At 40.8% G+C, this 128,963-nt stretch overlaps 4 protein-coding genes and 3 long non-coding RNA genes across 11 annotated transcripts; 1 reads left to right on the top strand and 6 right to left on the bottom strand.

The window, feature by feature from the left end:
* Window positions 1–47,780: 47,780 nt before the first annotated feature.
* Window positions 47,781–57,439, bottom strand: LOC131218927 (uncharacterized). The gene is made up of 3 exons (XR_009157927.1): window positions 57,341–57,439; window positions 57,182–57,253; window positions 47,781–47,917 (listed from the first exon to the last, which is right to left on the bottom strand). It is a non-coding gene; the product is annotated as an uncharacterized LOC131218927 (long non-coding RNA).
* On the bottom strand, window positions 48,448–50,274 carry LOC131218923 (glycerol-3-phosphate acyltransferase ATS11, chloroplastic-like). Of its 5 annotated transcripts, none has more exons than XR_009157922.1 (4): window positions 50,015–50,274; window positions 49,854–49,915; window positions 48,874–49,746; window positions 48,448–48,677 (listed from the first exon to the last, which is right to left on the bottom strand). XR_009157922.1 is itself a non-coding variant. In XM_058213806.1 (3 exons), the coding sequence occupies exons 1-3, from the start codon at window positions 50,066–50,068 to the stop codon at window positions 49,557–49,559; spliced, it is 306 nt and encodes a 101-aa protein (XP_058069789.1). In that variant the 5' UTR covers window positions 50,069–50,274; the 3' UTR covers window positions 48,738–49,556. The 5 variants fall into 5 exon arrangements, 1 of the variants encoding a protein (XP_058069789.1); XR_009157921.1 differs by having other exon boundaries at window positions 48,971–49,746; XR_009157923.1 differs by having other exon boundaries at window positions 48,448–48,653; window positions 48,971–49,746.
* Window positions 54,820–55,802, bottom strand: LOC131218926 (uncharacterized). The gene is made up of 2 exons (XR_009157926.1): window positions 55,467–55,802; window positions 54,820–55,355 (listed from the first exon to the last, which is right to left on the bottom strand). It is a non-coding gene; the product is annotated as an uncharacterized LOC131218926 (long non-coding RNA).
* A 23,918-nt stretch (window positions 57,440–81,357) lies between the features above and the next one.
* Window positions 81,358–94,039, top strand: LOC131218920 (uncharacterized). Its single transcript, XM_058213801.1, has 2 exons — window positions 81,358–83,023; window positions 93,529–94,039. Exon 1 carries the CDS (start codon window positions 81,535–81,537, stop codon window positions 82,996–82,998), a length of 1,464 nt encoding a protein of 487 aa, XP_058069784.1. The 5' UTR covers window positions 81,358–81,534; the 3' UTR covers window positions 82,999–83,023; window positions 93,529–94,039.
* Window positions 94,040–114,553: 20,514 nt separating this feature from the next.
* Window positions 114,554–115,502, bottom strand: LOC131218922 (DNA topoisomerase 2-like). The gene is made up of 3 exons (XM_058213805.1): window positions 115,295–115,502; window positions 115,001–115,065; window positions 114,554–114,907 (listed from the first exon to the last, which is right to left on the bottom strand). Exons 1-3 carry the CDS (start codon window positions 115,485–115,487, stop codon window positions 114,797–114,799), a joined length of 369 nt encoding a protein of 122 aa, XP_058069788.1. The 5' UTR covers window positions 115,488–115,502; the 3' UTR covers window positions 114,554–114,796.
* Window positions 115,503–116,446: 944 nt separating this feature from the next.
* On the bottom strand, window positions 116,447–118,811 carry LOC131218925 (uncharacterized). Its single transcript, XR_009157925.1, has 3 exons — window positions 118,543–118,811; window positions 117,687–118,067; window positions 116,447–116,531 (listed from the first exon to the last, which is right to left on the bottom strand). It is a non-coding gene; the product is annotated as an uncharacterized LOC131218925 (long non-coding RNA).
* Window positions 118,812–119,201: 390 nt separating this feature from the next.
* LOC131218924 (guanosine nucleotide diphosphate dissociation inhibitor At5g09550-like) lies at window positions 119,202–120,376 on the bottom strand. Its single transcript, XM_058213807.1, has 2 exons — window positions 120,088–120,376; window positions 119,202–119,390 (listed from the first exon to the last, which is right to left on the bottom strand). The coding sequence occupies exons 1-2, from the start codon at window positions 120,234–120,236 to the stop codon at window positions 119,240–119,242; spliced, it is 300 nt and encodes a 99-aa protein (XP_058069790.1). The 5' UTR covers window positions 120,237–120,376; the 3' UTR covers window positions 119,202–119,239.
* Between the last annotated feature and the right edge of the window lie 8,587 nt (window positions 120,377–128,963).

Below are 128,963 nucleotides of genomic sequence, written 5' to 3'. Positions count from 1 at the left end.
GGCTGGGAATGTGCATCTGGGCACTTCTAGTCCATCTTGTCCTAGCCAAGGGATTACTGGAAGTCCAGCAGAGGGAAAAAGAAGAGAAAGAGATGAAAAAAGAGAGAGAGAGAAACTGAGTTGTGGGTCAGATTTCTGGGCAGACCGAGTCAGGTTCTAACTGCGTTCGCCCTAGCTGAATAGGCACTCTGGCCATGGAGTTGGGGCAGGTTTGCTATGTTGGGCAAGCTGAATCACACATGCATAGTGTTGATGGGTTTCAACAGGGAATGAGAAGAATAAATAAGGATAGAGAGGCTAGGGGTGGCGCAGCTGCAACATTGCAGACCTACTGCCGAGTTGCTGGCGCATTCGAACTCGGTTCAGGCCTGTCCGAGTTAGTCAACTCACTGGCCATCCTCTGATTCATTCAAAAGCTAGTCTGAGAGTCTAGCAATGAAAAAAATGGGGGGAAGAAAGAAGTAAAGAAAGAAAGAAAGAGAGAATGAAAAGATGGGAGATGAAACAGGGGAAGAAAGGAGAGAGTTGGTGGCGGTTAGGCTGACTTGGGTGAAACCGAGTTTGACTCGGTCAGGTCGGGTTGGGTCTGGTTTGACCCGACCAGTTTGCTGGACCTTAGGTTTTCAAAGAAAAATAGGAAGAAGAAAGAAAAGAAAGGAAGAGGAGGAAAAGGGAGAGATGGGTGCTTAGCCGAGTCAACAAGATAAGTCCGCCTTCTCCTTCCAGATTTAAATGATCTCAATTACAATTATCATCATTAAATAGTAGTGTTTTATTTTACCATTATTAAGTATTACCATTGTTAGGATCAGTAATAGCACATATGATTAACCATTAGTAAAATGCCTATATCGGTTAATACATACAGATTTCCATGATTAGATAAGAGTGTCTTGCTCTTCATTCTTAATTATTATCATCAATGGTAGAATGTATTACTCCCATTACAATGACTAATAGTGTCACTTTAATTAATATTAATTATATCATTAATGTGAATAGTTATACCATGGTCACTAGTATTAGTTGTATCATTAACGTTAAAATGTAACTAATAATATTATTACATCGAGGAAGCTACACATGTATTACAGTTTAACTCCTGGGACCAAACCCTTGGGCGAAACCCTAAAACTTAGGAAATCCCAGCCCTATGTTAAGACCCTAACTATAAAAGGCGTATAAGGCTTGGGTCTAACTATATAACCTTATAATTCATAATAGGGTTCAATTCTAAGGCGCAAATGCTTAGCGACACTGGAAGGTGATTCGTTTCATTAGGTGATGACTTTTCCATTGAGCTTTCCATTTTCTCATTAGCTTAATCTATAGTTTTTATTTTAAACTCGATTGATAATTGATATCTTTATTTTATAAATCACATGTGTTAATTGTTAAATTGGATTACATGCTTATTATTTATCCTGCATATTTATCTCATGCTTATGGATTACTTGTGGATTGTTGTGGGACTTAAACTGGTACATTAGTAGGAAATCTCGACTTATAAGTGTACACCCATACTTGGGATGTAACCTGACTGGTTGTGATTGTAATGGACCTTCGACCTAATGGTTATTGAACGGTGGTTTAAATTGACTATTGATGTGGGCCTGCTATTCAGGGGTTATTGTATTTAAGTGGTTTTTAAGGATGGTCTTTATCGCATATTTGATATTGCCCTATGTGGCATAGTTATTGATATTCGCCCTATGTGCCTTTGTTGGGTATTTTCCCTATATGGGTTCGATGTTTTATACTATATAACCATACGATAGTAAGCCCCATATACTATAATATGATTGGCCACTAGTCGATAGGTTTTCATTAAACATCCTAAGATGGCAGCCTCATGGGCCGGGGTGTTGGTGACGGGACACTATGCCTGAGCTGTCGGCTTATGCTGGGCCATGCGCTCCCCTTAGTGACCGTGAGTTTATTTAAATTGGCTGATTGTAATTAGACTAATAATGGGTTGGCTAGTCATGCATACATGACATATTACGATGGCTTGGATCATTATGCCCATGCGATTATGCTGAATATTATGCTAATGACCAGTCGTTCGATTTATGAAGATGACTTGGATCATCATGCCCATGCGATTATACTGAGTGTTACGCTGATTACCAGTCATATACCCATTCGAATGTTTTACTTGGGGCACAGACTGTCTAGATGTTTTACCCGGGTCGATGATTGCATTGGTGACGACCCCAATGTCCGTCTGGATGTTTTACTTGGGACAATGAACGCATTCACGCATCCATGCATATAATAAGACTGCATTTACTCTGTTTTGATTGTCTGGATGTTTTATACTATTTCTTACCTAATGCAGCAATGGGTAATCATGAGGGGAATTCACACTGAGTTGGCTACTCATCCATCAAATATATAACCGTACAGGTAGTACAAGTGGCTTAAGTGATATACATGTTCAGACTTAATGAGGAGCATGATATGATCGCTAGGGATGCACGACTGTATCTGCCTAGAGGAGTTGCGTGATCTTGCGGCTTATATTTATATGTTTTTTGTTATTCTTCATGTATTAAATCATGTAAATCTTATACTTGTTTAAATTCAGAGACATTGGTTTGTATAAGTCATTTTGAGTAGCTTCTTGTATATTTGAATGATAATGAAAATTTCCTTTTTGTTGATTTGTTTATCCTACACTCATTTGTTAACTCTGACAAAAAAAATATATATTATCTATTGAATTTGACCATCCTTTAAGGTTAACACTCTGATTTTTGGAAAACGGGTCGTGTACTCGGGTCCTAAAAAGTCAAGGCGTTACATAGAACCATCCTCTTTTCGACCCAGCACCACGAGTATCCGAGCTTTTGATAACTTCCGAAGGCAGGTAGAAGCAGAAATAGACATTGAATTACAAATTGGACCAGACATAACTCTAGTCACATTCCACATTATTGAAATTCCTACCTTTCAACCTTCTATTGGGACGGCCATGGCTCCATATTGTCGGAGCCATCCCATCCACTCTCCATCAAAGGGTTAAATTCCCGTCAGGAAATCAAATCATCTCGGTGCTGGCTGAGCCAGAAGTTATCCTACCAGTGGCAGCTAATACCTTAGAAACTGACATTCTAGTGATTGACATCCAACATGCAGATGGTGACATATCATATCATAGTTTCGAGTTCGAAATTGTACCCCATTTCTAACCCCAACCCACTTACAGTCGAATATGTCATCCCTCGTGTTGAACGTCTAAACCTGAACTACCGTACCGAGTTCCATGGGAAAGTTATGGTAGTAAAACCAGCCCGGATCAACATACAAAGACAGGGACTGGGGTATCAACCGACACTGGAAGATCAGGCCGCAAGGTCTAAGAAGAGGCAACCATTCAAGTGCACACCCATCAAGTTCATCAGGGCTGGAATAATCTGTGGGGACACGATGATCTCCCTTGAGAGTACCTCCAGCAGCTCAAACCAACAGAACATTCCAGCCAGGATTCCATTTGGCCACCAATAAGGTGGGACAAGATCCTCAGAGCACCAAAAGCACATCCAATGCTAGGGGCAGAACCTCCAAACCCATCACATGAGGCTAGGGGCATGGGAGCAAGGCCACCCACAGAGGACCCAGGACCAGAGGTGCCCATTACAAAGGACACAAGTAAGAAGGGGGCGGTACCCATCCCCACCAACAGTCAAGGGAAAATACCCCCATCAACAACTCAGTAATATAAGGGGCAGAAGAAGCCTATTCATTAGATCTAGAAAGGGAAGTAGACTTCCCTTGATTGGACAGACATCAGGATCCCACCACAATGTAGACCTGAGGAGCCCGAAGAGCTCCAACTCTTGAGCGAGGAGATCGAATCGGACTCTGACTCCGAGCCCAGCCTAGCAGACATCATGGTCATAGGATGGATGACCCACAAGCAAAGCAGAACAGTAGGATTGAAAGGGGGAAAGAACCAGGATGGACAACCATCCCCCTGACGATCGAATCAGTCGGTAAACCACCTATGGATGCCGGCTTAAAAAAAGGCCAATGTAAATAGCAGTTGGTACCCCGAACCAGGACATGATCAATCATGGTTTGCAACGCTATCCTGTTTGGGACCCCTTGGCGACAAAAAAAATCAGAAAACCTTCAAAACACAAAAACATCACATATTCCAAAAAACACGAAAACATCAAATATTCCTCAAAATCACAAAACATCAGAAAATCCTCAAAATACAAAAATAATAGAAACACTTTCAAAAATCACCGTGCCAAACACTTCACACGCAGCGCTAGAGTTCGAGGTCGATTCATATGATTTTAATCTAGAGTTGGACTTTGAACTCATGGGTTTGAATGAAGTCCTGGATGAGGGAAATGATGATACAACTCTTGAACTCAAGGACTCTCTTGAAAGGTTTGAAACAAAGGCCAACATTGTGGCGAACGACTTTGAAGTTGTGAACTTGGGATCACCGGAAGTCCTTAGAGAAGTGCGCATCGGTAGATCATTGTCCCCAGAGTACAAGCAAAAGATGATAGAATTCCTAAGACCGAGGTTATCCAGCTTTACTTTCTCTTATGAAGACATGGCAGGGCTCGACGAAGATTTGGTGGTACACCACTAACCAACAAAGCCAGACATGAAGCCTATCAAGTAGAAACTATGGAGAATGAAGCTAGAATGGGCGCTAAAGGTCTGTGATGAAGTCATCAAACAATACAATGTGAGGTTCCTGGTAGTCTCTAATTATCCGGAATGGATCGCAAGCATCGTACCAGTTCCAAAGAAGGACGACAAAGTCAGGATGTGCATTAACTTCAGGGATCTCAACAAAGTAAGTCCTAAAGACGATTTCCCTCTGCCTCACATTGACACGCTGGTAGATAACATTGCAGGACACAAGATCTTATCTTTCATGGACGACTTCTATGGCTACAATTAGATGAAGATGGCCATTGAAGATCGTGAGAAGACCTCCTTCATCACACCATGAAGGACTTTCTGCTATCAGGTTATGCCCTTCGGGTTGAAGAACGCAAGGGCCACATATCAGCAAGCCGTGACTGCCTTGTTCCATGACATGATAAACAAGGAAATGGAAGTCTATGTAGATGATATGATCGTCAAATCTCGCACAATTGAAGGACATTTTGAAGACCTCAAGAAGCTCTTCGATAGGTTGGACAAATTCAAGCTCTGCTTCAACTAGCAAAAATGTGTCTTCGGTGCAACCAGAGGAAAGCTGTTAGGCTTCATCGTCAGTGAAGATGGTATCCGGGTGGACGAGACAAAGACTAAGGCAATCATCAAAATGCCACCGCCTAGGATTGAAAAGGAAATTCGGGGCTTCCTCGGATAGATCCCGTACATTAGCACACGCCCATATGTGAGCTCATATTCAAGCTTCTCAGGAAGAATTCGACAAAGGAGTGGAACGACGACTGTTAAGTGGCCTTCGACAGGATCAAGAAGTACCTACTAAACCCTCCAGTGCTCATGCCACGTACCCCAGGTAGGCCACTACTGCTATATATCTTCGTCGCAGCAGAAGCAATCGGATGCATCCTCGGCTAACACGACAACACAGGAAGAAAGGAGCAATCAATCTACTACCTAAGCCGACGATTCACTAGCTACAAAGCCAAATACTCCAGCTTAGAGAAAACGTGCCTTGCACTGGTCTGGGCAACACAACGGTTATGATAGTACATGGTCTCTCACCTAATCCTCCTACTCGCTCGCATGGACCCGTTGAAGTACTTATTCGAAAAATCAACACTAACGGGCAGGATCGCAAAATGCCAACTACTGTTTTTCGAGTTCGATATCACCTATGTCACTCATAAGGCAATCAAGGGACAAGCATTGGCCAACCACCTAGCAGTACACTCTCTGCCTAATTACCAACTATTAAATACCTTCTTTCCTAATGAGGACATCCTCCTGATTGAGGAAGAAGAAGAAAGAAAGGCAGGAGAGTGGACACTCTTCTTCGATGGAGCCGCAAACTCAAAAGGGAGTGGAGTAGGTGCCATACTCTACTCTCCCGATGACGTCCCAATTCCCATATCCAGGCGATTGGCATTCTAATGCACCAATAATGTAGCTGAATATGAAGCATGTATTGCTGGTTTGAGAGAAGCCATCATCATCAACTTGAAGAAGTTGCGAGTCTTCGGAGATTCATAGCTCATCATCAACCAGACAAATGGCGACTGGAAGACAAAGGATGAAAAGTTGATCCCTTATCATGTCTATCTAGAGAATCTAACTGAGGAATTCGAAGAGATCACATTCTCTTACATGCCCCGAGCTAAGAACCAGTTTGCTGACGCTCTGTCTACCCTCGCCTCAATGCTGGAGATCCCAAAAGGAGTTACTGAATGGGAGCTCACTATCGAGCTCCAAGAGGAACCCGCGTTCTGCCTACCAATAGATGAAGCTGAAACCTCCTCGAATGATCAGCCATGGTATGCATACATCAAGGAATATCTTGAGCATCAGAAGTACCCGGAAGGAGTAACATCAGCCAGTCGTCGCACCATCTAACGGCTAGCAGCCTAGTTCACGATCACCAAGGCCATCCTCTATAAGCGATCCTTCAACCAAGTCCTTCTCTACTGTGTGGATAAAACAGAAGCAGTGCAGATCATGTCAAAAATCCATGAAGGACTATGTGGCCCACACATGAATGGACATATGATGGCAAAGAAGATCTTACGGCTCAGATACTATTGTCTAACGATAGAGACAAACTGCTGCAAACATGTCAGGAAATGCTTCAAGTGTCAGGAACGTGCGAACCAAATCCATGCGCCTACTTCTGAACTATATAATCTGACGACACCATGGCCCTTCTTTATATGGGGACTTGACATCACCGGCCAAGTCATCCCTAAAGCTTCAAACGGGCATGAATACATCCTTGTGGCAGTGGACTACTTCACCAAATGGATAGAGGCAGCATCTTATACCACCATCGCAGCATCTCACGTGGTCAAGTTTATGAAGAACAATATCATCAGTCGATATGGGATCCCTCAGGCCATTATTACAGACAATGGAACTCCGTTTGTTAATAAAAGGATGGACGACTTTCTCGACAAGTTTAAAGATTCAGCGTCATCGGTCAAGCCCCTATTGCCCTCAAATGAATGGTGGGGCCGAAGCCGCAAACAAGACTATCATCCGCATACTAAAGAAAATGGTGAAGATATAGTCGGAAATGCTCCCATACGCACTTTGGGCTTATCGGACGTCTATACGGTCTGCTACAGGCGCAACTCCATATGAACTTGTATATAGAATGGAAGCAGTACTACCAGTTGAAATTGAAATCCCATCACTCCGAGTATTGCTAGAGAGCGAAGTTGAGGAAGGCGAGTGGCAACAAGCAAGATACGATCAACTACATCTGGTAGATGAAAAGTGCATGCGTGCGTTGAGTCACTCACAATGCTACCAAAGAAGGATCACACGGGCCTACAATAAGAGAGTCCAAAAAAGAAGTTTCAAAATTGACAACATGGTCATGAAGCGTATCCTACCGCTGCACTTGCTAGATCCCAGAGGAAAATTCAAACCCTCATGAGACAGACCGCTGATCATTCAGGAAGCACTCCCGGGAGGTGTACTTCGGCTCACCAGTTTGAGAGGAGAGGATCTTCCTGAGCCCACCAACGCCGACAAAGTGAAAATCTATCACGGGTAACTATACCCAACCTTGTCAATGAGTACAATTGCAATGCTGTATCCACCACCTCAACTAGAAAAATCCCATCACTCCTCCCACCCATAAGATATCCATCCTTCCTCTCGCCAAGTACTAAAACAACAAAAAGAAGAATACCTATCATTTCTCCCATCAAAGAAGAGGTTAGTACCCACCAAAAAATAATAAAAAAAGGAGAAACAACACCATAAAAAAAAGAGAAAGAAAAAAGAAGAAAGAGATAGAAAACCTCGAAAGGAAGACCGAGAAGGAGAAGAAAATAAGACCATCCCACATCCCCAAATAATCCAACCAAAAACAGCTTACAGTTGTGATGAAAGACAAGGACAGGAAGGTAACCAGTTGGCCGGCTATGAAGGAAGTCTCTCCGTCTCTCCCAGCGCTCTAAAATAAAACACAACAAAAAAGAGAAAAGCATGTCTCAGCAAAAAGGGCGAGGTGAAAACCCGAAAGGGCGCCTCGAATAAAAACAACGGACATGAAACGAACTTGGTGAAAACCTGAAAAGGCGCCAAGGGTAAAAACAACACAGTTGCCAAGGGATAGGCAAGTTTAAAAACCCGAGACGTAGTGAAAATTTGAACGGACACTAAGTGCAAAAATGACGGGAAGAGCTGGACATAGTGAAAACCTGAAAGGGCGCTACGGGCAAAAATGGTTGAAAAATAAAAGAATAAAAATACAGGTACAGAAGAGGCCAAGGCAACAAGTACAACGAAGGGATACAAGGGAAGATCAACTTCGGATCAATACTCTATCAAACTCTGCTTAAATCCAAAGGACACGATCCTAGACACCCTCTCAAGGAACCAAGATCCCAAGTACACAATCCAGACTACTGCACACAACGTGGGCTAAGTCCAACATTCTGATCCCAATCATCTAAAGCATAAATCTAAACACAAGCAAGCATTGACAAATTTGGCAGAAACAAAATTTTTCATTCCTTTAAAATGTTTTGCAAATACATTACTTTCTTTATTTATAAAAAAATAAAAATCAAAAACAAAAAATCCATACATACAGGACAAGCAGATGGTCAAAGTCAGGAACTCCATGTAAGCCCCTATCACTCGTGCATCGATAGCCTCTGCCTGAGCCTCTCTATCTTCATGCGCAGGTAAAAGACCTCGTCCCTCTCCAGGCGATGTGTGGCAAGCATGCTCTCATCATACCGCCTCCCCACGGCCAGCCGGCAGGCCATATCCTCACAAGAATGGCGAAGAACGACAATTTCAAAGATAAGGTGGCCATGTATCGCAAGAAGAAAAGACGGATCAACGAATGGTCGCTCTTCGAATGCATCCAGTGAATCGTAAACACACGAGGAAGACGAAGCGGTATCACCGATCATATCTCGATCAGCAGCCTCATCTGCCAAGTGCCAACCTGGAACCTAACGATAAAGCGATTGCTTTGCCACCCATCGCTGATCTGGCACTGTCGCTAAAGGTAAAACCCAGGACTCGAACTCCAGAACCGTCGCATCCAAAGAGCCCTGCTAGGAAGTCCAGACTCGTCGATATAAAGTAATCAAGTAAGAAGGAAGAGGAGCATGTCCAAATCCAGAAAAAGCGAAATTCGAGATATCCTGTCAGAAGCCAAACTGCCGAAGGAAACGAGTAGGATGATAAGAGCAGTATCCTCAGAGGCCCAGCAATAGTAGAGGAGTATGAGTCACGCTGCAGATCAAGGGAGTACGATAGAGCCACGGAGCCTCCCAGCTAATCTCCCACCCTCGAAGCTGAGAAAGCATATGATGATATAACGACTCGGTGGCCTCAACACCCGAAGGAAGGCTATCGAGTAACAGAGACAGCACATCGTCATGACGAGAGTCAGGCCACAGAAGCAGAGGGGTCATATAAAGGTGCTCTCATAGCCACACCTAGAGGAAGGCGCAAGTTGAGCTCAAATTGCAAATGGATAACAAAGCAAAGGAAGGGAAAAAGGATAAGAGTGAAAATACCTGGAGGAATGTGCAACAACCCCTGAGAATACGAGTTCGACCAAGAGAACACTCAGTTAGCCCCAAAAAGAGCTCCACTAATACCATCGAAACAATACTCCTATGACCCAGGACTTGACGAAATACATCCAGTAAGGCTGTTAATGAAGACAGCCGCCAACCGGAGAAGAGCAGCTCTGCCAAAACACAAAATATCAATGCATTCAAATACTGAAGCTGGCGATCTAACCCAGGACCTCCTCGGGCGGTAGAAAAATAATCGTATAGGAGCTCAAGTAAAAGATCACCGGCCCTACCCTTTACAGTAGGAAAAATAGCTAGAAACCCAAACCAGGAGGTCAGATCAGCGGGATGAACCAGCTCGGACAAAGGAACATAAGGCTCTCGGGAAAGAGGAAGACCAGATAGAAGCGCAAGCTCCTCCAATGATGGACCCAACTCCAGATCATTGAAGGAAAATAGGTTCAACGTCGGAACCCAATCATACAAAGTTGCACTCAACAATCGCCAATCCAGGCAAACTTGGTGAAAGTGAAGAACCTCCCGAAAGCCCAAAGAGCCCAGCTCAAAGATCTCAGACTCGATCAAGCTCTCAATCCAGATATGCAGTTGCTCAGAACAGGTGCCACGTGGCTACAATCGGCAAGTCCGAACAGGCACACCCTCTACAATTTGGACCCCCGAATCAACAAGAGAATCATCAAAGATGGGTATCCCCTCGTCTAATAAATCTATCTCATGATGACGAAAGAAACCGAACTCACCCAGCGTATCCCACAGAATACCTTGAGAAGTTACAACAGGTAGGCCCGAGCCGCCAATGATCGCCAAATCAGGAGCAATCTTGAATGCACATGCCCCAGGAGCTACAATGCCTAAAGTATCCCAGTAACTGACTGGATTGATATCCTGATCCTCGATAACAGCTGCCTATCCCATCATTGCCTCGAAGTCTATACCAAATATCTGACTTAGGCCATCTGTAAGGGGTCCATCACCTACCAGATCCAAACCAGTTGAACCACCAAGGTGAGGCCTGCCACCCACCGGGACCCGATCCACCCCATCCGCACCATCCACTACCATCAACATATCATCTCCAATACCTAAAAGTGGCCCACTGAAATTCGGACCACCCATTATCCCTCCAACACCATCTGTCACACCCCAAACTCGAAAACAGGCTCCCAAAATTCCATATCGCCAAATTCGGTACCGACAACCTCTGTAGTACGCCATTCTTAGCTCCAGCATCCATACGCCAGATTCTGATGCTGGGATCATACAAGGAGAATTTTCAAATGTACATTCATTTCATAAGAAGCATAACCACAAGTATACCCAAATCACAAAGGCAACATCATCATCACATATCCACTAATATAAACATTTGAATACAATACAGAAAGGGAAATACATATGTCAAAATCAAAGCTCCAGGAGACCGCTGCCCACTCCATGCTCAACGCTACTGCAACCTAATGCCACTTGAACGCATCTATCATGCATAAGCTTATAGAAAGCTTAGAGGGTGGTGAAAGTGTGTGCACAAGGTAAGTGCCAAGTATTCAATACAATGCCATAGCCATATAATGTCAAAAATACTGGCAAGATCATGAGTCATATGATATTAGAATAAGTGAAAATACCGACCAGTCCATGAGTCATATAATATCGGAGTACGCAATACATATCGGCATGCAAATGAGGAGTCATAAGGAGCCAAATATCAGATACCGAGGATGTAATGTAATATACAATTCCTGATGAGTTCACGAATACCGTCAGCAGTATCTAGACCGTATAAATACAGAAACACAGTAACCCAAAATGCCATATGCCGCTAATGTAATACAATATACGATGCGAATGGAATGATCATGCTGGAGTGTGAAGTCGGGATGATAGTACGTAGTATCGCAGGCTATGGGGTCCATCACAAGGGACTTCTATCCAAACCAATCCCATACCTAATTTGGATAGTCAGACTTAATGTGGTAAACTCCTAATCTTAGGTTAGTCGCACGCCCCAACTGAAATCTTGGCCATTGCGAAGGTACACATAACAAATAGTTATGCACCACCAACCTGAGTGGATAGTGAATGAATGAATGAGTATGGAACTCTCGCTCAATAAGTCCACATATCAGTACAGTTCATCTCTGGGATCATTACTGGGGTCTAGTACACTCTACATGCAAATTACCTCCCACTGACGCGCGACCATGCAAGTGGAAGAGACCTCACTATCCGCCTGGCTAGTAATCAACCAATATCTACTCAGCACATCAATAGCAGACCCATTCACGAGCTGGTCAAACTCAGCCTAGCTATGCCCCCTTCTCTCTGGCGGGTAAGGCCACACCCCCTCCCAACCTACCACGACACAGTGGGAGACGCGGCCTTCTGGTATTCGGTACTCGGTACTCGGGTGCTCATGTATCCACTCGGTCTTGACGTTGGGGTGTCTCCTGGGCTCGGAGGTTTAAAGATTTTCACCTAGGGCCATTTATGGTAGTCGAATGCTAATAACAAATTTTTGGTGTCCCATCTGGCCATCCACGATGTGCCTGTGGAGGATATGGCCCTGATGTCGCTAAGGCGTACAGTAATCACAACACCCAATATAAAATGCATGAGTCATACAATCCAGTCATGCAGCAATCCTACGCATACCGTATGCTCATGTGAGATAACCTTCGCCTATCAAGGAGTCTCATAACAATCTACCCAATGACATATATAATAGTCAACCACATCTCATAACAAATATGCAGATGATGCGTATGGGCATGTATCATGATGCTATACAGTCACATATTCATAATCGGTACAAAATAACTGGCATCGACAATCGACCCCTACAATGTGGACATTTAACAAATATTGCCCCCAAGGAATGACCCACATAGAGCCTAACATATAGTAGACTCATGACCTCACACAAGGGACAAATATACAGCACCATAAGCCTCACTCAAGAGCTTAATACACATCACGATGGGCCTTTCACATGGGCCTAACATACATAACAATGGGCTTCATCGCCTGGCCCTCAAATGCATCACAATGGGCCTCATCACATAGGCCTCATATATATCACATTGGGCCTTAAACACGGGCTGAATACACATCACAATGGGCCTCAAATACCTAAAGATAACATCACATATCAGGCCTCGATATCTGGCATCGATAATTGGCCTCGACAATTAGAATCAGAATCAGCTTCAACAATTGGCCTCGACAATCGGAATTGGTATCGACAATCGGAATCGTCCTCGACAATCAGAATCGGAATCGGCCTCAACAATCGGCCTCGACAATCGAAATCGGCCTCGATGATCGGTCGATCAAGGCCTAAGGGAAGGTCACAATGTGGACATTAAACCATCATTACCCATTAATGTGGACATTCAACTAACATTACTCCCAAGGAGTGGCCCACATAGGGCCAAATATATAGTGGGCCCCTGGCCTCTTATAAGGGCCTCATATACAACATAATGGGCCTCATCGTATGGGCCGAAAATATATCACAATGGGCCATGAATACATCAAGTCGGGCTTCATTTAAGGGTCAGAATATATGGTCTTCAAATACACAACAGGTGGGCCCTGCACATGGGCCATAAATATATCACATCGGGCCTTGCCCATGGGCCGGAAATACATCACAATGGGCCACGACCCATGAGCCTTAATACACAATGGGTGGGCCCTACACATGAGCCTAATATACATCACAGGTGGGCCCTACACACGGGCCTCATATACATAACAGGTGGGCCCTGCACATGGGCCTCAAATACATAACATGTGGGCCCTATGCATGGGTCTCATACGCATCAAATGGGCTACGCCAACGGGTCTAATACATATCACAATGGGCCGCACAATATGGGCTTAATACACATCATTATGGGCCTCGCTTATGGGGCATATACGCATCACATTGGGCCTCACTCATGGGCCAATATATATATAACATCGGGTCGTATCAAATGGGCCGAATCAAATGGGCCAGGCCGATCAAATGGGTCGATCAAATGGGCCGATTCAAATGGGCCGGAACCAACCACACCATTCACCTACTACTAAAGATAATTTTAGAGCATTATTTTAAAAAAATGAATAATATCCAAGGATCATCTGGACCATACCACAAATGGCAGTGATGATAATGATTTCCACAGCTATATTTCCAGTGGGCCCACCATAATATTTATTTTCTATCCAATCTGTGCATGAGGTCACAAAGACCTAGTTATAGAGGAAAAACAAATATCGTATAGGTCCAAGACCCTGTAATCCCAAGGGGTTTTTAATGGTGGACGTTCATCCCACTGTTCTCTACAATGTGGTCCACTTGATATTGGATCTGCTTTATTTTTAATCTCAAGCTTGGAGACAGGCTCGCCAAATGGATAGATGGTCAGTTTCAACACATGCATCAAAGGGTGGGACCCACCGTCCAACCACATGGATGGTGCGGCCAAAACCCATACATCACGGTGATCCTCATGGGGTGGAAATACGTGCATCATGGTGGGGCCGTACCCTGCACGCTAAGTAGATGGACGGTAGGGATACAACACATGCATCATGGTCGGGCCGGTCACTAAATGGATGGACGGTAGGGATGCAGCACATGCATCATGGTGGGGCCGGTCACCAAATGAATGGGTGGTCTGAATATCATGCCTGCTACACCGTCTAGCAACTGGATGGTGCAGATGTAACCATACATCATGGTGTGGTCCACATAGTGGCCCACCAATATAATGATATTAATATATTATATAATATAATATTATATATTACATATACTTGCACGGTGGCAGCACTACCCATACTCATCGTTCAGACCCATATGGATGGTGCAGATCTCATAAAAAGAGGTGAGTCCCACAAAATTTGGATGGACGGCGTGGATAGCACAATACATCAAGGTGGGGGCCAGTTTGGATCCATCAGCGTGGGGCCCACAAGAGCGAGGACACCAGCCACTCTGCTTGTCAGGTGGGTCCCAGGTGCGTGGGCCGCCCCACTTCCCTCACTCTCTCTCTTATATATATGTGTGTGTGTGTGTGTGTGTGTGTGTGTAATATACACGTGCATGTATATATATAATATAATATAATATAGTATAATGTATAACAAAACATATAATAATATAATACATATATTCATAACTTAAAGTACCTACTGTCCAGACTCTCTGGATGTTCTGGACGGTAGGGATTCATTGCATATATGATGGTGGGTCCACACATGTGGCCCACCTCAACGTGCTATGATATATGTATATATTATATACTATTTAAATATTAACTCCTCTTCTTCTTCTTTTTTTGAAAGCTGCTAGAGTGTTTTCCCTTACACAGTCCACCAACAGAGACTACTGGATGTCTAAGGTATGGATGCAATACCTTCATCAAGGTGCCATCTACGTACTCGTGGCCCACCAACCACACACACACACACACATATATAGAGAGAGAGGTGGCCCCACTTATACATGGTCCTTAGGTCCATACATCCCAAAACAGATGGTATTCATATAATATATACGTCATAAGCGAGCCACTCTCATCATCATCATCACCAAAAGAAAAGGAGAAAGAGAGAGAGGGAGAGAGATCGGTGTAATGGAGGGACCCCGTCACTATGGGCCCCTCATATGATTACAACACATAAATCAAATTGGGTCCCATCATAAGTGGGCCATTAAATTAAAAATCAACGGTGGATCACCCACTTATCGGCCTCCTTCTTTAGCTCCTTAGACTCCTATGCTCCTTGCCTTTAATTTTGATGGAGGTTGATGATGAATGAATGGTTGAGATGGGAGATGAGAGAGTGAAAAAGTGGGCCACACTTGAATTTGGGAGAGAGCTTGGACGTAGGAACTTTGTTGCTTGGGAGATTATTTTGAGAAATGAGGGAGAGAGAGAAGTGATGGGATGATAAGGGATGGAGTGATGGGTGATGGGTGGAGAGAGAGAGAGAGAGAGAGAGAGAGAGAGAGAGTTAACTTTGGGAATGGGAATGGGATGGGTTGCTTGTACTTGTGGTATGGTGTGTACTTGACTTGATTAATTGATTGATTGATTGGTTGATTTATAAGACATGTTGTAGAGATTCTCTCGGAATTCGCAACGCATGGCGTTTTTCCTTGAAATGAACGTGGGCCCACATCTCTTGTGCCAGGTATCGCCTTGGCGCACGAGACATGACATCGGAACCGCGGCGACGACGCGGTCGTAAGGGTACAAGTCTTGGGTCGAGCCGACTCTGATATACGAGATACGACTCAGGATTGCGAGCAAACGCCGATAATAGATCGCTGGTCACCGGAATTCGACCGGGAGGACCGCGGAGGCATAAGGAATGGTACAGGGTAGGATACGGGTCTTACACCATCCATACCCTCTGATGGTCTCACAATCCCAACACTCGGTGGCCCACTAGGCAGGGAAGCATCAAAACCATCCACACCATCAAAACCAATCAAACCATCAAAACCATCCAATACACCCATCCATCTTCCATCTCCACCATTAATGATGATAGGAACAAGATCATCAATAACATTAACATCTATCAAAGGGCCCATTACTCCACTGCCAACCACCATCAATCCATCCATAAATGGATCCTCTCCACCATTTATGGACCCACCAATCCTCTCATCATGGCCAACCATAATAACTCCAAAAAAGGAGAAAGAAAGGGACAGAAGAGGAAGAAGACAAGGAAGAAGAGGCAAAAGAGAAGAAGGAAGGGACAAAGGGAATGATCAAAGGACGTGGACAGACGAGAATGTCTAGAAAGGGAATGAGAGAATAAACATAGAAGAAGAGGACTTACTCAAAGAAAAGATGGACGGAGGCGGTAATCCGATTACCGCCAGTGGTACTCCAAATACCGCCATCAGACCTGACATCTCCGCATCGCTGCAGCACTGACAACACAAAACGGCAGAAAAAAAAAGTCAGCGGCATAGTCGGACTACTGCCTGGGCCCACAATTGCACACGGTCAACGACGGGGTCCAATTCATCTCCGAATAACTATCAGGGCTGTTAACAACAACATTTCAAGGACCAAGGGTAGAAGAGGCAGGCGAGAAAAGTTTTATATATATATATATATATATATATATATATATATGTATCTAAGAAAGGATTGTACAGAGCAAGCATACAAGATCACATGATACAATAGAAACAAGTCATCCTTGTCAGGTATGTATTCATCTCTACCCTTTCAGTGAACATGCAAACACAGGAGACCTCCACCGATGAAGTGCGCACCATCACCGGGAGCATAAGCAGGCTACAGTATGGGGCTGATACCATATTGCTTGAACTAGGAGCTGTACTCCCTCGCTAGGTCGACAAAGGCGCTAGCATCAAAGCCCTCCAAAGCAGGAGACAACTTTCACTTAGGTACTGCTCTCCAATCAGATGGAACAGATGGTAGACTGAATGGGATGAGTGGACTCCCATCCAATTGCCAGAAGAGCCTCTCGCCAAGGTACCATTTCGTCACTTAAGGGTCCTCCACGATCCGATGCCGCTTCGAGGCCTGGAAAGCCTCCTGGGCAGCAGGAGCGAGGGCCGCATTTGATCGAAGATAAGACCGAGTGTGAAACTGCAAAAACAGAGGGCACACATAAAGTATAGTGTAAAACAACACAGGGCAACACAGAACAAGGCAATTACTTACATCATGAAGAACCAGGGCGTCTATGTTCGACCTCTAAGCAAGATTAGAAAACATACATGTGCGGCTACGGTTATCCTTATATCCCAACATCATGCGAGGAAAAGGAGGCGAATGATCGATCAAAGTGGGCGCCAAGTGAGGGAAATGGTCGAAAAAGCACACTGCATGCAATCATAGTCAGCGGCTGACTCCAATCATCCCAAAAGCTGAAAATGTGAGGAGACAGATCCGGGGAATACCTCAACGACCAGATAAAAGCCAGTCAGAGACTTGCTGACGCAGCAGCTGGCCTTGTCCAGTCCTTTGTACAAATGGACAAGGAGAGCTGCATTCCAATTGTATGGTGCGGGGAAGGTGATATCTGCCACCAACGTCAACAGACGGGAACTCACCAGCTCGTTCCCATGGCAGAAGATCATTGCACCCATAGTGTACAATATTAGGGTGCGGGCCTTCACGATGGTTACGGCCTTAGTCTTAGGAACACGATGAGCAAAGTTCGACGGCAGCCAGAGGAACCTGAACCGATGGCCGAAAAAATCTGAAGTATCCAGCATCATCCCCAGTAGACTCATCCAATCATCGTCAAAAGGTACCGGGAGATCATCCTCAAAAGAGACGGATCCCTCGTCATACCTAAGGCCCAGCTATATATAGATATCATATGGGATGATCCCCCACTCTCTAAAGGGCAGACGAAAGGTATGAGTCCTAGCATGCCATCACTCCGCCAAAGCCGATAGAAGGGACATGTTCATCTTGCTCAGACGAATCTGGAACAAACTAGCAAATGGAGTGTGCTCCAGTACATCGAAGAACAGGGGTTGCGGATCATGAAACCAATCCAACCAATGTGTCCTAACCCCATGTCCCCTCAAGATCGTAGGTGCGCCACCTTCCCGAGCCACGTCAGATAAATGGCGACCGTCAGGAGGCACAAAACAAGGGTCGGCTGACTGACGGGAAGAGCCAGCATCACTCCTACCACGACGAGGCATGCTGCACAGGCAAAACTCACAGGTAAGCACCTTCGTACTATCAAAGCTTAAAGACAGAGCCCTACTCAAAGCCTAAGTCAAATAGTCAACAGTTAAAGGTCCAAGTCAATGGTCAGGAATCTCAAGGCCCAAGGCCCATGTCCCAAGGCCCATTTCCTAAGGTCCACTTCAAAGTTCATTCCCAAGGCCCATTTCAAAGCCCATCCCCAAGGCCCATGTCCCAAGGCCCACTTCAAAGCCCAGTCTAAAGGCCCATTTCAAAGCCCATCCCCAAGGCCTAGTCCAAAGGCTCATTCTTGAGGCCCATTTTAAGGCCCCTTTCAAAGCTCATTTTCAAAGCCCATTTCAAAGTCCATTCCACAAGGCCCACCAAAAACCCAAGTAATTAAGGCCCATATTCAAGAGCCTAAGACCCATCCTCCTGGCCCACATCTCCATAATTCAGGCCCACTTTCACAAGTTCATCTCTGAGACCACATATCCACATTCAAATACATTTGACCACATCAAGATCATGATGTGGGGCCCACTTAAAAAATCCCATCCGTACATCATCGACAAGATGACCCACCATCAAGGTTTATGCCATCAAAGCACTCAAGTGGGCCCCAAATCATCCATCTTAAAGTCCAGGTCATGCAAAAAAATAACAAATATATAAAAAAAAAGACAAAATTCTAAAAGGTGAGGTTCCTTTCTTATCACACCCCACTCTAACAAAATAATAATAATAATAATAATAATAATAATAATAATAATAAACAAAAATAGGAAAATCCAACCAATTATTTGGCCTAAAACAGAAAGATCCAGCAAGATCCAACGATTGAGATCAGGTCAAGACGATTCAACAGTCCCGATCATGGTTCTCCTAGGCCCAAAAGCAAGATCCAAGCCTATCAATTGGTCCTCTAAAGCATTCCATTAATAAGGTTGAGCAAAACTCTAGCAAGCACAAAACACCCATCAAGGCACATGAGAAAATGGAGGAAGAAATGGAGCAAAGTGGGGACCATAGAGGAGGTAAGATCACAACTCAAAAACCTTCTAGGAAGCTACAATGGTATCCCTGGAACGGATTTGGAATAAGGAGATATAAGGGAAGAGATCACACCCATTGGATCAACGTCCACCAAAAACCAGTGACAAATCGGGCGACCGGCGGTAATCGAACTGCCTGTGGCGGCAGTCCAACTGCCGCCCCTGCCCAGACTCCCATGGGACAGCAGGCCGGTCCCCTATGACATGATGCGTTGATTGATCCTCTCCTGGATCCGCTGGATAAAGCCCAAAGGATAGAGAGAAAAAGATTCTCCCTCAAAAAGTAAATTCCATCTCAAAATCTCGCGAGAAAATGAGAATCTCAATAAAACATATCTCGAAAATTGCTGGAAAATACAAAAGAAAAAATTAAAAATTTAAAAAAAGGAAAAGAGGAAAAGAAAATGCAAATGCCCCATTAGTTTATTAGTGGAGGCCATCTGTCAATTCATAAAACCCAGACGATCTCGACCATCCATGAGATCAGACAGATCTTTCAATCTAAAAATATTTTCAAAAGCCCCATTAACTTTTTAATGGAGGCTATCTGACTTTTACAAATAAAAAATGAACGACAACGCCCACCCACAAAATCGAATGGATCTTTTTAAAAAATTCTAAAAAATATATATTTGCAAATAAAATCCCCAGGGAGTCTAGCCCCGAAGAGGATAATTTTTTGAAATGCACGCGGCACGCAGTACACTGAGGAATCTTCCATATTCTCCAGTTGCGGTCAGTGCAAGCAGCTAAATAAGGTTCGATCTCTTCCGATTTCTCCAAAAAATGATCAAATTCTTACATGATACATGTACGATTGGCCTGATTTCTATATCTAGACAGTCGTACGGATGCTAGTAAAAATGATAGGATCTATCTCTGGAAAGAATACTCAAACTCAAAATGATAACTATTCGTTGTAACCAAAGTATTAAAATCAGCAGACTACATGACAAAAGATTACCTGCACATACCTGGTCCAAGATGTTCAAAAATTTTGATCGAGTCCAAGTCGGCGTAGTGAGTTCCCCGTAAGGCCGCACCAACGCGCAGGGTAGCTAACCACTTTGACGATCAAACAGACCAAATATTCCTAGGGTGATTACATAGCAAAGGAAATGACAGACCAAACAGTATGGGAATCCTCGTAAAGCCGCGACAAATGCGCAGAGGCCCTTATTTTTCAGACTTATTCTCCGATGCTATTAACAATCTGATGTTAAAGGGTTGTGATTGGTGACCCGTAAAGCCACAATGAATGCGCAGCGGATAATCACAATATTTTCCTCAATCCTCGTGATATGTGTAAGTCATCTCTTTTCCAAACAATCAGCTGATAATGATACAATGGCAGATGACAGATTCGAGTTGCTACTACTTTTTGACTAGAAAGGTGGGGTGTCCACTTGCTTTGGCTCTCGGTTGCTTACAACCTTTGCCAAAGAGGGGCATTTGTAGACACCCCACCCAGGATGACAACTTGAAGAGGCTAAGACAGTTCAAGAACTATGATTGTATCTACACCCGAAATCCTGATCCAAACCTCAAACCCCCAATCCGCAACCCGAAGCCCTAATCCAAACCATTCAATCCACAAACAGTCCTCACCTACACCCTAGATCCTGACTTGACCCATTACCTAAACCCCAAACCCACCTATCTAAACTTCGAAAGTTTAAAAAGGGGACTGTCGGATGAACCAGTGCACTAAACAAACACACACGCTTGAGCCTGGCCCGAGCCCATACCGGACAATAGTCCAACTACCGCCGGCGGTACTTAGAGTGTCGTCGCTCGTGGCCCATGTGTGATCTTTTGGGGATAGCTGTTCCAGCATCCGAAAGTCAACTTTCTCCAGGAATTACCCCTCTATCCGACCTTATTTACTATTTTACTAATCCCAATAGCCAATGGAAGTGCGCCACGTGGCATTCCTTTCCTCTCAACCACTCATAACTTGCCACATCAGCTTTTACCCCTCCTAAACCCCACATTTATCATAAGACCATTAGAGAAGGCTATAAATAGCCCTCTCCTCTTCATATTTTGACAACAACCACTTCTCATTTCCAAGCTTAAGTGAGAAGGAGAGGGAGAGAGAGAGAGGAAGAGAGTGAGGGTGAGGAGGAGCTCCCAAGCCTCCAAGTCCAGATTTTTCAACTATCCCCTTAGCCTACTCCCTACCTTCCCAACCATCCCTAATCCCCAAGTCTAGCCCGGATTGATCAGGGATCAGTCCATGACTTAACCAACTCAAGAATCAAGTCAAAGATCCATTCATTTTACATACAAGCATTCATCATGAGATCTATTCCCTTCTCAACCCCCCTGCTCCTCTAGATCTCTAGTGAACATATGTAGTGTGACTTGTCGTACATTGGATCTTGTCACATTAGAAACTCTTATTGATCTAGTCCACTTTTCCTTACCCTTTTACATAAGCATCATCGCATCCACCTTCTAGACACGTTGTTGGACGTATGATCTGTGACTTTCGAAAATCTCGGATCTTGCCGCATCAGAAATCCACGTGTGCTTAGTCCTACTTTGACTATATCATTTATCCCTTGAGATTTTCGTACTACACCAAGTAGAGACCATACATTTGTACAGGCAGAGAGGGTGCCTAACACTTTTTCTCTTTGTAACCAAGGTCCCTTACCCGGAATCTTGGATTGTGGACCAGGAGTCAATCTAAGGTAGGAGAGTCTTTGGATTTCTCCAACCTTATATATTTCGCGGGTTCTAGCCGACTGCGAGATTCTGAGATTAATTGGCTAGTGGCGACTCCAACACTCGCAAATCAGCCTACTAACCCTCTCCTTTCAAACAAAAAAGATACAAAACCAACGTGGGCACCAATTTTCAGTGTCTACAGTTAATTAACGAGTAATCTTTAGTTGTTAGTCTTTCGTGAATTTGCTAAGTCATGCCTAGTGTAGACAATGTTTGCTTCCATGCTAAATTAAGCCAAAACTATTGAACAACTGCCCATGATCTATTCTATTTTCTGTCATATGTGTTGAGTGTCAAATATTGCATATTTTTCACCATCTATATCTTGGTTTTATGAACATTATACTTCTTACTGTTTTATTTTACTCATGTTTGTGTTATAAGGTGAACTTGAGAGCATAGAGTGAAAATAATGTTAAAAGCATGGATTTAATGCTCAAGAATCACCAAGGCAAATATTGCATATTTTCTCCCACCTATATCTTGGTTTTATGAATATTATACTGCTTACTATTATGTTTTACTCATGCTTGTATTGCAAGGTGAACTTGAGAGCTTAGAGTGAAAACAATGTTAAAAGCATGGATTTGATGCTCAAGAATCACTAAGGCAAAGAATGAACATTTGGAAACCAAGATTGAAGATTTCAAGACCCCAAGAGTCAAGAAAATCAAGTGGAAAAGGAAGTGCATAAATTTGCAGGATCTGAGCTTAGATGACATCGAAGCCAGTCTTCGATGACATCGAAGGAGTCTTAGATGACATTGAAGAATTATAGAAAAATCAAGTTTGGTTGCTGGACAAATTGGATGCAGTCTTTGATGACATCGAAGCCAGTCTTAAATGTCATCGAAAGTAGTTCGATGTCATCGAAGGGTTTATGCGGAGCCTACACAGAGTAGAAAATTTGAGACGGTTTTCAGATTTTTTTCAAATCAGTTTGAAGGAGGGAGTTTCCCACTTATAAATAGGGCTTCCCATGACATTCCTAAGCATCAATTCAGAGTATTCAAGGGCAAGATCTAGGATTTTTAGATTATTACATGTTCTTTTTAGATGTTTATTTATTTATTTTATTGCTTTCTTGTTGCATTTCCATTTTGTAATTTATTTATGTTTTTTTAGTTCCCTCTAGCCCAAGCTAGAAGGGAAGCACATTGGTTTAATGATATTATAATTTATGATGATTAATTATTTTTAATGATTAGATGAATGGTATATATATGTTATCAATTATCTAGGTTTAGGTTTTTTATCCTCATGTGAGATCTATATGTTTCCATCATGTGAGATCCATATTGATGGATAAGCTTAACCTAGATCAATTAGATTTCCTAGATGGGAGACGTTTTAAACCTGCTATATTTTTTTGATTCATTATCTGATGGATATTGAATGCTTAAAATCATTAGCGCTTGAGAATATAAATTAATGGTACTAATCCATGCTTCTCTAATCTTTTATATCATTTATTAAAATATTTAAATTGTTTTATTTTCTGATTAGGCTGACAATAGTGCTTGGATCCTAGTCGTGTTATCAAAGTCATCATCATTTATTGATCATTAACCTATGTGTGGAACTTTGAAGCTTGGGTGTTGTTTTAATTCTGTTAAATTCCATATCTTCAAAACCTTCGAAATCATTTCATGTATTTAATTTCCATTACTTGGTTAATTTTGCATTTGATTTTCTCATTCTCATAATTCATCTCCCTGTGGGATCAACTCTGTATTCACAAGATACTACTTACGATCCTTTGCACTTGGAGGCTAGGAATCAAGTTTTTGGCACCGTTGCCGGGTAGAGACGAAGATAGATTAGATCTGTGCAAGGTAGCTAAGGTAAGTTCTTTTCTAAAAGCTCAAAATTTCTATAGATTTTCTATTTTACTTTGAAAGTAAATTCAGTTGGGTCTTTCAAGCACTAACTGTGACAAAAGGTTGCTCCTACTTGGGATTTCATCACCCAAGTGCTATGGTTGTCCTACAGTTGTTGTTTGATCACAAAGATCATCCATTGAATATATTTTCTAGATTAGCGTAATTTAATTTTTTGCATTGGTTTTATTTTCTTTTTATTTATTTTGCTTTGTGGTTTGAACCCTTATGGTCGACTTTTCCACTTGGGTTGTTAATTTATTTTGCTTTGTGGTTTAAACCCTTATAGTTGGCTTTGCCACCTAGGTTGTTGATTTCTTTTGCTTTGTGGTTTGAACCCTCATGGTCGGCTCTGTCGCCTAGGTTGTTGGATAAGTTTTTATTTTTACTCTAAGTATCATACTTGCTATTTTGTGGGTTTTGTTGTATGGTGTGGATGATTTATGTCCCGTTGGAGTAGGGATCAAAATAATCGACTCTCTTCCAAAGGTGGACTAGTCTCAGGCCTTGATCATTCATTTAGGAAAGGTAGACAACACCACTTGAATTCCATGGCAGACCCAGTTGATAATGCAAATCCAAATCTGCCAGATCCAACTCCAATCCAAAATAGAGAAAATCAACGTAATCATCTTCTTGAGGATAAGAATGAAGTTCATATGAATGTGTTACACCAATCACGAACTTTACATGAACATTTACACCCTGAGAGATCAACTTTACCATCTTGCATTGTGTTCCATGCTCATACATGGAACATTGATTTTAAACCAGGTGTAATCCAATTGATTCCTAAATTTCATGACTCATATTCTAAAAGCCCCTACTTGCACCTCAAGGACTTTAAGGAAGTGATTAAAACATTATAAGTAAACAATGGAAATAGGGATGCACTCAAACTTAGGTTATTCTCATTTTCTTTAAGGGATCGGGCTAAAGCATGGCTCAACTCTCTAATACCTCATACCATCACTACATGGCAAGCCTTAAATAGAGAGTTTTTGAAAAAATTCTTTCCCGAGCACAAAACAAATGCACTTAAAATAGGAAATCATATCGTTCTCCCAAAAAGGGGAATGGACTATTTTTCCAAGCTTGGTAACATTTCAAAGACCTTTGACTCACTTGCCCACATCATGGTTATGAACCATGACACTTGATTGATGCGTTTCGAAAGGGGCTCACCATGGATACCTGTCAGTTCATAGAGATGATGTGTGGTGAAACCTTTCTGGATAAGATCATAATGAGGCTTGGGATTTTCTATACATGTTAGCAGAGAATACTTAGACATGGAATGTATTTACTAAACCAGACCAAACTAGACCTATTCCTAGAGAGAAAGTGGGATTTATATCCTAAGAGAAGAAGACAACCTTAATGCAAAATTCACTACATTGGCTAGAAAGGTCGAAGGCTTGAAAATTAGGAAGGTTGATATGATTAAAGAAAACAACTCCTTAGGTAATTTTTGTAGCATTTGTGGTGGTTCCGACCATGACATAAAGGATTGTCCAACAATCCCAATTGTAAAAGATATCATGCATGAGCATGGGCTAGCAAATGTTATAAATAACTATCAAAGGCCAGTTGTGCAACCAATGGGAAACATGTACAATCCAAATAGGCGTAACCATCCTAATGTTAGTTGGAGGGGTGAACCATAAATTAATGCGCCCAATGCACCTCAAGTGTCTCCACAAAATAACTTCTTTGGGGCATCTAACAATGCACCCTATATGCCCCACCAAAGCGAGCATCTGCAGAGGATGCATTAACCATATTCATGAACTCTCAAACTCAAATAAATCAGTCTCTAATCCAATCAAATCAGGAATTAAAGACGGCTGTGGCTAAGATTGAGACTCAACTAAATGCTAGGGAAAAAGGCATCCTTCCTTCTCAACCTGTGCCAAACCCTAGAAATACACGTTTCATTGGAGACTCGAATCTAAGTGAGTTACATCATGAACAAGCTAAAGCCATCATTACCTTGAGAAGTGGAAAAGAGGTCAATAATAAGATAATGCAACCGGCAGAAATACCGGAGGATAAGCCACTATCTTAAAAGAATGATGAACTGGCTCTGATTCAAGAGCCGCAACAACAAAAGGATAAAAAGACTAAGTCACATAAGCCTCCAGTTCCGTTCCCATCTGCACTTCAGAACCCGACTGTCCCCATGAAATATCAAGAGGTATTAGATGTGCTCCAAAAGGTTACTGTCAATATTCCTCTGCTTGATGACATTAGACAAATTTCATCATATGTTAAATATCTTAAGGACATGTGCATTATGAAGAGGAAATTAAACATGCATAAAAAGGCCTTCCTCACTGAGAAAGTGAGCGCTATCATTCAGAAAAGGGTCGTACCCAAATACAAAGAGCCGGGAAGTTTCACTGTTCCTTATTATTGAAAATTTTTAAATTGAACATGCTTTGCTAGATTTGGGAACAAGTGTTAACTTAGTACCTTATTCGGTTTACCAACAAATGGGTTAGGCAAGCTTAAACGAACCATGATTATACTCCAACTCATTGACCACTCCATTAAGGTACCAAGGGAAATATTAGAGGATGTGGTAGTCCAAGTGGAGCAATTCTACTTCCCCATGGATTTTATTGTACTAGACGTTAAACCATGTGTAAATGCTAGTGCTCAAGTTTCCATTATTTTGGGCCGCCCATTCCTAGCAACTTCAAATGCAATCATCAATTGTAGGAATGGAATGTTGAAGTTGACTTTTGGTAACATGACCTTAGAGCTAAATATTTTCAATCTATGTAAGTAGCCCATAGACAATAATGAACTCCATGAGTTAAATTTTATGGACTGCTTGATAGAGGTAGAGGAATTGGAACCTAGCCTATCTAAGGAATTGATTAAAGTCTTTGGGGACTTGAAAAATTCTGATTTCGAAAAAGTACTTGTTGAAATTTGTGATGATAATGAGAGCACTACCACCCAAGACATTGGTATATACTGATGGAGACCGCACTCTCAAATCCTTTCTATCGAGGACTTGCGACCTCTGCCATCACTAGCCAATGCTCTAAAACTTAATATAAAATTACTACTAAATAAGCTTAAGTATGTATACTTGGGTGAAAATGAAACTTATCCTTTGGTGATCTCTTCATTTTTAGACGAGGATCAAGAGATTAAATTGTTGAATATTCTAAGAGATCACAGAGGAGTCTTAGGCTAGACCATTTCTGACATTAAGGGTATAAGTCCTTCCATATGCACTCATCAGATCCACCTCGATGAGGATGCCAAACCAATTAGACAACCTCAAAGGCATCTTAATCCAAACATGATGGAAGTTGTAAAAAATGAGGTGATCAAATTGTTGGATATGGGAATCATCTACCCAATATCTGATAGTGTTTGGGTGAGTCCAACCTAAGTAGTTCCAAAGAAATCCAAAATAACTATCGTGCAAAATTCTAATAATGAACTTATACCAACATGTGTCACCACTGGTTGGTATATTTGCATTTACTATAGAAAATTGAATATGGTCACAAAAAATGACCATTTCCCTCTACCATTCATTGATCAAGTTTTAGAGAAGGTAGCATGTTACTCCTTTTATAGTTTCGTTGATGGATATTCTGAATATAACCAAATAGAGATAGCCCTGGAAGAGCCAGAGAAAACCATGTTCACTTGTCCATTTAGCACGTTTGCTTTTAAACAGATGCCATTTGGATTATGCAACGCCCCAATAACTTTCCAATGGTATATGTTAAGTATTTTTTCAAATATGGTTGGGAAGTTTCTTAAGGGTTTCATGGATGATTTCTCTGTACTTATGAGTAGTTTTGAGGAATGTCTCAACAATTTATCTCGTCTTATCTAGGTGTGAAGAGAGGCACCTTGTCTAAATTAGGAGAAATGTCATTTTATGGTTCAAAAGGGAATTGTTTTGGGCCATGTTATCTCTAAAAATGGAATCGAGGTATATTGCTCAAAACCGGACATTATTGTTAATCTACTTATTCCCCGAATAGTTAGAGATATTAGATCACTTATAGGGCACGCCGGTTTCTATAGAAGATTCATCAAAGACTTTAGTGTTATTACTAGACCCTTGAAAAATTTTCTCCAAAAAGATGTCCCACTTAAATGGATAGATGAGTGTGCAAGTGCATTTAATAAAATTAAATCATCCCTTACTACTGCACCTATCATGCATTCACCAAATTGGACACTTCCTTTTGAACTAATGTACGATGCAAGTGATTATGCCATATGGGCTATTTTAGGCCAAAGGAAAGATAAACGACCCTACGTTATTCACTATGCAAGTAGAACTCTAAACTCGACCCAAGTGAACTACTCAACAACTAAAAAGGAATTATTTGCAGTAGTTTTTACTCTGGATAAGTTTAGGTCCTACTTGCTGGGATCTAAAGTGGTCATTTTCATAGACTACTTGGCTTTAAAATATTTACCATCTAAGAAGGATGTAAAGCCAAAACTTTTGACATAGATCCTCATACTCCAAAAATTTGACTTAGAAATAAAAGATAAGAAAGGAGTAGAGCACGTAGTGGCTGATTACCTTTTCATATTGGTTTTAAATGATTCCACTGAGGAGATGCATATCCAGGACAATTTCCTTGATGAACAATTATTTACAATCTCTAAATTGCCTTTGTATGCGGATATAGTGAACTATCTTGTGACGGAAAAAATGTCATATCATTGGAAGTCACAAGATAGGAAGTGTTTTGAAACCGATGTTAGGAACTTCTTCTGGGATGACCCGTATTTATATAAATATAGGACTGATCAAATTTTTAGACATTGAGTCCCACAGAATGAAATTCAAAGTGTTATTTCCTTTTACTACATCGAAGCATGTAGTAGCCATTTTTCTGCTAAGAAAACCACTGCAAAAATTTTACAGTGTAGATTTTACTGACCCACCATGTTTAAAGATATCCATGCTTTCTGTGTTGCTTATGATAGATGTCAAAGATTGAGAAGAGTGTCCCGGCACAACACGATGCCTTTATCCTCTATTTTACCATTGGAAATCTTTTATTGTTGGGGTATTAATTTTATGGGTCCATTTTCATCTTCTTTTGGATTTCTTTATATATTAGTTGGTGTGGACTATGTTTCTAAGTGGATTAATACAGTTCCAAGTGGGACCAATGACAACAAAGTGGTCGTACGATTTCTTAAGAAAAATATTTTTTTCTAGATTTGGAACTCTAAAGGCCATCATTAATGATGGCGGGTCTCACTTTCGTAATATGACATTTGAGGTTTTGATGAAGAAATATGACATCAAGTATAAAATGAGAACTCCATACCACCCACAACTGAGTGGGCAAGCTAAGATTTCTAATCGGTAAATCAAACACATTTTGGAGAAAACTATAAGGCTAGATAGGAAGGATTGGTCCCTTAGACTATTTGACGTTTTATGGGCTTATAGGACTGCTTATAAGACCCCGATTGGATTGTCCCCATACAGATTGGTGTATAGGAAGGTTTGTCACTTGCCTGTAGAATTAGAACATAGAGAATACTAGGCAATAAAGAAGTTAAACTTTGATATGGACCAAATAAGAGAACAAATGAACTTAGAGTTAAATGAATTAGAGGAGCTAAGGAGAGACTCCTATGAAAATTTTAAAATCTACATAGAGATGACCAAAGCTTTTCATGACAAAAATATCCTGAGGAAGAATTTTGAACCTCGGCAAAATGTCCTATTTACAATTCCCATCTCCAGTTCTTTCTAGGAAAGTTAAGATCAAGATGTACAGGCCCCTTCATTGCGAAGAATGTTTATACTCATGGGGCTGTTGAAATTGAGAATCCACGTAATGACAATGTATACAAGGTAAATGGTCAAAGATTAAAGCCTTATATGAAAAACTTTCATTTGGGAGATGAGTCCATCTCTCTTTATGAGCTAAAATATTCGGATTGATGCTCTTAGTCTGATGGAGCATTTGTGTAGGATTTGTATAATATTTATTTTTTTAGTGTCACCTTGCAGGTGAGTTCTTCATGGTAGGTACTATCCATCATTTCTTTTATTTTTATTATTCTCATATTTTCTGCATTACATATATCATTACATTGGGGATGATGTAGATTTTAGGTTGGGGGATGTGGATATTCATCCATGTAAGTTTATATTTTAGGACTAGTATTGTCTACATTTTTGGTTTATGGGAAATTTTTTCAAAATTTTCAAAATATAATTTTTTATATACAAGAATATGAACATGAAATTATGCGAATTCTAAAGGCAAAGTTAATACTTACTGTAGGTTGATAGTAGTCCGAATCTGATAACTGAAAATTATAGACATGAGTTCCATTATCTAATCACTAGCTTAGAGTGAGTTATAATTTGATGTACTGAATTCACAATACACCCTAACTAACCTAGTGAGGAATATGATATGTGAACTAGAATAACAATTTTTTATTCAAACAAGGTTGAATGGACTAGTACCATTGACATATGCTTTAAATAGAGAATAGAAAAAAAAAGTGATGGAAAAATGAAAATTTATGAATGTAATAACCATAACAATCATGTCAGTAATCCAAAGTAAGGATACCTAAGTATCCATTGCTATTACTGTTACAATTACGATACTTTAGGTTATGAAGCAAATAAGGTGGGAATCTTTATCTAAGGGTGGTTTATAATAATGAGGATATGATGATAAAAGAAGAAAGGGCATGAAGGAAATGAGATAACTAAAGATTTCATATTCTTAAGATGATTGAAAGGAATTAGGATAAGGAACATGCATATTTTTCAAAGTTATACTAGTGTCACTGAGCACCTAAGTATATTAGATCATAACTATTTTAAATTTTGATTAGATCTCTGAACTCAAGGATGTAATGGATTAGGAAATTGAGATTCTAACTAACTTCAAACTTAGGATAAGTGTTGCTTTGTTTTGAAATTTATATGATGAATGGAGGCATAATTGTATAAATTTCTAAGTTTTGAACTATTTTCCATGTTTTTAATGTTTGTGGGTAACATTTCTGGAAACCCTCACGAGACTATAACTCGTCTACTAGGGGAACCTATGGGTTTAAAGGCTTGTTGCATATGCTAAATGTAATCGAGATTACCTGTGAAAGTGGTGTAATTAAAATTTTTGTTTTCGTTTTAATTTTATTTTTAGAATTAGTTTTTATTCTTATTTTTATTTGAAATTTTTCTTTACTTATTTTGCTCGAGACTAGCAAAATGCTAGTTGGGGGGTATGTCGAGTGTCAAATATTGCATATTTTCCCCCATCTATATCTTGGTTTTATGAACATTATACTGTTTACTATTATGTTTTACTCATATTTGTGTTACAAGGTGAACTTGAGAGCTTAGAGTGAAAACAATGTTAAAAGCATGGATTTAATGCTCAAGAATCACCAAGGCAAAGAATGGACATTTGGATATCAAGATTGAAGATTTCAAGACCCCAAGAGTCAAGAAAACCAAGTGGAAAGGGGAGGAAGTGTAGAAATTCGAATGATCTTAAGCTTAGATGACATCAAACTAACTTCGATAACATCGAAGCCAGTATTTGATGACATCGAAGGAGTCTTAGATGACATCGAAGAATTACAGAAAAATTAAATTTAGTTGCTAGACAAATTGGATGCAGTCTTCGATCACATCGAAACCAGTCTTAGATGACATCGAAAGCAGTTCACTGTTATCGAAGGGTTTACACGGAGCCTACACAGAGTAAGAAAATTTGAGGTGGTTTTCGGATTTTTTCAAATCAGTTTAAAGGAGGGAGTTCCCCACTTATAAATAGGGTTTCCTAGAGCATTCCTAAGCATCAATTCAGAGCATTGAAGAGAAAGATCCCGAGTTTTTTTTAGGATTTTTAGATCTTTACTGTCACGTCCCAAACTCAAAAACTGGGCTTACAAAATTCTCGATCTCCGAATCCGGTGTCGACCGCCTCCGTACCACCCCATTCTCGGCTCCTAGCGTTCATACGCCAGATTCTGATCTTGCGATCTTATAAGGAGAATTTTTCAATGTACATTTAACTCATAATAAGCATAACCACAAGTTTACCCAAGTCACAAAGACAACATCATCATCACATATCCACTAATATAAACAGTTGAATACAGTGCTGAAAGGGAAATACATATGTCAAAAATTAAAGCTCCATAAGTCTGTTGCACGATCCAAGCTCAATATTGTTGCAACCTGACGCCACCTGCACGCATCTATCGTGCATAAGCTTATAGAAAGCTTAGTGAGTGGTGAAAGTGTGTGCACAAGGTAAGTGCCAAGTAAGTAATATCAGAGTATGCGCAGTACTGATAAGTCCATGAGTCATACAATATCAGGGTACACAATGCAAATCAGTTATGCAAATGATGAGTCAAAGCGAGCCAAATATTAGATGTCGAGGATACAATGCCATAAATCATACAATATCGAAATAAGCAAAAATATAGTGATAAGTCTATGAGTGTCATCAGCCGTACCAAGGCTATGCGATGCAAGACATGAGACTAATGGCCATATCAATGCAGAAACATAGCAACCCAAAATGTTAAGTATTGTAGATGCAATGTAATGTGCGGTGCGAATGAAATGACCAAGCTGGAGTGAAGTCGGGATGATAGTACGTAGTATCGCAGGCTATGGGGTCCATCACAAGGGACTTCTATCCAAACTAGTCCTATACCTAAATTTGGATAGTCAGACTCAATGTGGTAAACTCCTGATCTCAGGTTATTCACGCGTCCAACCGAAATCCTGGCCATGCGAAGGTACACAACAATTAATTGTGCACCACTAGCCCGAGTAGGTAATGAATGAAATGAATGCATGAGTATGCAACTCCTACTCAATAAGTCCACATATCAGTATGGTTCCTTTCTGGGATCATCACCGGGGTGTAGTACACTTCACGCCACCTGTCGCCCCATCAAGCGCACAACTAGGTAAGTGGAAGAGACCTCACTATTTGTCTGGCCAGTAATCTGCCAATACCTACCCGGCTCGTTGATAGCGGACTCATTCTTCGAGCTGGTCAAACTCATCCTAGCTATGCCTACTCCCTCAGGCGGGTAAAGCCACATCCCCTCCCAACCGACCATGACACAGTGGGAGACGCGGTCTCCTAGTATTTGGTACTCGGGCGCTCATGTACATCCACTCGGTCTTGACGTTGGGGCGTCCTCTGCTACCAAGAGGGTTTTAAAAATTTTCACCTAGGGCCATTTATGGCAGCCCGATGCTCGAACCAAATATTTTCGATGTCCCATCTGGCTATCCACGATATGCTTGTAGAGGCTACGGCCCTAATGTCGTTAGGGCGTATAGTAATCACAACACATAATGCAAGATGCATGAGTCATACAATCCAGTCATGCACCAATCCTGCATATATCGTGTGCTTATGTGAGATAACCTCCGCCTATCAAAGAGTCTCATAACAACCTACCCAATGACATATGCAATGGTCAACCACATCTCATAACAAACATGCAAATGATGCGTATGGGCATGTATCATGATGCTATGCGATCACATACTCATAATCGGTATCAATAACCGACATCGACAATCAACCTCGACAATGTGGACATTTAACCAACATTGCCCCCAAGGCATGGCCCATATAGAGCCTAACATATAGTGGACTCATGGCCTCACACTAAGGCCAAATATACAACACCATGGGCCTCACTCAAGAGCTTAATACACATCGCGATGGGCCTCACTCATGGGCCACATATACATTAAGTGGGTCGCATCTCACGGGTCTAATATACATCGCAATGGGCCGCTCCCACGGGCCTAATATACATCAAGTTGGGCCTCACCATATGAGCTGAAAATATATCACAGTGGACCACGTCCCATGGGCCTCGAATACATCATAATGGGCCTCAACAATTGGAATCGACCTCAACAATTGGAATCAACACTTAGAATCGGCCTCAATACTCAACCTCGACAATCGAAATCGGCAAATCAGTTACCACAATCGAAATCGATCGATAATCAGAATCGGCAAATCGGTCACATCAATTGAAAATCGACAATCGGTCACGATAATCGGCCTCGATCACTAATCGGCAATCGGCCACGACAATCGAAATCGATCGATAATCGGAATCGACAAATCAGTCACGTCAATTAGTCATGGTAAACAGCCTCAATCACTAATCGGCAATCAGCCACGACAATCGGAATCAATCGATAATTGGAATCGACAAATTAGTCACGACAATCGGCACCAATAATCAACATCGATAATATGCAGCGGTAATCAGGGTCGATAATCGGCACCGATAATCAGGGTCGATAATCAGTGTCCGCCTCGATAATCGGCACCGATAATCAGCAAATAAACAAAGCGGGGTCCATAGATGATCAGCTGATCAACCATAGTATAAAGATCGGGACTCAGCCGTGGTTATATCAAATCCGCTAGCATAGAGTCATCCGTCTACGGTGAATGGGGCCCACTTATTTGGGTTAACCCACGAAGAGAATGGGCCTAACAAGGCCTAAGGGAAGGTCACAATGAGGACGTCTAACCATCATTGCCCCTCAATGTGGACATCTAACTAACATTGCTCCCAAGGAGTGACCTACATAAGGGATTTATACGTAACACGGTGGCTACACATGCATCACATTGGGCCTCACATACATCGCATTGGGCTTCATACAAGGGCCTCAAGTGTATCACAATGGGCCACGCCCATGGGCCTTGAATACATCACATTGGGCCTCGTCCATGGGCCTCACATACATCACATCGGGCTGATTGAATGGGCTAATTTGAATGGGCCAACTCAGATGGGCCGAATCAAATGGGCCGATTCAAATGGGCCTTACCAATGGGCTTCATGTATGTCAATCGGGCCTGCTCTTATGCATTTTTTTGAGACCCGACCTATTCATAAGTTAACATAGGGATAGATAAAGTGAAGACCAAATATCAGTTTGAGTGGGAACCACTGTGGTCCTTAGAATTTCCAACGGTGGACATCGCTGTCTACTATTTAAATGGTGGGCTCCACTTGAGCTTTAGATCTTACCCATTCTTTTAATAATGCCCGAAAATGATCTCACAAATGGTTGGACGATTTGTATATGACACAAGCATCATGGTGGGTCCCATAAATAGACGGCGTGGATGGAAGAGGTGGGGCCCACGGAGCTTGCTGCCATGTACAGTAGCAGGTCACAGGGCAGCTATATATCTGTGGTACATGTAACTAAGGTTGCTTTAAAGGACAGTAGAGGTGGGTCCCACATAGGGCCCACCCTTATGTATGCAAATAATATATATATATATATATATATATATATATATATATATATATATACGGATATAGCTGCTGCTGTGTAACTTTTATGTATCTACATATAAAATATATATTATATATTATATAAATATCACAGCTACATATATAGGATTTTATATATATATATACACACACACACACACACACACACACACACACTATATATATATATATATATATATATATATATATATATATATATATATATATATATATATATATTATCTTATATATATTATATTATATAATAAATCAACGTCCAGGCCATCCACGGCCTGGACAGTCATGTGCATCAAGGAGGGCCCCACACGTGAGGTGGGTTCCACCATCCAAGGACGGTGGACACCACACGTACGTGATGGTGTGGCCCACTCCAAATGGATGGACGGCGTGGATGAATCCCATGGACCCCACCGTTAGTCCACACTCCACTGTAGCCACCTGCACTAGGGAATCGTGCCAAGACCTCGGCTTTGAAATGAGGTATCTTTCACTCAGCCTACCACGTGAGCCATGGATCTGGGTCCCACCGTCCTTGGACAGTGGATGCACCACATGCGTGTGGTGTGGCCCACCAAAATGGATGGATAACGTGGGTGGGTCCCATGGACCCCATCGTCTGCACACACTTCACTGTTAGTGCACCCACGTCAGTTCACACTTCATTGCTACCACTCCCCACGTCAGTGCACCCACTGACAGTTAACACTTCACTGTTAGTTGCACCCTCCACTGGTGCGTCCGCCTGGACGGACGGTGTGGATGTACACCTCGTCAAGGTGGGTCCCACATGGCCCACCCATTTTGGATTAGCCTGATATTTGTGTTTTTCCCATGGCACGTACCACCCATAAAAACAATGGGGTCCACATCAATGGATGACATGGATAAGGTCATGCATCAAGTGGGCCACAGGCCATCATACGAAAAAAAAAAAAACAATGGAAAGAGAGAGAGAGAGAGAGGGAGAGAGAGAGAGAGAGAGAGAACGGAGAGAATGGAGGGGCCCCGCCACTATGGGCCCCTCTTTGATACAAAGCCTACATTAAGGTGGGTCCCACCATAAGCGGGTCCTTACATCACAAAAATTAAAGAGATAAAGATCCGAGATCACCCACCGTCTTCTTCTTGCTCCCTTGGCTTCTTTTGCTCCTTAGCTTGGATCATAACAGAAGAGATGGAGTTTGAATGGTTGAGATGGGAGATGAGAGGGTGGGAAGTGGGCCACATTAAAGCTCCTCTATGAGAGCTTGGGAAGCTTGGACGTGTGGTGTTTTTGGTTGCTTGGAATGGAGCTTGAGAAATGAGAGAGAGAGGGTTGTAAGGAGAGAGAGAGAGGGATGGGTGATGGAGTGATGGATGTGGTGAGTGATGGGTGTGTAAGATATTGTTGACTTTAGGGGTAGGTTGTGTAAGAAAGGTATGGGGTGTGTAAGAACTTTTTGACTTATGGGATTGCTTGGGGATGAGTGTGAGGTGATGGTGTAGTTGACCCTTGATGGGATTGATTGATTGATTGAGGTGACATGTCATAGAGACTCTCTTTGGTTTTGCAACGCGCGTCTTTTTCTTCGAACTAAACGCGGGCCCACATCTCCTGGCCAAGGTATTAGATCGGTATGCAAGACGTGGTGTTGGAACCGCGGCGATAATGCGGTCACAATGGTACAAGTCTCGGATTAAGCTGACTCAAATCTACGGAATACGACTTAGGGTCGTGCGCAAACGTTGATTATAGGTCGCAAATTACCGAAATTCGACGGGAAGGATTGCGGAAATTGACGGAACAGTACAGACTAGGATACGGGCTTTACATTTACATTTTCTTGTTGCTTTTCCATTCTGCAATTTAGTTATGTTTTTTTAGTTTCCTCTAGCTTAAGCTAGAAGGGAAGCACATTGGTTTAATGATATCATAATTTATGATGATTGATTGTTTTTAATGATGAGATGAATGATATATGCATGTTATCAATTATCTAGGTTTAGGTTTTTGATCCTCATGTGAAATCCATATATTTTCATCATGTGAGATCCATATTGATGGATAAGCTTGACCTAGATCAATTAGATTTCTTAGATGAGAGATGTTCTAACCCTGCTATATTTCTTTGATTCATTATCTCATGGATATTGAATGCCTAAAATCACTGACGCTTGAGAATATAAATTAATGGTGCTAATCCATGATTTTCTAATTTTTTATATCATTTATTAAAATATTTAAACTATTTTATTTTCCGATTAGACCAATCATAATGCTTGGATTTTAGTTGTGTTATCAAAGTCATCATCATTTATTGATTATTAACCTGTGTGTGGAACTTTGAAGCTTAGGTGTTGTTTTAATTCTGTTAAATTTTGTACCTTCAAAACCTTCAAAATCATTTCATTTGTTTATTTTCCATTACTTAGTTAATTTTGCATTTGATTTTCTCATTCTCATAAATCATCTCCCTATGGGATTGACCCTGTATTCACAGGATATTACTTACAAACTTCTGCATTTGGAGGCAAGCAATCAATATGCAACTAATTTTTGGATTATTGCGAAATCTGCGATGAATTTTGGCAATGTACCCACATGCCCGTCATGATGTTCGATTGAGTTGGATGCCCAGATTTAATGCCATGCATGCCTGTAATTTCCTAGAATAAGTAATGTATATGACCTTCTATGAAATGTTAACTGACTGAACAATTGCGTCGGCCAACAAATTGTAAAAATTCGCATGGGCAAGGGTTGGCTACCCAGGGGCCGATCCGACCAATTCTAGTCGAACATGGATAGCCGGTAGTAGTTGGACTACACGAGATACTCGCACCCAATGCCGGATGCTTCATAGTTTGCCCAAATCGGCCGAATTGACCCATTAGCTGACCAATCATGTATGTTCACCCTGTATGACTACGCCTATTTGAACTCGAGATACCCCATGCCCCTGGAATGCCCACTTACAAACACTATAATACGATCCACAAGTCTCGTGAGTAGGGCATTGTGGTATGGGACACTATGCTCGAGTTGTAAGCCTACACTGGGGTGACGAGCCTCTCCATAGTGACCGCGAGCAACCCAGTTTACAACCCGTCATTCTTATGAGTCAGATGGAAGTGACGAACCTTGACGGATCAAGGATCGTAGGCACGAGGCCGCTACAGCCTCCTTGGGCCTCGCAATCGGATTTGGGCACCAATTTCATAAGGGTGCCCCAGTTTTCCTAATCTTGTTGGATGAACGGACATAACTAAACACTTGGCTAACATGATCACGACCGCATTGCATTAGTTAGGCTGACGACTCAGCAGTCGAGGTCGCATTGACAGAGTGTTGGTCATATGCGAATGTATAGATGGTGTTGTTTGAGGGAGTGTTGGATGGCGAGAGCATACATCATATCATAATGTCATGCATGTGCATTAATAAGAATGTCTAGTAATCGTATGCTTAGTTGCTTTTTATTATTTGTACCTGTGGAATTAATAACTTGTGTAACTTGATGCTGATAGAACCACTGAGTTGATCACTCACTCTCACTCTGGGACAGTGTTTTAAAACACCAACCAGACACTATCTTAAATGCAAGTATCATAGAGCTTGACCAGCTGGATAGGGCGGCCATTGATGAGGAGGAGGAGCTCTCCTATTTTCAGCTGTTTGGTGGGTCACCATAGATTACCCTAGGGCCAGCGATGGGGCCTTAGAGCAGGGGATATTTTGTATACCTTTTGGACTATATGTATTTTACCGGGACGCAGTCTCGTACATTATGCGTATCACATCATTTTGTTAGTCGCACTTTCATTCAGTTAGTTGATTGCAGTACATGCCTAATGATCCATTTAATTTTTCAAGTGGTCATACATTAATCAAATGAAACCCAAATTTAATCAATCCACAAGGCATAGGTGGCACTCGAAAATTCAGGAGTCGGACATTACTCGGACCCTGGAAATTCAGTGCGGTACAACACCACAATCCAAACCCTTCGAATCATGGTCATGCTCCAATTACACTGGGCCCACAATATACACGGTCAATCGTAGTCTGTTGGCCTTGCGCATTATGCTAGAGTATCATAATCCTCCGGATGGCCAGGGTCAATCGTGGCTCGTGGGTCCGCCGAGTCAGGGCGCCTTGGACGCGGCTTTAGTGCATCCGGTGGATCCCTTATAGTGGGTCCACCTTGATGTATTATTCTTATATCCACGCCGTCCATCAGTTTTACCATTTCATTTTAGGGTATTAGTCCAAAAATAAAGCAGATCCAAATCTCAGGTGCACCACACCACAGGAAACAGTGGTGATTGAATGCCCACCATAAAAAAACAAAAATCTTGAGGGCTACCGTAATGTTTTTTTACCATCAGGTTGATAAGGTCACGCAGACCTGGACTAATGGACCACACAAATATCAGCTTGATCAAAAGTTTTGTGGCCTTAAGAAGTTTTTAATGGTGAGGGTTCGATCACCACTGTTTCCTGTGGTGCGGTCCACCTGAAAATTTTTATCTGCTTCATTTTTATTTTCATCCCGTGAAATGAACTGAAGAAGCGGATGGACGGCGTAGATATAATAAAAATATACCAATCGGAGCCGCATCCGGCGTCTGACTGAGGTAACCGAAATCGTCAGCAGCACCAGTTTCACGCGGATTGTGAAACACCAAAGCTCTATGGGATCCAGTGTGTTGTGTAGCTAAAATCCACTCCGTCCATCAGGTGAGAATCATTATTTAGATCGCACAGGAAGAAGGTTTGTCCGATTAAAAATTCATATGGGCAACAACAAGGTAAAAACTTTTTTTTTTTAAATGCCACAAAAACTGGTAAGTTCACACGGTGTGGGCTGTTTAACGGTGGGCATCATATGTTATATATATATATATATATATCCCAGTGAGTTACACGTGATTAACGGTTTTGATGCAAGACAGAAACATTAGTGGCCCCCACACGCAAACTTAAGTGGGCATCCGTCCCTATAATTATATATGATGTGGCCCATCTGAGTTGCAGATGTAGCTGATTTTTGGCCTTAGGATCTAACGACAGGGATTGAGCCTGGTCAACGGACTGGAGTTTTCATTTTTATGGCATGGAGGGCCTCTGGATGGGGAGTGGAGTGTTTCATGCAATGTGGGAACGAAATCGGACTGCGTGCTGAGTTACTCAGTACGGTCTTATCGTACTGAGTAAACTCTGTTGGGCCCACTGTGAATTCATGTGATTTATCCACACCGTCCATCCATTTTTCCAGATCATTTTAGTGGTTGAACTCAAAATTTAAGTATATAAAAATCTCAACTAGACCATACCAGTGAAAGTATTGATTTCCACTGTTGAAACCTTTCCAAGGCCCCCATTGATGTTTATTTGTCATCCAAACTGTTCATAAGATCACATAGACATGGATGAAGGAAAAACACAAATATCATCTTGATATAAAACTTCTGTGGCCCCCAAGAACTTTTCAATGGTAGACTTCAATTCACACTGTTTCCGGTGGTGTGGTCTACTTGACCTTTGTATATGTTTAATATTTAGATTAATATGTAAATTCATATGATAAAATGGATGGACGGAGTTGATACAATACATGAATGACGGTGGGCCCCACAGAGTTTACTCAGTACGCTTAGCGTACTGAATCCGCTTTCTGTGGGAACACGGGATAAAGGTTGTAGGGACGCCGATTTCCTGCAAGGCCTTTCGCAGGGAGGGATGCTGGGTGGGGCCCACCGAGATATTTGTGAGAAATCTACCCCGTCCATCCGTTTGTGAGGTCATTTTAAGATATGCTACCGAAAATGAGGTGGATCCAAAAACCAGAGGAAACAGTGGAGATTCAATGAGCGTAGTTGAAACATTTATATAGCTATAAAAGTTTTGTATGAGGTTAAAATTTTTATGTTTTCACTTAATCACAGTGGAATGATATTATTAGCGGATGACATATAAACAATAAGGTGAAGCCCAGGAATGTTTACCAGCAGACATTTCTTTCCCCAAATTTTCCTCTCTTATGGGTCACATGTACATGAGTTTTGGATCTACCATGTTTTTAGTCAAAAGCCTTAAAATGAACTCACGAAAAGAATGGACAGGATGGATTTCTCACAAACATCACGGTAATCGGTTAGGATGGGGATTGCATGCTATGGGGATATGTAATATGGAATGATGTCATCCTAAAATATTCTTATTTCTAGTGGGATTACTTTTTTTGCTCAGAGATGAGATTTTGGGTGTTTTTCTAATGAAATTGCCCTTTTACCTTTTACACCACTGTATGCATCGTACTGCGTTGCTTGCAACCGAAGTTTTGAAAAAGAGACTGTGGGACCCACGGAACCAACAATTTGGCCCATCCCTTGGTGTACTTGCTCGCAACCTAAGTTTTGAAAAAGAGATTGTGGGACCCACGGAACCAACAATTTGGCCTATCCCTTGGTCGATCTGATTTGGAGCATACTTAGACGTTGGAGGGCGTTCATTTCATCTTCATCTGAGGCCTCTATGACCCCTAATAGAGAGAATGATGGCCTTTCTTTGTTGGACTATTTTTTCTGGTATCGTACACTCTAGATAACTTCTTTCTTGATTCCAAATCTCTAATTGAACATTCATTTTCACCTTCACAACCACATTCATATATACATCCACACCCACATTTGCATTTTAATAATTCACATCTACATTCACATCAACATTTTCACCCATTTATATTTGCATTTGCATGCGGAAGTGCACGTATATGTGCATGTGCATGTGGAAGTGAATTTGGATGTGAATGTGAGAGTGAAGGGGGCCTGAGGGGGGTTGGATACCCATTGAGCAGTGTGGATCTCACCTGCTTAGGGGGGTTCACACCCACACTAAAATCTTCATACACATCCACATCTTCAATTCAACATTCACATTCACCCCCACATTCGTATGCACATCCACAACCACACCCACATTTGCATTTATCAATTTCAAGCCCATATCCACATCTACATTAACATTTTTATTAATTTATATTCAACATTCACATCCACTTCATGCATTCCACATTCCCATCCTCTCTGTAATTCATTCAATTTGCTAGTCACATATACATACTTATCCATTTTATTCAACATTCACATCTTCTCTCATTCTTTCAAAGAATATAATCTGTCTACAAAAGGTGTATGTGGGACGTGGAGGTGGATGCGCATGTGCATGTAGAAGTGAATGTGTATATGCATGTGTACTGTGGAGCAGTTTGGATCTCACCTGGTGTGGTGGATCCCCCTGAGCATTGTGGATCACACCTAAGACTTGTAGGTGTGATCCACAGTGCTTACAGGGATCCACACCACCAGGTGAGAGTCCCGCTACTCAAGAGGGATCCCCACCACCACCCCCCAAACATTCACATCTTTATTTATTTAAATTCAATTGTACGAATGTAAATGTGGAAGTGCATGTAATTGTGAATTTTAAATTGTATGAATGAAAATATGAAAGTGTATGTGGTTGTGGATATGGATGTAAATCTTGAGGTGCGTGAATGCAAATATGGAAGTACATATGGATGCGGAAGTGGATGTGAATGTTGAATTGTATGGTGTGTATGTGGATGTGATTGTGAATGTTAAATTGTATTAATGAAAATCTGAAAGTGTATGTGGATATGATTGTGAGTTATGAATGTTAAATTGTATAAATGCAAATGTAAAAGCGCATATAGATGTGATTGTGGGTTACACCCAGATCCATAGCTCAACTGGCAGACTGAGTGAAGATACCTCATTTTAACACTTGAGGTCTTGGTATCGATCCCTAGCGGGGGTCGCTAACATGGAGTGTGTGTACTGACATGGGTGTGTACTAACAAGCTAACTAAAAAAAAAAAGATGTGATCATGGGTTGTGAATATTGAATTGTATGTGGCCATGAATTTGGAATTGTATGAAAGAAAATGTGAAAGTGCATGCAAAATACAACAGTGGATGTGGATGTTGAATCCAGCTTAATATACGAATTTCAGCTTTCAGGAGTTATGTAATTATTTATGTGTCATTCATGTAACCAATTATTTATAAGAATATTATGATTTAGTTTTTTTAATGAATAATAAATTGAATGAGCGTACTCATCATTTTAATGATTGTTAAGTTGAATGAATGTAGATGTAGATGTGGTTGTGGATTCGTTATTGCTTACTTATTATTTATTTAATTATACTACCTTGTATGTTAATATGTAGGAAGAAGTCCTCAAGTTTTTATAAACATTGTCTTTCGAATGTCTCCAACAACATAAAAGTTTGTACACAAATGAGTCTAAAAAGGAGGAAGATAAAGAATAGTTGATGGGAAGCAAACTGGGACGCTCATCGTTAAAGAAGACAGAGAAGTCTGTATCGAAATAAACCACATGGAAGTTGGGGATAGAGAGATTCTATTTGAGTAAGAGGAATCCATCTTAGTATGAGAATTTCAACTTTTTATTTTTACGAGATATGTAATTAAATGTATATGTCATTCAAGCGGTCACTTTTTTGTATGAGTGTTGTGAATTCTTTTTTAATGAATATTGAATTCAATGAATGCACTCATCATTTATTTCATGCTTGTTGAATAGAATGCAAGTTGATGTAAATGTATACGTGAACGATGAATTGAATGAATACATATGTGGATGTGGTAGTGGTCGTGAATTTTGAATTGAGTGTATGTGAATGGATGTGAATTGTTGTGGTTTTCATGATGAACATCCCAGTTTGTTGTCTCCGACTTCCGTATGGTTTATTTCGATACAAAGAAGCAGTCACTCAAATGACATATATATAATTACATATCTCATGAAAATCGAAACCTGAATTTCATATACTAAGATGGATTCTTCTTTCTCAAATAAAATATCTCTGTCCTCATCTTTCGTGTGGTTTATTTCGATAGGGACTTCCTTATCTTCTTTGATGGTGAGTCTCCTGGTTTACTTGCCCCTTGTACCTTATCTTACACCTTCATTCAATTTAACAATTATAAAAAAAAAATGATAAGTAAATTCATTAAATTCATTATTCATTCTAAAAAATTAACAAACTCTTACAAATAATTGACCGCATGAATGACCAATCACTTTGCAATGAATGACTAGTCACGAGTTATCATGGGTGAATGACCAAACATATTGCAATTTTTTACTAGTCGCGGGTGATGGTGGTTCAAAATGATTACTCACATCTAATTGTATGGAAAAGGATTGTTCTCACTATGGATACTATTCAGGCAATTACCATTCTCCACATTCACATGGGACGTGTCGATATAAATGAAACAAGTATTAATATAAATGAAAATGAATGAATATGTGGATGTGGATGTGGATTTTAAATTTAATGAATGAAATTGTGGGTTTGCAATATGAAAGTGAATGTGCATGTGGAGATGGATGTGTGGGTGCAAATATTGAATGCATGTATGAATGAATGTTAATGTGGATGGATGTGGATCCCCCTAGGCATTATAGATCTCATTTGGTGGGGCGGATCCACCCTGAGCAATATGGATCCCACCTGGGAACCTGGGACTCCCAAGTGGGATCCAACCAGGTGAGATCCACATTACACAGTGGGGACCCCCATACCCACTCCACACCTACATCCAAATTCACTTCCACATGTACATGCACATACACATTCACACGCACTTCCACTTACACATGCATATGCAAATGTAAATGTTGAATATAAGTGGATGAAAATGTTGATGTGCATGTGGATATGAATTAACAAAATGCAAATGTAGGTATGGATGTCGATATGAAGGTGAAAATGAATGTTGAATTGAAGATGTGAGGGTGGATGGATGTGGATCCCCCCTGCGCGGTTTTGGATCTCACCTGGTGGGGTGGATCCCTTCTGATCACTGTGGATCTCGCTTGGTAGCCCCGGGTGCGTTCTACAGTGCTTGGAGGAGATCCATCTCACTAAGTGAGATCCACACTGCCTGGGGGGATCCACCCTCTTACCCTTAGACCTCCTTCACACTCACGTACACATTCAAATTCACTTCCACATGAACATGCACTTCCACTTCTACATGCATTGTGGATCCCCCTGCTTATTCTTACCTTTACCCACCATATCTCCACATGCACATGCATATCTACATGCACTTCAATTGTGGTGATCACATCTCTCTCTTGATTCGATGGTGGTGGTGGTCCCCTCTCTCTCGATTTGGTGGTGGTGGTGGTACTCCCCTCTCTTTAAAAAAAAAATCTTTGAAAGCCCTTAAATGAGTTGGAATGTGGGTTCGACCCCACATATATAGCATACGGATTGATATTGTGGAGCCCACTATACATCTCCATTGAAATCCCCTCATACCACTAGGTTGGAAAATTAATTTTAAGGCATGGGCCCAAGAATCGAAGAAGAAGGCATTTGGGATGTACCACACCGAAAGAAACTATCCAATAAAGAAAGATCATCGTCTCTCTGCCGGGGGCCACAAAGGCCTTGGATGAAGATGAATCAACGCCATCTAATGTTCATTCCTATAAGTATGTGATATGATATTAGGCTCTCATGTTGGCTAAGCAAAATATGTGATATGATATTAGGCCATCATGTGGCCAAGTGGACTATACCTTGCACTATAAGATTATCGAGCAGCCCATCTACGCGAAGAGGTAACGGGACCCGAGGTTTTATGATATGTAATGTTGGTTGGCCCGTCTATGTAATGAGGTGATGAGATCCGAGGTTTTGTAATGTGTATTGCCGGGTGGCCCACATATTATGAACGCTGAAAATCAGCACCCATGCTTTGTTATCTTTGTTTTTTAGAGTGTACGCGTTTAGATTGATATAGTAGACTTGGAGTCACCACTAGCCAATTAGCCCAAAATTCCGCAGTCACCTAGAACCTGCAAAATCTGTAAAAGCCAGAGAATCCGGAGACTCTCTTTCTTTAAGTTGACTCCTAATTTGCGATTTGAGATTCCGAGTAAGGGACTTTACAATACTGAAAAACAGGGCAACGCCAACGGCTTAAAACTGTCAGCAATGATCTTCGCCGACAGCTTTTAGCCATCGGACGATCTATCGAGAAAGGGGGCGTCGGTGTTGCTCGCCGATGGATTTAAACTGTTGTCGTTTTCGATGGCTAAAACCGTCAGCATTGCCAATGGCTAAGGGTGACGGTTTGTCGTCGGTGTTTTCGACAGCTAAAACCGTCGGCGTTTCCGACGGTTGAGAGCGACGATTTTAGTCGTCGGCATTTCTCATTAATTAAAAAATTAATAATAATAATAATTAATTGCCTACTTAACGCACACATCTAAAACTAAATGTATACCCATTTCTCCAAAGCCCTAAACCAACCAACCTATTTGAGAATGTAAGTCTACATAAAAGAAAAGGAAGAAATTAAAATCAGATATCATCCAAATTCCAAATATATAAAATTTGTATTTCCATAAAACACCATTAGTTTAAGGTAAAGATGAAGGCGTTTCAAGGATAACACATTTTGACACGAGAATACCAAAGTTTCTTTCTTCATTTTATAGACATCACCTCTCTATTCAAGAAATGAAGGAAAAAAAAAAAAAAACAAATCAAAAACAAGACAATCAGATCAATGCATCTACATAGAATGGTAAATAGAGGCAAAACTCAAAAAAAATAAAAATAAAAAAAAATAAATAAAAAAATTTAAAAAAAAAAAAACGATGGTGAGGATTACAGTCATGATGTCACCTGCATACATTGCCAGAATGATTGGTGTGTGCAAATGAAAACAATGGTTGTAAATAATTCATTTCCAAAATGATTGAGTCATCATCTGCTGAGTTAAATAAACTAAATTCCATTCATTCAGCAGATTTGTACGTGCAAAAAAGCATTTATTTATTTTTCAAACAATCTTTAAAAAAATTATTTATTTTCAAAATAATGATGCACTTATTCAAAATAGGAAAAAACTGCAATTCGTTGATATACATAGAGCAGCAGAGTGAGGATTACAATCATGATGCCGCCTACATACATTGCCAGAAGATCATTTGTCTTTTCACCTACAAACAACATTGCCCATTGGCCATGAAAGTAGCCTCAATAATTCTTAATATATGTTGCTAGAAGTGGCATACCTATCTTAGAAGCCGCTGATGGTGCAATAGATGAAACGAGGATGTCATTTTCATCCAATGTTGCCTTGAAGCTATTTTGAAACAAAGTCCTCACCTAAGACACTATTACAACAATAAGTTTCCAAATAAATGGCACAAGAGATCTAAAAATTAACTTCTAGGTTTCTACAACACAACTACTATTAAAACATCCATACACAACGTAAAATTCACAGAACAACTTGTAATGAAAAGCCTTTACAAAAATAACTGTGGTACCAGCTGGGCACGTTTGTAATATGCATTATAATATTCAGCAGAAAAGAGCACAAGTTCCCATTAAAATTCTCATCTTGACCTGAACAAAATGTGCATGGTTTACTGCACGAAAATCGTCATTTAGGAACGGTTTAAAACCGTTCCTAAATTCTTCAGGAACGGTTTAAAACCGTTCCTAAATTCTTCAGGAACGCTTTCAAATCATTCATAAATGAGGCGTCGCAGAAAAACAGGAACGGTTCAGAACCGTTTTGGGTACCGTTTCAATTTTTAGAAACGGAATTTTAGGAACGGTTTAAAACCGTTCTGGTGCCAACGGTCACATTTCTGCCAACTTCAGAAACGTTTTTGAACGCCTATTAATGTTGCCAACGGTCAGATTTTAGGACAGAATTTTAAGAACGATTTTAAACCCCTTTCTTCATTGTATGAGAGAGAAGCCTGGAAAAGAAGGAAAAGATTATTATGTGTGAATCATTCTATTGTCCTTTTCTTTTGTGTAATTATCTGGCATATAATACAAGTAGATTACATACCCCACTCTCTCTCATACAATGAACAAAGGGGTTTAAAATCGTTCCTTGCTCTTTTCAATTGGAAATTTATTACACATTTCAATTTCAATTTCAATTTCCAATTTCAATACAACATTTCATTTCCAGGCTTCTATAATCCAACGATTCCTTGTTCTTTTCTAGAATGATCACTGCCTTCAGATATGACATCCGCTACAAATCCTCCTCTTCAATGTCTTCTCGTCCATCCACTACAGCCCGATCGATCTCTTCCACCAGCTTGGCCTGCACATCCTGATGCTTCACCAGGTTCGCCATAATCCACTGCAGTGATGTGGACGTTGTGTCCGTATGAGAGGGACTCAATTTATTTTTTTTAAGGAAAAAAATAAATAAATAAAAGGAAAGCAAGAGACTAAAAGCCCCCAAAAATAGTTACAATGACAAATCACCATATATGAACTAAAATAACCAAAAAACAAAAACGATAAACAAGAGGAGAGAGAGGGCTCCTACTGACCTTGTAACACCTCTATAATGTGATGTTCTCTGCCCAAATGTATCAATGGACTGTATATAGGATAATATTAAAATTATATTTAACATTGAATGCACACCTGTATAGCCTCTGTAGCCTTGGTGCCAAAGGAAAATATCTCAAAACCTTCGATGGAACTCTAACGCCTTTTTTCTTTGCCAAGTAATCTGACCTCCATCTCGATGTTTTGTCCAGCCCGTGCATTAGGTGGGCCCTGCCATGTAGATGACCTGCTGGAATTTAGGACATTCAATTTATTAGATTGGCCACACAAGTTCCTGGACAATGGACGGCTATAAATAATCCAAACAGTGGATTCCATCAACACAATTGTTTGCCTGACCAGCAAATCCCACAAGCTGCAGAATGATGGATCACGACAAAATCTATTGAGGGACAGGATCAACAGTTTTGATCATTTGCAAATGGATGACCCAAACAATGTCTACATCACTCTAAGGGCCCCCCCACATGCGGTCTCATATGCTTGGCAGCAAAGATACATTTCACAGGCTCCTTACAGCCAATGTTCGAAATATCGGTGCACCTTTTAAAAACTCATATGGGCCTTAATAAATAAATAAATAAAATTAATTAAATGCATAGATTCTTGTTATGTCACTAGCATTGGTGTGTCAAATCTCTCTTCTGCATATTTTACATTTCTAAAGGTCTTTATCTTTTTGAAGGGTATTTCCAAATGTATCACCGGAAAGAAAAGGAATTAAACAAAGCAGATATACCTTAAAAAGCAGAGCCATTTCCTTGAGACTCAGGGTATTGGCTTTCTTTTTCATCTCAGCAAGCTCAAGAATGTCATGCATGTGCTTCTTTGAGTATACACAGACAAGATTTCTGGCACAAAACAGTATCCAGTATTAAACATTGTGAGAGTTCAATCAATATAGTCAAATCACAAGACATGTATTTCTCCACTGCAAATCACTAAGCTTTATGAGCACCTTCCCATGCTGAAGGGCTTGCAAACAGGATCTGTCACAACCCTATCTCCAGCAACATAGGTCTGTGGTACAAAGCACAATTAATATTTAGTCAATAAGAGCAATCATGATTGTCTTTTCATTCAGTGGCCTAGAAAAAAACAAACAACAAAGTAGCATACCATCTTCTCAGCAAGATGAGGGTGTGATGTCTCAAGCAACAAGGCAATTATCATTGGTTCAGCTACTGTCTGACAGTTGGAGATCAACACAACATTATGACCCTATGAATCAAAGTGCAGAAGTATTGTTCATATCTGTTAGAGCCGGGAAAAAAAAAATTGTTGGAAAAACTGAAATATATTTGTACTTCATTTCAATTGAGAATCCAAACGTATGTTATATAAGAAATAGCAAGGGGTTTTCTCTATCTCCAAAATATCCAAAATTCCATAGACATAGTGTAGTCTTTCATGAAAATAACAAGGATATTCCATAAATGTTGATTCAAAAGAAGAATGTTTATACAGTTCTTAGAGTTAGTGAGGATGCATGACGTACTACAGGTTTTGAGTTAGTGAGGATAATCTTTCTTCTACGTTTTGTTCCATAAATATTCCTTTTAACTCTTGGTCATTCCCACATTTATTGATTAAAGAAACAGAGAATAAAAGTAAACCCCCAAAGTTTTCTCAGTTTCTTTCATTGGATTAGCGTATTCCTGATTTTACAATGGCAGAAAAGATCTATTTCCTACAAAGGAGAACAAAGTAACCCACCAGTGCAAAGTTCTTTAATTCATGTTGAAGAACCATTTAAGAATAGGGATGAGAAACCTTTGACAAGGAAGTGATCAAAGATTCAACCAAGGCAGCTAATTTTAGCTTGAATTGAAAATTTAGCCAAACCTGAGAGCACAGAGGAAACAATTTCTCAAACGCTGGGCTCAGTCACGGAGTTTTATGAAACTCAGCTAAGCCGGGCCTGGAAACCAGAAGACAGATTTCCAACTCAGCTAATGAATTGAATTATGAATGTTCTGTTTATCCATGAAAACCAATGAACATGATAAGCATTGGAAACAAGGAAGCATCCTCAAACACTCTAATTGCATTCCTATAAACTACTAGAAAGTGACATAATCAAAATTTGAAGACCAATCATTCATATGAGCATCTTTAAATGGTAAAAAGTTTTCATAAAGGTTTTAATGCCAAATTCCTGCAATGCAAAATCAGAGAGAAAAACAATGAAGAGAAACAAAGTAAGGATATTAGCAGTGAAAGCAAACTTTGTGGTAACTGGATTGCAGAAAATTATAACAATTTTAGAGAATTAGTTGTTACATGGATTAATATTTCATAACATTAAATAACAGATTATGCGGAAAATGGCATTAGATTATAAACCCATTACCAAACCCATGATTTAAATCAGACTCATCAATCAAATTCCATAAAAAATCAGACAACCTCTTGAAAAAGAAAACCATATTGAAATATTGAAAACCCAAATCAGAATCCATTGTTGTATATCACCTCCAACACTCAAAACTTACAAATTTCCACACGTATGGAGTTTGATCACATATGGAGCTTGTACCAAAAGCACCAAACAAATCCCTGCGCTGCAAAAATGACGTTAGTAAATCATTATTCTTTACATAACCCTCCTTCATACTGTATGCATTTTTATATTTAATAACTTTCCTTCTCCATTAGTAAGTCTCAAAGCACTTTCCAAACATCCATACAAAATTGTTGGATATCTGTACATGGAGTACTTGAACAAAATTTCAGATGTTCTTCAAAATCAGTACAGCAGAATTTACAAACGGCTTAAGAATCAAAGTGCAAGAAACCACTTCCAGTTTGGACTTCCTAAACTAAACACCTTGTCGATACTACTAGAATAATTCTGAAAACACCTATTATTAGATTTTGCCCCAGATCAACCAAAGAACAGCAAGCAAAGAAAGCCTACACAAAATGATCCTTTTCTGACCAAAGACACCCCCATGCCACATAAAAAAAGGAGTCAATTGAAGCCACATTACCTAAGAGCATTGCAAAAGCTGAAAGAATCTTTCCCACACTACTCTTGCTGGAATATAGTGTAAGAATAAATGATCCATGGAACCGGCTTCCTAAAGGCAACATAACACGCATGTTAGGTATGATTGTGTCCTTTCTAAAGGTTATCAAATGTCAACACTTTTTTTTTCCTGCTAGCCAAGCAGGGGCAATAACTGGAGGTGGACCCTTGCATGACCGAATGATGGTATACTCTGTCAGGTCGTGAGAGGAATGAGTTAGAAGAGAATGGAATGACACATAAAAGGATTTGAAGAACAGACTGAACTTCCCAACCATCCCTGTCAAGCATAGAAGGGCCCTACCTACAACTCCTCCAAAGCCATAACATGTCCTCCCGTTCATCATCATGGAAGTTACTGTAACAAAGGGGAGCCCACACCACTCTACCACCTAAAACAAGAAACAATGCAAAAAGGATATGTAGATGAATTCGCTTCCAAAAGGCTCTGGAACAGAGCACACATACTTATGAAACTAAATAGCATCAGATTGATATCATATCTAATAAGGAGATAGAATGATCAAACCAAAATAATAAAACAGGCATATATTAGTATGAACACATAATGTGAATATCTGAATATTTGGAAAGGGATCTTTGTATGTAAAATCCATGAGGATATATGACTTACCGAGGATCAGTTCCAGATAAAGATATATAAACCCACCCAACTGGCTTCACGAGTTCCACAGTTTTTATTTCCTGGAAAAAGAAAAAAGGAGGGATGTGCAGCATGAACACCAAACTTCCTGAAAGTGTTTAGGCTGCATTTGAATGCACGGTCAAATTGAATTGCAAATATACAGTTTAATCAATAGGGCATCGAAATAAATCCTGTTGGTAAAAGGCAACCTATATATATATATATATATAGAGAGAGAGAGAGAGAGAGAGAGAGAGAGAGAGAGAGAGAGAGAGAGATGCAAGACGGGAGAGACGGGAGAGACGGGAGATTGAAGAAAAGTGAAAGCAAATACACTCCTGGGTTTTGAAAAATGTGCCTACACTTAAAAACGGTTTAGAACAAGCACACTTCCTTCTTAGGAACTTTCAAGCTCCACAAGGAGATCCAAAACCTGTCATCTTGGCCTTTGGATGTTTGGTTTTGATATCTTTTCCAGACCAGTGCAAGCACTATCACCATGTTTATAAACACTAGAGAGATAGAAGGTGGGCCACCTTATATGGATATTTTAAGTACACCTGGTCTGCTAAGTGGCCTTTTTGTTTTTTTCCTGGGTCGACCTTGTCGACTTGCCAAAAACCAATCAGCGAGTGGATTTTTTTAGCTCCCATTTCACCAAGTGGAGACCCAACAGAGTTGGCAGAAGTGAATCCATGGAGGTTGGCTCAAAACAGCAATTAGCCATCAAAATGCCCCTTTTGAGGATGCATTGAAACAGGCCCTGAATGAGCAAATATGCATGTCCATGTGTTAATAGACAGGTTTCCATCAATGTTTCATGAATTCCAATCACTGAAAAACTACAGACTAGTGTTGATAGACAGGTTTCCATGGATGTTTCATGCATTCCCATAACTGAAAAATTACAAACTACAACAAAGAAAATGGGAAAGAATGCATTTATGTTCACACAGTTCAATAAACGAGAGACCGAGAAAAATTAAGGACTTCTCCCAGCATCCATAATGATGAAATAGCCCTTGAATTGCAGCAATATTTCATTCAACCCCAACTTGGAAGGAATATAACACAATATGAAGCTCAGATCTTCAATATGAATGGCAAGGAAATGAATTGCAATTTGGTTATTTCCATTTCATTAGACTCGTAATTGCAATTGAATTTGATATTGCATTCAAACACACCTTAGGGACTAATAGAAATGCATTTTCTAACAATCCAACCTTTGTTTTCACCATTATTTCCATAGATGGACAACAATTGCATTTACAGCTGATGATCCAGATAGGCTAACGGCAAGGAATTACAAGAGATTACAAGGTAAATTTGCAGAAATAGAGATGGGAAGAGATAAAAATCCACATCTAGCAAAAAGCCAAACTGATGTTGCAATCATATTTAAAATGGTGGTTATCAAGTAATCCTAAAATGGAGCATCAGTCTCTAAAATCAGACTGACCAAACAATCCAAACCATCCAATCGATCGCTATCAAATGGATGGTCCAATTCTATGGGCAAAATCAGATGGTCTCTACTGTCTTCTCAATTTCATATTTGGGTTATGCCCCATCGACAATTAGGTCATCAATTTGGAGGGTCTGGATTGCAGAACGACTATCCCACGCCTACAATCAAAGATTCACCACCATTTTATAAATGGTCATGGACTATCACATTAGTCTAGACCCATTTTCATTTGCTTCCTCCATAGGTCTTGCTTTTTGATAAGTTAGCCCTTTTTTTGTAATTTCTAGTACATTTTCCAGGGAGTGTTTGCACTTATGTCAAAACTGTATAAAAGCTCTACAAAGATATCTAAATATATTTGGGTTTTGGGGTCTAGTCAATTTGTCACCTAAATCATAGGTGACTACCAAACCGGCAATTGCAGGTGGTATCCAAACAGGGCTCAAAACCCTCATTTCAGATTGATGCAGGGTTTTCATCTCTAAACACCACTTTTGACACTGTCAAAACAGCATAAAAAATTCACAAACCGATTAACCTTTCTCCGAACTGCTAGCATGCTTTGCAAGGCAGTCGCATCTTTATGCATGTATCTCATCTTACCTGCAACTCCAATTGCAATGCCCTCAAATACAGAGTGAAAACAGAGGGCAACAATCAGCAAAACGCTATCACCTTGGTACCAGTACTACTGGAGCGTGGCCCATTTCCTGCATAGCATGCTCAACCAAAATCCTAAGATGTACGGAGTAAAAGTCAGTGGTCCATTTCAAATAAACGCATCGAATCTCATTCATTTTATGATATATAAATAGATTATGTACAATTCCAACTCCCAATTACAATTGATCTAGATAGATGGCTATAGAAGGGCCTGTTTGTGTTGACAAAATCCAGAAGGATTCTGATTTCCAATCACCAGCAGTTTCTGATATGGGATCCATGTTTCTGTTGTCTGGTGGGAATGTGCCAAATAATACAAATGCGTTCCAGTTCCCAGAATGAACTGAAAACCCGGCTTAATCCAACGTGGCTCCCATGTCAGATAATGTGTGATTGAAATTCATCTGGATTTTGTTTACATAAAGACCATAAAAGAGACGCATATCTTACAAAAACCAATCAAATCAACCCACATTCCTACAAAATTCTAACTGTGCAGGCAATACTCAAATCATTACTCGAGCAGCAGTCTGTCTGATCTCAAATTTAGCTGGATGCCCCAGCAGCGGTAGTGTCCTTATCATATCCTCCCTGCTGCTCCTCTTTCACGAACTCTTCGAGTAGTGTCCGCTGCCTCTGTGTCAGATTCCTGCCCAGAAAAATAAAAAATAAAAAATCCATCAGAAATTGTTCTGAAACAGCAACGGAAACCTGCAAGACTAAATGCTCATACCTAAATGCAAGACTAAGATGCTCATACCTAAAGGACTAGAGCAATGACCACTGCGACCACTGCTGGAGTAGCAACTTGGCCCTGATCTGCAGCAGCCGGCGCATTCACCACTTGTGCTAGAGGCTGTTCACCCTATCAACCAATGTAAACAGCTGTCCCTGATCCACACCTGTTACACAGAACGAGAGGGAGATCAAGAGAGGGAGGGAGAGTGAGAGGGAGATCGAGAAAGAGGGTTGAGATCGGGAGAGGGAGATCGAGAGAGAGGGTTGAGATCGGGAGAGACGGAGGGAGAGTGAGAGGGTTGAGATCGGAAGATCGAAAGAGAGGAAGAGGGAGATTCAGAGAGGGAGAGGGAGATGGAGATGGAAAATGAGGATTTTAGGGCTTTTGGCGCAAGGAAAGGGTTAAAACCCATCGGTAGTCTGCGGCAGATATAGCAATGTGCCTCTTGGGCCTTGTGGGGTCCACTCAGAGGTTTTTAATCGAATCCATTCCATCCATCTGTTTCAAAATAAAACAATAAAACAACATAATAAGAAGTAAGAAGATCCAACACTCAATTAGGACACACCAACAAAACATTGGAAAGAACAGCGTATAACACAATGACTCCAGTACGGTCGAGTACTGTTTCAAAACAGGAACGGCTTAAAGCCATTTCTGAACCAAATTCTCGACCGTACCAGTTTGATGATTTTGGTGTAGTGGTTGTTAGTCTGCCCGTAAAACTACCGGGCAATTGCCAATCTGTTTTAGACTCCTTGTTCAAGCACTAAAACCATAATTCTGCAGTAGCGGTGTAAATGAAATAAACTAGTTGAATCAATCTAATACAAAACATAAGCATGCAAGAAGCTCCAAACCTCAGGACCAAAACCATTAGCTCGAGGATCTCCATAGAGAGAACTTGGTTCTTCCACTGCAACTTGTTTTCCACATCTGACATATATAAGAAGCAAGATTTCAGACACCAAGAGCATTTCATAAATTTTCGGCTCTTAAAACCCGCCATTATAAGATGGAAAGAGAAAAACCATGTTTCTAACGATGGGTAAGAATGGGGCAACAGGAAGAAAAAGAACAGGGAGAAAAATTGTATGCTTGAGCTGCCAGTCGTGCTTTCAGACTTAGCAGGCAGAAAGAAAGTGATGGCTTGGAAAGAAGAAAAACCTGTCACGAGAGAGCCAAGTTCTTCAAAGTGTGAAGCAGCAGCTTTAAAGCTGCATCCCGCTCTTCCTGAAAAGATCAGATTGGTTAAAAGCAGAAGATAATGGAATGTATGTTCAGTCGACAACTTTCCCCTCACATTGCCATAATTAGCAAAATAAACAAATTTAAATAAATAAATAAATAAAAAGAAGAAGAAAGAAAGAAAATGGATGTCACGTAACACCTGGCCTATAGAGATTTATATATGATACATGATTGGAAAAGAAAGTGTGTTTTCCTATTCTACCCAGCAACAGTGGGGCCCATCATGGGAAGGGTCATGCGTTAACATCTTTGTAAGATGATCCTATCTATAACTGGTGGCTTGTGAATGGAAAATTTACAGCTAATTGTCCACAGTCAGGATAATCAAGTCAGGGAGCAGATCACGAGCATGCAGCCCCCACGTGGACCACATACAGTTTATTGGGCCAGACAAATTGCTTGTTTGAACATTGCAAATTTCCTAATCAGAGAGAGAAAATGACAGTGTACCTTTAAAAATAAATAAATAAATTGGCGTAGTGTACCTTGGTCCTGGCTTCACACTGGTTTTTCTCTGCCTCCAAAGCTTGGTGTTTCTCCTCTAACTTTGAGAAAAACTAAAAGAAAGACAAATATAGAAATAAGTTTTAACTGTCAAGATACAATATGGTACTTCACAAACAATTCTCTGATCAAGAACATACCTCCTTCCACTTCTCTGCACCCTCACTGCATCTAAAAACAGGAGAAGATGCCATGGTCATCCGGATTTTCAATGTCCGTACTGGCGCTGCAGATAAATGGCCCTGGATCACCAAACAATGGCCCACTAGTATGTGCCATGAGAATCTTGATGCCACAGATACCCTAACTCATCAAGGCCCAACAATTCCTCTTTGTACACATATGACCTCAATAGAACCTAGACCTAATCTTCCAATCCAATTGTTTGAATCCAATTATTTAAAAACGTTAGATTGCATAAATCCAATAAAGGAAACAAACAAGTAGATTGCAGTTCTTCCAGATTTGTCGATTCCAAGAATAAGGACATGGAACTATATTACTGAAGAGAGTTCTATATTCCATAAAACAACAACTCTAAATATGGATTTTCAATCAAAGGAAGTTATCAAACACTTGAAATGAATATATGTAGTACGTGTACAATACATATCTGGGCCATTCATCAGTTGCACATCAAAATGGATGGGGCATCCCAAAAATCTAACTATTTCAGGCTCCAATCTTTAGAATGAATAACCACAGTGCAAGAGTCCATACACCACAGGTCTGGCACAACTATTAAAGGAATAAACACGGACTTTAATTCCAGCCGACAATTGTTGACGCCAATAGCAGTATCCTGTAAAAAGATATAGACTAACAAAAAAAAATCGATGCGTATTTACCTCAAACTGCTGAATGGTCCAAACTTTGCCACGTGCAATTTAATCACAATGCACCAAAAAAGAAAACGGGTGTGCTGCACTCCAATTAGTTTCCTCTTACAAAATATGCATCAAACACACACTATAACAACTACACAATGCCACTGAAGCAACAAGTGGATCAAGCTCATAGTTTTGAAATTTTCTCAAACGCCCTCACTCTAATAATCACATAGTCACGCTAGCAAGCAACAACACCCAGCTGAAGAGATACATTCAAATCAAAATATTGACCTAGGCACACCACAAAATCCCCAGAAATAAAGTGGAAAAAATACATGAAGAAAAAAGAGGAGAGAAAAGCAAAACCAAATTACAAATATACCCCTCCCACCATGTAGACCTGATGAAGGATCTTCTCGATTACCATTTCCACCTGGTCTTGACAATAAGCATCTTACAGCATCAACAACCTGCAGCATACACAAAATCACCCAAAACCCATTACCGGAATCTTCAAAAAAACAGGAACCTAACATGACTAAACTCCCCAACTCTAAGATGCTCACACGAAAGAGAATCCACTGGAAGTCACAAGAAACCTAAAAAAAATATATTAATAACTAAAAAAATGTCAAATATAGAGAAAGCAACACATAAATAGAAAAGCAAAAATTAGTCAACTAAACCTACTAAATTCATACAGGCAATCAATCAAACACATCATATGCAGCATTACTTCCTTGTCCTGGTGTCCCAATAGTTGTCTGTATCTTAATTGCATAAACATAAAAAATAATTCCTTTGGAGTTTACAAACTCATCCAAACAGAAAACAAAAGAAACCCAACTAATTAGATGGTATCTACTTTATTCATTATGACAAGCCAGCAAGTAAAACAAGAAGCAAATAAAGTATACTTCTCCAGGGTATCACTGACAGCTGAATAGAAAGATTCCTCATAATCAAAACATCTCTGCTTAATCACATATCAAGATCATCTGATGAGCTACAAATAAAACATCTTTTTTAAGCTCCCAATAATGCAAATTTTGTTGTTGTGAGTTCTTGAAAAAATCCAATGCCCATCTCCAAACACACTGCATTAGATAAGATTTTTAAGCTACAGCTATATCAGCACACGGCTAGTGGCTATGTAAAACAATTGCCAACCATTGAAAAGGCCAGCAAGTAGTAAAAGCAATGCATATCGGCCCTTAACATATTCAATGCCATTCGTGCAGCAGGCCATCCCTGAGTTATCCCAACAATGCTGCTTGAAATAAGTGATCCAGGAGGCTCAAGAGAACCTGAGAAACAGAATCAGAGCCAATGAATAATGCAGGAATAAAAAAGGAGATTGGAAGAACCTGTGAAATGCATCATAAGAAAAAGACAATGCCGCAAAACAGATTTCTTGTGAAATGAAAAGTAACATATTCCCAAATAAACTAAAAAGAGTCATTTCTAGATGAACCGAACCTACTGAAGTTTCTCTCCCCAATAAGAGATTTTTTAAAAGCAGAAAGCATTCATACATTCATGTGCGCCTAACAGCCAAATGCAAGAAAACTAGACAGCAATTCATAAATACAAAAGGGGCCCCACCACCACAGGGTATCACGACCATCAACACCCCCCCCCCCCACAAACAAAAAAAAAAACCCTCCAAATCGGTCCAAAAAAAATCAAGAAATCTAATAAAGTTAAAGAAGCAAACACCAAAACCTGCAAATCGGCCATGAAAACCCTGAAAATCAGGAAAACATGAACAAATGAACATCAAACCCTCCAAATCGGCCATCAAAACCCTCGAAATCAACAAAACATGAACAAACGAACATTAACTCCACCAAATCGGCCATCAAACCCTTGTTGGGTTTAGTACCGATGGGTGCTGCGTACCTATGTTGGAGAAAATGATTGACGGTGCGGCTTTGTATGGATTTTAGTAGAGAGGGCGCGCAATTTTTGAGATTTTCGGATTTGAGGGGGAGAGAAAGGGACGCGGTTAGCGACAGAGGACGAAACTAGCTTGTGTCCCACCCTCGCCCGGACCATGATCTGTCCGGCAGGGCTCCGTGGCCCAACGTCATGTAAAGACTTTATCCAAACTGTTCAACCATTTTATTAGGTCAATATACAGTATTATGCAAAAATAAATAAAAAATGACGCAGGTCCACAGCCTAAGCGGGCCACACCAAAGGAAGCATCAATAATAATGACGCCCACCATTGAAACCTAAGGGCCACCGTGATGTTTTTTTACCATCTAACCTATTCATGAGGTCATGGAGACCTAGATGAAATGACATCAAAAATATCAACTTGATCCGAAACTTTTACAGCTCCCAGTGAGTTTTTAATGGTGGGCGTTCAATCCTAATTTGTGATTCACTTAAGCATTAGTTCCAGCTAAATTTTGGGTTCAGACCCTAAAATGATTTGTAAGTATGGATGGATGGCGATAAAATCCTTACATCGAGATGGGCCCCACATAGATCAAGATGGCCCCACATAGACTTGCCTGGACATATCATCATTCCGTCGGGGTAGGACTTAATCCGCTTCCACACCAGTTTGGCTTGTGATGCTGCCACTGGCTAGGTGGGTAGTGGTTGGTGCTATGTGGGCTCCACCATGCTGTATGTGCTTTATCCACACCATCCATCCATTCTCAGGATCATTTTAGTGCTTGATCCAAAAAAATGAGTCCTATCTAAATCTCAGGTGGACCACAACAAAGGAATTAAATGTCCACTGTTGAAAAGCATCTTGCTTTCGCCGATGGATTTTTGTGATTCACTAAACCAACGGCTAAAAGCCATTGGGGATACCACTACACGACCCTTGGCTTTGGTCATTTTTTTTGTCGTGTCAATTACAAAATGGGAAGGTTTTAGGCACCCTTTCTGCCCTAAACGAACTTAAATTTCTGATGTGGCAAGGTCCGAAATTCCGGCAAACCGAAATTCCGGCAAACCACAGAGCATATGTCCAGAGAATGTTCAGGGGAAAAAGGAGGTTAAGAGGAGATGTGATGATACTAAAATATTATGTAAGAGGACTGGGCTACCATGAGTTTTTGATGTGACAAGATCCAGAGTTCTGGCAAGTCACTGAGCATACATTCGATGGCAGCCTAAGAAGTATGGGGGGTTGAGAAGGGAACTAATGATGTGATTGATGAAATATGAATGCTAGTGATGATGACATGATCATTGACTTGCACTTAAAATGGCTTGGATGTTTGGGTGCACCATGGTTGGGAATGGTTGACCTAAGTAGGACTGGGAGCTAAGAGATAGCTGGAGGAGGCTAGAGGGGGATGAAAAAGATAGGAGCTTGAGAACTCAAGTATTCTCTCTCTCTCTCTCTCTCTCTCTCTCTCTCTCCCCTCTTGGTGGGGGCTTACTTGATTGTTGGTTCGTGTAAAATGAAGAGAGGAGGAGGGTATTTATAGCCCATTGGAATGGTCCTTTGGTAATTTTAGTAACTATGAAGGGTAAATGATGATGTGGCAGTTTTGGATTGGTGGAGGGAAGGGAGATGCCATGTGACACTTTTTTATAGGTTAAAGGGCTTGGTAATATAGTAAATAATAGGAATTCTAGGGGTAAAGTAGGTCTTAGAAGAGTTGTCCTCCAAGGGAGTAACGATTGTTGCTTTAGGCACATTTTTCGAGAGGGGGCTGTAATTGGATTACCGCCATCAGTAATCTAATTATCGACTCCTCCTGTTTACTACAGCGGTTTAGCCAGTATGCTTTTTCGGGTCCAAAGAGTGGTTAAAGGCACGCGGTTTGAAGATTTGGCTCGGAAATGGCTTAGGTATGGCCAGGCTTGGGTATGGCTTAGCTTGGGTAATGGTTTGGATAGGGTTTGGAAACGGCTAAGGCCTTAGGTAAGGTTTATTTTTAATTCCTAAAGATCATCCATGCTTCATCAAGTTGTTGGCTTGTGTGGGGTGTCTACGCATTCGCGATGAGGTGACAGACCCAAGATGTTGTTAGGGGGCCCGTCGTATTCTCCCAATATGGTGGCGAAACCCGAGGAGTAGTATGGATATTTAATGACGACCCTATTGTTAGTATAATGTTGAGACTCAAATATTGCATAATTTTCCCCATTTATATCTTGGTTTTATAAACATAAATCAACTTAATGTTCTATTTTACTCATGTTTGTGTTGCAATGTGAATTTAAGAGCTTAGATTGAAAAGGGTGATAAAAGCATGGATTTGATTCTCAAAAATCACCGAGGTAAGGGATGAATCTTAGGAGAGCAAGATTGAAGAATTCACATGCCAAAGATCTAAGAAAACTAAGTGAGGAATGAAGAGAATCAACGATTTAAAGTGAAGAAAATGAATCATGAAATCGTCCTGAAAAAGTATATTCTGAAACTCTGGGTCATTTTGTGAAATTGCGCATAATGAAGTCTATTTTGAAAATTTGCATAGAGTGAAGTTTATTTTAGCAAACTGTATAAATTTGAGGCGGTTTCTAGAGTTTTCCGACTAGGTGCGAAAGTTGGAATTCTCCACTTATAAATAAGGCTTCTTAGGGCATTTCTAAGCATCATTCAAAGCATTCAAGAGCAAGATTTAGGGTTTTTAGAGAGTTTTCAATTTTATTAAAGTTTTATAAATTGCTTTTTTCTTTTAGATCTTTTCTATTTACATTTATTTCTTTCTTGTTGTTTTTCTATTTTGCAATTTAATTATGTTTTTTTAAGTTCTCTTTAACCTAAGCTAGAAAGGAATCACATTGGTTTAATGTTTTTCATAATTATGATGATTGATTGTTTTAATAAATGGTGAATGCATGTTATCAGTTGTTTAGGTTTAGTTTTTTATCCTCATGTCAAATCCATATGTTTCTATTATATGAGATCCATATTAATGGATAAGCTTACCCTGGATCAATTAGATTTCCTAGATAGGAAAGGTTCTCAACTTGCTACATTTCTTTGATATTCATTATCTCATGGATATTGAATTCTTAAAATCACTAGCGCTTGAGAATATATATCAATGGTGCAAATCCATGATTTTCTAATCTTTTATATCATTTATTTAAAATGTTTAAATTGTTTTATTTTACGATTAGGCCGATTATAGTGCTTAAATCCCAGTTGTGTTATCCAAGTCATCATGATTTTCAAACATTAACATATGTGTGGAACTTTGAAGCTTAGGTGTTGTTTTAATTCAATTGAATTACATCCATTCAAAACTCCCAAAATAAAATCATCAGTTTTGTTTTTATTACTTAGTTTGTTTTGCATTTGATTTTCTCCTTTTTGCAATTCATCTCCCTGTAGGATCGACCCTGTATTTACGGGATATTACTTACGAACTTCTGCACTTGGAGACAAGTAATCAAGTTTTTGGCGCTATCGCCGGGGAGACTAAGATAATTAGATCTATACAAGATAGCTAAGGTAAGTTCTTTTCTAAGGTAAGTTTTCTTCTAAACTCTCTAAAATTTCTATAGATTTTCTGTTTTTCTTTTAAAGTAAATTTAGTTGGGTCTTTCAAGCACTAACTATAATATAAGGTTGCTTTGCTTGGGATTTTATCACCCAACTGCTATGGTTGTCCTACAGTTGCTATTTGATCACAAAGATCATCCGCTGAATCTATTTTCCAGATTAGCATAATTTAATTTCTACATTAGTTTTACTTTTGTTGATTTATTTTTTTATTTTTGCTTTATAGTTTGAACACTTATGTTCGATGTATGCCGCCTGGGTTGTTGATTTATTTTACTTTGTGGATTGAACCCTTATGGTTCACTCTGTCACCTGGGTTGTTGATTTATTTTGCTTTGTGGATTGAACCTTCCTGGTCAGCTATGCCACCTGGGTTGTTGGTTAAGCTTTTGTTTTATGGATTGAACCCTTATGATCAACTATGCCGCCTAAGTTGTTGGTTAAGTTTTTATTTTTATTTTAAGTATCATACTTGCTATTTGAATTAGTGGTATTTGTTGTATGATATGGATGATTTATGTCCCGTTGGAGTAGTAATCAAAACAATCGACTCTCCTCCGAAGGCGGATTAGTTCCATGCCTTGATCATTCACTTAGGAGAGGCACTCAACATCACTTGGATTCCATGGCAGACCCAATTAATAATCCAAATATAAATCTGTCAAATCTAACTATATATCAAAATAGAGAAAATCAACGCAATCCTCCTCTTGAGGAAGAGAATGAAGTTCATAAGAATGTGTTACACCAACCACGGACTTTATGTGAACATTTATACCCTAAGAGATCAACTTTACCATCTTTTATAGTGTTCCCTACTCACACAGGGAACATTGATTTTAAACCATGTGTGATTCGATTAATTCATAAATTTTATGGCTTAGATTCTGAAAACCCCTACTTGCACCTTAAGGACATTGAGGAAGTAATTGCAACATTACAAATAAACAATAATAATAGGGATGTATATACTGAAACTTAAGTTATTCTCATTTTCTCTAAAGGATCGGGCCAAAGCATGGTTCCACTTTCTAAGACCTCATACCATCACTACATGGTAAGCCCTAAGTAGAGAGTTTTTGAAAATATTCTTTCCAGAGCACAAAACAAATGCACTGAAACAGAAAATCATGTCGTTCTCCCAAAAGGAGAATGAACTGTTTTTCCAAGCTTAGGAGAGCTTTAAAGACCTTCTACTCACTTGCCCACATTATGGTTATGAACCATGACACTTGATTGATGCATTCCAAAAAGGGCTCACCATGGATACCTGTTGATTAATAGAAACGATGTGTGGTGGAACCTTTCTTGATCATAATGAGGCTTGAGATTTTCTAGACATGTTAGCAGAGAATACATAGAAATGGGATGTCTTTGCTAAACCAAACCAAACTAGACCCATTCCTAAAGATAAAATGATGATGTTCGTCCTAAGAGAGGAAGACGACCTTAATGCAAAATTCGCTGCATTAGCTAGAAAGGTCGAAGCCTTGGAAATTAGAAAGGTTGATATGGTTAAAGAAAATACTTAGGTAATTTTTGTAGTATTTGTGGTGGTACAGACCATGATGCAAAGGATTGTCTAATAATCTCAATTGTACAAAATATCATGTATGAGCATGGGCTAGCAAATGCTATAAATAACTACCAAAGGTCAGTTATGCAACCAATGGGAAATACATACAATTCAAATTAGCGTAACCATCTTAATCTTAGTTAGAGGAATAAACCACAAATTAATGCGCTCAATGCACCTCAAGGCCCTCCACAAAACAACTTTTTTGGGGCACCTAATAATGCACTATATGTGCCCCCATCAAAGCGATCATCTGTGGAGGATGCATTGACCGCATTCATGAACTCTCCAGATCAAATGAATCAGTCTCTAATCCAATCCAATCAGGAATTAAAGATGGCCGTGGCTAGGATTGAGACTCAAGTAAATGTTACGGAAAAAGGCATCATTCCTTCTCAAACTATGTCAAACCCTAGAAATACACATTTCATTGGAGACGCAATTTCAAGTGAGCTACATTATGAACAAGTTAAGACCATCATTACCTTAAGAAGTGGAAAAGATGTCGATAATAAGATAATGCAACCGGTAGAAATACCGGAGGATGAGACACCATCTCAAGAGAATGACGAACTGGTTATGGTTCAAGAGCCGTAAAAACAAAAGGATAAAGAGACTAAGTCATATGACTCTCTAGTTCCGTTCCTATCTAGACTTCGGAACCCGACTGTCTCCATGAAATATCAAGAGGTGTTGGATATGCTCCAAAAGGTTACTGTCAATATTCTTCTGCTTAATATCATTAGACAAATTCCATTATATACTAAATATCTTAAAGACTTGTGCACTGTAAAGAGGAAATTAAATGTGCACATAAAGACCTTCCTTACTGAGAAAGTGAGCGCTATCATTCAATAAAGGGTCGTACCCAAATACAAAAGCCCTAGAAGTCCCACTATTCCTTGTATTACTGGGAATTTCTAAATTGAGCATTCTTTGCTAGATTTGGGTGTAAGTGTCAACTTAGTACCTTATTTGGTTTACTAACAAATGGGGTTAGGCGACCTTAAACCAACCATGATTACACTCCAACTCGTTGACCGCTCTATTAAGGTACCAAAGGAAATTTTAGAGGACGTGCTAGTCCAAGTGGAGAAATTCTACTTCCCCGTAGATTTTATTGTACTAGATATTGAATCATGTGTAAATGTTAGCGCTCAAGTTTCTATCATTTTATACCGCTCATTCTTAGCAACTTCAAATGCAATTATAAATTGTATGAATGAAATGATGAACTTTTCTTTTGGTAACATGACTCTAGAGCTAAATATTTTCAATCTATATAAGCAGCCCATTAATAATAATGAGATCTATGAGCTAAATTTCATGGACTGCTTGATAGAAGAAGAGGAATTGGAACCTAGTTTGACTAAGGAATTGGTTGAAATCTTTGGGGAATTAAAAAATTATGATTTAGAAAAAATGCTTGCTAAAATTTATGATGATAATGAGAGCACTACCACCTAGGACATTGGTATATACCAATGGAGACCGCACACTCAAATCATATCTATCGAGGACTCACGACTTCTGTCATTACCAATCAATGTTATAAAGCTTGATTTAAAACTACTACCAAATGAACTTAAGTATGTATACTTAGGTGAAAATAAAACTTATTCTGTGGTAATATCTTCATTTTTAGACAAGGATCATGAGATTAAATTGTTGAATGTTCTAAGGGACTATAAAGGAGCCTTGGGCTGGACCATTTCTGATATCAAGAGTATAAGTTCTTCCATATACACCCATCAGATCCACCTCGATGAGAACGCCAAACCAATTAGACAACCTCAAAGGCGTCTCAATACAAACATGATGGAAGTTGTAAAAAATGAGGTGATCAAATTGTTGTATGTGGGAATCATCTACCTAATATTCGATAATGTTTGGGTGAGTCCAACTGAAGTAGTCCCAAAAAAATCTGGAATAACTATCGTGTGGAATTCTAATAATGAACTCATACCAATACGTGTTACCACAGGTTGATGTGTTTGCATTGACTATAAAAAATTGAACCAGGTCAAAAAGAAAGTTCATTTCCCTCTACCATTCATTGATCAAGTTTTAGAGATGGTAGTAGGTCACTCATTCTATAATTTTTTTAATGGATATTCTGGATATAACCAAATAGAGATAGCCTTGGAAGACCAAGAGAAAACCATGTTCACTTTGTCTATTTAGTGTGTTTTCTTTCAAACGGATGTCATTTGGATTATGTAACACCCCAACAACTTTTCAATGGTATATGTTTAGTATTTTTTCAAATTTGGTTGTGAAGTTTCTTGAGGTTTTCATGGATGACTTCTTTGTATTTGGGAGTAATTTTGAGGAATGTCTTAACAATTTATCTCTTGTCTTGTCTAGGTGTGAAGAGAAGCATCTTATCTTAAATTGAGAGAAATGTCATTTCATGGTTCAAAAAGGAATTGTTTTGGGTCATGTTATCTCCCAAAATGGAATCGAGATAGATCGCTCAAAACTGGACATTATAGCTAATCTATCTATCCCCTAAACTTTTAAAGATATTAGATCACTTCTAGGGTAAGTTGATTTCTATAGAAGATTCATCAAGGACTTTAGTGTCATTACTAGACCATTGACTAATCTTCTCTAAAAGGATGTCCCATTTAAGTGGACAGATAACTATGTCAGTACCTTTAATAAAATTAAATCATCTATTACCACTGCACCTATCATACGTCCACTAGATTGGACACTTCCTTTTGAACTAATGCGTGATGCAAGTGATTATGTCATAGGGGCTATTTTGGGCCAAAGGAAATATAAACGGTCCTACATTATTCACTATGCGAGTAGAACTCTAAACTCGGCCCAAGTGAACTACTCAACAACTGAAAAGGAGTTACTTGCAGTAGTTTTTGCTTTGGATAAGTTTAGGTCGTATTTGCTGGGATCCAAAGTGGTCATTTTCACGGACTATTTGGCTCTAAAATATTTTTTTATCTAAGAAGGATGCAAAAGTTGAGACTTTTAAGATGGATCCTCTTACTTCAAGAATATGACTCAGAGATAAAAGATAAGAAAGGAGTTGAAAACGTAGTGGCCGACCACCTTTCCAGATTGATGTTAGATAATTACATTGAGGAGATGCATATCCAGGACACTTTTCCTGATGAACAATTATTTGCGATCTCCAAATTACCTTGGTATGCAGATATAGTGAACTATCTTGTAACGGGAAAAATGTCATATCATTAAAAGTCACAAGATAGGAAACATTTTGAAACCGAGGTTAAGAACTTCTTTTAGGATGACCTGTATTTATATAAATATGAGACTGATCAGATTTTTAGACATTGTATCCCAGTGGATGAAGTTTAAAGTGTTATTTTCTTTTGCCACATGGAAGCATGTGGTGGCCATTTTTTGCTAAGAAAATCACTGCAAAAATCCTACAGTGTTATTTTTACTGGCCCACCGTGTTTAAAGACACACATTCTTTTTGTATTACTTATGATAGATGTCAAAGGTTGGGAAGAGTGTCCCAACGTAACATGATGCATTTATCCTCAATTTTACGATTGGAGATTTTTTATTGTTGGGGTATTGATTTTATGGGCCCATTTCCATCTTCTTTTTTATTTCTTTATATATTGGTTGGTGTGGACTATGTTTCAAAATGGATTGAAGCAGTTCCAAGTATGACCAATGACAACAAAGTGGTCATATGATTCCTCAAGAAAAATATTTTTTCTAGATTTGGAACTCCAAAGGTCATCGTTAGTGATGGCGGGTCTCACTTTTGCAATAGGACATTTGAGGCTTTGATAAAGAAATATGACATCAAACATAAAGTGAGCACCCTATATCACCCACAAACAAGTGGGTAAGCTGAAATTTCTAATCAAGAAATCAAACACATTTTGGAGAAAACTATTAGGACAGATAGGAAGGATTAGTCCCTCAGACTATCCGACGCTTTATAAGCTTATAGGACTGCTTATAAGATCCCGATTGAAATGTCCCCATACAGATTGGTGTATGGGAAAGACTTGTCACTTGCCCGTGGAATTGGAATATAAAGCATACTGGGCAATAAAAAAAATTAAACTTTGATATGGACTAAGCAAGTAAACAAATGAAATTAGAGTTGAATGAATTAGATGAGCTAAGGAGAGACTTATATGAAAATTCTAAAATATATAAAGAAAGGACTAAAGCTTTCCATCACAAAAATATTTCAAGGAAAAATTTTGAACCTCAGCAAAAGGTTCTATTGTACAATTCTCATCTCTAGTTCTTTCCAGAAAAATTAAGATCAAGATGGATAGACCCCTTTATTGTGAAGAATGTATAGACTCATGGGGTTGTTGAAATTGAGAATCCACATAATGGCAATGTGTACAAGGTTAATGGTCAAAGATTAAATCCTTATATAGAAAATTTTCATCTGAGAGAGGAGTCTGTCCCTCTTCATGAGCCAGAATATTCAGAATGATGCTCCTAATCTGACGGAACATTTATATAGGATTTGTATCATATTCAATTTTTTTAAGTGTCACCTAGCAAGTGAGTTCTTCTATCCACCATTTCTTTTATTTTTATTATTTTCGACATTACACTATCATTACATTGAGAATAATGTAGATTTTAGGTTAGGGGTGTGGATGGTCATTTATGTGAGCTTTTTTTTTAGGTTTAAGTTTATATTTTAAGTTTATGGGGAAAATTTTTCTACATTTTCAAAATAATATGTTTATATACAACAATGTGAACATGATATTATGCGAATTCCAAAGGCAAAGTTAATACTTAGTCTAGATTAATAGTAGTCAGAATTCTGATAACTGAAAATTATAGACTTGAGTTTGATTATTTAATTACTAGTTTAAAGTGAGTTGTAATTTTATGTACTGAATTCACAATACACCCTAGCTAACTAAGTGAGAAATATGATAGTGAACTAGAATAACAAATTTTAATTTAAACAAGGTTGAATGAACTAGTACCATTGATATATACTTAGAAGAGAGAATATTGAAGAAAAAAAGCAATGGAAAAAGAAAAATTGAGTATGAATGCAATGACTATAACAATCATGTCAGTAATTTGGAATAAGGATACCTAAGTATCCATTACTGTTACTATTACAAGTACGATAATTTATGTTATGAAGCAAACCCAGTGAGAATCTTCATCTAAGGGTGGTCTATAATAATGAGGATATGATGATAAAAGAATAAATGATATGAAGGAAATGAGATAATTAGAGATTTTAGATTTTTGGGATGATTGAAAGGAGTTAGGATAGGGAACATGCATATTTCTTAAAGTTAGACTAATGTCACCGAGCACCTAAGTATATTGGATCATAACTATTCTAAATTTTGATTAGGTCTCTAAACTCAAGGATATAATGGATTATGAAATTAAGATTCTAACTTTAGATTTATGGTAAGTATTGTTTTGTTTTGGAATTCATATGATGAATGAAGGCCTAATTGAATAAATTTCTGAGTGTTAAATTATTTTTCATGTTTTCAATGTTTATGGGTAACATTTCTGGAAACCCTTAGTGCACGTTTGGACAGACAGATCCCATGGGATTAAGAGAGATGGAATGGTAAAATCTCGGGATATGCAAAACGAGCCAAACAGACCGGATGAACTTGTCCCGGGATATAACAAACCCATGGATCTTAAACCAATCCACTAACATCATCATCATTACCTTAAAATTGATCTCATCCCTCTTAATCCTGTTCAATTGTGCCTGGGTGTGTTTGATTGGACGGATTGGAAGGTAAAATCTCGGGATATGCCGGGCGTGCCAAACAGACTTGATGAACTTATCCCGGGATATAACAATCCCATGGATCTTAAACCAATCCACTAATACCACCATCATTACCTTAAACACCGTCATTACCTTAAAATCCATTTCATCCCTCCTAATCCCTCTTAATATGGCCAAACAGGCCCTCACGAGACTATAACTCGTCCACTAGGGGAAATCTAGGGGTTTAAAGGCTTGTTGTACATGCTAAATGCAATCGAGATTACCTACGAAAGTGTAGTTAGAATTTTTGTTATCATTTTAATTTTGTTTCTAAAATTAGTTTTTATTTTTATTTTTATTTTTCTTCGCTTATTTTGCTCGAGATTAGCAAAATGCTGGTTGAGGGGTGTGTTGAGACTCAAATATTGCATAATTTTTCCTATTTATTTATATCTTGGTTTTATGAACATGAATCAGCTTAATGTTTTATTTTACTGATGTTTGTGTTGTAAGGTGAATTTAAGAGCTTGGATTAAAAAGGATGCTAAAGGCATGGATTTGATGCTCAAGAATCACCAAGGTAAGGGATGGATCTTAGGAGACCAAGATTGAAGAATTCAAATGCCAAAGATCTAAGAAAACCAAGTGAGGAATGAAGAGAATCAAAGATTTGAAATGAAGAAAAATAATCCTGAAATCGTCCTGAAAAAACATATTATAAAACTCTAGGTCATTTTGTGAAATTGCACATAGTGAAGTCTATTTTGAGAAACTGCGCAGAGTGAAGTTTATTTTAGCAAACTACATAAATTTGAGGCGGTTTCTAAAGTTTTCCAACTAAGTGCGAAAGTTGGAGTTCCTCACTTATAAATAGGGCTTCTTAGGGCATTTCTAAGTATCATTCAAGAGCAATATTTAGGATTTTTATCGAGTTTTCAATTTTATTAAAGTTTTATAAATTATTTTTTTCTTTTAAATTTTTTCTATTTACATTTATTTCTTTCTTGTTCCTTTTTTATTTTGCAATTTAATTATAATTTTCTAAGTTCTCTATAACCCAAGCTAAAAAGGAAGCACATTGGTTTAATATTTTCATAATTATGACGATTGATTATTTTAATAAATGGTGAATGCATATGTTATCAGTTGTTTAGGTTTATTTTTTTATTCTCATGTGAGATCCATATGTTTCCATCATATGAGATTTATATTGATGGATATGTTTACCCTGGATCAATTAGATTTCCTAGATAGGAGAGTATTACGCCTAAACTAGGAAACCGGTCTCACAAAATTTTTAATAACCGAATTTGGTGTCGACAGCCTCCGTAATACCCCATTCTCATCCAACCCTTAGGATAATCTAGATCATTGATTAATAAGGCCCACTTTATAGATTTCTTACATTCTCCCACTTGAGTGACATTGATCAATGTCAAAGATTAATCTTTTGAAAACAATTTTGAAAAACATGTTTTGATTTGAAGAAACATCCAAATGGTTAACCAATGCAATTGTTAGATAATACGAGTAATGTTATTACTATCTGGTCCATCAAGACTGCTAGTATCGGATCGTGGCAGCCATCACAACATTTAATCTAAACGAAGTGAGACTAAGCGCGATAAAAAATACTATCAGTCTTAATGACATAGATTAAAAACTATGAAGTGTGGTATAAGGATTACACACATAGTGTGGCGATGTATGTCTATCCTTAAGAGGTCCTGGAGCTTTCAAATGTCTCCAACGAGACATGACTGTAGTTCTACTTAAAATAGATTGCGCATACTTAGAGAGAATCAGAAATTAACTTTATATCAGAATCATTAAATAACTTTATCAAATGAGATCTCTTAAATGTTTGTGAAAAATAAAACAAGCTCAACTCCCACTAACTGAAAATATCTGTGAAATCAATGACTCACATGGATGTTACATACTCTCGAAATGGCGTGATAGAGAGTCCTTTAGTGAGTGGATCTGCAATCATCTGCTTAGTGCCGATGAACTCCACAGACACTTGACGATTTTGAACTCTTTCCTTTACAACAAGATACTTGATGTCGATGTGCCTCAACCTTGATGAATGTTTGTTGTTACTAGAGAAGGAAGTCGTAGTTGAATTATCGTAAAATATTCTCAATAATTTTGGAATATAGTCCAGTACCCATGAAAAGAAACGGTGTAACCATAATGCCTGATGAGATGCCTCCTGATAAGCAATGAATTCAACTTCCATGGTGGATGAGGTTGTGGTTGATTGTTTCACGCTTTTTCAAGACAACTCTACTAACCATCAAGAAGATATTGCCTGAGGTGGACTTCTTAGTATCAATGCAGCCAGCATAATCTACGTCTAAGTATCCAATCAACTCCAAATTATTAGATCTTCTGTATGTGAATCCGAAGTCTTTTGTTCTTTGCAGGTAGTGTAATACTTTCTTTGCAGCTACGCGCACATGCCAGATTTCGATCCTGGGATCCTAAAAGGAGGATTTTCCAACATACATTTATCTTGTAAGAAGCATAACCACAAGTTTACCCAAATCACAAAGGCAACATCATCGTCATCACATATCCACTAATATAAACATTTGAATATAATGCTGAAAGGGAAAAATACATATATCGAAATCAAAGCTCCAGAAGACCGCTACATGCTCCAAGCTCCATGCTGTTGCAACCTAAGGCCACCTGCACGCATCTATCGTGCATAAGCTTATAGAAAGCTTAAAGGGTGGTGAAAGTGTGTGCGCAAGATAAGTGCTAAGCGCACAAATACAATGTCATAATCATACAATATCAAAAATACTAGCAAGATCATGAATCATACGATATCCGAGTAAGCGGAAACATACTGGTAAATCTACGAGTCATATAATATCAGGGTATGCAATGTAGATCATAATGAGTAAAATATTATATATTACGGATGCAATGCAATATGCAAATCCTGCTAAGTCCGTCTAGGCCATATAAGTGCAGAAACATAGCAACCCAAAATACCATGTGCTGTGGATGTAATGCAATATGCGATGCAAATGAGATGACCAAGCTGGAGTGTGAAGTCGAGATGATAGTACATACTATCGTAGGCTACATGGTCCACCACAAGAGACTTCTATCCAAACCAATCCCATATCTAAATTTAGATAGTCAGACTTAATGTGGTAAACTCCTAATCTCAGGTTAGTCGCGCGCCCTAACCGAAATCCTGGCCATTGCGAAGGTATACGTAACAAATGATTATGCACCACCAGCCCAAGTGGATAGTGAATGAATGGATGAGTATGCAATCCCACTCAATAAGTCTACATATCAACACCGTACATCAATAAGATCATCATCGGGGTCTATTACACTATACGCTAGCTTGCCGCCCCTATCCGAGCGCACAACTGGGTAAGTGGAAGAGACCTCACTATCCACCTGCTAATATCGGGCTCGACTCATCGATAGCGGATCCATTCCTCAAGCTGGTCAAACTCAACCTAGAGATTGCCCCCTCACTCAGGCGGATAAGGTCACACCCCCTTCCAACCAACCACGACACAGTGGGAGACACGACCTACTACTATATGGCCCTCATGCACTCATATATATTCATTCAGTCTATATGTTGGGGTGTCCTCTGTTACGAAGAGGGTTTAAGGATTTTAACCTAGGGCCATTTATGACGGCCCGATGCTAGAAACAGATTTTCGGTGTCCTATCTGGCCATCCACGACCTGCCTGTAGAGGCTTCAACCCTGATGTCACTAGGGCGTACAGTAATCACAACACATAATGCAAGATACATGAGTCATACAATCTAGTCATGCATCAATCTTGCGCATACTGTGTGCTCATGTGAGACAATCTCTTCTTATCAGGGAGTCTCATAACAACTTGCCCAATGACATATGCAATGGTCAACCACATCTCATAACAAACATGCAAATGATGCGTATGGGCATGTATCATGATGCTATACTGTTACATACTCATAATCGGTATCGTCAACCGGCACTGATAATCGGCAACGATAATCGGCCTATACAATCAGCTTTGACAATCGGAATCAGTGAAAATAAGCCTAACAAGGCCTAAATACATCATCATGGGGCCTCACTCAAGGGCCCCAAATACATTAAATGGGCCGAATCAAATGGGCCGTATCAAATGGGCCGAATCATATGAGCCAAATCAAATGGGTCGAATTATATGGGCCGAATCAAATGGGTCGAATCATATGGGTCGAATCAAATGGGCCGTATCAAATGGGCTGAATCAAATGGGCCAAGTCGAATGGGCCCAAACTAACCACACCATTCATTATAGCTAGAGATCATTTTAGAGCATTATCACAAAATGAATCATATCCCAAGGATCATTTAGACCATACCACAAATAGCAGTGGTGATAATGATTTCCACTGTTGAATTCCAGTGGGCCCCACCATAATATTTATTTTCCATCTAGTTCGTTCATAAGGTCATAAGTACCTGAACAGGGAGGGAAAAATAAATATTATATTGATTTAATCAGAATTGGCCTGGACAATCAGAATCAGCATCGACAATTAGCCTAACAAAGGGCCTCGACAATCAGAATCGGCCTCAATAATCAGAATCGGCCTCGATAATCGAAATCGGCCTTAATAATCAGAATCGGTCTCAACAATCGAAATTGGCCTCAATACTCGGAATCGGCCTCAACAATCGACCTAACAAAGGGCCTAAGAGAAGGTCACAATGTGAATATTTAACCATCATTGCCTATCAATGTGGACATTCAACCAACATTGCTCCCAAGGAGTGGCCCACATAGAGTCAAACGTATCGTGGGCCCATGACCTCACACAAGGACCTAATATATATTGCAATGGGCCTCACAACAATGGGCATCTCACATGGGCCATAAATACATCACAACGACTGTAAATACATCACATTAAGCCTCACACAAAGGATACATATACATCACTATGGGCCACATCGCGTGGGCCACATGCATCACATTAGGCCACACATATGGGCCGGAAATACATCACAATGGGCCTCATTACACGGGTCGCACATACATCATATGGATTGTATCAATGGGCCGCACCAATGAGCCTCATACATCAAATGGGCCGCATCAATGGGCCATAAATACATCACATTGGGCCTCATACATCAAGTGGGCTGCATCAATGGGCCATAAATACATCACATTGGGCCTCATCGCATAGACCCCACATACACCAAGTGTGCTCTGCACATACAGATGGGACACACCAAGGCGGCCTGGATATAACACATAAATCACGGTGGTTTCCATCGTCCAGACCATTAGACGGTGTGCATAAAATACATAAATCATGATGAGGTCCACTACACGGACAGTGGGGATCAACCCATACATCACGTGTGGGGCCTACATCTAAGATCTAGACGCTCTGGATGATGGTTGGATGGTGTGCATAAAACACATACTTCATGGAAGTCCCACGTGGCAGGTGGGTGCCATACATACATCACAGTGGACCCCACCCACCACACCGTCCAGATGGACGATGTGGATACAAAATACATATATCAAGGTGGGTCCCACCTGCCCACATATGTCACACGTGTGGGGTGGGCCCACACCTACAACAGATGGGAGACGTGGATATAAACCACCCTACACCTCCAACAAATGGGACGGTGTGGATCATGTCCCATGGAATGGTGGGCCACATGGATGAGATCCACGGATGGATGGAATGCATGAAGTAAAGGTGGGTCTCACGTGGGGCCCACCATAATATAACATTATATATTTAAAATACATATACGTCCAGGCTCCTAGACGGGCGGCCTGGACAAAACACTTGAATAATGTGGGTCCCATGTCATCTGGGATGGATGGCCAAGATAAAACCCATACATCATGGGGTCCACATGATCTTGCTGACGTCAACGGCAGCTACATGTTGATGGGTTCCCCACATCATCTGGAGGTGGACGTCCAGGATAAAACACATGCTAAGGTGGGCCCCACCGTCCAGTAATGATGCTGATAAAACCCATACATCAAGGCAGCCTTCACATGGCACCGTCCAGATGGGCGGTGCTGATATACAAGGTGGGTCCCGCGTGCTGGAGGTGGCACGTTAACAAGGTGGGCCCCACATGCATTGAGCTGATATTTGTATTTTTCCCTAAATAGGGTCTGCCCAAACGGGCAGCAAGGTGGACCCCCAGATAGGCAGCGATGTGGATAAAATACATACATCATAGGTGCGGTCCATAGCACCGTCCATCAAGGTGGACCATCACACAAGGAAAATAAAAATAAAATAAAATAAAGAGAGAGAGAGAGAGAGATCGGAGTAGCGGAGGGACCCCGCCACTATGGGCCCCTCCATACAAATCATACATCAAGATGGGTCCCATCATATGTGGGCCCTCAAATACACAATAATCGATGGTTCAAAAAAAATCATAAAATCACCCACCTCAAGATCTCTTCTTCCTTCTTCCACTAACGAGTTCTAGAACTCCAAGGAAACAAGATTCAACGGTTAGATTGGGTGGTAGGGAGTGGGCCACATAAAGCTTCTCTCATGGAGTTCTCTTGCTTGGACGTTGGGTTGCTTGGGGTTTGCTTGAAAATGGAGAAAATGAGAGAGAGAGAGAGAGAGAGAGAGAGAGAGAGAGAGGATGGGATGGGTGAGTGAGTGATGGGAGCACTTGTGTAAGAGAGAGAGTTGACTTTAGGGATGTGTATTGTACTTGGGGATGGGTGTGAGTGATGGGAGTGATGGGATGTGTACTTGACATTTGATGTAATGGATTCTCTCGGGATTGCAACGCGCGGTGTTTTTCTCGAACTGAAAGTGGGCTCACATCTCCTGACCCGGGTAATGCCTCAGCGCGTGAGATACAATGTCGGAACCATGGCGACGGCGCTGTCGTAATGATACGAGTTTCCAGTAGAGTCGACTCTAATATACGGGACAAGACTCAGGATCGCGCGCAAACGTCGATAACAGATCGCGAGTCGCCGGAATTTGACTAGGAAAACCGCGGAAGCCTACAGAATGATACGGACTTGGATACGGGTCTTACAGAGAGGTTCTCAATCTGCTACATTTCTTTGATATTCATTATCTCATGGATATTGATTCTTAAAATCACTGGCGCTTAAGAATATATATCAATGGTGCAAATTCATGATTTTCTAATCTTTTATATCATTTATTTAAAATGTTTAAAATGTTTTATTTTTCGATTAGGCCGACCATAGTGCTCGGATCCTATTTGTGTTATCTAAGTCATCATGTTTTTGGAACATTAACCTATATGTGAAACTTTGAAGCTTGGGTGTTGTTTTAATTTAGTTGAATTACATCCATTCAAAACTCCCAAAATCAAATCATCAGTTTAGTTTTTATTACTTAGTTTGTTGTGTATTTGATTTTCTCCTTCTTGTAATTCATCTCACTGTGGGATCGACCCTGTATTCATGAGATATTATTTACGAATCTCTGTACTTGGAGGCAAACAATCATCTAAGCAAATTCGTGAATAGTTTGATATAAACTTAGAACCATACGAATGCCTTGAGGGATGTACGAGTAACCTTCTTCGGTGTGAAGAAGCCCTACTTTTCTATCTTAGGGAAACTATTGAGTCCCTAGGTATGATACCCATCAATTATCTTAATTGGCTATTGAGAAGTCCATGGTCTTCATGTGCATATGTGTTGGAGTAGAGAAGAGAGTGTGACGAACCTACCATAAGGAAGCGATGAATTGCATCCATCCCCCCGATTCTATCAGGAGGGATGTGAAGTTGTCCTTCATGTTATTATTTGGATTATTTAGAAAGATGGTGCACCGAATACATATACATTTGTACTCATGTTGCATTTCATCCACTTCCATTTACTAGCATATGTTATATGTATTTATTTGCACTTTATTATGTTTAATTGCAAATGCTACGTGATTATGATATAAAATGATTTTCTACACTATTCTCTGATGGGGCATTATTATGCTACTGAATAAAACTATCTATTGAGCTTTTGTACCTCATCATATTGCTTTTTCATATACTTATAGGAATGACTCGTCCGTGAAGACAAGTAGGCACAAATTTATTTAGTTTTCTATCGTAAATAATGTATTGTTATGTTGAAACAACGATGAATGTAATATTTAAGGTAGAATAAAAAATTCTTTGTAATCGACATTTTTATATATGGATTTTATATTCAACACTGTTTCCTACAATGTGGTCCACTTGAGATTGGGATATACCTAATTTTTAATCTCATACCATAAAATGATATTGAAAATAAATGGAAGCATGATGTATGTGTTTCATACATTCCATTCATCTATTTTTATAAATCATTTTATTGCATGAGGCAAAAAAAAAAAAAAAACCAAAAACAAAAGTTATATCCATTCTCAAGTGGACCACATTAGGGGAAACACTATTAAATGAACGTCGACCATTGAAAACTTTTTGGCCGCCATAAAAGTTTTGGATAAAACTGATTTTTGTCTTTTGCCCTTCATCTGGGTCTGTATGACCTAATCAACAGATTGGATGTCAAATAAAGGGTAGAGTGGGCCTAAGGAGGATTTTAATGGTGGATATCCAATCACTATTGTTTTCCTTTGGTGTGGTCCACATGAGACTTATATCCTCTCATTTTTGGGATGAAGCAATAAAATGATCTTTAAAAACGGATGAACAGAATGGATGATACACATACATCATGGTGGGGCCCACAGAGCACCTACCACCAGCCACGGCGCTGGTGGCAAGGGGAGTAGCCAATCCGTTCCCGTTCGGGCAGGGTATCACTCAATCCGCGCCCACCACCTCTACGATTATATCGAGCGGCTGATATGTACGACACCTCTGAGCCTTGAGTCTGGACAAAAGGGGCCAGTGGATAAGTGATCCAAACCTTCGATCCGGTGGGCCCGGTAAGGATGGGGAACTTCCCATAACTCCTCCTGATTAAATTCGTATAAGCAATCAAACAGTTGAGAGGAAAACAGCACAGTCGTCCATTTGTAACGGAAAAAGGACCAAATATTACATGGTTACAACCTTCCTCTCTAAGTTAACCTTTTATGGATTCCTCCATCTATAGTGGGGCACGTTAAACCAATCATCTAGATCATCAATCCATGGACCCGACATCTCCAAACTCAATTCTCGAGGAGAATGTGTACCCGAGCATCGGATAATTCGTCTATTTAAGACCGTTTACCTGGCAATTCCGTAAAAAATCGAAATCCATACTGTCCATCCGTTTTTTGAGCTCATTTTAGGGATTGATACAAAAATTGAAGCTTATCCAAGGCTCAACTGGACCATATTACAGGAAACAGTGGAAATAATGATTTCTACCGTTGAAACATTGCTAGACCCTGCAGATGTTTATTTATCATCCAACCTTCTCATAAGATCACACAAACATGGATGAATGTAAAAAAATACAAATATAAGGTTGATCCAAAACTGCTAGGGCCCTCAAGAAAATGTCTACGGTAGACATTCAATTCACACGGTTTCCTCTGGTGTGGTCATTTTAAGTTTTTATTTCCTTCATTTTTGGGTTAAACCCTAAAATCATCTGATAAAATATACGGACGACGATTCGGATAAAATACATAAATCATAGCGGATCTCACAGAGTTTACTCAGTACGCTTAAGGCCCGTTTGGCCAGGTGGTTTGAAAGGGATTGAATGATATTAGGGTGGATGGCATGGATTTCTAGGTAACGATAGTGTTGTCAGTGGATTGTCCTGAGATACATGGGATTGCTACTATCGTGGATTGCTATATCCAGTCTGTTTGGTACGCCCGGCCAATCCCAAGATTAAACCTTCCCATCCCTTCGAATCTCTCGAACCAAATACGTCTTTGACAAATTTGTATGGATTTAGTGGATTGGATGGGATTTAAAGATAATGATACTGTTGTCAGTGGATTGTCTCGAGACCCATGGGATTGGATCAGATCACCGACTCTGTTTGGCACGTCCGGCCAATCCCAGGATTTAACTTTCAATCCCTTCGAATACCCTCCGATACCTTCCAATCCGACCGGCCAAACGGGCCCTTAGCGCACTGAGTAACTCAGTACGCAGTCCGCGTCCTAAAAATACGCAATATCATGTCGTTTGCGATATATTTGCATACTCGTGGAAGAGGTCATACCGTACCCATTATACACATGCAACCCGATTTGTCGCCTGTCTCTACATTTAACTCAAATCAAAACCGTCCAAATAGTGGGCCTACTTTAGATGTTAGCGAAAATCAAAAATCAGATCAATCTTATGATTTTCTCCTCAATAGATTTTTTTATATTGAATCTCAGCCGCCGAAAACTTCACTTTTAACCATTCATTCGATTGCCACCAATTGTAACCATTCAACTAGTTTTAACCTTCCATTGAAGTCTGGCCACTATTTGAACGGTTTTACATATGCCACGTGTAATCATCCGTGTGAAAGTTTATAGACATTCATTGTCCGCCCGATCATCTTGATTCCTTGGAGAGGAAGAAAGAGCTGTACGAAAAGAAGGTGGTGTCCGTTATTTCCGAAAGTGTCCATTGCCTGCAGCTTCATTGGCAGATTCTCCGTCTCCCCCAATTTTCTAAAATCCCCAAAATACCCTCCTTCGCTGAAGAAGGAGAGAAGATGGAGGATCCGAAGAAGAAATTACCATCTCTGCCATCGAACTACGTTACCCTTCAACAGCTCCAAGAACTGAAACTCAGAGAACAGCAGAAGCAGAGAGAAGAAGAAGAAGAGAGAGAGAGGCAGCTACAGAAGCAGAGAGAAGAAGAAGAAGAGAGAGAGAGGCAGCTACAGAAGCAGAGAGAAGAAGAAGAAGAGAGAGAAAGGCAGCTACAGAAGCAGAGAGAAGAGGACGAAGAAAAGGAGAGAGAAAAGCTGCTTCAAAAATCCCTCAAAACCCTAGAAGCCAAAGCCCCAAAACGCTTTTCCGGAAAATACCACAAAAGTCGCTTCCAGAAGGATAGAATCATCCCTGCCGTTGAAGGAGAAATCGACGGTCAGGAGCGAAAGGTGGAAGAGCCCAAGAAGTTAGGGAAGAAAAAGCTTAAAAGGAAGATGAAGGTGAAAGAAACCCTCGATGCCAGTCTGGGAAAATTGGAAGGGGATTCGGCGGGGAGAGATCGGTCCAAAAGCGGTGAGATTTCAATGAAAATCTCCGTTCCGACGCTGGAGATTATTCAGAAGATTGGGGATCTTGCAATTTGTGATTGTGAGAAGACAGGGGAAATGGATGGATCGGGTGCGAAATCGACGGCTGAGAAGAGAGGTGATTCTCTACTGAAGCAGGATTTTGAATGGAGGACGAAGCTCGTGCCTAAGATAGTTGATCGTGAGAAGAACGGTTCGGATGGAGCGAATAAGAGATCTACGGCTACGAGAAGTAGTTTTCGAACCAATAAGAAGGGTGGCGGAGGGAGGCCGGAGTCTTTGCGTCAGACACTGTTTCTTGATTGTGAGAAGCCGGGGGAATTGGACGGTTCGGATGGAGTGGATGAGAGATCTACTGCCGACAAGAGAGGTAATTCTCGAAGAAAGGGTCTCAGAGGGAGGCCGGAGGAGCCTATGCGTCAGATGGTGGTCGTTGATTTTGAGAAGCCGAGGAAAAAAGACGGTTCGGATGAAGCGGATGAGAAATCTACGGCTGAGAATGTAGTTCGTTTTCAAAGGAAGACGGATTCAGGACGGAAGCCGGAGCCCGTTCGTCAGATAGTGGTTGCTGATTGTGAGAAGGTGGAAGTGGACAGTTTTGATAGAGCGGATGAGAAATCTACGGCTGAGAATAGAGGTTTCTTTCAAAAGAGGAGGCGTCGCGGAGGAAGGCAGGAGCCCGTTCGTCAGATAGTGGTGGCTGACTGTGAGAAGAGGAGGGAAATGGACGGTTCGTATGGAGCAGATGAGAGCTCTACGGCTCAGAATAGATGTCGATTTGGAAGGAGGGGTTTGCGAGGGAGGGCTGCGGTGTATCAGACGTGGGTTAGGAAGGATGATATTTCTGACGGTGCTCCCGCAGGGTTTCAGTGCTCCAGCAGAAGGGGTAGGCCGTCGGGAAGAGGTAGATACACTGAAACTGCGAGTGTATTGTAGCTGCTGCCTCCGTAGCATTAAATAGGTATATACTCCGACTGCTATCTTGTATATAATTCTGTTTTTAAAATCTGATGCGGATTTCGTCTGGAAAGTAATCCTGGAGTGCAGGGCTGGGCCACCGTATTGTATGGATTTTATTCACGCCGTCCATCTATTTTTCCAGATCATTTTAGGGTATGGCAGATATAAATCTCTAGTGGACCACACAACAGGAAGCAGCGGTGACGATGACATCCACCGTTGGTTCGTATCCTGAGATGATCTGGCAAAATTGATGGATGGAGTGGATAAAACCTATACATCGCGGTGGGTCTCACAGATCCTTGACCGGACAGGACGGCCAGGACCAAATCCGCTTCCTTTAAAATCGCATTACAACTCGCGTGTGTATGAAACTACGAATTCTCGCGCTTTTATTACACGGGATTTTGTTTCCTTATCTATAGTGGTGTGGGCACAATGGGCCAATCTATGATAACGGTGGACCATGATTGGTTGATCAATGCCATTCATTTAAGGGCCTACAAAATGGACGGCGAGATACCCATGCTGTCGATTTTGGATGCGTCCACTTCAGTGGCTGTGGTTATCTAACCACGGTTACTTTTGGGGTCATTATAACCAAGCATTCTTTCGTCGTGGGTGGGCCCCACATGTATGCTTTTTGTTTGCCTTTCTGTTTATGTTTTGTTTTCTCTCTTCGAGGCCGGGTCCTCTATGATGGTGGGCCCACATCCGTCTATCAGTTGCCCCCATTCAATTTCACTAGCAATTATAAAAAATCGGGCCGATCCAAAACACAGGTGGTTCCCACCACAAGGAACAGTTGGGAGTTGGGAACAGCAGGGCTCACACTCAATTCCTCTATTTGAGGAGGAGAGCTCACAGTTAAAACATTTCAGAATGTATGTGGGGGCCACGTTGGTTTCAGTTGTGCTTCAATTCATTAAGAAGACGTGTCCCACCTCACAAGGATGAACATGAACTCCGGATTCCAGCACTCAAACCATGCTAATTTTGGCACTTTTGGGCATGATTTTACATGGTTTGTACCACTTGAGTTTTGGATTAGCCTTACATTTGGGCTATCAGGAGAATATGGCCAGGTGCACAAAATCCACAGATTTGATGTCATACATACGTTGTGGTGGGTCCACCTATGAGGTGAGATGTACGAACACATGAGTTGTTTCTTCCCATTCGGAAACGCCCTCTCTTAAGTTTACAAATACTTTTTGAAGTCTAGTTTCCTTGTCTATGTAAGTCTAACTAGTTTTTATAAAGATTACTATAAAAATTGAAATTCAAGTAGAAAGTAATGGTGATTTATTATAATGATTCAAGCATGTTATGCTTAGATAAAAATCCAATATTTCATGCTCAGATTATGCACATTGATGTATAATGTAGTTTTATTCATGACATGATTAAAATTAGATAAATCTTACTACAAAAAATTCATACTAACGATGACATGGTAGCTAGACATGCTAACGAAACCTATTGTAAGAAAGAAATTTATTTGATATATGACTTCTCGTAGACTTGTTATCTAGTGGTAGGTGATGTTTGGACAATTGTTATTGAGAGTGTTTTTTACATTATTAGAAAAATTAATCTTCAAATGAGAGAATGTTGAGGTGGTAATAAATGCACAAGGCTTTCCTATTGATAAGAGAAATGTCCTCTCTTTACTTGAGAAGTCTAGTTTCTCTAGGTTTTGTCAATTGCTCTGTGGATAGTGTATTGTCTTTGTAAAGGGAACACATGTAGAGAGAGAGAGGGTAATCTTTACTCGTCTTCCTTGATGGGAGATTCTTGTATGGCAAAAGAGTGGTAAGCCTTTATACTCTTTGTTTTGTCGAAGAAGAAAGCTCCTCATTTTTGCCTTATGGACGTAAGCATGTTGCTGACCTATGTAAATCTCTGCATCTCGTCTTAAAATTTTCCTTTTGGCTTTTGGATCGACTCTTTTCTTTTGTGGATTTGCGTTACTTGCATGGATTGTACGCCGGTGTTTTTGCACAGCACCTTCCACCATGTCGGAGGGAACTAGTCTATCTTTTTTTCTTCTTGTTATATAAGCTTTGTTCACTTGAAGTTTGCCCCAGTGCATCCATACGTATCCCAACAAGATACATTGTGATTAAGTCTTTAGTTGGGTCTTTACTTATGGCTTAGTGGTAGACTCACAAGAATTTTAACACTATGGTGATGGTTTCCAGTAACCATTGTGGTGTGTGGGGGTGTGCTTATTATTAAAAAAAAAAGTCTTTAGCTTTTGAATCATGTCTTTCCACTTCCAATGATTCAAATTGTGTATACAATGTATTTCACCTTGTTTAGTGAATAGACCATAAATATAGATATTATTCAACATTTGATTATTTCAACTATTTGAAGTTTGATTCTTTTACTTGGAAAAAGGAAGGTGATAATAACCTTTCTCTAGTCTAAGAAATGGTTGAAATATTCAATCTAAAGATATTTTTGGGCATTTCCCATCCTTGAGAAGCACTCAATTCTGATGGCTGAAGTCCTGCATATTACATCCTAATGCATTAGGATGTATCCGAGCAAACCTGTATACTTTTACACGGTAGAGCCCTGTTAGAGTCCTCTATCCGCAGTAGACTTGGCATGGAGGTATGGAAATCAGAGCCGTCCATCTAAGTGGCTGTATCATGAACGGTGTATGTGTCAAAAATGATCCCAGTGGACCTATCCATAAACTAATTTTGTTTCTATTGTCTCTTTGAAGGCTACGGTATCAGTACCTTCAAGCATTTCCGTCTGTTTATCGATTTTGCCCGCTCATTTTAGGACATGATGAAAATGAAGAAGATCCAAAAATTAGGTGTGTCACACAAGATCAAATAGTTGGGATGGAAAAACCCACCTTTTGGTCTAGCCCACTTGAGTCTTGAATTCATCTCATTTTTGGGCTAACATTTTGACATTGCCAACACGACCAATGATCAGAGTAGATACTAATACATACATCCCGGTGGGCCCCACTGGGCTCCATGTCACAACGGATTCTTGTAACCCCACTTTATAGGGATCTCATGTCCTAATCCGACTATGAGTGAGACTAGAGCTTGACACGAGCTGAACTGGGTCGCGCTTGGCAAGGCTCAGCTTGATTTGGCCAGCAGGCTACCTCAGCCTGAGTTCAGCTTGGCTCGGTCCTTGAGCTGTAGTGGCCTATTCAGCTAGGTTAGATCAGCAACTTGGGCTAGCTCGAGCCGAGTTCAAGTTTGAGCCTGGAGCTATTTTATAAAACAAGCTGAAATGAAAGTCACGAAGGGTGAAGATAGATTTTATCTTATACACACACAAGCTATAAATTGAGTTGAGCTCGAGCCGAGTTGAACTGAATCAAGTTTGAGCCAGTTTCAAGTTGAGTCGAGCTCAAGCTCTGCTCGATTTTTTAATTTTTTTTTTGAACTAAAAAAAAAAAACAGCTTGGCTTGAACCCAGCTTTCGAGTCGAGCGCGCTAATCAAGTTAGATCGGTTGGTTTGTGTCCAGCTCTACGAGTCACCCTGCCATGTAGAGTGGAGAACCATGACATTGGACCCCAATTGCCTGTCCCTTTTTAGGAAGTTCATTTTAGTGGAAGCTATATAGCGTCCATTGTGATGTCAATGTGACATTCACGCCATGTTAGGACATGGCTCTAGAGTGGATGGGATTGGATGGTATTAGAGTGGATTGCACGGATTTCAAGGTAATGATAGCTGCGTCAGTGGATTGGTGCAAGATCTATGAGATTGCTATATCCCGGGATTGCTATATTGGGTCTGTTTGGCACGCCCGGCCAATCCCAGGATTAAACCTTCCAATCCCTTTCAATCCCTCGAACCAAACACGTCCTAGGCAATTTTGAAGGGATTAGGGTAGATTAGATGGGATTTAAAGGTAATGATGGTGATGTCAGTGGATTGTCTTAAGATCCATGGGATTGCTGTATCCCGGGATCAGGATCCCGTGTCTGTTTGGCACGCGTGGCCAATCCCGGGATCTATCTTCCAATCCCATCCAATTTGCCTAAGAGCCCATTTGGCCGAGAGGATTGGAAGGGATTGGAAGTTAAATCCCGGGATTGGCCGGGCGTGCCAAATAGACTGGGTGATCTGATCCCGGGATATAGCAATCCCATGGATCTTAAGACAATCCACTGACAACACCATCATTACCTTTAAATCCCATCCAATCCACCCTAATCCGTTCAAATTTGCCTGGGACGTGTTTGGTTTAAGGGATTGGAAGGGATGGGAAGGTTTAATCCCGGGATTGGCCGGGCGTGCCAAACAGGTTCGATATAGCAATCCCGGGATATAGCAATCCCAGGGATCTTAAGACAATCCACTGACAACACTATCATTACCTTGAAACCCATGCCATCCATCCTAATATCACTCAATCCCTTCCAATCCACCTGGCCAAACAGGCCCTAAAAGAGAGGCATATCCAAAACACTAGTGGAGCATGCCATGGGAAACAATGGGATTCATTACCCCAACATTGAAACCTTTTGCTGGGCCAAAAGTTTTGAATCAGACTAATATGGAGAGTTGTACATGAGTCGAGCTTAGCCCAACTCGGCTAGCAAGCTACCCCAGCTTGAACTTGGCTCGGCTTGGCCAGCAGGCTACCCTATACCAAACTTGGCTTAGCTTGGTCCTTGAGCCTGACCGGGCAGCTCGGTTCGGCTCGGCTCGGTCAGTAGCTCGGGCCAGCTCGAGCTCAATCTTTCAAGCTGAATTCAAGCCTACGAGTTGAGTTCGAGTTTAGGTTTTATGGTTTTTAATATAAAATATATATTATAATATAAATAATATATATAATTTATTTAAATATATAAATATATACAAAATATTTATACTAAGTGAACCCAATCCGAGTCGAATCCATTCAAACCCAGTCAAGTTCCGAGCTGAGTCAAGTCAAGTTCAATCTAGTTCGGACTCCGCCAGCAATATTTTCAAGCTCAAAAAATCAGTTGGACTTGGCACGAATATAGTTTCGAGTCGAGTAGAGTTGAGCTTTTTGGAGTCGAGTGGAGCTATTTAACCGAGCTAACTGGATGATCTCCAGGGTTTTTAGTTCAGCTCAGAGAGAGTAACCTTACGAAAGTTGTGGATGGCATATGAGCATCACAGTGTGCCCTGGGAAGGTCTCCAGGGTGGGTGTTTCCGTCCCACCGCTCCGTATCATATGGCCAACTTGAGTTTTGAATCTGCCCCATTTTTGTGCTCATGTCCTGACATAAGCTGGTGACGTTGATGGATGGAGTGGATTGTTGACAAAATCTTGGTGATCAGGCACACGTTCATGAATGTAGCATCCTTGCTTTTTAATAGCAATCTTCTCTTCAAAAAGCCGGAAAAAAAAGGTTTGGGGAGGCATAAACGGCAGGCATATACATCGATCCAAACCCTCAAAATTGTGGGCCTTGATATGGATAGAACATGACTTAAAAATCTTGCTAACTGAATAATCTTAACTCTCTAATTTTGGCCGTAACTTGGATTGTTTACAATTTCTCTTTAGATCCATCCATTTCATGCTTATCTGTTAGACCTTTATGATTATTGTGACCTTTATGTGCACTCAATGCCTATTAAGTGTGTTAGTCATCACGTGTGCCAACATCCAAAATCCAAGCCACTCATCGGGTGCGCCCCACCACAAGGATTCGCTGGCCCAAAAATTAGCTAGATCCGCTAATCTGGCGGGCCACACTTAAAGAAAATGAAAAATGACCAGCTTGATTCCACTTGTTGACTCCCAGCATGATCAAATTAAAAATGGGCCAGGTTCCCTCCTATCTAATGGTCTATTATAATCACAGGTGAACTCATGTGGGGTCCACATAGGAAGATGGAGCCCATTGGATCAGCGTGTTACAAATAAACAATATATTCCTGTGGGCCATTACACCATTAATTCATACATGTCCATCTTGTAAAGTATTAGGCAGCCTTTCGTAACCATTTATTTATCTGATGCCATTGATTCATGACCCTTCCATTACTTACATTTGTATTCTTCCATCACAGTGCAATATTCGGTCCTATCATAATTTCTATCAAATAATTTAAAATTTAAAGTTAAAAGTTGAGTTTGATTTCATAAAAAGATGAGCCACACTAGTCTCTCCAATTTGGTACTTCTTAATAAATAAATGAAATAACAACACCGATTTTTTACTTTATAGGCCAGCCAAACGCAAACAAGTTAGTTCTCGGGGATTTTGCGTGGTATAGACCGAACGTATTACCCGCCTTTTTTCATTGGACCAAAAAAAACCTTAAGCACCAATGTAGACCATTGTTCGTACGGATAAACCTAGAAAGATGAAAATACCCCTATTTTTTTCTAGCTACTTATCCTAATAGGTAGGGGTATTTTCGTCAAAAAACCAACATCCCTACCCTAAAAATCGCCTTTGGTGAGATAAGTTTTTGGGCTGCAACAAAAAAAAGATGTTGTACGAACTTGTCCACAGTGCTAATTTTTTCTAGTTGCTGGGAATCAAGATGCGCTGCTAGAGTACCATCCCAACAAGAAATTGCAATTGTAAAGTAACAGTGATACCTGGGTATTAAAGTAGCTGGTTGTTGAAATATCTAGGTTATTATCCACATACCTAAAATGTAATTTTGTCATTTGCTATAAAAGAATAATTTGACTATCACAAGTTATCTCTACTTACACATGATGCTAATGATGGGGTTTTCCTCCTTAGTTCAGAGGAGATGTAGTGCGGATCGGATGCCACAAATCTTGGCATTATCGCGTTGCTCGACCAGTCGAGTGCACTGTTCGACGGGTCTAGTGGGCCACTGGACTCAAAGTCCAGCAAGCTATTTGGTTTGGAATTACGTGGGGCTTGACCTGTAACAACTCCTAATTCAAAAACAGAAAATTTTCGTTTCCTTATGAAATTGGATGGTTAACCTCACTAGGCACTGGTCGACTAACTCACCTAATAGCCTACATCTGCTGTCTCGATGTTTAAGAAACCTAATGGCTCAGATCTCTCAAAGGACTGTGCGGGCCCCACTTTTAAGCTGTTGCGTGTGCACAGACCCATGTACACACGGTGTGCATGGAACCTAAAGCCAGGTCAATCTAAGTTTGACCCGATACATTTGTAGGAAATCGAATTTTAAACCGAATTTCCCGCTGCTCTCCTATTTCAAACGTAGAGGTCCACTGTCGTCGCGTGTCGGCCCACCATCACGGACCGTCTCCGTGATCCAGACCGTCTATCGCGACCAACGGGTTCCACCGACCATGATCTTGGTCGATATCGTAATCGAGTGGACCGCTGGGTCGTTCGTATAGTGGAACAGCAGGGTCACCTCGACGCAACGCCTGGATGGGGAGATCTTCTCGAGCCTGCGTTTAGCTGGTGATCCGATCGGCCAGGTAAGCTCAAGGCCACGCGCTTATATGCCATGTAAAGCACCGTCATCACCCTATTTCTGGTAATGCCATGATGGCGACTTGAGGCGGGAGGAATAATTCCGTTTATGGAAACAATCTATCTCAGCCGATCGTTTACACCTAGAAGCTTCTCCTGAGCAAATCCTAAGCGTCGGCTCTAGGGTTGCTAGAAATTCTCATAGTTAAACGAGAAAATCCTGAGAAATTGGCGAGATAGGGATTCGGCGCAAATTGCATTCATGCGGCTAATCCCATTCACCGTATAGCATTCCATCATCGTTGAGAGTGACCCACAAGCCTGATGGGCATCATCTGGACCATCTGAGCGTACCGGATCGAGGAATCAACCGTCCCACTCGAAGATACCATTATCAGCCGAGCATCTTCCCCAAACCGACTGTGTGACCCATTTTCTGTAATGGTAGCTATCCCTCAAATCCAAGTCGTCCATCTCGTAGCCCATCCCCTCTAATGTCTATCAGAGACTGAATCCAAGGCCCACGTACAAGATCCGACTCATGGAGAGACTCTAATGACTAGTCGTTCCCAACTATTAAATATCAAATTAGCGCTAACCTTTGAGATTAGCTATAGAAAGACCCAGAAGAAGAAACAACTATAAGTATCCGTTTTTTTAGGGCAAATCCCAAGAAAGAAAGAGTGGAAATAGTAAAGAAGAAATAGGGAGGGAGAGAAAACGCACAGCCGAGCGAGTTGCAGGCCCCTGTAGCAACTCGACTCAGTTTGAGCTGTTCATTACTGAGTTAGGATCGTAGAGAGAGAGAGAGAAAGAGAGAGAGAGAGAGAGAGAGAGAGAGAGGAGGAAGATTGAAAGGGTGAGGAAAGGAGGATCATTTGTTGGAGTGAGTTACAGGTTTCTGTTGTAACTCGTCCCAGCCACACCGATAGCGAGTTGATCCGAACCGACTCGTCTGCTGCTGAAAGAATGGATGGGTGAGATAGAGACTGCACCTTCATCCAACAGCCATTCCGATTTAGGAATCAAGCCGACTACCATTTAAGTAGCACCGAACCAGCTCCATCCAACCGACTCAGCGCCGAGTTTCTGTAGCGCTGGACGAGTTCTCAAGCCTAGCCAGCTCCCCGAAATCAGCATCCTGATTCGATCAAATGTGTCATGAGGTTCACCCGGACCTCGCTACAATGGTAGATGAGATCTTCCATTAAAACAGCTAGCTGTTGTAGAGAGCGTGTTCGGGTTGCAACTTCATCAACGATAGGGGTAGTCTCTGCCCAGGTAATACATCAAACCCATTTATCCAATCTGCTACTGTCTAACTCATGAGTTGACTCAACTCGATTTCTGTTGAGTTGGGCCTGTACCATCCTAAACCTCACTCAAGAGATGTTGAAAGAATCGACTCAAATAGAACCCATGAACGGGTCCCCTGACTGGGACAACTCGGTTCAGGCAGATCTCATCCAACCTGAGTTTTGTATACTCTTGAGGATATGAGTTGTGAGTCGAGTCGTCACTGAGTCAGTGACTCAGAATTGATTCTGAATCAGAAGTTCTGACTTAGTGGGACCTGGAATACAGGTTTTCCCTGTCAGCCTAAATCCCAACTCGTGGCAACTGAGATCTGCCCACTTTGGGGCTGACTCAATCATTTTAATTAACCGAGTCAACTCTACCCTCATTTGCAAGTCGACTCCGGTCAATTTTTCATCTAAAACAAGCTAACTCCAACTAATGATGGATGAGTTGGGGAACATTTGATCCAATGAATATTTGATCTAACCCGGTTATTAACTAAACCCTTGAGGTAAGCTTAACTAATCGATGGTTGAGAACCCTCAACCGGGTCAACTCGGTTCTAACTCACTAGTACATTGAAATGTATCATCTAGGTGCCATTTGCAAACTGACATCCTTGGGAAATACTCCCTAGCAGTCAATCTCAAATCAGGTGAGTAAAAGCAATCTTAAATTATCTATGAATCATACTTAAACTAGAATGGAATTTGATTTACATCTCCTTTGATTAAAACTAATCAGACCCACCTTGCAAGTTGAAGTACAAGTTAAGAAGAGCATCCACTCCATCTACTTTAGGTGAGGGATATCCCCCATAGCTTCTTCATTTCAACGAATTCTAAGATAATTTAAGCCTAAGACATTGTAATTGTGAAAATATTGATTGTTGTTCCCTTAGTCTTGAATTGATGTTGTAAGCATGTAAGAATATTTCAAATTATGTTACCCTAACATATTTTATGAAAATTGCTTTTAGATCACCATGCCATAATTGGAATTGCTTATGTACATGCATGTTTCTACTAGTTGCACTAGGAAGTGATAATCTTGTTTCATGATGGGTTTACTCCATTAACTCTTTATATATGCTAGATAGTTATAAATTGAATCTAATGAAGTCTTGATCATGCTTATGAGGAAGTCTTGGAATAGTAAGCTACTTCTCTCATTCTTAAACGGTTGAGTTGAGAATGAGCTAATATGCAAATGTCTATTTACTCGATTTCTATATGTGACACACATGTGATTGGGACTTGGTATAGCACTCTTTAAGTCATATTAGTAATGGTCCAACTTGGAGTGACATTCTACCAAGTGACGACATATGATATGATGTTTCCATCTATTCTCAGTGTTGTATAATGAGACCTAAGTGTGGAATGCCACCTTTGGAGGGATGTTGTGAAAACTTGATGTGATATACTACATTTATGGGCCTTAGTTAGACTTTGATCAAAGTAGATGGATTTATATGGCAATCATGTGTGGTCGATCAACCCTATTAAAAGGTCATGAACCTTAATCATGTTTGTGAGAACAATCTTGTCAATCCTATGGTTTTTACTTTAGTATCATGGTGGATAACATCCACGCATGACATGAGTTTTTCCGAGTACTCGATGTAAGCCACACTTGGTTCGATGGCCAGAGCATGTGCAGTTGTATTGCTTTGGGCACTCTTCCCTTTCATGAGGCTTTTCCAGGATTTTAAATACCTCCTTGGGCGTACCCCGAGTACTTTTCCAAGAGGTCATCCTTGGGTGCACTCACCATCATGGCCTTTTTCAGGTATTCTACCTACCACGGGCGGTCTTTTATTTTGACAGCTGGATGGGCATACCCAGATCTGTGACTTGAACATACATTCATACATTCATGCAAATGCATAAGTAGTCGTATTGCTCTATAAATTGAATATGATTTGTTAACCTATTTTGGAATGATGTGATATAGTTGAATCTATGAGGAAAATTTTCACTGAGTTTTCACTCATCCAATCGTGCGGTTGCAGCAAATAGACACAGGTGTAATGGAGGAAGGCGCCTATAGCAACACCCCTGGTGTAGCTAATGAGGAGTATGGAGAGGAAGGACAGTATGCTGACCTGGTTGAGCCGATAGAGCTCCACTGATGATATAAGAATTATCTACCTTCTTGTTTTTTGGCATTACTTTTATGTGACTTATTTGAATTTGTAATTAAAAATCCCCTGCTGTGGGATCTTGCTTTACTTCTTACACTTATTCATGTATGTTGAACTCCTCTGGTTAGTTTATACCATGGTTATATCTTGTTGCTATGAATTGTGTTGGTAATTAGTTGAATGGTAGTTTTACTTCATGACGCAACCCTCGGGTTCTTGTACTCGAGCGATCGTCCTCGGGTTATGAGAATTAGGATGTTACATGAACAGTCGAGTGGGCCACTCGACTAGTCAAGGGCCCGGCTCGACTAGTCGAGAATTACGCAGATTCAGTTCAGATTTGGTGTGGACTGCGTAAATTTGAGGCGATTTCGCAAGAGGTGCGGAAGGAAGTTGTCTAAACTATAAATAGGGGTCTTAAGATTATTCTAGGGTAATGTAAGAGAGTTTCCTAAAGCTTTACAAGGGTTTGCTAAAGGGTTTAGGGCTATCAAAAGGTGAGAGAAAGAGCAAAAGAGAGAGAGGAAGCTTGTGGAAGGGAGGTTCTGATCGTAGTGGTGATCTACTTCGCAGTCAACGTCTCAACGCTTCTACCTCCTTGTAATCGGTGAGATCTCTCCGTTTTTTATCATTCTCTTATTTTTATCCACTCTTGCGTGAGTGAAGAAGGTTTGATCCAAGCGGTGTGTGCTTGTGATAGGTTGTAACGTTCTACTTCATTATGAATTGTTGCTCTAGACAAGGTCCCTTGGTTTTTACCTCTTTGAGGGTTTTCTACGTAAAAATCTCGTGTTGTGTGGTTTTTGCTTTGATTTATTTCATTGCTTTACCATATCCCATAATCCTAGTGTTTTGGGAGGTGAGAGTTCAGGTTGATTGTGCAACACCACCAACAAAGTGGTATCAGAGAGTTTAGGTTTGTTGAACGAAGTGGGATCAGTAGGATGATCAGTCTTAATGGTTCTAACTGGACCATATGGAAGGCTAAGATAGAGGACTTGCTTTATTGCAAGGACTTGTATTCTCTAATTCAAGGCATATCAGCAAAGTCAAAAGATATGTTAGATGATGATTAGAAAAAGTTGGACCGGAAGGTGGTGGGGTTTATTAGACAATGGCTAGACGATTCCGTATTCTACTATGTGTCTACGGAAACCTCAGCCGCTAGCCTATGACTGAAACTGCAAGGGCTGTATGAGAGGAAGACAGCTGACAATAAAATTTTTCTGATAAGACGACTTGTGAATATCAAGTTCAAAGATGGTGATTCTGTGGCTGAGCCCATGAATAAAGTTAGCAATATATTGAACCATCTCTCCACTATGAAGATGGTCTTGGACGATGAATTACATGCTTTACTATTGCTTAGCTCATTGCCTGATAATTGGGAGACATTGGTGGTGTCTCTGAGTGTGCCAGACGGAAAGGTGTCCATGGAACAGGTAACTAGTTGCTTCTTTAATGAGGAGACAAGGAGGAAGTCTCAGGGGTCTACTCAGTAAGAGGCCCTTTTGACACAAGATCGGGAGAGAGGAAAGAACAGAAAGTGTCACGTCCCAAATCCGAAAATCAGATTCACAGGAATCTCAATCACCGAATCCGGTGCCGACAGCCTCCATAGTACCCCATTCTCGGCTCCTAGCATCCAGACGCCAGATTCCGATCCTGAGATCCTACAAGGAAGATTTTGTTATTATTATTTTTTTATACATTTACTCGTAATAAGCATAACTACGAGATTACTCAATTCACAAAGGCAACATCATCATCATCCATCCACTAATATAATCATTTGAGTACAATGCTGAAAGGGAAATACAAAAATAAAAAATCAAGCTCCAGAAGACTGCTACACGCTCCAAGCTCAACACTGCTGCAACTTAACATCACCTGCACACATCTATCATGCATAAGCTTATAAAAAGCTTAGAGGGTGGTGTATGTGTGTGCACAAGGTAAGTGCCAAGTATTCAATGCAATGTCATAATTATACAATGTCGAAATAGGCGCAAGGTCATGAATCATACGTTACCAAAGTAAGCGAAAATACTGACAAGTCCATGAGTCAAATAATATCAGAATACGCAATACAGATCAACTATACAATTGAGGAGTCATAAAGAGTCAAATATCAGATGCCGTATCTAAACCATATAAATACAGAAACACAGGTAACCCAAAATGCCATATGCCGCGAATGTAATGCAATATGCAGTGCGAATGGAATGACCATGCTGGAGTGTGAAGTCGGGATGATAGTACGTAGTATCGCAGGCTATGGGGTCCATCACAAGGGACTTCTATTCAAACCAGTCCCATACATAAATTTGGATAGTCAGACTCATGTGGTAAACTCCTGATCTCAGGTCAATTGCGCACCTCAACCGAAATCCTGGCCATTGCGAAGGTACATGTAACAAATAGTTGCGCACCACCAGCCCGAGTGGATAATGAATAAATGAATGAATGAGTATGCAACTCCTACTCCACAAATTAGTACTGTATATCTTTAGGATCATCACCGAGGTCTAGTACACTCCAAGCCGGCTACCGCCCCAGCCGGCCGCGTAGCCCAGCGAGTGGAAAAGACCTCACTATCCGCCTGGCCAATAGTTTGTCAATACCTATCCGGCACGTCGATAGCGGACCAATTCACGAGCTGGTCAAACTCAACTTAGCAATGCCCCCTGCTCTCGGGTGGGTAAGGCCACACCCCCTCCCAACCGACCACGACACAGTGGGAGACGCAGCCTCCTGGTATTTAGCACTCGGGCACTCATGTATTCACTCGGTCTCGACGTCGAGGCGTCCTCTGGTACCAAGAGGGTTTAGAGATTTTCATCCAGGGCCATATATGGCAACCCGATACTTGTAATAGATTTTCGGTGTCCTATATGGCCATCCACGATATGCTTGTGGAGGCTACGGCCCTGACGTCGCTAAGGCGTACTGTAATCACAATGCAAGATGCATGAGTCATACAATCCAGTCATACATCAATCCTGCGCATGCCGTGCACTCATGTGAGATAACCTCCGCCTATCGGGGAGTCTCATATCAACCTGCCTAATGACATGTGCAATGGTCAATCACATCTCATAACAAACATGTGGATGATGCGTGTGGGCATGTATCATGGTGCTATGCTATCACATACTCATAATTGGTATCGAATGGTATACTCGTAATCGGTATTGATAACCGGCACCAATAATCGAACTTAATAATGTGGACATTTAACCAACATTGCCCCCAAGGAATGGCCCACATAGAGCTAAACATATAATGGGCCCATGGCCTCACACAAGGGCCTAATATTCAACACAGTGGACCTTACTCATAGGCCGCATATACATAATAAGTGGGCCCTACTCATGGGCCTCAAATACATGATACATGGGCCCCACACATGGGTTTTGAATACATCAAATGGGTCATGCGTCATGGGCCTAATACATATCCCAATGGGCCTTGCCCATAGGCCACGAATACATCACAGTGGGCCTTACCCATGGGTCATGAATGCATCACGATAGGCCTTGCCCATGGGCCTCAAATACATCATAATGGGCCTCGAAAAATTAGAATCGGCCTCGATTATCGGAATCGACCTATACAATCGGCTTCAACAAATCAGAATCGGCCTCGATACTTGGCCTCGACAATCGGAATCAGCCTCGATACTTAGCCTCGACAATCAGAATCGGCCTATACAATCGGCCTCGACAAATCGGAATTGGCCTCGATACTTGGCCTCGACAATCAGAATCGGCCTATACAATCGGCCTCGACAAATCGAAATCGGCCTCGATACTTGACCTTGACAATTGGAATCAACTTATACAATCGTCCTCGACAAATCGGAATCGGCCTCGATACTTGGCCTCGATAATCGGAATCGGCCTATACAATTGGCCTTAACAAATCGAAATCGGCCTCGATACTTGGCCTCGACAATCGGAATTGACCTATACAAATGGCCTTGACAAATTGGAATCAGCCTCGATACTTGGCCTTAACAATCAGAATCGGCCTCGACAAATTGGAATCGGCCTCGATACTTGGCCTCGACAATCGAAATCGGCCTCGACAAATCGGAATTGGCCTTGATACTTGGCCTCGACAATTGGAATCGGCCTATACAATCGGCCTCGACAAATCAGAATCGGCCTCGATACTTGGCCTCGACAATCGGAATCGGCCTATACAATCGGCCTCGATACTTGGCCTTGACAATCGGAATCGGCCTCGATACTTGGCCTCGACAATCGGAATCGGCCTATACAATCGGCCTTGACAAATCGAAATCGGCCTCGATACTTGGCCTCGACAATCGAAATCGGCCTATACAATCGGCCTCGACAAATCGGAATCTGCCTCGATACTTGGCCTCGACAATCGAAATCGGCATATATAATTGGTCTCGACAAATCGGAATCGGCCTCGATACTTAGCCTCGACAATCAGAATCGGCCTATACAATCGGCCTTGACAAATCGAAATCGACCTCGATACTTGGCCTCGACAATCGAAATCGGCTTATACAATTGGCCTCGACAAATCGGAATCGGCCTCGACAAATCAGAATCGGCCTTGATAATCGGCACATAAACAAGGCGAGGTCCATAGAGGAACAGCCGATCAACCATAATATAAAGATCGACCCTCGGCTGTGGTATATCAAATCCGATAGCACGGAGCCATCCGTCTATGGTGAATGGGGCTCACTGATTGGGGTTAACCCATAAGAGAATGATGAGAATGAGACTATCAAGGCCTAAGGGAAGGTCACAATGAGGACATCTAACCATCATTGCTCATCAATGTGACCATTTAATCAACATTGCTCCCAAGTAGTGGCCCACATTAAGGATTTATACATAACGTAACGGCCACACATACATCTCATTGGGCCTCACCCAAGGGCCTTGAATACATCATATTGGGCCTCGCCCATGGGCTGAAATGCATCCTGATGGGCCTCATGGATGGGCCATACCAATGGTCCTAAAGTGGCTTGGACCATATCAAAATCATTCCAATAGTTGTAGGTGTAACATGTGTATCATTGTACACTATCAATCCATGAGACTCATGGCCCATCAATGAGGACTAGCACTGCCTAAACATTGTCCATATAAATAAGCACCATCCAAACTTTGTCTAGTAGTGGGTCCCACTATCAGGATGGCTGGGGTACACATATACATCACGTGGGACCCATGGAATGCGCTGACATCAACAGCGGGTGAGTCCCCCAACAAAATAGTTAGACGACATAGATAATACACATGCATTATGATGGGGATCCACCGTCCATGAGCTAGATGGTGGATGCAACACACCATCAAGGTGGGTGCCAAGTGATGGCCCAGCGCAAATACAACAGCTGCATGGTTGGCTGCTGATCAACACACGCCAGCCATCCAAATCCTCAAAAAGGTGGGTCCCACATGGGGCCCACACATACAGACAACCACCTCAACATATATAAATATATAATATTTTATTTATTTATTATTATTATTATTTTAAAACAAATCCCACCAGCGTCCAGATAGATGGACCATTGGATGAAATACATACATTGGTGTGGCCCACGGAACTTGCTGCTTGTGTGGCCAGCTGTCCCACCATCCAGATGGATGGTCTAGATATTACCAACCCATATCAGACCCATAGAACTCACTGATGTCTAGACATAACAGCTGTGTAGCCCGGTAATCCCCACAGTCCAATGGACGATGGGATATAACACATATCTGGGTGGTCCCCACAAATGCTAGACATCTGTCCAGCACGTCCTCTGATGGACAGTCAGATAAAACATATCAGGGGTGGGTCCCATCGTCAATGAACGGTGTGGATTAAACCCATGCGTCACGGTGGTCCCACGTGTTGAAAGGCAGCATGGATGAATCACATATATCATGTGTGAGGTCCCCGGGACTTGCTGCTGTAATACAGCAGCTATAAACTGGTGTGAAATGCAATAGCCAAATTGTTCTCATCAAGTGGGTTCACAAGCACCGTCCAGATGGACGGGGCAGATATACAACAAATATATCAACGTAGGTCCCACCTACCCACACGTGTGGGGTGGGCCCACGATTCAAGCGGATGGACGGTGTGTGGAAGGCACGCATCAAGGTGGATCTCACCGTCCAGGACTTTGCACTGGACGGTGCAGATAAAATACATCATCAAGGAGGGTCATGTCCCACGTGCACTGCCACCATATCAGGGCCCCACCGTCCTTACGGACGGATGGTGTTGATAAAATACTTGCATCATGAAGGGCAGCACCACTACACCGTCCAACACTCCAGCACCGTTTAGATTATTTGGACGATGTGGATGGAACAAATACATCATGGTGGGGTCCATAAGGACCAAGTTGATATCCGGTTTTCCCTCCATCATAGCTGGCCCAACAAGGGGCAGCAGGGCAGGCCCCATTCGCTGGACGTCCAGATTTCCTGGACAGTCTAGATTGTTGATCAGATGGGTCATACACAGGGAAGAAGAGAGAGAGAGAGAGAGAGAGAGAGAGAGAGAGAGAGGAGGAGCCCTGCCACTATGGGCCCCTCTATACAATACATACATCAAGATGGGTCCCAGTATGTGGGCCCTAAATCCACAAATCAACTCAAAAAAAAAACACCCACCATGATCTAAAGGTCAAGATCTACACAAAAGAAAATCACCCACCTCGAGATCTCTTCTTTCTTCTTCCGCCAATGCATGGTAGAGTCCCAAAGAGACAATTTCAACGGTGGAGATAATCATTGGATGGTGGAGATGGGAGATAGGGAGGTGGGCCACACTAGCTCTCTCATGGGAGCCATGGACGTGGGTTACTCCATGGAGGGATTGCTTGGAGAAAAAGAGATGAGAGAGGAAGTGATGTAAGAGAAGTGATGGGAGAGAGATGGTGAGGTGATGGGAAGGTTGACTTTAGGTAAGGGTGATGTAAGAGGGGGATAGTTGCTTGTACTTGACTTGATGGGATGGAGTACTTGACTCTTGATATGATTAATGAGACATTCTCTTGGGATTGCAATGCATGACATTTTTCCTTGAACTGAACGCGGGTTCACATCCCCCTGCCAGGGTACCGGATCAGTACACAAGACGCGGCGTTGGAACCGCGGCGACGGTATGGTCATAATGGTACAAGTCTCGGATTAAGCCGACTTAAATCTACAAGATATGACTTAGGGTCGCGCGCAAATGTCGATCACAGATCGTGAGTTGCCAGAATTCGACCGGGAGGACCGCAGATGCTTATGGAACGGTACAGGCTAGGATACGGGTCTTATAGAAAGGGCGGGAAGGCCCGAGATAAATCAAGAGGTAAGTCGAGTACCACGAAGGATGTTGAATGTTGGAATTGTGGCAAGAAGGGTCACTACAAGCATGAATGTTATAAGAAGAAGAATGACAAGAAAGGAAAAAGAAAGGAGAAGGAAGATGAATAAGATTTCACTACGGTCGCTTCAGATGGTGACGTTATAGTTATTCTTTCTGTAGATCATGATATTTGTCTCACCGCTACGAGTTAGGACACCGATTGGGTGATAGACTCGGGAGCCTCGTTTCATAAGACTCCACGTAGGGATTTCTTCACAAGCTACAAGTCAGGTGACTATGGGACCGTGAAGATAAAAAATTATGGCATATCGAAGATCATAGGGGTCAGTGGTATTTGTGTGAAGATCGATGTGGGCTGTACATTGGTTCTCAAGGATGTGAGACACATTCCAGACCTTCACCTCAACTTGATGTCGACAGGAAGGTTGGATGATGATAGCTATGAAAGCCGATTTGTTGGTGGGCGCTGGAAGCTCATCAAGGGTTCGTTGATCGCAGCCAGAGGGAAGAAGTGTTGCACCCTTTACAAGGCAAGTGTCAGTGTGTGCAAGGGTGGGTTGAATGTAGCGGAAGATTCAGCTACTGACATGTGGCACAGGCGTCTAGGCCACATGAGTGAAAAAGGGCTTCAGTTACTAGTAAAGAAGCGGCTCCTTCCAGACGTGACAGGTATACCTCTCAAAACCTATATTGACTGTTTATCAGGGAAACAACATAGAGTTTTATTTATTAAACTGCTTCTCATGTTAATAAATTGTTTACATTAAATTTGGTTTATTCTGATGTTTGTAGTCCTACGAGGACAAAAATCTTGGGTGGGGCATTGTATTTTGTCACTTTTATAGATAATGCATATAGGAGGGTTTGAGTTTATGCTTTGAAATCCAGGACAAAGTCTTTGGTGTGTTTAAATTGTTTCATGTTATGGTCGAGAGAGAGAGAGATAGATCATTGAAGTGCATCCTCACTGACAATGGTGGTAAATATATTGGTAACTTCCATGAATATTGTAAGTCCCTGGGTATATGGCATGAACAGATAGTTCCCAAGACCCCCCAGCATAATGGTGTGCCTGAGCGAATGAATTGCACCATTGTAGAGAGAATCAGATGCATGTTATCCCATGCAAAGTTACCCAAGACGTTCTGGGGAGAAGCAATGCACACGGTAGTGTATTTGATAAACAGGTCTCCATCAGCCCCGTTGAATGGAGAAGTACCCGAGAAGGTGTGGACTGGACAAGATCTATCGTACAGTCATCTCAGGGTGTTTGGATGCAGGGCATCCGTTCACGTACTAAAGGACGAGAGGTCCAAGCTCGATATGAAGATTAGACAATGTGTATTCTTGGGGTACGGTAATGAAAAGTTTGGCTACAGATTGTGGGATTCGACCGAGAACAAGCTTGTTAGGAGCAGAGATGTTGTTTTCTTTGAAGATCAATGTATAGAAGACATTTGTAAGCTAGAGAAGACCCAGCCTAGTTCAGGTGAGCTAGAGGACATGGATCCGGTTATTCCTCCTGTGGTGCCTGATGACGGAGGAATACAACAAGGTACAGAGGACGAGGGAGATCCTACAGAAGATGGACTAGGGGAGCAGCCCCCACTTGATCCACCCGTTGAGCTGCAGGTGAGGAGGTCATCTAGGGATAGACATTCATCCAAAAGGTACTCGCTGCATGAGTACATTATGCTCACTGATGAGGGAGAGCCAGAAGATTATTCTAAGGCCCTAGCCGACGAGCATAAGGGGGAGTGGTTGAAAGCTATGCAAGAGGAGATAGAATCCTTGTATAAGAACCACACTTATGATATGGTGAAATGGATACTGCGGTATCTAAGCGATTCATCCAGGTTGATCCTATGCTATGGTGATGGAAAACCTGTGTTAGAGGGCTACACAGATGCAGATATGACAGGTGACATAGACTCCAAGAAGTCTACATTGGGGTTCATGTTCACGTTTGTAGGGGGAGCTGTTCTTGACAGATCAAGTTACAAAAAGTCGTAGTATTTTCGACGACAGAGGTCGAGTACATTGCGGTTATAGAGGCATGTAAAGAGATGCTTTGGATGAAGAGGTTCCTGAAGGAACTTAGCCTGAAGCAGGAGCAGCACGTGGTCTATTGTGATAGTCAAAGTGCTATACACTTGAGCAAGAATCCAAGTTAGCACTCTAAGTTGAAGCACATAGAGATTTGGTATCACTGGATCAGGGATACTTTGGAACATATTAGGTGTTACAGCTTGAGAAGGTCCATACGGACAATAATGGATCAAACAGAATGACCAATGCATTGCTCAAGGGCAAGTTTGAGATTTGTAGAAACTTGGCTGGATTGAAGAAGGTGAATTTCTCCTGATAAAAAAGGGAGAGATTTGATGGGGTTTTCCTCCTCAGTTCAGAGGAGATGTGGTGTGGATCGGATGCCACAAATCTTGGCATTACCGCGCAGCTCGATCAGTCGAGTGCACTGCTCGACTCGACTTAAAGTCTAGCGAGCTATTTGGTTTGGAATTTTATGGGGTTGACCAGTTAAGGGTCAGGCTCGATCGGTCGAGTGGGCTGCTCGACCAGTCGAGGGCCCAGCTCGACTAGTCGAGAGTTACGCAGATTCAGTCCGGATTTGGTGCGGACTTCGTAAATTTGAGGCGATTTCGCAAGAGGTGCGGAAGGAAGTTACTTAAACTATAAATAGGGGTCCTAGGGTTATTTGAAGGTAATGCTAGAGAGTTTCCTAAAGCTTTACAAGGGTTTGCTAAAGGGTTTAGGGTTATCAAAGTATGAGAGAAAGAGAAAAAGAGAGAGGAAGCTTGTGGAAGGGAGGTTCTGCTCGTAGAGGTGATCTACTTCATAGTTGACATCTCAGCGCTTCTACATCCTCGTAATCGGTGAGAACTCTTTGTTTTTTATTATTCTCTCATTGTTCATCCACTCCTACGTGAGTGAAGAATGTTTGGTCCAAGCGGTGTGCTTGTGATCGGTTGTAATGTTCTACTTCATAGTGAATTGTTGCTCTGGACGAGGTCCCGTGGTTTTTACCTCTTCGAGGGTTTTTCATATAAAAATCTCTTGTGTCGTGTGGTTTGTGCTTTGATTTATTTCATTGCTTTATTATATCCCATAATTCTAGTGTTTTGGGAGGCGAGATCCTAATTTTTTTGTGCAATGCCCCTAACAGCTAATAGCTTTAAACATTTTTGCACCTGGAGCTAATCTTCAAAACATTAGTTGAGAGAGTAAATTATAGAAATTTAGTCACTTGACAAGGAACGGTTTAGATTTTATGGATATTAAGGATTACTTAGATCAAATTCACTTAACCTTTTTTTTTTAATACTTGTGTGCAGTCCACACGACTTTTTTTTGTTAGTACACCCCATTGTCAGTTCACATGTAACATTGAGGAGCCTGCGATGCTATGTGGGGTTGATCGTATTGTTGTTTCACTTAGAATCATTTGTGCGCACATGCATGCTGGGCGTGCTAGAGTTGGATGTAGCTCAAATTACTTCGAACTCCTTGTGACCCTAGGTGCTGAGATACACTGATTACATTATGAAGATCGACTGGCTACCTAGCCATCGATGAGATTAGGTGATTTGTAAAGGGGAATATTCGTCCTTCTAATAGATTATATTTTTTGCCTTTCATTTGAAAGGACAATATTCACACAATTGCAATCATAGTTAAATGATAGACAATAGAAAAAGAAGATAAAACTTGTTGGTGCTGGTTCTCGGTAGTTGGAATGCGAGCATGCCAGAATTGAATTTGCGACTCAATTCAAACCGAACAACTATGATCCCAAGTGCCAAGATAGGCAGATACGCAGTATATGACTGAGATTTGATGATATCGATCGCCTATTCAACCACTCACTTAATGTGTAAACAAGATCAGGCGATATTTAAAGGGTAGGGTTCGTCCTCTGATGATGGGCTACATCTTTGCCTTTCGTCCGAAAAGGTCTTTTCAATACAAATAAAATAGAAATGAGAAAGGGATTCTTACAGTTGTTTGTAGAGAACGGCTAACGCAATATCGTTTTGACTGAAGAACAGAATCCAATGTATGAATATAGACCCAAATTATAGCTAAAGTTACCATATACTTGATTAACGCTACGGATTACACTATGGAATGTAAATAGCAGGCAAAATGTAAATGATTACACTAAGGAATGTAACTGACTTAGCAGGAAAAGTAGAGTGATTACACTACAGAATGTAAAAGGACTAGTAATTGAAAGATAATGTTTGGTTTTATATGGGTTGGTGTGAGACAAAATCTTTATGTTGAATTCCTCTGCTATTTATAGCCATAATCCGGCTATCTGGATCTTTCCCACATTCTAACGATTGCTATAATAGTTCATCACTTAGTGGCCTACTCCACTTCTTCCTTGCCATCTGTCCTGTGACCACTTCTTCATGATTGCTCTTCCATCGGGCGCTTAAACAATAACGTGGCATTGTTTGATGTGCTCCAGCTGTACTACCATATAATCCTCTTTATATATCTCTATAGATCTTCAAATACACCACGTGGATCCATCCAAATTACACGTAACTCATTTTGATTGGTTCCCGCAGGAAATGACGACAATTGGGATGAACATTGCCTCCCACGTTGCTTCACCTTTGGAAAATGGTGAAAGTGGGATGTGACCCCTCATTAATGAGGTAGTACCCTCATACACATGGCGACATCCTGATAACCATCTTCGGTTGATTCATTCCAACACATCAGCAATAACTACTATTATTTTAGATGGGAGTCGAACCCCATTATAACACATGTTCTTGCATCCTTTCCCACAAAATCATAATGATCCCCCAATAAATGCTCAATCATCTCGGTCGATATAAGCGCCGCTTCGATATTCTTTGATTCCACACTTCCCTTTTCCTTTCAAAGTATTCAAATTCCTAATTTCACTCTCATCTTCGAGTAATGACCGCCTCATCTTCTTCCTCTCCCTTATTCCATCAAGATGATCTTGTCACATTAATGGATGTTGTTTCTGATAAATATTCCAGTAAGATAGTCTTCAATTCACCTATTGGAAATTGTTATTGCATGGGTCCGGCATTCACTCTTGCAACAAATGCCGATGATGTTAGCATGATGGATCCCTTATTTCCCATCTGCCTAGGTGAGACTCTACTAATTTAATCCAGTTCCATTTTTGAACCTACCAATGCTCTGAGGAATCCTCGGTCATGGCCAAGGCCACTACCAGAATGTGATGCTTGGTTCGCTCGTGTTTCCTCTCAATATGAGACAACGTGGAGAAATTTGGACATTTACAAATGCATCAACCTATCCGTCCACGATTATCCATCAGATCCAACTTCTCTTACCACAACTACAACATTTTAGAGCTCTTCTACCAACACATTTTTCTTTCGCTGCGGCTCCTTGAGTCCAACTATCTTGTTCATCACATCTCTAACCCAACTTCTTCCCTTCGGTGAAGGTGTCTTCCCTGCTTCGCTCAGAAGGAACCTAAACCCTTCATGAATAAAGCCGACAAGGCTTATTCTCATTTTATGCAGGCATACCGCAAATGCAGTGGACCGGTCGATTATGAAATGCATACGGCTTTCCTATTGCTCTGGATTTGCTAACATTTACTCAGCGTGAATGCTCTGCAGGTTATAAATGAGTACGTTCATTTGGTCGAGGCACTTGCTCAAGGTCGAAAACTTGCTTTGCCATCTTTTGTACCCGGCCACCTATATAGAGGCATCTACGAAATCACCACCAAAGGTCTATATCTTGGAGGGAGACTGTTGTGACTTCTTTAGATGTGGATTTACGAATGCTTCTACTCTTTACTTGTGCATGATTCCATCCACTCAAGAGCCATTTATTCTTCCTATGGTGAATACGTCATCAATTCCCCTTAAGAAATTCAATCATTTTCTATATATATGAGTAGTTTATTATTTTCTTTGGACAGAGGTAAGAGAAGTCGGTCGTTCATTCCATTATATGGCGGAGAATATGACCCTGCTTGGTTCACTGGCCGATATGACCAAGAGGATGATCTAGAGGTACCTTAGATGCACCTTGCATGTGAAAGCTACCTTGTTTGTAGTGATATTCCTTAAGGTGGTACAATCGACACTGGCAAAAATGTTATAGCTGAGATTGAACAGTATTGTCCAAACTTGCTTGCCCGCCAGTTTGGCTTAGTCCAGTGCATTCCTTGCCCATTTACTCAAACAACTTGTAACCAACCTCCTTTCAATCAGTCGATCACCAATTGCATCGATCTCTATCACTCTCTCCATTCCACCTTTCAGTCAGCTAGCCTGATTCTCGATCTTTCCTTCTATCCAAACTAGCCTCAAGTAATTGATACCTTTGTTGTCTGGTGGGATAGCCACTATAAGAAATTGATTAATAAATCTTCGCAAGATATCATACATCAACTCTCTTTTATCATAGAGCTTAGACGAAAGAAAAGAGTAGCACCTTAATCGACCGAGACTCATAGTCGAAGAACAAATAAGCTGAAGACCAAATTGGCCACTACATCTTTCTCACAAACTTCACCAACCGAGACAACAACTACCCAACCAAAGTGCATAGTAAAGGTACATGTTGCTCCTACATCTCCACCAACTTGCCAGCCTCCATCAGCTCCGAAGAGAATTCTTGACCTAGGAGCTCCTCTTAGCCCACTCCTCAACCTCCTATTATGGTTTTCAAGCGCACCGATCCACATTCTTAGCTAATCATTACAAATCGACTGTTGTCGACCTCATCAAAGGGACGACAACAATCAGGTACTTCCTTGACCGAGGTTGTATTTTCATTTAAAAAATACTTCAAAACCAAATACTAGCCAGGACTCTCTGCCGAAGATTACTCTAAAGAAATCGAGGAAGGTTTGAAACGTTACCAGAAAGCTCATTATAATAAATGCTAAAACAAACGGTGGCAGGATATGAAAAGATTAAATAATCATAATCTCCTATTTGATGAAAAATATCTTATTCCCTATCATCCCAGTCCATCACAATTTTCCATTTCAACATGAGCAATGACAATGATTATAAAAAATCCTCAGACTGTGGAAGAACGATTCGTCACCTATGCCATTTATTCTGATCTAGGTGAAGGTTACTTACCTGTATAATTATTCTGAATCTTTTTTTACTTCTCATGTTGATTAACTATATCATTCTTTTGTAGTTACTCGAGAGCTATTGACCGCAAAAAAACAGGTTATCATGGTGCATCCACCACAATAACGTTAACCAACAACCGATGCTCTTGAAGTCGCTGATGTACAAACTGTTGATTCTGAGGACACAGTTAGTACTGAAGCTATTCCTTCCCATAATTCTCTTGAAACAATGACTCTTGTTACTGCGTTTGAATACATGGCTTGTTTATGTGACACCACTTGTTCTAGCTTTACACGAGCCAAGCTTGGAGCCTATCTCTATTGTTTGAGCTTGGTTTTGTCTAGATTATACAAGCTTGAGCTTGGTTTGGTATGGTCCAAATATTCAAACCAAATTCAAACTGGGTTAGCTTATTTTATTTTATTTTGTTGTTGTAAATAAACAATATACATAATATGAACTTTTTATAGGACATGATCCAAAACTAAATCATATCCAAAGCTCAAGTGGACAAACCACAATAAACAATTTGCATTCATGTATTATGTATTATCCATGCTGTCCATCCATTTTTACATATCATTTTAGGACATAATCCCAATATTGAATCATATCCACAGCTCAAGTGGATCACACCATAGGAAATAGTGTGCATATAATCTATGAGCCGAATCAAGTTGAATCAAACCAAGCTGAATCAAGTTGAGCTGAGCCGAGCTGATATTACCTTGATTTGAGCTTGGTTTGTTTTTTTAAATGAGCTTGACTCCCAGGCTTGGTGTGATTTGAACTTCTCTTCCAACCAATCCAAGCCGAGCTTTTTCAAATCAATCCGAGTCGAGGTTTGTGTCCACCTCTAGTTTAAATAATGCTATATATTACTAGTTTGAGTAAATTAGTCATAAAAATAGGGTTATTTAAAAGTTTTTGCTTGGCCTTAAAATTTTTAAGTCCATTAAAAACTTGGTAACTCAGACCTACTCTTGGAGTCCTAAGTTGACTCAAGATTTGCTTTAACTGGGGCTTAGTTAGTTCGACATGCTTGATGTGGGACTCAGGATCATCAGAGTATGAGTCAACTCAGCAAATCGCATTACCTTCAATACCCAATCGTTTCACTTCTGCTTTGTGGTAGGAGGCACAATAACTCAGTGAATTGACTTGACTCAGTGAGAAATCGAGCCGAGTCAGCATGAAACTCGTTGGCGACTTCTAACTCGGTTTAGATTTCATGCAATTAGGGGGGTTTTAAACTCCCAACCTCAAGAAAGTGAGTGAGATCTTAGGTTCTGCCAACAAACCATACCATTGGTTTGTGATTGCCTTCACCTATTTTTATACTCAAATACTTTTTCTAAGCATCTATTGAGTTGAAATGAGTCTTCTACTCAACTCGACTGGATATCTAGTCGAGTTTTTAAACTATGACCCATGGCTCCTATGAATGACCAGACCAGCTTTCGAGGCTAAGACTAGCCCAACAGATGGACAGGCTGGGTCATCATGCACATGCCATTAGCAGGTTCCTAGACCCAGCCACCCACGACTTCTTTATTCCCTAGCTTGTGTGGGACCTGTTGGGGAAAAATAGGACAAGTCCAGGGACTCGGCTATGGAATGGACCAACTCTACTGACACCGCCCCAAATTCCGAGGCAACAAGCCCAACCAAGGCAAGTATACTAAACGCCTAAAGGAGAGACTTAGCTCGGGTTGTGGGAAATGAATCCCGACCGAGACTTACAAAGTCCAGAGCCATAAGGTAGAGTCTATGAGATGCATAAAGTTGACTTGGTAAACGAGGCAGCAACATCCAAAGAGGCCGATTAAGACCCGAGGCTCAGAAGCCACCCGATCGACCCTAAAACTGACCCACATTCAGGTCGGTTACAGAGTCGGTTGTCGGATTAAGAGAGGATATTGATTACGGATCGGTTCCATCTCATCTGACAGATGGCAAATAGCCCTACCCTATTAGCCAGCTGAAACTCACTCATCAATAGAGTCAGTTCGGCCCGATCTAAGCAAGGTAAAAATGGTGTAAATGAAAACGCCTTCCCGAAAATCCAGTTAAAAGATCCTCGATCCTGAGGATCTCAGGATCGGATGGAGTCCAAAAACAGATTGATACCGAATCTCCGAGATATCAAGAGAAGAATCCTGGCACGATGGGATCCTCCCGTTCCTATAAATATAGGAGATCTACAAGGTGAAAGGTACGTAAAAACTCTCCCAAAAACCCTCTTATTCGATCCTACACCTGACTTTGGCATCGGAGGGTCCTCGGCTCTAGCCAGGGTCTCCTTTGTCTCCTTCTTGTGCAGGTAAAAGAACGAAGGAGGACATACCAGTTTTTTGCACTAATAGATTGGCGCCGTCTGTGGGAAACGATACGAAAAGTCATTTTCCAAGCCGCACCGAAAAGCTTCAAACAGATTTTTAATGGCAAGAACTAGAAGAACCACACAAAACGAGCCTAATGAGGTCACTGTCACTAGACCTCCAGCAATAGAAGGCCTGCTGGGTACGAACGGGGCCCAGAATCGACCCGATAACCGACAAAGTTCTATGGCCCGTCCGATAACCTCTGTTTCGACCAGGCATACTCAACGGAACCGAGGGAACGGGCGGTTAGATAAGGAAGTCCAGGAACTCAGGACCGATATGAACTATATGAAGTAAATGCTGGAACAGATCCATCGCTAGCAAGTTCCGCCTCAACATGACGGCGATTGGATGAATGCCCCACAACAATTCACCAATCCTCAGCCTATTGCTCCGCGATCTATCCCTTAGCAGAGTCAACACCGGGGTCCGTCCGAGCCTGCACTAGCTCATTCTGTGACCGCCCCACTGCTTGCCATCGATCTTCGACAGGAAATACATTGAAGAAGGCGCAATAGGCCTCCAATTGAGGGTACAGCCGATAGTGACGAACCTTAGAAGGCTGACCTTCAGGATTTCAAGAGGGAAGTGCAGGAAGAGATCGTCGATATGAGGCAAAACTGAAATCTGGGTCAGACAAGACCCGAGGCAAAGGCATCCCCGTTTACAGAGGAAATCATGCAAGCTTGATTGCCAGAGCAATTCCGTCTACCCCATTTTACACCCTTTATCGGCAAAACCGATCCAACCGAGCATATCGAATCCTTTCGAACGTTTATGGAATTGCATGATGCCTTGGACACCGTTATATGCCGAGCTTTCTCCCTTTCTTTAGCCGACGTGGCTTAACTTTGGTCCAAACAGTTGAAACCAAAGTCCATTGGCTCGTTTACAGAGCTCAGCGATGCATTCCTCACCAATTTCATTGGTGGGAAGAAAAAATTGAAGCCGTCTGCGCATCTGAACAACATAGTTCAGAAAGAAGGAGAGCTACTAAAAGATTATATCAAGCGCTTCAACTTCGAATCGCTTCAAGTCCGGAAACATTCGGACGAAATAATACTTAACTTAATCATGCAAGGCATTAGAGATAAGCTGTTTCTGGCTTCGTTGGACAAGAACCCGCCTACTACTCTGGCAGAATTCATGGCTCGGTCGGATAAGTATGCGGACGCCGAAGAAACCCAAATCCTGCGTGAGGTCGCTCAAAACGTGAAAATTTCGGCCAAAGAGTCAGCAAAGAAAGGAGTTGACTCGGCTAATTAAAAGAAACGTAAAGACGATCGATCTCACGATGAACATAGATCAGGTAAGTAGCCCTACCACAAATTTTCAATGTACAACCCGCTCAATAAACCACAGGAGCAGGTTTTGATGGAGATTAAAGGCGAAGGGTTTGTCAATTGGCCGGATAGACTCCGAAGCAATTCGAATCGATGAAATAAAAACAAATACTACCATTACCATCGCGATCATGGGCATAATACGAGTGACCGCTATCACTTGAAAGAAGAAATCGAGAGACTCATCCGAGAAGGCCGTCTCAGAGAGCATGTTGAAAGAACCGGGACGATGGAAGAATGTTCGGGGACAACCGACCCACGGAAGAAATCCGGACCATCATCGGTGGCCCTCGAGGTGGGGGCGACTCAAATAATGCTCGAAAAAATCACGACAGAAGCATCAATCGAACTGAGTCCGAAATCCTGATTTTAGCTCGACCTTAGAAAGAGAAGAAAATGGAGAAGTACTGTATATCGTTTACCGATGAAGACGCTCGGGACATTCATCATCCGCATGATGACGCATTAGTCGTCACCCTCACTATAGCGAACCGCAAGGTATTCCGCATTCTCGTTGATACAGGGTCGTCTGCAGATGTACTGTTCACTCAAGCATTCGACAAAATGGGTGTCAAACGATCGGCGTTACGGCCAGTTCACACCCCATTGATCGGATTCTCTGGTGGACGAACACTCTCCGAAGGAGTCATCTCATTGCCATTCACTGCTAAAAACTCTCTACATCGGGTGACAGTAATGGTCAACTTTCTAATAGTTGACCAACCATCAGTCTACAATACTATACTTGGCCGACCCTCTCTATGCCTTCTCCAAGCTCTAGTATCGACGTACCATCTCTTCATGAAATTTCTGACCGAGTCGGGAGTAGGAGTCATCAAAGGTGACCAACAGGATGCAAGGCGCTGCTATGTAACGGCTGTAAAAACTCCAGCCGAGGTAACCGCGATTGAATCATTGGACCCTCGGGCCGAGACTCACGATCGAGGACAACCGGTAGAAGACCTTATCGCAGTACCCTTGGTCGAGTAAGACGAATCCAAGATAGTTCAGATTGGCTCGTCCCTATAGTCGCCCCTGAAAGATAAGCTGGTATCCCTACTCAGACGATACGGTGATGTATTTGTATGGAGCTATGAAGATATGCTTAGGATCGATCCCTCGGTGATGACTCATTACCTCAACATCGATCTGACCTACCGACCGATCCAACAGAAGCGACGACCGCTCGGCCCCAAAAGGTACGCCATCATTGAAGAAGAGGTTAGCAAGCTCCTCAAGGCTAAATTCATCGATGAGATATACTATCCAGACTGGGTAGTTAATGTTGTACTCATTAAGAAAGCCAACGGGAAGTGGCAAGTCTATATTGACTATACCGACTAAAATAAAGTCTGCCCAAAGGACGGCTTCCCTCTCCCAAGGATCGATTAGTTGGTGGATAACATGGTAGGATATGAACTTCTTAGTTTTATAAATGCTTATTCTGGGTACAATTAAATTATAATGCATTAATCAGATAAATTTAAGACTACCTTTGTCACTGATAAAGGACTTTGCTGTTATCGTGTGATGCCATTCGGTCTAAAGAATGCTGGAGCGACCTACCAACAATTAGTGAACAAAATGTTTGCTCAGCAGTTCGGCTGGACCATGAAAGTATACATTGATAACATGCTCGTCAAAAGTATACATGCGACCGATCATATTACCGACTTAGAAGAGATGTTTTTTATCATTCGCAAATACCAGATGAAGTTGAACCCGAGCAAGTGTGCCTTTGGGGTAAGCTCGGGTAAGTTTCTCAGATTCCTAATCAGCCAGCGAGGGATTGAAGTGAATCCAAAAAAAATCAAAGCATTGCTCAACATGGAATCCCCGAAAATGATCAAACACTACTAGAAAACAGGGCAAAGGCTACGGATAAAAAACGTAGCTAAAAGCCTATGGCTACGGTTAAAATCCGCAGCACGACCGTAGCCATTGGTGCCGTAGCCATAGAGTTAATGGATACGGATTAAATCCATAGTCGTTGCTTCTGTAGCGCTAAAGTATTTATAGTTACGGATTATATCTGTAGCTAAAAGTTGAGCAAGAACCATAGCAATAGGCTTAAATTAGCAACAACTACGGTTTTCAGATACAAGGCTACGGTTAATATCGGTAGCTAATTAAACTATAGGTACGGGTTAAATCCGTAGCAATATTGTCCATAGCCCTAAATTATATACAGCTACGGATTGTATCTGTAGCTAAAAGTAGAATGAGAACCGTAGCAAAAAGCTATGTTTAGCAAGAGCTACGGTTTTCAACAAAGGGCTACAGTTAATAGCCGTAGCTAATGCCGATTGGTATTAAAAAAATTTAATTTGTAATGGAAGCTCTTACCATTGTAGTACAACTTGATAACTCATATAAGCTAATATAAATAAATACTTCATGGCTAAATCATTCATTCATTCATTCATTCAATCAAATACAATCATTCATTTCCATTCACAAAAGTAAAATGCCAACATAATAGTTATATGTCTATTTAAAGTTCTCATTAATAGCAAGATCCAATGCCTTCTCGCAGCCAAATAGCTTCTCAACAATCGCAAGAGAAAACTTCATGGATGTGCATCTACTGGTTATCAATATGCAATCAACTAACACCCTATTCTCAGCTTCGCTTTGATCCGAAAGCTTACTGCACATGGATGATCATATACCTGTTTGATCTGAAGGAGAATCAATGTTATACGTTGCCAGTCGTTCTTTCAGCTCGAGCACCTCATCATCTTCCTCTTCACTATCAACGGTAGTCGGCATTTTCTGTTGAAAGATCCAAACTAAAAAGGCAATGAGAAGTCCACAAAAATAGGAAGATACTTGGGAAATAAGAAGCTTCAAGATTTGCAAGCACACCTTTTTGGCAGGAGCCTTCTTCGGAGCTCCCCTGCCTTTGGGTTTTGCCCCCTCGAAAACATGTCCTACGGAGAGAAAAAGATAACATGCATTGAGATGAATGAAATCTTCAAGATGGGAAAAAAATGGTAACTGACAATCCACACATTTCGGGTTTCAATTTTTGTGCTGCCGATTGGCGTGTACGTTCGTCAATCGGGTTTCAATTTTTGTGCTACCGATTGGCGTGTGCGTCCAAACACTGGCTTATTGATAAAGATGATTTTTTATTCATCAGAAAAGAATGATGCCTACCAGTTTCAGCTGTAGTACTAACTGATGCTACATATTCAACAACAGTATCTGCTCTATTGGCTTTCTTGGTGTTGTTCTTTCTTAGGTTCTTTCCAACTTGTTTAGAAGCATTAGGGAGAGGCTTGCCTTCCTTTCCCTCCATCTGTCCTGTCACCTCCTCCACCTGGGCTTCTTCCTTCTCATGCTCCTGCATCGATTGAAAATCAGACAAGAAAGACCCAAAAAAAATAAAAATGGAAAGTCATGTCCTCAAAATTGGGATGAGACGACATCCATAAAAATCAGCCACATTAATTTTATCGCTGATGCCAACAGACATTTAGCATACAATTGCTAATTGAATGAAGCAAATGGGATCCCTAAAGCCAACAAAATATTAATCAGCCTAGTCTTAAGGCACTCAGTTAATAAGATGGATTTTAATCAAAACAAATACTGTTGCTGTTGAAAGGCAACACACAATTTCAAATGATCCCAGCGAATTTGATTTCCATTTCAAGAAACAAGGATTGAATTGTAATGAAGTAGGATACACTATTCATATCCATTAGACAAGGGAACAAATTCATGACCTTGAGAAGTTGAAGCAAGAGAAGCGGGCATTCTTTCAGACATATTTTAAGGAAAAAATCGTGGTGTTGGATAACCTGCCATGCATCACCCATAAGTAAAGTCTGTTCTTTTAGGGTGTGTTTAGATGTTCCACTTCTAGCAGCAGATGGGATGTAATTTACACAAATATGTATTGAGATATTCCTATCTCACTCTATCAGTTCAGACCAGAAATTTAGGCAGATGGAATCCAACTTATAGTTTCTGTTTTCTGCACCAATGCCAACTTAAAGCGAGGAGCTTCAGCCGAAAGCTCCATACCAACCATTACTGGGAGTCACATCCAAACAAGCCCCTACATATAGCAAATAAAGTACATTTAAGAAGAGGAAAGTAGGAGAATGATGAGAAGACCTCATCTATGCTCTTTGCCATTAGAATTCTATTGTGCATCACATGAAAATTAGGTTCAAGAACCTACGAATGGCGTACAAGGAATTATTGCAATGAACAAAAGAACTTTGGTTCCAAAAAATGACAATAAAACGATATGCCATTGAAAATAAGACAGAGCTTACCTCAAATGTCAAATATGTAAAAGGCTAATAATAAATTTAAGCATGCTACAGTAAAGCATTGAAGAGCGGGAGATGGCTGTTCCCAATTTGTTAAAAGCACGAACCCCCTGTAAATATATCAGTAATTTAGAAAGCAATCAAAACCCACCCAAGAGAAATTAGTACTTGTAGAGTGCAAATGACCCTCTGCGAGTGAGAAACAGAAGCGCCTGCACATGCAAGAGTAGCATATGCACAATATCCGACAATTCATTAAGGGGGGCCTTTTTTCTTTTCTTTTCTTTCTTTCTTTCTTTTTTCTTTTTTTTCTTTTGTTTTGTTTTTTGAGAAACAAAAAAACTTATTAAAAGAACCAACAGACAAAAGAATACAATAGCCAGCCATAGCCAGCAAAAAACACTAGCCAAAACTTGGAACATCCACTTCCTGATACATATAAAAACCTTCTTAAGGACTTTCAAGAGGGAAAACCTTCTTAAGGACTTTCAAGAGGGGGCTGCTGCAATTACGAAAGCAATGGTTATTTCTCTCTTCCCAAAGAGACCAAAGACCAGCTAGTAAAGCCATCTGCCACCTAGAATTTCCTTCCTTCCTAGGACCACCTTCGTGCCAAGTGGATACAGGAACATCCCAGGAAACTTTGAAAGAGTCAAGACGAGCAGCCCACACTCTCCAAGTGAAAGGGCAATGGATGAATTGGTGGTCCACCAATTCCACATCTTCCATACACATCAAGTAGATATTTGGGATAATCATAGCCCTCTTGCGCAAATTGTTGGTAGTGAGCACCCTTTTCCTACCAACAAGCAGGTGAATGCTTGATGATGATTATCACCTAGTCTAAAAACTAAGCAGGCTAACTTGCAGGTTAAAAATATACAATTTGTCCACATTCAGCATAACTATGTGGCCCAGCTGATAAGTGGACCACAAACAATTTTGGGCTAGAGCACATTCACCATGGGGGGCAACTGGAACGCAAGATGGTGATTATACCCTAGTCCAAAAACTAAGCAGGCTAACTTACAGGCTAAACACATGCAAATTGTCCACATTCAGCATAAATGTGTGGCCCACCTGATAAGTGGAGCAAAAAGATTTTTGGGCTAAGCACATTCGCCATGGGGCCTACCTGATGAATATCCTGGATCTTGCAAATGCATTTCTCTTAAGGAACTTGTGTTTGGCACTTACAGATGCACGAATGCATGTAACACTCCTTGCAACCTAAACATGTCTACATGAAAGAAACATACACATACTTGATGGACTTGCCATGCTTCACAAAGTTGGCGGTTGATGTGTTTACAATGAAACAGGAATTGGAAAATCAACTGATACTTTGTCAAGGCTTTTTTGGAAATCATAAGGGATAACGGCCATTGCACCTATTCTTGTACCAAAATTTAATTACTAGAGAATATCCCCAGAGGATACTATGATTCAAAATGATAAAGGAATGCAAGAACATGACATACCTTGTAACTAAGAGGGAACATTTCTAGGCCAGTGACACTTACTGGCTCTGTCTGATCATTAGCATCAGAAACAGGCTTCTGAACTTCAGGAGTAGAAAGTAAATTTTTCATCCCATATTCCAGATCACTAAGAGTCCCCAATCTATTAAGCAAAGAAGATCTTTCCTGTGTGTGTAATGGGAGGAAAGAAATATTAGGTTTGAGAAATCATACTTGCAAATCATCTGCGAGCACCAATCACTAGTGCTCCATAAGTAACAATGCGGTATCCGTCTGTGCTAACCAGGTCCATTCATCTCAGCACTGTCCACATGATGAACATGTCCTAGCCCAGAAGACATGCCAGACCATTCATCAGGTGGACAAACATGTACAGTGAATGTGAACATTTGGTTATACCATTTTAACTTCCCGTCTCTTTGTATAAGGGTGGCCTATGTGATGTGTGGGCCACCGAAACTTTTCAGCTATGACTCATACAAAGTGGGGTTGCTTGATTGATGAACCTAATGTCAAACACAAGCCACAATGGCTTACATTGATCATTTCAATCAGCAATTGCAGCATGTGTTTGTAGGTAACACTCATTCAATTCCCACCAACTCTATATTAATGCAAGCTGATAAAAGGAGTCACCTACCACACAACATGTCAATTCCTCATGACAAGGATCTGCTGCTGCAGCTGTGGTCAACAAAGCAAGGTCTAGAAGAGACTGTACTCTTACACAGCATCATACATTAAAATGGATCTGAAGCTGCTCCCCAGCTCTTAAAGAATCTTTAAAAAGAGAGAATAGAATAGGAAAACATCAAGCCACTATTAGCAAAGGTGAAATTGAACCTAACCTACAGTTTCTCTACAGATATATTATCAGGCCTTTTAACAAGCTCATCTCGAGCTATATCCATTAAAAAAATCAGACAAAATTTTCAAAACAGAGTGCCAATAGGGGTAGGATCGTAAATTGCTGAGCTCAATCGCTGAGCTAAAATCACTCTTTTAAAGCTCAATCGTTGAGTTAAAATCCTAAAACTTTTAGTGATCTTAACACATCTCTAAAATGCAATTACAGTTCAGCAGAGAGATAAATTCCAGACAAAGGGAGAAATTTTACAATCAGCAGGTGATGATAATTACAAGGAAATCTTACTGTTATTGTCCTGGTGCAGGTTTTGTCCATTTTCGGGTCCTGTATAAATGCCACCTTATTGACTCTTGAGCTCTCTAGAATGCACTCTTTCTCATACCAGTCAATGATTTCAACAACCTGAGAGTTACGCTTCCACCCAGCTCTTGCTTGATCTTAAGGGAAAGTGGCTATCACTAATTAAAAACTATCTAGTTGTAGTAAACTCAAAAGCTATAACAGCTTCAGAAAATGGAAGAAAAGGACATGACTCACCGTACGCCACAAGAATAATAGAGTGTTTTTCTTCCTGACATTCTGCCTGAATTTCTCTCAACAGCATGAATGTCCTTGCCAGCCTGCAAGCAAAAATAAACTCAAAAATTATAACAGCTTCAAAAAATGGAAAAAATAAAAAACTCCCACCTCTAGTGGGGAGAGTAATGCCTTCAACTAGGATACTACACATGTTACCCCAAACATTTTCTAATTATATAACTTAAATATTAAATCATGAAGTCAAGCCGAGCTTAGAGGCTTTTGAATTATGCTTGACAGTAATGTAATTCCAATTCCACCTTGCATGTGGGGTCCACAGGTTTTTGTATATTTTAGAGGATGCACCAATGAGATGAATGGACACCCCAAACATCAGGCCATTCCAAGCTAAGGTGGGCCACACCATGTGATTTTTTATGTTTTGAGCATGATTTTACACGGTATGGTCCACTTGACTTTTGGATCAGCCTATTTTTGAGAGCCAAGGAGAATATGAAGGGGCACACAAGATGCACTGATGGATGTCATGCACACATCACAATGGGGCTCCACACATTGCATAGTAGGTTAAGTTTAACCTATAGTGCTTTGTAGTGGATCGGCCTCATGACAAAATCATACAGACTGGTCTGAACTTAAAAAATCCATGTGAGAATGTGAGTTGTTCAATTCAAGGCACATAAATCAAAACTTAATAGTAGATATTTCCATTATTATAACAAAGTATTCTCAATATGAAATAATTTTGTATATGTAAGTGAAAGATCAGGAACATACGCAACAAGTTCTCTAGTCGTCACTCTTGTAAGGTCCAGCCCTTCATGTGTCTTGGGATCATTTTCTACATAATTTTGGACATAGATGAAGAACTTACGAGCACAACGCTTTTCAAATAAGCCCATCAATGGAAATTTGAGGGCCTCCATGTCTGTTGCTGGAACCTTGTGAACCTGTTGCAACGATTAGCAAGTGTAGGCGTAAGAACTGCTGAAAGCCGAAGTGATGGCAGAATAGATCATCAACACATTGAAGTTTAACAAACAGAAATGGGGTTACCTTTTCCTTATTAAAGACATAGTCCCCGTCCATAGCTTTGAAGCTTAGGTACTTTGTAACATTTGTATGAATAAGAACCGGAACTAGAGTACCATTCGCCATCATGAACTGGACCAACAAATATTGCTCAAACAATTTTCATCATACAGAAAATCAATATTTAAGCACTTTCAACCTAAGGTGACCAACTGGAATACTCTATGCTTGACCCAACCTAAATTCCAACCCAAGGTGCCCAACCAGAATCCTCTATATGCTTGACACAACCCTACCCAACCCAAATACATGTGATCATTCCCAACCCTACCTAGCCGAACCCAAATTTGCTCAACTTGAACCCAACCAAAATTCAAATCAGGTTGGCATTTTCCAACCTGAGGAACTTGACAACCTGACCCAAACTCAGGTTGGGTATTTGGGTTTAGGTCAAGAAAGAGCCTTCGTAGCATTGTAACAGTTGGATTTAATTTACCCAATGCAACTCTATATGTTCTTTCAAAAGATAGAGTCCAAACAAATCTGAATCAGATAGACTAACCAGACTGGGAAAGCAGTCAAAGAAGGCAAAACATGGAAGCAAAGCAGCTCAACTAATTCAGTATTATGTAGAATTCCACTTTCATGAGGAGGAAATACATCTTATAGGCTTATAGCAATACAAAATTATTATGCATATGAAAACATTTTTCTTGTTCAGTTTTTTTCTACTATTGATTCTTTGCCCGAACAGGGCCCCTATTCTGGTGGGCAATTATCCACATTATTTCCTCTTGAAAAATATCAACGAATCTGTCGCTGGAATTCCTAAAGCTCCCTAAAGCCCCACTGTGGCATGAGAATACGAAAGGGTTGTTAAACACTTCTAGAGAAGATTTTCTTGCCTAGGTTAGAAAAGGAAAAAAAGACAAGAAAATCATATCGATGGGAAAATTTAAGGATTAAAGTGTAAAAAGGATAGATGAGTGTGACTGAGGGTCGATTGTGACCATATCCAAGCCTCAGAAAGTCCAAAAGTATTTGTGAAGAAATCACTAGAGTTTTTCAAGTGCTTGGCAACTTTTCATCAGATACCACCAGGTTTTTCAAAAGCTGAGTCTTACCAAGTTGAGTTGAATTCTACTTCAAGAGTAGTTGAATAAGTTTAGACTTGTAATCAACATTCATTGGAAATTTCACTATAGAAGTTCTAACAGTTTGGCAAAGAAACGTCAAAGAGTAAGAGAGCTCAATAATAATTAATAGACAGAGATTTGTGAAGAAATCAAGTACAGTCCTAAACATCACCTCGTTCCTTCAAAAGCTGATTTCCTGGCATTTTCATTTCTTTGACTAAATTGTGTAACTTTAACTATCAAAATTGAAGTAAGCGTGAACATTATTTGCAGAATGGTCTCTTGCTACCCATGTCTCAAAAATAATAAGAAAACCTTTAAATTAATTAGAAACACATTTAAATTGTTTGGGGAATTTTATAGAAAACTAAGAAAATATGATAATGTATTAATTTAAAGTTTCACTATCATTTCAGATGTTTTACTTGAGTTTCACAGTCGTTTCGCTCATGTTTTACTTACTCTTGAGAAACGTTTCACAAGAGGTTTGCTTATGTTGCCGATAAAGGAAAAAAAAAAACCAAAAAGAAAAAGAAGTCTGAAATGAGTTTATCTTATGTTTTACAAATGCATCTCAAGTGTTTCAAGGAAATTTTGAAGTGCAAAATTATTACTTTTTCAAAATTGCCTTTCACAAATGTTCCCCAAGGAAATGCATTTCAATTCTGACAGAACATTTGAAATGCAAATCTGCCTTTTCTGAAATGCATTTCAGATGGCCCTAGGGTGTTTCCAGCTACCATGGTCAAGATGAACTATTTCACATAAGTAGGTTACAACTACCATCAAGAAACATGTTTTCCTGAATGGTGTGGATCTATTACCAAAGAAATCAATCAGATAGCTATCCACTTTTCACACAGCCAATTGATATTTAGTGCATTTTAAGGTCACACATTAACTAGATTTTATCATAAAACTACCCCAGTTGCCATTTTTTAAATTCTATATATTTCTTTATTTTTCCTTCTATTTTGAGAAACATGGTGGTGACTCAGCTGACTCACCCCAACTCCAGTACAACTCATCTCAAGACTAAATGAGTTGGTGCAAGTCTTAAAACCATGCAAACAATGGCTAACCAGCATAAGTCTGAGCCCAACCTCTCACTTACGGAGCCATGAACACAGAGCCCCAGCTAAAGCCAACAGGTACGGATCTCTCATTCTCCACAAGCACATCTTCAGATTTCAACAATATAATGTACAGATTTATGGCATGCATACAAGTTCCAATGGAATCAAGCTAGGAAACCTAACTATACAAATAGATGAACAAATCTAGAAACATACATGCTTAAACAACCTAGTTCTGATTCTACATGTAAAGAAAGGATCTAATTGAGTCCAAAAGCATGAAAACTGGATCAGACATCAATCAATCACCAAAAACATGCAAAATTACACAATCTGGGTTAAAAAAGAGAACAAAAACCATCCAGCATCCAAGATTGAGAGAGACAGGGGTGAGATCTGATACCAATAGTGGGGATGGTGGTGACGATCTCTCCAAGCTTAAGCTTGTAAAGGATGGTTGTTTTACAAGTGGCATCAAGACCAACCATCAAAATCCTCATCTCCTTCTTTACAAATAGACGGCTGAATAGCTTCGTAAATGTGAGCCCCATTTTCACCTACAATCCAAAGCTGAAAAAAGAAAAATATAGAGATGATCAGATCAAACAAAAGGAAAGAAAGAGATGGAAGACAAAATATCAGATCTGACTAGATCACTATAAATGAGAAGCAAACGAGAGAGAGAGAGAGAGAGAGAGAGAGAGAGAGAGAGAGAGAGATTAGAAAAAGGGGCGCGGGAGATCGCGGGAGAGAGAGAGAGGGAATGGGGTTTTTTTCTAAGGAGTGGAGGGAAACGAAACGTTTCGTGAGAGGGGGAAAAGAAAAAGGCAGCGCGGATTCTGCATTTTGACCTGCTATGGTCCTGCTACGGTTTTAGACATAGCTAAAAACCCCCAGACCATAGCCATTGTACCATCCTTCGTAGCCCCCTTCGCATTCGCACGTCTGACGGTGCTGGACGGATGGTCTTGTCGAGGGCTTTGTGGGGTCCATCGTGATGCGTTTGATATATCCACTCTGTCCATTAATTTTGTAATTTTTTTATAGGGAATGACCCCAATATCTAGACAAATTAAAGGTTCAATTGAACCACACCATCAATTAATGTTAGGTATTAATCACCACTATTTCCTACCGTGTGGTCTACTTGAGCATTCGATCTACTTCATTTTTTGGACTCTTGCCCTAACATTCTCTTTCAAAATGGATAAACGTATTAGATGGAGCACACACATTTTAATGGGCCTCGCAGAGTCCCTTATGGGGCTATCCAGGCTAATTGAATGTTTTAGAAGTATTACCTTTTAGCTACGGTTTGTGGATTTTTTAGCTACGGTTTTAAGCCATAGCAAACAAGCTACGGTCTATGTCCGTAGCTAAAAACTAGTATAGTCTGTAGCCTTTAATCTTTTTTTGGGTAGTGAAAGATATACAAAGACTGACTGAACGAGTAGCCACACTCAACCACTTCCTCTCCCGAGCAACTGATAAGTGCCTCTCGTTCTTCAAACAACTGAAGGGACGACAAATAGTAGATTGGACGAAAGAGTGTGAAGCAGTGTTCCAGTAGTTGAAGTCGTATCTCGGATCTCCACCTCTCTTATCAAAACCCAAGCGTGGGGAAGCTTTGCTGTGTACCTGGCGGTCTCTGACGCAGCCGTAAGCTCGACTTTGATACGCGAGCATGAAGGAAAGTAATTGCTGGTGTATTATGTCAGTAAAGCATTATTATTGGGAGAAACCACATATTCACCTCTGGAGAAGGTGGCCCTAGCCCTAGTTGTCTCCTCACGACGACTTCGGCCACACTTTCAAGCTCACACTATCGTCATTGTGACCGATCTCCCACTGTGTCAGATCCTTCAGAAACTGGAAGCATCCGGCAGACCAACGAAGTGGGCGATCGAAATTAGTGAGTTTGACATTCAATACAAGCCGAGGGTAGCAGTTAAAGGCCAGGTTGTGGCTGACTTCATAAGTGAAGTTACACCGGAAGCCGATTCACCTACCGAGCCTGCAGATCAGCCAACCAACTAGTCGACAACTGCTTCTCCCGAGTCATCGCCTGACCCAACCCCCTGGAAGCTTTATGTCGATGGCTCATCCAACTCTAAGGCAAGCGGGGCAGGAGTCGTCTTGAAAACTCTCGATCAAACCTACATGCAATATGCCTTAAGACTTGGATTTCAAGTCTCGAACAATATAGCAGAATATGAAGCCTTCTTGCTTAGCCTCCGACTAGCAGCCAGCCTAGGTGTTACTCATTTCAACGTATTCAGCGACTCGCAGTTGGTCGTCAATCAGGTCACTAGTGTGTATCAAACACGTAAAGAGAAACTAAAATCATACATGAAGAAAGCTAAAGAGCTGATCGACGATTTTCGACTATGTATTGTCACTCGGATCCTTTGAATAGAAAACACTAAAGCCGACCTATTGGCGAGACTTGTGTAACACCCCGAACTTTTCAATACCCAAGTATTGAAAGTCCTCAGGTGTTACCATAAATTTAGTCTACCATATATATGAGTACGATACCAATTTAACTATTCTCACCTTGCATCTATCCTCAAACCTGAATCTGACCACTGGGAATGACCTTCATCCATAAATCAAGTCATCCGACCGTTGATCATGTGGTCAGATACATGTACCTTCCCTCGACTAAATCGGTGAATAACTCTTTAACCATAATGATTTAGACGCAAGTTATTTTGTAAGAATTATTTAGAAATAGACATAGAACCAAGTAGAACTGTTAGATTTCACAAAACTCTTAGATTAACAATAATTACAAAAAATACCATCAACCTATACCTTGAATTCAAATTCACATGGTTCTCATGATCCGTTTCATGTGAAATTTTATACCGGGTCTAATTATCATAAATCAACCGTACACATAAAATTTCAGCCCTTAGATCCCATTAATTTAGCTACTTGATCCTTACATCCGTCCGTACACTTATCAGATCAAGATTCTGATCCGTTCACCTGGTTCACACCATATGAATATGCTTAACCCACCATTAGAATTACAATTTGAGAAATCTACATGTGTGAATAAGACACCCTAATCTGACGATACATATGCTTTACCCCTAATCCTCCTGAAACCCGCTTTACATATTATCCGTTTACGAAACTGACCGTATACCCACCTACATACATAGTAAGAGTATTAACCATTAAGTTCTCTTATTTTTAGCTAGTCATCTGACCCCCGGTCATATTTAGATCTGCCAAACGGGCCACAAGAACACCACGGTAAACCGATCATCATGAAGATCTTAAGTTCTAAGTCCAAACTGCCCGGTAACTTGTTAATTTGAGGTGTACAAATATTATTTTAGAATTTTACAGTATATTAGCCATTAAAAGAATATTTTATTCATCTTCGGGAGATCGGGAGCCAAACTGGATCACAGGAAAGAGCACAAAAAATGATGCATGTTCGTCAAATTTCAAGACATTCGGACGGCACATTTAGACATAACAGGCGTCGGATGCCGGTGGAGAAATGGATGGCGAGTTCGTAAATAGTGAATGCCATTACATGCCACCATTGATGCTTGAATCGGATAGTATGGCCCACCCGATCAACAGATCTGCCCCATTTTTGGACCTTAATCCTAGCAGGATATGGGGAACACAATGAACAGAGCGGATCGTACAACTATAAGTAGTAAAGTGAACTTCTCACAAAATATCTCAATTCATTCAAATTTTTACATGCATGGGGTTTGATGTTAAATACCATTTAATGTATTAACAGATGTGTGGCCCACCTGGAAAGCGGATCTGACTCAAACTTAGGGCTGTGGGCTACAACGACATGCAAATAGTGGTGAATGGCATGGATTCTCCGAAAGATCATCACAAGTGGACCCCACCTAATCAAACAGGATTGGCATTTTTTCCGCACAAGCTAGCTGTTGTTACAGTGACTAAACTGAGCGGAATGACGTGTGGGTCACCTGATCAATGGATTCTCACCATATTTTGGCCCCTGGCCTAAAACAACCCTATAAAACTAATGAACGGATTAGATCTATGGAAATGCCATTAAAGTGGACCCTACTCAATGCTACAGTAAGTCACAACTCTCCAAGATAGAAATCCTTCCGAAATATGTATTCAAATTCAAAAAGAACTACCTCCGTTTCTTCCTCCTAAAACAACCACATTCCAACTAGGATTAGCACCAATAGATCAATCACGTTCCAACTAGGATTAGCATCAATAGATCTCACCACTCCATATGGGATGATCCCCACCCTCAGTGGACCCTGCTAACTGAAGGACCTATTTGGAAAAGGAACTCTCTCGCATGCTACACCAATGCCCATGAAAATCGTCATTGTAACGATATGTAGTTTAGATTTGGGGTGTGCCCCATTAGCATGGGCCACTTGAGTTTTGATCTTGCACCACCCATAGTCAGATGTCCTAAATAGGACCCATAAAACAAGACAGACGGTATGGATCTCACTAATCCTCACTGAAGGCCCCACACATTGGTGGTGCATGTACACATAATGTGTACACTCCTGAGGATCACCAAAACCAAGGCTAGCCAAGATTTCAGCCCAGATTTCACGTGAAGGAAATCCTTTCTTTCTTCCGCATTCATGGACGACCGTCCACTGGGACGAGTCGTGGCCCACCACAATCGTCCCTAAGGATGATCTGAACCATCCATTCAGATAGTTGCGCGACAAAACCCAAAACCTCAAAAAATTGAAAGACTCTATACAACTCGTGGCGTGCGCACCACCCACACAAGGATAGCTGTTTTCCATTGAAACCGGTAGTGGCAATTGTTCTGCGTAAGTTCAGCCAATCATCCAGTTGCGTGAAGGATATGCACGGGTCCTCATGTTTACAAAAGACTTCCCGTCCCACCAGTATAAGCCATGACAGAAAGAAAAGAAGAAACGTGGGAGAAAGAGAAAGATGAAAGATTCAGGTAAAACCCCAGATCTGAACTCCAATTCCCACCATTATTAGAATTTAGCCGTTCTCCCGTTTAGTTGGATTCAAATTCTCCTGTTTTGATTAATATTTTAGTTCATCTCATGCAGTTTTCTGTTTTAAAATTTCGATTCCAGTTCCAGTGCGGATCTCTTGAAACCGGTTGCATTTCGGCCACATTAAAAGGTCTGGCTCTCACTTCCTGATTTTAATATATAAATATCTATCTCTTCATCCATTGCTATAAAACCCCTCTCTTATTAGTATTATTGCCAAATAAATCCTAATCTTGCACGCCAGTTAGCCGAAGTTTTCCATCCCACCTACCGACTTAGATGGGGTACTACTTCTCTAGTAATCTGAGGGGCCCACATGATCTCCGGTTTGATCACTATACATATATTCCATATGGAGTGTGGTTAACGTTACCTGGATCTTACATGTATCAATGTTCGACCCGGCTAGGTAATCTAAACCTTAGGTTGAGACCTTAACCCTAAATAGTTTGTAAGCTTGAACATAACTGTATAAATTTATAACTCATGATAGGGTTTGATTCTAAGGAAACACGCACTCCCTAGCAACACTGGTAGGCGATTCAAAGTATAAGGTGATGATTTTTCCCCTTAAGCTTTCCATTTCCAAATTGGTTTAAGTTATAGTCTTTATCAAATGTTAAAATTTTTAATTCATAGCATGCGATCTCTTATATGATTTATATATAATTTACGATTGATAAACGGGAAATATGATTGCATGTGATAGTTGCTACATGATAGCTCTCATTTTAATTTATAGTTCACATCATGACCTGTTTTGATTATTATGCTTAACATATGCCTGTCATGCTATAGCAGTATATTCTCATATGAATTGTTGTAAGTCATTATGAACCTATATTCACTACACTTATTAGTGGGTAAACCCTCTAGTGTATGTGAACCCAGACTTAGGATGTAACATGATGGAGTGTGGAATCGAATGAACTCTCGATTGGAGGTTATGTAGGACATGAGATTCCCTACTCAATTAATTTGATTGACTACTGATCGATGGGTTTCATTAAGCATCCTAAGGTGGGAGAAATCTTATGAGCTAGGGATGGTGGTAATGGGACACTATGCCCGAGCTGTCGGCCTACGCTGGGTGACGAGCCCCCCATAGTGACCATTGAGTAACTTAAAATGGCTGATTGTAATTGGAATAATAACGGGTTGGCTGATCATGCATCCATAGCATATTGGCGATGACGGGTGGCTAAATCTGGATGTTGTAGCATGTTCCCTTGGGAGCATTAAGGGATTACTTTGCTAGCTCCCAGACCACCGACTATCGACCTATTTGTCCGACTGGATACATCCCTAGGTCGATGATTGCATGGGTGACGAGCCCAAGTCCGATTGGATAAACATTCCCAGGTCGATGCGCATTCATG

Source organism: Magnolia sinica, chromosome 11, assembly GCF_029962835.1.
Source record: "Magnolia sinica isolate HGM2019 chromosome 11, MsV1, whole genome shotgun sequence".
NCBI classification, from domain to species: Eukaryota; Viridiplantae; Streptophyta; class Magnoliopsida; order Magnoliales; family Magnoliaceae; genus Magnolia; species Magnolia sinica.
This window is presented reverse-complemented; position numbering and strand designations above follow the sequence as displayed.

Bases quoted from the DNA above. Each gene is read 5' to 3' on its own strand.
- LOC131218920 (XM_058213801.1), top strand. From the start codon at position 81,535: ATGGAGGATCCGAAGAAGAAATTACCATCTCTGCCATCGAACTACGTT.
- LOC131218922 (XM_058213805.1), bottom strand. From the start codon at position 115,487: ATGCAGGAGCATGAGAAGGAAGAAGCCCAGGTGGAGGAGGTGACAGGA. The intron at 115,066-115,294 runs GTAGGCATCATT...TTCTCTCCGTAG, and splicing joins TAGTACTACAGCTGAAACTG to GACATGTTTTCGAGGGGGCA. The intron at 114,908-115,000 runs GTGTGCTTGCAA...ATCTTTCAACAG, and splicing joins AGAAGGCTCCTGCCAAAAAG to AAAATGCCGACTACCGTTGA.
- LOC131218924 (XM_058213807.1), bottom strand. From the start codon at position 120,236: ATGGAGGCCCTCAAATTTCCATTGATGGGCTTATTTGAAAAGCGTTGT. The intron at 119,391-120,087 runs GTATGTTCCTGA...TTTTGCTTGCAG, and splicing joins ACGACTAGAGAACTTGTTGC to GCTGGCAAGGACATTCATGC.
- LOC131218923 (XM_058213806.1), bottom strand. From the start codon at position 50,068: ATGATAATTGCCTTGTTGCTTGAGACATCACACCCTCATCTTGCTGAG. The intron at 49,916-50,014 runs GTATGCTACTTT...TTTGTACCACAG, and splicing joins CTCATCTTGCTGAGAAGATG to ACCTATGTTGCTGGAGATAG. The intron at 49,747-49,853 runs GTGCTCATAAAG...GTTTTGTGCCAG, and splicing joins AAGCCCTTCAGCATGGGAAG to AAATCTTGTCTGTGTATACT.